The sequence below is a fragment of the Thalassophryne amazonica genome, chromosome 19 (assembly GCF_902500255.1).
Source record: "Thalassophryne amazonica chromosome 19, fThaAma1.1, whole genome shotgun sequence".
In the NCBI taxonomy this organism is placed as follows: Eukaryota; Metazoa; Chordata; class Actinopteri; order Batrachoidiformes; family Batrachoididae; genus Thalassophryne; species Thalassophryne amazonica.
Window position 1 is genome coordinate 44,610,736 of NC_047121.1, and position 144,179 is coordinate 44,754,914.

Here is a 144,179-nt window from a genome sequence, read left to right on the forward strand (position 1 = left end):
ACCACTAACTCACCGACCTGCCCAGATTAAAACCAGATTATATAAACTCAATTTGCTCACAATATATTTGTGAATATTTTATGTTTAGCAGCTTCTCATTCTTTGTATAAAAATAGGCACCTTTTAACATCTGTAACCTTTGCTAAAATGTAATGTAATGTACTTGTCATTCAGCCCTACGTTTTGATTGGATGTCTAGTGAGCACATTTAACCCTTTTTAATGTTCGGATCAACCATTTGGTAGAGCATATTGGTATCTACAATGTTCTATTGAATAATATGAGGACATTAAAGGGTTAACTTTATAGGGTCCCGTGATTTATGACCAGTGATGCCGGTAACGCTTTACTCTAATCTAACCACTTTTTTTGTAACGAGTAATCTAACGTGTTAATCTTTCCAAATGAGTAATCAGATTAAAGTTACTTCTCCAAGTCACTGTGCGTTACTATTATTTTTGCATTGTGGGTCGACAGCAGCATTAAACTTGGTCCGTGGGCAGGCGGTCGGGGTTTGACTGAACTACACACTTTAAGCGAGCTGTGAGCTTTCATCAGCTACGACTCGTCCTCACCTCTTAAAGCGCGGTGAAAACAGCACACCTGCACTGAGCTTTACAAAGTTATTTTTATGCTTTATTTTTCTCCTTTATTTAGAATTCTGAGCTGAGCCGCTCCGTATCATCTCGTTAAAAACAGCTGATCCTCCGCGACGTGTCAACAACTAACACTATTTTCTACTCAAATGCACCTAAACTCTCTTTCTGAGGACCACATGATGTGAAAACACAATAAAACTTTCTTACCTGTAAATCTGGTCATATTTTCTGCATAAATAAATGTTATCCATTCTTTGTGCTCAAACGCCAAAGCAGGGGCGAATCCAGATGAATGGGGGCGTGGGGCAGGGATGTGCCCCCCTCCCCCACAACACCCCTAGATTAAAGGTCCAGTTTTAAAGCCGTTTTTTTACTACAACTACTAATACTACTTAAAATAATAATTTTGACAAGTAAAATGTTTATAGAGAATTTAATGTTAGAAAAATGTTAGAATTTAATAGTTACATTTATAAACAATGTAGGTTAGAAATTGCAAGTTTTACTGTTACAGTGCTGTCAACAGTTAAATATGAGGTCAAGAAAGATTATTTTACTTTTTATAAAACAAGTATTTATTTTCATTGAAGTCAAGAAAGGGTGACTATAAAGTGAGTTTTGGCAAAACAGGTATCATTGTCATGTTGAGGTGGCAGAGGGTTGTTGTCGGCAGCTGGGGAAAGTAACTAAAAAAGTAACTAGTAATCTAACTTAGTTACTTTTACAATTGAGTAATCAGTAAAGTAACTAAGTTACTTTTTCAAGGAGTAATTGGATTACTTTATCAAAGTAACTGTGGCAACACTGTTTGACACTATTTATTGAAATCATCTCCCGTATTGTATATCATGCATGTCCTCAGAGAGCTTTCTTTTTTTTAATGGATACACATCTCTTTGTATCTTAATGTTAATTTTGTCAGACGAGACGAAATATCTTCATGAATGACCTTTTTTTTCATGATTAAAAGGAGATGACAATACATCAATGTTCTAAAACACTAATACAAAATTAACATGCATTATTGACGAAAAAGACGAGACTAAATTTTTTTGCGTGACTGTAGAGCGCACCTGAATATTAGCCACACCAACCAATTTTAAAAAGAAAAAGAAATTGTACATAAATAAGGCACACTTGTCTATAAGCCGCGGGTCTCCATGTTGTAACATGAGATATTTACACAGAAAGATGTTAGAAAGATTAACTTTTAATTAAATACGTACCGTAAATTCTTTTTCCCCTGAAGTGTTACGCGTAAATATTGACACGCACGCCGTCCAGCGTGCATGCACAGTGTCTCTGCTCCACACGGAGAACTGAGTAATTTTAACTTTTGCTTTTTCTAACTTTCATCGCGTTCAGCCCGGATCGGATGGAGTTTGTGGTAAATGAGACGTTAAAGAGGCGCCGTGACTTTTTCGACTTGTTGCGCCAAGACAGAGAACCGGCTTGGAAGGGTTGGGGGGCGAGGCTCTGTTAACTGATCTGACGATGCAACTCTGTCGCAAAGTGCTGGAGATGGACTTTCCTTCACTAAAATGAACAGTAAGACCCTATATTTACACTGTGTGTGAATTTACACCACATGAGGAGTGCAGGTTCAGGAAATCGGTTAACAGCATCAATTGATGTATTTCAACTTATGAAAAAAGCCTGTAAAAATCCATAAATTAGCCACATCATTGTAAAAGCAGCAGTGTTCAAAGTGTGTGAAAAAAGTAGCAGCTTATAGTCCAGAAATTACGGAAGTTTATATTTATACTCTCTCACAGTGTTAAAGTGTCGGATGAGCTCTCTGAGGTTCAGATTAAAGATAATGTGTAGATTTTGAACACAGCAGCCAACACTACATCTGTTCAATAGCCATTTGTTTTTAACATTATTTATGACTAATATGCAGTACGTCCAGAAAGTATTCACAGCACTTCACTTTTCCCACATTTTATGTTAGTCTGTTCTACAAACAATAGTACAGCAGATAACTGTAAGAATTGTTCAGATCTGGTTACAAGCATCAAAATTTGACTGTGTATACCTTTTGGTACATATTGTAGAACAATAACGTTAGCCATTTGTATTTTCAATAGGGAACCAAGGAGGGGTTAATTAAAGAATTGCACAGGGTCAAAATTAAAAAATGTTCCAATCATATTGAAAGTGATACCACATTATGTATCTGATGACAATGATTCCAAAAGGGTATAGTTTGGACTATCTATAACTGAATGTTCTGGAGTTATGGGGTAAAAACAGCAAGAATGGTGACAAAGGTCAGTTTCAGATTATACAGGGGTCAAAAGTTAAAGTTGCTCCAGTTTTGGTAAAACATGGTGCAAATTATTGGTTGAACTAATAGGATTAACATATGGAATACTTTTGACTGTGTTGAATGTTTGGTCTCCAAAGTAAAGGTCAAACAATGTCGACATCCATTGGATTCTATGACATGTGACATATGTTACCCTGTAACATGATAACTAAGCATGACACATGGTGCAAACGATTCCTTTTTAAAATCCTACTAACTCAACCAATAATTTGCATCATGTTGGAGTAACTTTAACTTTTGACCCCTGTACAAACTGAAAATGACCATTGTTGCCTTGCTTGCTGTTTTTACCCCATAACTGCAGAACATTCAGTCACAGATAGTCCACACTATACCTTTTTGGAATCTTTGTGATCAGACACATAATGTGGTGTAGCTTTCAATATGATTGGACCATTTTTGACCCCTATGCAGTTCTTCAATTGACCCGTACTTGGCCCCCTATTGAAAATTCAAATGGCTAACATTATTTTTCTAAAATATGTACCAAAAGGTATATACAGTCAAAGTTTGGTGCTGTAACCGGATTTGAAGGATTCCTCTGCAATATGCAAATATTCTGTTATCTGCTACACTGCAATGCCCATGACAATGTGAAACAAGTTTTTTATTTTTTTATTTTTGCAAATTCATAAAAAAAAGAACTCACATGTACATAAGTATTCACATCCCTTGTTCAGTATTTTGTTAATGTTAACCTTTTACCAGCAATTACAGCCTCAAGTCGTCTTGAGTATGATGGTACAAGGTTGGCGCACCTATCTTTGGGCAGTTTTGCCCATTCCCACATGTACATAAGTATTCACAGCCTTTGCCATGAATCTCAAAATTGAATTCAGGTGCATCCTGTTTCCACTGATCATCCATGAGATGTTTCTACAGCTAAAGCCTTGTGGATTTCGGGGAAATATCGTGGAAAACACCACAAACCTTCAATCGTTGAACAAGTGTATTTTGTCAGGTAATGATAACATTTGTTATGTGAGATATGTGAAACACTGAATTGATTGAAATGGTAATCAGCGATAATCTTTTATATCAAAAAGGTTGACTAAAACTAAAACCTTTGACAAAAGACTAAGACCGAATTACAAAACATCAGATGAAAGGAATATTACTGTTAGAGTCACATTCAACAACAGGAACAGATATCGTTGCATTTTTTACAGCCAGCTCGAGTAGAACGTCTGTAGTTCCCACACCAGTATATGTGATGCCCTCCCTATTCATCATCTGCAGCCTTTCGGTTATTGATTGGTTTCAGAGATGGATGGGCAAGCGTCTTGTGTACCTCAGTGGTATATTACTTTGCTTATGCCCGTCAGAAAATATGACCTTGGTTCCTCCCTCCAAAAATGCATTAGCTGGCCTTTTTGTATTCATGTACATGCATTTAAGGTTAGGCCAGCCTTATGGGCCAGGATGGAAACTTGAACAGGAATCTTTTCATACATATTTATAAGGATCCACAAAGTGTTAGAGAGTGTGTGTGTGTGTGTGTGTGTGTGTGTGTGTGTGTGTGTGTGTGTGTGTGTGTGTGTGTGTGTTGTGGTGGTGGTGGTGGTGGTGGTGGAGGTGTAGTACTGAATCTTTAGATTACAAAAACTTTTTCTGTTAAAAGTTCCATCCAACTAAATGATAGCATCATTGTACCAATGGTCCAATGTACTGCTATTGTTATATATCTAAAGATAAATCTGCCAAGAACACTTGACCTTGTGAGGACAATTAAGTACAAAACTGGCCAGCCATACATTCTGTGAATAATACATTGAAATTTCCAATACTATGGAGTTCTCCTGCACTGCATGTTTCCAACTCTCCCTGCTCCACCATCTGCTAATTAACTAATTCAGGTGTGCTCAAGAAATCTGATCAGCTGTGTTTGCAGTAGGTAAGTTTGGCAGCAAGCTGTTGCTAAAGATTGAGGACCATGAGGTTTCTCATTGGTGCAGCTAAGTAATGTGGGTGGGTGCTGCCAGCTTGGGACCCTCCCCAAGTTGGCAGCCGTGCAACCACATGTTGCTGCCGCTCCCCCACATTCACATCGCCTCAATTCGGAAAATGGACTGTTTCAAGTTTAGTGCACATAAACAATGTCAAATGTATATGTGCTGCCTGAATTGTGATGTGTGCCATTATTACGGTAAGCAAGTAATAATTGTGGATTAATTGTTGTCTGTGGTAATTTGAGTATGGACGTAATCTTGTTGTTGTTGCACTCATGTAATGACAATGACAATAAATTTCATCCATCCATCCATCCATGATACTGTGGGGGTTAGCATGGTGCCGTTCTGCCAATATAAATTATCATAAATGAGATTGGTGTCAGAAAGACCCTTTGCTAATCCTCAAACTCGGAATAAATGAGACAGAACAACAGTCTCATAAAGTAACATGACTTAGGTGTGGGTAATACACCAATGTCATAGTTATCACCGTGTCATGGTGTGTCACAATACCATCAACACAGTGAGACATCGGGCCAGCGACAACTCCTGACAGTCCAGAAAAAAATGCTTTCAATGGTGCCAACGAAAAATAAGGCTGACAAAATGACAAAAATAGTAATGCCAAATATCCATTAATTTGGAAATCATAATAATTTTGGTGTATTGGCAGCTCATACTAGCTCTGCAGCTGAGACTATGACCAAAGTCTATGCCCCCCCATTCTGTTGAATCCCACAAGATAGTCAAAACACATTAAGCCCTGGTCACACCGAATAATGTAGGATGAATAATGAGCCACTTTTTTTTTTTTTTTTTTTTGTACAGGTCCAGTTATTCAGCAAACGTGAGAGAATAGTGGCTCTTTAGAGGCAGAATGTTCAGCTAACGAAGTGGTGCTAATTTCAAGTTCAAAATTTAGCAACAACAGTGTGGGGTAGTTTGTGTACGAGGTTCTACGAGGACAAACAAGGATTTTAGAGGCATGTGTGGTGAGGGCGAGGACGTTAGAAGCCCATTTTCCGAGCACCTGGCGGCTACAAGGGCAGGACAGGCTATTTTGGCTTACCCCCCTTGCGCACTACAATTCCACCTGCTTTGTGCGCTGGACGCTATATATATATATATATATATATATAATAAAATTATTTTGTAGTGGATTAATCATTTGGATGTTGTATGGATGTTTGGATGTTAAAAACACCTCTAATCTTTTCTGGAATCACAAAGGACAGTTTCATTTGGAGCTTTTTCTTCTCTCTGTCTCTTGAGCTGAGGTGGAGAACATATTTGGAACAGCCTAAAGGGGTAAGTATGTGTAATGTTTATATTGTAATAGCTTGGTCAACCAGTTGCATATTCATTCCTCCTTATACACAGCTATAAAAGTATGTTTATGATAGATTTAACACGTTATAATGGATCAGATGAGCTCCGCTCTGTGTGCGCACCGAACAATGGCTCGCTCTCAAGAGGAGCATTTATGTAAAAACGCCAGCTTGCAAAAGAGCGATTTTGCAGACAATAACAGATGAACACAAAGTTAAAGGTTGGATCACGGTGTCAAAATGACTGTAAGCCGCAAAAGAAATAAAGCCAGCGAGAAGAAGCATAGAGGCGACTGTCCAGGAATGCAGAACACAAGCGCCCAAAAGAGCGATTTTTGCAGACAATAACGGATGAACACAAAGTTAAAAGTTGGGTCACTGGTGTCAATGACTGTAAAGCCACGGAAGAAATAAAGTCAGCGAGAAGCAGCTCAGAGGCTGTCCAGGAGCCCGTGGTTCAATTCCAGCTGGTCTGGTTATGGGTGTGTGTGTGTGTGTTTTTCTTTTTTTGGGGAGAAGTGATCCACACAGTTGCGGGTGTATATAATTAAAGCGACCACATCATTATGCTGTCTTTTTTTTTTGTTTTTGGTCACAGAGAGCTTTAAGGACTACCCACGGAGCCCGAACCACTGTCGTCAGCTTGTTTCGAGCTGAAAACTTCCAAATTTAAGCCTCTGTTGACCCAGGACGTTGTGAGAGAACAGAGAAGTTTCAGAAGAGCAGTTTATCCGGACATTCCACTGTTAAAGGAGATTTTGTAATGAAAGACGTGCGGACAGATTCGCGCGTCGGCACCCAGCCGCTCATGGCGCGGCGCCACAGCAAAACACCTCCGTGTTGCTAACCATTCGTAATATTTAGGCTCTTTCGATGGCTTTCAGTCGAGTGAGTATCTGAGAAATTGTTTAACAGCTGGGCATGTTAAACTGCTGATAAACTGCTGATCCCGACCTTTTCTGAAACTTCTCTGCTCTCTCACGACGTCCTGGGTCAACAGAGGCTTAAATTTGGAAGTTTTCTGCTCGAAACAGGCTGACGACAGCGGCTCGGGGCGCGGGCGCGCCGTCCGGCTCCATTGGCAGTCCTTAAAGCGACAGTAACACTCCATAATCTCTCATCAACCCTTAAAATTTTCACCGAAAACTGTCTGAATTTCTCGAATGGTGTCCACTTGGATCTGCCTCACAGTTTCTGAAAAAATTTTGATAAAGCAAAGCGCCAGTCTCTCAGCAAGTTGTCAGACAAAGGAATTCCGGCGGGAGGGTGGACTAGTGCTCACTCAAAGCTGCCCACAGGCGAATGACGCAACCGACAGGCGTGAAAAAACTCACGCATGCGCACGAGGGTTCAAGCTTGTCTGATGTGATCGCACGTGATTCAATCCATATAATTTTTGAAAAAAATAAAAAGGTCCGTTTCTTTTCTCACAGACCTCGTATGTGGCTTAACGTGGATCAGATGTGGTAACGTGAGCCATTCTAGGTTGGACGGGGCTCAAATGGCATTAGAGACTGATACCTGACACATGCGAGGTACAGAGAGGCACATCGAGGCTTCTTCATAGCGGATACGTGATAGATTTATATATATCATTATTTCAATAATCACTGACAAATCCATACTTGGCTTATTATTCATGGCTTTATTATTTGGTGGGACCAAGGCTTTACATGCTTTTCTTATTGATGCAACTGGCTGTAAAGTCTTTTTTTTTTTTTTTTTTTTTTTTTTTACATGAAGACATAATACTCACTGAAATTTAATTAAACTGTGATTCTGTTGTGTGAACCAGCAGTGTTGCAGGCAGGCTTGTTTTATCCATAAATTGGGTGTGTTTAATGTAAAACTGTAAAAACTTTTGATCCTGAAGTTTTAATCTGGATTTTAACTTGGAAGGAGCACCTTTAAAAATGAAAATAGCTCATATTAAACTTGTGCTCATATGAGTATCGAAGTGGTGAGATAGTGCTAAACTAGTTTTTGCTTACCTTTTGCAGTTTTATGTGCTTGAGGTTTTAATTTTAAACATCTCACAAATCTCACAGTTCTGAGTGTTTTTACAAACTGCCTCCTGTTATAAACTATAAACATCATTTTAGACTGATCCGACTTGTTTCAGACTTCTGTGACATTAAATACACCCCAGATCCATTAATTTTACTTTAGCTTACTTTAGACTTCTCTCAGTTGGCAGTGATACATTCCATCTATCTATCTGTTTCTTTACCTGCTTACTCCAGTTAAGGGGTCACAGGGGCTGGAGCCTAGCCCAGCAGTCATAAGGCATGAAAGCAGGGCAACACTCTGGACAGGATGCCAATCTATCACAGGGCCATATTTGGACAGACAAACACATTCACACCCACACGCAGACCTACGGACAATTTAAAGTTTTCACTTTACCAAACCCATGAACCCACGCACACCGGTAGAACATGCAAACTCCACACAGAAGGGCCCCTGTCATGGTAATCAAACCCATGACCTTCTTGCTGTGAGGCAACAGTGCTAACCACTAGTCCACCGTACTGCCATATACATTTCATGCACTATAAATATTATCAAAACATTCTTTGTCCCTCAGGCCATCAGACTGTACAACTCCTCACTTGGGGGGGGGTTAACATTAAGACAGAGGAAGGGAAGGAGAGGAACAATAGTAGCCAGTAAACCAGAATTGATCAGTATGTCTGGTATTTCTATTTGCATATTTCTATTTGCAAACTGTTATTTTTTTATCTTTCACATTTGATACGCTGTGTGCTTCTTACCCTGTGTGCTGCTATACAATGCTGCTGGAACCTCAATTTCCCTGAGGGAGTCTTCTCAAGGATCAATAAATTTCAATCTAATCTATAATCAGGGTATTATTATCAGTGGTATGTGTGTGGCTGTAGACAAGATCATTCGAAACTGCTGGACAGGTTTTCTTGAAACTTGGTGGACTATTAATTGAATAGATACATACCTAGAGTTAAGATTTTGGAGTAGTTTGGTCAAAGGTCAAGGAAACATGGTCCAAAAAACACCTTTTGTATATCTCAGCAACCATAATGCCCAAGTGAATTCTCTAAAGCATTTTCTGATCAGCAAAATATTTATGATTGAGTGATATGAATGAAATCACAGAGAAGTCATATGATGAAGTCATGCTTAGTCAAAAACACCACTACAAATACGAGGTCTGTGAGAAAAGTATCCAACCTTTTTTTAATGCAAAAAATATGGATTTGATTCATATGTTTTTACGTCAGCCAAGCTTGAACCTTCGTGCGCATGCATGAGTTTTTCCCACGCCTGTCGGTTGCGTCATTCGCCTGTGGGCAGGCTTTAAGTGAGCACTGGTCCACCCCTCTCGTCGTTGTTTCATTGCGAGGAAATGGCGGAGTGATTTGGGCTTTTTTTCCATCAGAATTTTTCAGAAACTGTTAAGAGACAGGCAGCTGGAAACCATTCGAAAATTTATCTGGCTTTCGATAAAAATTTTACGGGCTTCACAGAGAATAAGGAGTGTTATTACAGCTTTAAGGACGGCCCACAATGGCGCATGGCGCGCTGCGCTCCGAGCCGCCATCGAGAGGCAGAAACCACCACATCATTTCTAAACGGATGGCTGTGTGGAGCCGGGACCGTCGTGTGCAATTTCTCTGGTTATCACAAGAGCTGGACATTAGCCATTTTCTGGCAGATTTCACTTTTAACAAGAGATTTTGTCATGGAAAGCCGCGCGGAGGCTTCGCGTGTCATGACCGATTCGCTGATGAAGCGAGACAAAGGAACACCTCCGTTTCGGAGTGTTAGAGGACAAGTTGGGACATGCCTATCTCGGCTTTCAGTGCTTACCAGCCGAGTGAGTATAAGAGAAATTGTGGAGAGCTGGGCTTGTCCCAACTTGTCCTCTAACACTCCGAAACGGAGGTGTTCCTTTGTCTCGCTTCATCAGCGAATCGGTCGTGACACGCGAAGCCTCCGCGCGGCTTTCCATGACAAAATCTCTGGTTAAAAGTGAAATCTGCCAGAAAATGGCTGATGTCCAGCTCTTGTGATAACCAGAGAAATTGCACACGACGGTCCCGGCTCCACACAGCGATCCGTTTAGAAATGATGTGGTGGTTTCTGCCTATCGATGGTGGCTCGGAGCGAGGCGCGCCATTGTGGGCCATCCTTAAAGCTGTAGTAACACTCCTTATTCTCTGTGAAGCCTGTAAAACTTTCACCGAAAGCCAGATAAATTTTTCAAATGGTTTCCAGCTGCCTGTCTCTTAACAGTTTCTAAAAAAAATTCTGATGGGGGAAAAAAAGCCCAAATCATTCCGCCATTTCCTCACAATGAAACGACGACGGAGGGGTGGACCAGTGCTCACTCAAAGCCTGCCCACAGGCGAATGACGCAACCGACAGTCGTGGAAAAACTCACGCATGCGCACGAAGGTTCAAGCTTGGCTGACGTAAAAACATATGAATCAAATCCATATATTTTTGCATAAAATAAAAAGGTCAGATACTTTTCACAGACCTCGTATATGTATATTTACTTGTAAATTATATTATGCTATATGTAGAGTGTGCAAGGTATGCATCCGCCCTCTGATGCCTTTCATTTACATGAAATAACTAAACATGTCATTCTCCTAAAAACCTGGCAATAAAAAAGTAATACTGTGATATAACGGTCAATGTGTAAAAAGTGAAAATATCTTATCTTATTGTAGGTCATTATCACTGACCCCTAACAGGATTACTGTGGGTTACCATCTACATTTCAGCATTTTCCAGTTTCATTTTAAACTTTAGCTGCTATAGGACTTTTTTTTTCCAGCATGAGTCGAAACAAATGCTCACTAATGAGATTTGACCAGTCTTGGGTGTGTGGGCGGCTCGTTGTGAGAAACAGTGGCTTCTGTGGGTTTCTTAGAGGCCAAAGAAGCAGCAGTGACTGATGCTGGCCTCTCAGTACAGGGAAGAGAGACATACAGCCCACTCGCACAGGCTTAGATATATCAGTATGACACTAATAGCCACATTTTTCTGTAAAGGCATATGCATGTGTGTGTACGCCAGCCATCTGTCCCTGTACCTCTTTGTATCTGCGTACTATGGGACTTTATATCTACACTAATTAGCTTCCTGCAGGAGCAGCTCTTGTCATTTTTTTCCTTTTCTGCTCTGTGAAGCATGAACTGTCTTGGAAATGTTTTATGAAGCATGGTGGAGAGGTGGGATGTGGGCCAAGAAAGAACCAGTAAAATCCTGTTGCAGATCCAGGAAATATTTGCCACTTTTTTCAGCAATGTAAGATAGGTAGGACTTTTTGTTTGTTTGTTTTTTTTTTTTTCATAATGCATACACCACAACACAAACAAATCAAACACATGGTCAAAAGTGTTTTGTGAGGTGTGTTTAATATGTTGTGCATGTTGTGTCTTGGCCTTACCTTCTGTTGTACAGTCAGTTTTAACTTGTATGTGAAATTTTTAAAAATAGTTTCTCATATTTCTTTTTCATACTTTGTGTCAATTTCTTAGCAATGAAATGATCAAATAGATTACATTTTAAAGGTGTAGTATAACACAGCTAGAGTACATTTATAAAAGGATTTTACTTGTAACATTTCTGTTAATAAGCCACACACATGCACTAAACCAGTGTTTCTCAACCTTTTTTGAGTCGCGGCACCCTTTTGTATTTACAAAATCTTGCGGCACACCACCAAAAAAGACCATAGGAAAAAAATGCAGACTGATTGCCAGAAATATCCAGTAAAAAGTCTGGACATCATGGACGTTCGTTCATGCGCGCACATGTGAACAATTAAAAGGAAAAAAAAAAAGTCTGGCTGCAGGCCAGACTTTCCTTGTTCTCTGCTCAAACTCTCACATCACAGTTAAAAAAAAAAAAAAGGACAAAAAAGGACATAAGTCCTGAGACAGGACATGTCAACATCAAGTAGAACTCCAGACATCTCCACATTTGCTTGACGGTTCGTTCGCGCGTGCGCATGCATCTCGCGGTCAAAGGAGGAAAGAAAAGAAAAAAAAATTGTCTGCAGGCAGTTAGTTCCTTTCTCTCCTCAGACTCTCTCATCACAGTTAAAAAAGGACATAAGTCCAGGACATGTCAACATCAAGTAGAACTTCAGACATCTCCACATTTGTTCAAGGACAGTTCATGCGCATGCGCGCGCATCTCGCGGTCAAGGGAGGAAAAATAAGGGAGATAAGACAAGGGAGGAAAGATATATATATATATATACACACTAGCTGGGGTACCCGGCGTTGCTCAGGTTAACCTGTTTAAGATATAATCTACAAATATTCCAAAGTTTATATTTTGTCATAATTGTAGATATCTTATAAGTATATATGTAGTCCGAATAGGCAAAGGTTTGAACTAAAAACCCAAAATAGGTGGAATCCTCAAACCAAGAGAGAAAACTGAATTTTGCTGCATGCAAGAAACAACAATGAAGTTCTTCAGACTTTATTGCAGACTTATATTGCAGATCAAGTATGCTCATAATCATTAATCAGAATTGATGTTATGACCTTTAAATGTTGATACATTGGAAATCTAGTTTATAAGAATGCTACAAAAATAAAATAGCTTTTAAGCAAATGTTAATTTTGGATTTGAGATGTTGAATATATATTTAAATGTAGCTTTTACTGACCAATAGTTGTGAAGAGTCTCTTGGTAGACAGTGTTCCTTGTCCTTCTGTCAGGAAAGTGGATATACAGCTGATTTGGGTTACCAACTCTGGAGCATCTGACTAACTGTGGAAGATCGCAGGTTCTGCCATATTCAGGCCAGCCACATTATCAGCAAAAGTAGTGGTTTCTTTTTGCACACTTTGAGGCATTCCATCTTTAAATGGTGTAAATGTTGCCTTGCATATTTCTTAAAGCATTCATTGGTATATTTAGAGAACAACAATCTTTTCAATTGAAAAAAAGAGTTTGACCACTAAAAACAGTTTGAGCCATGAAACATCAACATACCAAAACTATTAGATCAACCCAACCAAAGCTAGTGCACTATTATAATAGGACAGCAGGTTGTGAAGAGTTGATAATAACAAAATTTAATTTATGATATTTACATCATAATGAGCAGCCTATATATACAACGCGCCATTGGAGAACACAGGCTCTATGCCCGCTTACTGGCTGATTGAAAGGGTGCTGCCCCATCAGCAGTTAGAACTACATCATTTTTCAAATGATCTGCAGAGTGCCATTGTGATACAGAAAACATGCGTTTGCCTGATACATTATGACCAACGCTAGGCAAGTGATACACATCATGTACACTCACACCTTTATTTTTAGAAAATGTGCAAATGTTTAGAAATACATGTACAAATTGCAAGAAAAGACAAAGCTTGATATTTTATCCAGTAAACTTTTAAAGTTTAATTTACAGCCTTCCAGTAAACTTTTAAAGTTTAATTACTGTGGTTGAAAGCTCTCTGCTAAGAGTGAAAACCTTCATTCCAAGAAGGAATAGGCTGTATTCTGATAAGTATTATATCATAGTGATTGTGTATAAGTTTTATCAAAATTCATGTGGACTGACCACCCCACCCCTCTCAGCCACCAATGCCTGGCATGGGGAGAACCCATCTACATCTCTGAGCTGGCACCTTATCTGCAGGTCTAAATCCTGTTCCTGGGGACAGCATTATGAAGAGTTTACCCTGTATTTATTTTGAAGTTGATAAACATAACGCAGTATTGGCCATTAGGTACAGAAAAATCTCAATTTGAGGGCATATTGCCATAATGATTAAACCAGATTTAAGGACATTTTTAAGTAGGATGGCATATCTACTCATTCACACATGGTGTCAAATATCATGGGTGTAATATTGGTAGAGGGGAGTATGGGGATAACAAATCACATGGAAGAAAGTTACTTTGTATTGAATTGTGTATTTTATTCTTACAATCAAAATGTTCAGTATATGAGTAGTCAGTAAATGACAGAATACTCACATTTGTTTTTGCTATAAACAGGTCTGAAAACACTAAAGTTTGTAGAGTTGTTCAAATCTTTTCAAGGAGAGTCAAACAGGTTTGTAGCACCCACGTGCAGCATGTGCAGAGAAAGGATGCATTCATATCAAGGGGGATATTTGAATCTGCTTGGTTATACAACCAAGCTGGCATGCACACCCACACTATGTGTGCTAGCCAGCAGCCAGCAGCAGATAGCCCAGGAGTCTGGGCTCTGTTTATAGCAGTAGGCAGGCTACTGAGCTCCTGCATTATGCATAGGGCCAGCGGCCAGTTAAAGCTGAGAGATTTGTGCTGGAGTACAACTCCCACTGAGGTACATATGATTCAACTGTATGTATCAGATTATTGTTAATGTTGTCTTAATATTAATTTTTTTGTTTGAAAATAGTACCAGGTTGTAGCCCATGTCATGGTGGTTCAGAATATGTAACTTTGGGGTTCAACTGTGTGTATCAGATTATTGTTAATATTGTTGTCTTAATATTAATTTTTTTGTTTGAAAATAGTACCAGGTTGTAGCCCATGTCATGGTGGTTCAGAATATGTAACTTTGGGGAGTTCACCTTTTGTAGTTTTAGAGCCTATTCCGGACAGACAGAAAGACAAAAGTAGCCATTTGTGTGTGTGTGTGTGTGTGTGTGTGTGGGTGTGTGTGTGGTGTGTGTGTGTGTGTGTATATATATATATATATATATATATTTTTTTTTTTTTTTTTTAAAAAGGCATTTCTGCTAAAGAAGGCATTTCTCAAAGATGTGTAGAGGATTCACAAGATTCATAGCGATGTTTTATTATAAGGAGAGTTAGCCAAAAAGTAAGCTTTTACTTTGATGTTGATACCTGTGGAGACATTTCTTAAAAGAGAGGCACAACAAGACTTTACAATTAAACTTGATAGGGTTGTCTATATTTTACACGACATGTTTAAAAGATGTCAGCATGCCCCAAAATAGGAGGTTCACTGCTCCTCATCTGTACCTACCACAACCCAAAATTTAGAGCTGAACACAGTAATTTTTATCAAATTATTTACTGAAACTTTGCAAACCCACTCACTCACTCAGTGGTTCCATTAATTCTGTGCGTGAAGCTTTATTTTGGCTGGATCACTATGATAGTTGAGTTTGTGTGATTTGTGGTATTGGAATGGGTTGGTCATCAAATGTAGTTTTAGTCACTCCAATACATTGGATGGGATTTATATGAAAGTGTTTTCCAAAGGTATGAGAAGACCCTGCTGAACTTGCAAGTACCTCTGGAAAGCAATTACAACACGTCTCCTCCACTGTCATTGAGCGGTTGGGACCCGGCAGGCTGTTTGGTTCAGAGGAACTGTGAGCCTCCTGATTTAGCCTTTGAATCTCTCTTTTGTGTTAACAAACCTGCTCGCATTTAAAGGTTTTGCTTCTTTCCATGCAGGAGCTCGGAGCTTAATATGCCCTGCAGACTCCTCATAAAAGATAAGGCAGTACCTTTCCCTGTACTTCAGTGTCCAATTACAGTCAGCATAATACAAACTGTTGAGCTGGCTGCCTGTCTGCACGTTCACCGCCTCAGCTTGTTTTGTTGCCAGAGAGGATATGCGCCGTAGAGGCACATAAAGCTACAGAGGGCATTTTATTAAGTGGTCATAAAATGGGAACAAAGACTTGTCTGTCAGCGTTCATCAGGAGACTAAACAAAAGTACAGACAGCATAATATCGTAGTAGACACATGGCTGGTTAGGGTGTTTTTGTCTGCTCATTATTTGCTGATTGTAGATGACCTTTGCTCTTATAACGTCTTTAAAGTAATTGTAGTTTCACTTTTGAATTGCTGAAGCCTTTGGGCAGTGATAAATGAGTTGCTGTGTGAGTTGCTCGCAGTGTGTTTTATGTTTGAGGCATATTGATACTGTAAAGTGTTTTACGTTTGCCTTTCCACTGTTTACCCTGCTGAAGGCTTTATTGCCATAACGTGCTGCGCTATAAAGAATGAGTTTGTTTTGTTTTACAGCATTGCCATTTATTGATTCATGGGGTAGCTTGTGAGTCACTCAGGAAATGCACAGATTCTTGACTAAGGCCCTGCTCATCCACGACTGAGAACCGCTGTTTTTATGATCAAGATCCAGTTTCATCGACACATCGACAGCTAAACTTGTAGATTAGCTGTCTAACATTAGTTGATGATTTACATGGGCATAGCGGCCTCGCAAGTGCCATTGCCAAGGAACATTTCCAATGCGAGAGAGTTTTGTTTACTTTCGGTGTCGCCGACCAAACGGACCCTTCTAAAAATGGATCCGCCCTGCCTTCACTGCGCATGCATCATTTTTGACCACAGCAGCACGTCTGAGTCTGAACCTCTACACCCAAAGGGAATAATGTGATTAACCATTAGATGACAAAGGAAAGCCTCTTAAAGCCTCTTAAGTCAGTTTTAAGCAGAAGTGAGGCGATAATCGGTGAATTGCTACTGACGCTCCGAAATGATGTAGGTGCAGCAGCACGTCAAACTCAGCCGTGCTGCTGTAGCACTCTCATCTTTTATTATGAGATAATGCTGAATTCATGTGGAAATGATTGTTGTGCGAAAGCTTCAGATATCTGTTGCTGAGATAGATGATGACTGGAGTGCAATTTGAAGCAGAAATGAGGTGATAATTGGTGAATTGCTGCTGACGCTCTGCAATGACGCATGCGCAGTGAAGGCAGGGCGGACTGGTTTTTAGGGGGACTGTTTGGTCAGCGACACCAGGCCCTCAGGAGAAGCGCTTCCGTCCGCGCCATTCGGAAATATCTCCAATGGGTTTGGAACACCTGCTCCTGCCGCAAGGCTTGCCTTCCTTCCTACTCCATCAGGTTGTGGTACATGAATTTCTGAGGCAAGACACTGAAGTTTTGTCATCTAAAATAAGACTAGTCTCCTCTGTAGCAGGCTAAAAAACTTAGTCTAACATGAACTTAGCCAGGTAAGCGGTTTTGGCAACGACTAACGACAAAGAGAGGTCCGACTAAGTGAGTTTAGTTGACTAAACAAGATTAGGCCGTTCTGTGAACCCGTCCCAGCGTATATATAATATTCTAAATAATAAAACAGACATTCATGGCACACTTTATGGATTCTGATTAGGTTGCATCTCACACTATAGGCTGGACCACACCTGGGCATTCTACGGTCCGCGGGCCATATTCGGCCTTTGGCTGACTCGGAATGGCCTGCAAATACCTGGAAATTAAAGAATAAAATCAGGGTTCTCCCCAGACAATGAAACAACGGGTGCCACACAGTTATACTGCCATCTAGCACCGCTATACTGTATGCCATCTTATGATGTTTTAGCAGGAGACTTGGTGGGAATCTAATGGCACACAAACCCGCTTTTGCAGGAAATTTCACAAACAAACTTCAGCTCTTTATTTTATCCTTTGTCATCCAGATAACACAAGTCATGACAAAATGCAAGCGTTACACAAAGCAGATGATGAGAGGATGATCTCTGCATTTTTTTGTTTCGTCTTGGTGCGACCACAGCCGTCCGGGAAGGAGACACACCAGCGCCGAGCGTCACGGAGGCAGGTGCACAGTGGACTCGGTCAACGCTGTCTGCTGTGGGATGATCCGCTCAGAGGCAGAGAATGATGCTGCAGGAGCCTCTATGACGGTGAACAGGGAGGCTTTTATGAAGAAACAAACCGAAGTTGAAATTATTCAGCTACTAAGATGGTACTAAGAGCAAGCCTAGATTTGATGTTTTGGTGAAAGAATTAAGTACTGTTATTTTTATAGACTTAGAGAAAAGACAAGTGCTGTCTCTGTCTGTCGGTCTCTCCTTCTCAATTTCATTGGCGCTTTATTGACATGGGAACGTATGTTACATTGTCAAAGCAAGTGTTACAAAAAAAATTAAAAAGTACTGTCTCTCTCAATTCAATTTCAATTGAAACATATGTTACATTGCTAAAGCAAGTGTTGTAGCAAAAAAAAAACGTCCTCTCCCTCTCCCTTCCTCCCTCCCTCACTCTTTGTTTTCCTGAACACAAAGCCTTTCAATTGTAAAATACGCCATAAATTTCTAATGTATCATTAGTGAGGCTCACATGAGGAACTCTGGATTAATACCGAAGGATTCTGATAGTTTTTTTTCCCATTCAGCATACAGAAACTAACTCTGCCCAGCTCCGCTCTTCTGCTTTGCTCTGAGCTCTTGTTTATAGCGTTTCACGGCCTTGGGATGCCAAAGTGGCTGTCTCCCCCCCGGCGCACACAGTTATTTTTTCAGAAAATCCATCCTTGGTGGCACAGACAATTTGAACCCGAGAGCCGAAATTTGCCGCTACCCGTGCCTTAAAACCCTCGGCTGTGGTGCGTGGAAGAAATGGCTCAGCTTCATCTCAGAAACCTCCCCTCTCCCCTAGCCACCTCACGCTGAGCAGTAAACAGCAGAGAGCAAGCAGCAGCAGAGGTTTCACAGACGTGGCTTCTCTCCAGTTGTATCAGTATTTTCTGATACTGAATTACCTTGGTATTGGAACCCGATACCGATATTGGATCGGATCTGCCACACCCCCAATCATTATGCTATATTATATCACTTGCATGAAATGGTCTTAAAATAACATCACAATAATATTGCAATATTGTCAACTATTGATATTTTCTTAGACAATATATCTTCTTGCAAAAAATTATTGTGACAGGCCTAATCATGTGGTGTCTAACATTTGATCAAGCATTTGGATTTCAGTTGTTTTGGATAGTGTTATACCTGTTCCTACTGTGATGCCTTTCTTGATAATAATGCTTATTGAAAGCAGGTACTCTGCCCATTTGTGGCCATAAAATTTATGGAATTTCATATTGTAAATCTTGATGTGGACATTTACTGCCCTCTCCTGTTTTTTTTTTTTTTTTTTTTAAGACTGTGATATTTAGCAACCCTTACAGGATGTCTCATACAGTCTGTGGGGGAGATGAATTTGTTTTGTATGACAAAGGTCCTAAAAGTGGTGTTGAAGTTCTATCCCAGGTGTATTCTTTCCTGTGAGCAAGTTAGACACACATTACTGCCATGCTCATACAATAATAAAATGGCCTACAAATTACAGCAGCAGCTCATCTTAGTTACAGATTCTGACATGCTTCCTTAGACGTGACCTAAAATTTTGTTTGACCCTCATACATAGTACACGCTCTATGAAAATTAGGTAATGTGTGATGTTTTTTTTTAATCTCACCAGCATCATTGAACATCATTTATAGGCTGATTTAAGACATTTATTGTGCAGTTAAACAGGTGTACCTAATAAAATGGCTCATTAGTTTGAGGTTTGGTTTTATTTGTACACTCACCAAACATGATGTGTCCTAATGACTTGTGGCTGAGTTGAGTATCTGTCTGTTACTACTTGTTGTTTGGTGTGGCCCTCTGTGAGGTTCAGATAATAATAATCAGATAATAATCAGTGGCTGGCAGTGCCACTAGTAAGACAGCAGGGTAGACAATATAATCTCTCCATTATTTTATGAGACATTTTATGTACATGTGGAGATGTTGGATATTCCACACTCAGTGCATTGTGGTATGACATCATTCTCTAAAGATATAATCTGCGAAGCTGCGGGAGGCTTGCTTTAAAATCAAGACTTTGTACATCAGTATGAAAGATGTGCATCAGAAGCTCTAGATGAAGCAGAGTGTTTTATTTCTTTGATGCACTGAGTAAGGTTTCTTAAAGTCAGTCAAACGTGAGTGGGAGGGAGATGATGCAGCATATGAATTATTATTCACGTGCTCGTAGCAGCTCAGTTGTCTTTGTTTACAGTCTGCCTTGAGGATGGATGTTTTGTGAAAAATGTCAAACCCTCGCACTACTTTTTTCTTTTCTCTGTTGTTGGTAGTCAGACTTTCATTGTGTTGTTGCTTTGTTTTTGCAAGCAAAATGTTGACTGCAGTGCACGTGTACATATATGGACTGAAAGTGCCCATTTGTTTAAACCTGTCTTTTTAAATAAGAATGGGGTTTCAGAGGTGATGTATGATTTCAAATATAGATAATTATTGTTTCTATTTTCATGCACTGCCACGATGTGCATCATGTGCGAGACAGCATTCATCCTTCACGTACGTGTGTGTGTGTGTGTGTGTGTGTGTGTGAGTGTGAGTGAGGCATCACTGTAATTCACATTGTAAAAAAAAGCGCAATATAAATGCAGTCCATTTACCCATTTATGTCCAATTTACTATTTAATGTCCCAGTTCCTTCACTCAGTGCCAGATTGTCTCATTTGAATGAATTGGACTGCATTTATATAGCGCTTTTCCATTTGTATCAGACACTCAAAGCGCTTTACACATCAATGCCTCATATTCACCCCGATTTGAGGCTGCTGCCATGCAAGGTGCCCACTACACACCAGGAGCAACTAGGGCAGTGGTCTCCAAACTATTCCAGAAAGGGCCGAGAGGGTGCAAGTTTTCTTTGCAGCCATTGACTCCAGCAGGTGATTTCACTGATGAACTCATCCCACCTGCTCCAAGTGATGTTAATCAGTGAAATCACCTGCTGAAGTCAGTGGCTGCAAAGAAAACCTGCACCCTCTCTGCCCTTTCTGGAATAGTTTGGAGACCGCTGAACTAGGGGATTAAGGACCTTGCCCAAGGGCCCTTAGAGATTTTCAATGATTCTCAATGATTTGAATCATTGAAACTGTGGTGTTTTCTGCTTGGGGGTCTCCAGTTGTGCAGTAGCCATTAAAAACACATTCTTGTGAAAACCATACAATTGTGGTTAGAATTACTGGCCCCTCTATGTTTTAAAGGTATAGTGCCACTGGGTTTTCTAAGCTTTAAGTCATAAAAATAATTTTATTTTGCATTACTATAATTTTATTCCTTATCATTTAGATAAGGGATTCATAATATGATATTGTCAAAATGGTCAGAATTCATGCTGTCTGGAAATAATTTAGAATTTCAACCCCTGAGGGAGAGAAATTCAAAAGATCAGATGCCATGACCATCATATAGTAGATTTGGAAGTGATTTTACAAGGAATCGTATGGATATTAATGTAAGATTTGTCACAGATAATCTCCACACATCGCACATGCGCTACCTCCTGTAGTTAGTCTGTATGATGGTAATGAAGGAAAAGACAATGTGCACTATGGAATTTCCCTCCAGATAAATATTTCCTCTACATTAAAATGAGGTGTCATTTTGCAACATGTTACAAAAATAGTAAAGTAAGTCCCTTCAGCTGCTCCCTTGTTTTTTCTCACTTGAGGTCAACACAGCTGATCCAAGGTGGATATGCATGTTGAATTTGCAGAAGTTTTACATCAGATGATGCAACTCCACATTACATGGAGAAATGTGGCAGGGGTGGGGTTTGAACCGGGATATATATGTATATGTATGACGAACATTGTGTGGACCTTTGGGACCTGTATTTTTAATTTTAATTTTTTTTAAGAGATGTTTTTGGATAATGATAATAATATTAAAGCAAACGGATCTCTAGTATCGGAAAAGTATTGTATCGGCAGATATCCAAATTCAGGTATCTGGATCGGAAGTGTAAAAATGTGGATTGGTGCATCCCTATAAAATATTGCATGATGTTTTCACTGTAAACAATGATCCTTCACATAAAGCAGCACAGCCCTGCATGGAAGCATTGCACAAGGCCACTCAAAGGCAAACCATATGCTACAGTGTCTTTAGCTATATTTCTTTGACTTGAGGCTCCTTTCTGACTCCTCCTACTTGTATTCACATCCCCCATCTCCTCAGACTTCTTTCCTGTCATGCTTCATTGGGCCACCTGAGGGAGAATATGTGCTGGCTTCTGCCTGGTGACAGCTTGCACGGAGATGTGTGCAGCCTTCCTTCTCAGCTGGAGGATGGTGGAGAAGAGAGAGATGCTGTGGACTTTGGCTTTTCAGCAGGAGACTCCGCTGGGTTGATTTGCTCTCACAGATTGAGACCAGTAACTTTTCATCACATAAAACCTCTTAAGTTTTGGAAGGCCATGAATACGCTTTGAGCCTTTAATTACAATATGTAGGAATATTTTTGGTCTATAAAGAGTGATGTAGCTGTATTACCAGAGTGAAATCACCGTCCGTGTCAAGTCAGTTTAATTCAGTCCAATTTATTTTATTTGTATAGCGGCAAATCACAACAGTGCTGCCTCAAGATGCTTCACATGAGTAAGATCTAACCTTACTAACCCCCCTGAGCAAGCACACAGATGACACTGGTAAGGAAAAACCCCCTCTGATGATAATGAGGAAGAAACCTCAAGTAGACCAGACTCAGAGGGGTGACCCACTGCTTAGGTTATTCTAACAGTTATGAGGTTTTTACACATTTTACAAGACTTTCTTAAACAGAAGAAATAGAAAACAGGAAAAAACAAGAAGAGCAACAAAAACAGAGTGCTTAATTGAAATTCAAAAAGCAGTCAATCTTGGATCTTTAATCTTTGTGTCCAATTCCACAACAGGTTGATTGTGAACAGGAAGAGCATCCAGTCATTGGTGCAACAGGCAGGGTATCCTGAGGTCAGTCTGGCACCCTGGCGTGCAACCATCATGTCCACCACCATGTCAATCATCATGCTGTGAAATTGGAGCACCAAGTGATTCTCTTCTGTGCTGTGCAGTTTTTGTCTTCCTGGCATTGATTTATTTATATTTTTAAAAGGTGACTGGGATTTTCAACCTGAGCCCTATTTTTAGATGGTTTTGGATTCAAATTTTCACTTGGGATAAAAAAAGATAATTGTTCAAGTACTGATTTACAATGCCACCACTTAACTGCTATACTATGCTATAAGCTAAAATCCTATTAGTAAAATGCTTCTTGATGCCAATGACTATATGTAGTTATTATTAAAAGTGTCTGGTAGCGTTTGGAGGATCCCTGTGGAGTTAAATGTGTGCATATTTACCTCAGTAAATGTAAAGGCACTTTTATAAACAACACGTTGTACACACATCAACTTACCTTCTTCGTTTGTGGTGCTGCTGTTCTCTACTAAATCTGTACAAGTCGATTGTGGATGAGAGGTGGTTGTTCTGCTTGGAAACAGAAACTGGTCCTTCATCCACAATTGACTTTTAATAACTCAGTGGAAACCGGCACAGTGGGGTGTACAGGAGACTGAGGTAAGAAGCTAATTTTATAATGAATGAATGAATTTATTCGGCACACACAGACCCAAAATAACAAATTAATCTCACAACGAAAACAAAGAAAACAATCTGACAATGCGCCCATGTGTCCGAAAGGGTGTGGGCAGAAGCAAAAGCTTATGAACACCCACCCCTTCAAACCAAAAGAATAAAAAATGCATACATTTGTATATAAAAATATGCATACACCCATGATAATTAATACAAAATTTAAATGTCATTTAAAGTAGACCTGCATTGAAGTAAATGCAGTCAGATCTTTGGACCAAAAAATGACTTAAATTTACACATAAGATCCTTCTGAATGTAGTAAAGTAAATCTGCAAGCCCTGATCTGTCATTCAACTGAGAAATCTTCATTTAAAAATGACAAATTTACAGCTAAAATTTAGTCCTCCGCAAAACTGTCATCACATCCGGGATGCTGCCGAGACGTCAGGGAGAAGACCCTCTCCCAGCATGCATTGCGTGCACCAACTGTAATTTGTGGATTTCCGTCAGTTTGCATCTGCACCTTTTTCTTGTCTTATACGGAAGGATCTACTTTTTCTTAAAACTTCATATTGTCTTGCGGCACGTTTGGTGAGTACACATTTCTTTTATTTGTGCTTGAAAATTATTTTGGGGGACTTTTTCATATGCCCGTTTGAGTGGTGTCGCATTGAAAATCTACTGTCTTTCCGGTGTTACCGTCGCGGGATACGGAGGCGGGACCCGCAAAGAATTCAAGTCCTTAAAAAGATATAAACCTCTCTCAGCGGCCACGGAGCTCTGCGGCTCCGATTACCGAGACGTGTCATTTGTTGTTTTTAACGTCTGTACAGTGACCATTCCAAACAAAGGTATATTTATTAGCATTTCTGTTGACTCAGCACAAATCTTGGTCAGCTTTGTTTTCTGTCAAGTGAACAGATAGCAGAGCCATATCATAGGCAAAAACAAAGGGCCGTGAGAACGATGTTGTTTTACCACCACTCTGAGCGGTTTACTATAGGTGTGCCTCTCTGCCTTTATAAAGCAGTACAATTCACATCTCGATACATAGTGTATGATATGATTCAGTTTATTATGGAACAGTTAAAATCAATTCAGTGTGATATATAATCCTAGGCATTCATTTTACCTGATAAATTTGAATTAAAAAAAAATGGCATTGCTTACCTTTTTAAAGTACATATTTCATGAAAAACCAAGAGTCTTCAAGTTTTTACTACTGAGCTGCAGCACATTTGCGCTGCTCATCTTTTGTTCACCAGCGGGGGCAGCAGTAGATACAGTAGTAGAACCAGGCCCGGCGCCAGAAAAAACATATTAAGGGGGCGATGTGTTTATCATCGGGGGGGCGGGGGGTGACCCCGGCCCCCCAAAAAAGTGCGCACCGGAGGGTACGTGCCTCTGTGCATGCGTAATGAATTGGGTGCGCTCCTAGAAAGCTCGTGTATTTAGGCTACACCGTTGTAAGAGACTAAGAGTAAAGAATGTTGACAGTATTTTTTTTTTTTTAATTATTAATTGAACGTATAGACCCTCGGTCAAGTGATCTCCTGCATACCACAAAACCAAACCTACAACTGATCTGAGAAATGACATGAGACAGTAGATTAACCTCACATACAGCCCTCCATCACAAGCGCAAACACAGTGCAATTGGGCATGACAGTCACACAACGGGTCAAAGATAAACCTTTCATTTAGATGTACAGTGGTCCCTCGTTTATCACGGGAGTTACGTTCTAAAAATAGCCCGCAATACGTGAAATCCGCGAAGTAGTCAGCGTTATTTTTTACAATTAATGTAGACGTTTTAAGGCTGTAAAACCCCTCATGACGCACTTTATACACTTTTTACAAACAGGCATTAACATTTTTCTCACTTTTTTCTCGTGTGTAAACACTCAAAGTTCAAACCTTTGTAGAAAAATAAGACCAACCTGTTTTCAGGCCCAAACATTTGTTTGAGAGATAAAAATAGAACGTTTTCCTATAAATAATTCTGATGGCTTTTAGAACTAACAAATTTAATTTTAACGATCAACCTACGAGGTTGGACACATAAGAAATTATTAATAGTGACTGACCAGTATTTCACTGTTCCTCTGATCGCGCCTCTTCATCGTGGTGCCGCTCCGCTGAAGGCCTCGCTGCAGGTGTCTTTTTCCGAGTGAAGAACACAATTATGGGTAGTTGTTGGCGCTCTTTTTTTCTTCTGGGCGAGAAGATTCTTATAAACAGACACGCAGAACACAATGCACGTACTCTCCCTTCGCGGTGCCGCAACAGGTGTCCCGTCATCTCGACAGAACACCGGTCTGCTTGATGAGGACGCAGAGCACAGTGCGCTGTTTAAAAAAAAAAAAGCATGCAAAATTGGACAAAAAAATCTGCGAAACTGCGGTGCGCTGTATTTTCCAATATTTCTTTTTCTTTATTTTTTACTTTTACTGCAGTTTTCCTTTTTGATCGGATTGCATTATACTGTGCAGGTGGTACTGTGTACAAAGCTTATATTCTCTATTCCTTTTTCAGCTGTACTTTTGACCTGATATAATTTTGAATTAGTAGCCAGAGATTTTACAATAGCTACTTTTATTTGTGTGTGTGTGTGTGTGTAAAAGGCTGTGGATGAGTAATCCACTCATTCATGAGCATCAGTGATTGAAAGAATGGCAACAGTATTAAATTGATTTATAAGTTCCACTCAACTCTGTTATTATAGAGAAAGAATAAATGATCACACACACACAGATATTAGTTTATCCAAGGACCTGTGACATTAACAGCACACTGTATTTCAATCTGTTCCTTCCTTTCTCCACTCTGCACACAAAAACATTCACACAGCCAGTGGAGTCCTGCACTTACCCAAGCTGTAAAACTGGGAACTATGCCTCCTTTCCAGTTATCTAAATTAACTAACTGTGGTGCGTTTTGTTTTGAGGGTTTAAATTTATACTATGTCCATGAGTGACATTTGACCTTGACCCAAACATGGCTTCAAATTTAAGGGCAAATCCATGAATGTCATATTACTTATCTGGCGGAACTGTGGTACGGCCTAGCGTGTAATGGTCTGACAACAGGGCATAGCCTACCCTTGTTGTTGCCCTCCCTTTTTGTTTTTGCTTTTGTGCGTGTGTCTCCATGCCAGTTGGTGCAGATGTATACAGCACTGGAAATCAAAATTGTGTCCTTTTGAGTTAGAAGGTGTGAAACAGGAGAATATTGAAGAATGGGATTAGTGATTTACTAGTCTTCTGGCCATCGGTGACATCAGGGGCTCAGGGTCTACACGGTATAAAATGATCATGGTATTTGCGGTCTGTTTACTAGTAATGCAGTAATGCCTCAGACTGATAGCAAGATTGGCTGATTAGCAGCTTTGTGCAGTGTACAGTTAAGAATGTTTGCGTGTCTTTCAAAATGATTAAGCTCCCATCGTCCTCTTGAGGATGTTTGGATCTAATTGGCTGTCTCCTTTACAACTTTCACCTCCATTTAAAACACAGTTGGTGCAGCTGAGAACAGTTTTTTCAGACATCATCAAACGTAGTGCTGTTACTCTCGTGGTATTCCCTTATCACTGTGAAATAAATTGACTAGTAGATCTTGGCCATAATCATAGAGGCAAGATTATTATTCTGTATCATTGAGACTTGGTACTTTCACTGGCTTCAGATGAAGTCATTTGATCGAGTAGTGCTTCCAGGGATAACATTGGCAGAGCACTTACTGATGGAGCGTGGATACGGGCTGCAACACATCTTGTATTTTGGATCACGATACCGTCTGTCGTCACTTTAATGTGATGCATACTGTGAGCAACTGGAAGTCTGTGAATTCAATTTTGTGTCCATATACGGATGACTGCACTTTTGGTAACAAAGGAAAAACCCCAAAAGCTTTATTATTTTGTATGCGCCATACTGTTCCATGTCACTCATCTTCACTTTAATGGCTAATAAAATGTGAGTACTTTTTTTTTTTAACTAAATCTTTTTTTTCCCCTGCTTCAGTGGAGTGCCTGTCGTGCTCTCCGCCACACCCGTTCACCAGCTGTTCACTCCTCCCTGCTTGAGAGATGAGTGCCAAGTCGGCTATCAACAAGGAAGTCTTCATACCCCATGATGAGAAGATGCTTGGAGCTGTGCAAGTGAAGCGGAGGACCAAGAAGAAAATCCCCTTCCTGGCCACTGGTGGTCAGGGAGACTACATGACCTTCATCTGCATTTCAGGTCAGCTAACATGAATATATATAAAAAAAATTATTCTAACTTGTGTTTCCATTTTGCCACAGACATTATATAAGGGTTTATAAGATGATTTACCCGTCATGCCGCCGACTATCAGGCATGTTGATGTTTTTTTTTGTTGCAGTTAAAGTTGACCTTATTGTGACCAGTTTCGCAAGAGATTGGCACTGACATTTGAACTTTTATAACTGTTTGAGGATGCTGAAGTAATAGCATAAGAGCTAGCAAAACTCAACCAATTTATAACGTTAGAATTGTGCTATTGACTGGTTCGTAGTACATTTATATCAATTCAAGTGTCTTGATGTATCTTTGTACTTTTACTTCAAGATCAATTTCCATTTTGTATTGGTGTATTGTGAAGCACATAATTTTTGAGCGTTTGGGCAGTTCTCTGCATAAATGTGCATATTAATGAGGGGAATGCAGTGTGTCCCCTGGGATTGCCTCGTTAGCTAATTAATCAGATCCACTGCTCCTCCTGTTCTTTTGGGCTGAGAGCCCGCCTTGCCAATAAACTTATATTGCTTGGATTTTAGTAGAAACGTAATTTTATCAGTTTTATGAAATTTCAAAGGCCATACAACTTAAAATAATAGTGGAATATAAATAACAAAATAATAAAATAATTAAGGCAGATGGAAGATTCAAGTGCATGAACTCCTGTCATTAAGAGGGATCATAAACAAACTTCTTCATTGATTAGGGAAATGTTTATTTCAGGACCTGTTATTTCTCTTATTAATTTTGATTATGACTACAGCCTCGTGTGTGTGTGTGTGCATACATATGAAGAGTTCAGATGCAAAACCCAGTATCTCCAGAACCATAAATTTTTAGTTGAGGCCATGTACTTGGCTGTCAAGGGTCCATCAATGTGCAAAATATGAGAATTTGAACAAGTCTGTGCATTTCCGAATATGGTTTCCTTTAAATCTGCATTTTTCTCCATTTAAAGAGGAGTAATACTGGGTTTTGCATCTGAACACTTCATATATACTCACACTCACTCTCATGGTAGTGTGCTGCCCTAGAAGATGCTCAACTGCACACCAGGTGTAGCTTGGTACTTTAATTACATGGTGGTGCAGTGATGAAGGAAAGCACTGGTCTGTGGTTCAGTTTGCTACATGCCATACCAGACATGGAACTGAGTTGACTGTTTGTTTACTGTATATATCCAAACAAGTGTCAACAAGCTTGTGCTCTACAGTCCATTTCTGATAGGAGTTGCTGTGTGAAAGCATGCAGTCCGTGTGAGAGTGTGTCTATAAGGGCAGGGGGATGGAACTCGGTGGCTACAGTAGCAGATATTGGACACCTGAGGCCTGTACAGTGGTGGAGTTATGCAGTCTGTGGTATTGCAAGCTTTAGGAAGCTGTGGCATGAGGTGCTGTAACTAAAGTGTGTATTACCAGTAAATAAACTGTCAAATGAGCTGGCTATTCTAAATAAATAAGGAATTATGAAAATATTGATGTAGTGCATTTTATTTTTGGTTCCATGACAAACAAAGTCATAAACATTGGGAATTTAACCTAATTTCACCTGCTGCTGATAAATGCTTAGAAACATGAAGCTGTGAGGAATGTGGAGTTTGACGATATCATGAAGGGTAAATGCCCCTCAAGGCCCTCAGTCTATATTATAATAGCCAAGTGGCCTGTGTGTGTATATATGTGTGCGTGTGTATGGCGTCGATCACAGAGAAACTGGGGAGAGATGACATTTGTTGTTTGGTATGCTTATGTGTTATGGGTCAAGGGTGAACGCTGCAAAAACAAAAAGTTGATAGGATTAATATTTTTGGAGAAAGTAGCAATATTAGCTAACACCAGTGAACAATGGATGTTGTGCTGTAATGCACCATGGGAATTCAGGGTTTTGGGGTTTTAAATGTTGTTGTTGTGGTTCATGTTAATTTAACAGTGTTTTTAGTGTTATTGATTTATTGTGCGTTTTGTAGTTCAATTGTTGTAGCCACTTTAGTGAAGTGTTATGTTACCGTTACCATGAATAAAAACTGCTGCGTTTGTCAGGAAGAGTTACAGGACTTGGCCAAGGATAGGGATGTGTGGGGTGAGCTGCTTGCTTTGCTGCCAGCGTGACCTAGGCCCAGTGTCACAGACCAAATGGTCCCTCTTAAAAATTGGTCTGCGCTGGCTTCACTGCGCATGCGTCATTTGGGACCACAGCAGCATGTTAAAATGGTAAATGGACTGCATTTATATAGCGCTTTTCCATCTGCATCTGACGCTCAAAGCGCTTTACAAATAATGCCTCACATTCACCCTGATGTGAGGCTGCTGCCATGCAAGGCGTCCACTACACACCAGGAGCAAATAGGGTATTAAAGACCTTGCCCAAGGTACCTTAGTGATTTTCCAGTCAGACTGGGATTTGAACACATTTGAGTCTGACTCTCTACATCCAAAGAGATCAAAGGGAATAATGTGATTATTAGCCATCAGATGACAAATTAAAACCTCTTAAATCAGAAACAAGGCCGTTTCAAGAAGAAATGAGGCACCGAAATGACGTAGAGCACAGCAGCTGCACGTCAGACATCTGCTGTGCTGCTGCAGTGCTCAGATCGTTCCGCTGTCGTTTATTACAAAATAATGCTGAATTTATGTAGAAATGATTGTTGTAGAAAAGCTTCAGATATCTGTCGCTGAGATCGATGATGACTAACGTGCAGTTTTAAGCAGAAACGAGATGAAAATTGCTGGATATAAATGGACTGCATTTATATAGCGCTTTTCCAGCTGCATCTGACGCTCAAAGCGCTTTACACATCAATGCCTCACATTCACCCCGATGTGAGGCTACTGCCATGCAAGGCGTCCAATACACACTGGGAGCAACTAGGGGATTAAGGATCTTGCCCAAGGGCCCTTAGTGATGTTCCAGTCAATCTTGGATTTGAACCGAGGATCCTGTGGTCTCAAGCCCAACACTTTAACCACTAGACCATCAACTCCCCACCTCCCCTAGGTGGATCACAGCTGACTCTTAGAACTGATGATGCTGATGCTCTGAGATGGCGCATGCGCAGTGAAGGCAGGGTGCCCATTTTTTGGGGGGGGGGGGGGGGGTCAGTTGGCGACACCGAATAAGTGGTTGAAAATGACTGATTGAATGAACGAATCAATATTATTATATGGCTGCGACGCTATACGCGCTCTGATTAGCTGATTGCCAGTCGGGTATTTTCAAAATATCGGACCGTTTCCATGGCAGTCACCCCGAAATGCATATTATCTTTACAAACCAGAAGCTAAAAATGCGATTAGAAAAAGCAAGTCAGACATGAACGTACGCTATAAATATCTAAACAGTATCTGATAAAACACACAGATTGAAAACTTACCAGCCAACGACCGGACCATCTGTTCGCAAGTTGTTCGTGGAGGCGAAGCGAACAAGTCGGACTACGAGTCGTCAACACCTTTCATATTCAGGCGACTTGCTCGGTCTCTACAGGGATATCAGATATACCCCGTACAGACCGAGCAAGTCGGTTAATAAACCTTTAATATTTTGAGGAGGAAAGTCGGAGTTTTTAAATTGTATTAATTTTTTTTTTTTTTTGAGTGCCTCTGGGACAGACTGCAGAAGTGAAGCTCAGCACAGGTATTCAAAACATGGATTTCACCCACGGATTCTGTTCTTTCCATTCGTAGACACAGGTGGAGTGACTTTCAGACAGGTAATAGTCAGTGTCTGATGTTGCGTCAGGTTTATGGATTAAAATGACTGTCAATCATTTTGCTTTTATCAGGACTCGCACAAGTTAAAGAGTTGGAATTAATGACTTATAATCTGGTATATAATTTTTTTTCAATGATAATGTTGACTGGAGAGAGATATGGGATTTAAGAGATGGGCATGTTCAAACTGTGCCACAGCATTGCTACTACTTTAATTCCAGCAGGACTACACCATGGTTTTGATTCTAAAATTAAATAGATTTTTTTTGGGGGGGGGGGGTACCACGGATTGCCTGATCAACAGTAAGGCACCAGTTTGTTTGCAGTTGTTCATACAAGCATTTAACATGAGTGTTATGAATTTGACTTTGTAACCACAGTCGTTCATTTGATTTGTATTTTCAGTACGAGTGGGTTTATGAATTGGCTGTGTCTTGAACACATGACTGCTTATCCAAGCAATAAAGCTTTCTGTCTATGATTACTTGAAGAAAAAGACCTGGACATCTGTGACTTGGAGAGCAGAGCTTGTTGTTTTGTAATTACACATGGTTGTAGGAACACTGCTTCTGCTCACTCATTCAACTGCTTTTGGACCTCAGCTGTAATACTGTGGAAGTAAGATAAACTCCAGTGAAGCATAATAATAATAACTACTACTCTGAAGCAACAAATTGTTTTCCATTAGGGAGGATATTTGTACACAAGTGCTAAATCAATACAAGGATTTAACTACAATAAAAGCAATTTGTTGTTTTGGAAATACATTTAAGCTAATTTCCACACTGAATGGATATTTACTTCAGTTCGATTTGGAGGTACACAAATTAGTAGGCCAGCCAAGTTTAAAAAAAAATAACCAAGAGGCATCTTCTTGTTAAAAGCCGGCACCCATGTGATTTAGGTCATTTCATGTATGCTGAATATAAATATGCCGGATGCCGAGCTGATTTTTGACTTTTAAGGGCATTTTCAAGGTCACAAAAACATCGTCAAAGAATTTTTTTTGTAATTGACATTAAAAAAATATACTTAAAATGTGACTTTAGGGTATCCTTGAGGTCATAAATCATAAAAAAGATTACCCTTTTGAATTAAAAATTCAAAATTGAAAAATCATAAAATGGCTGCCATTTTTAGCAAATTTCAGCTTGAGTCATATTTTTTTTGCCTGATTTTAATAATCTTGGTGTCAATTCCTATATTTTTGGCCATGGCAAACCTCTCTATAGCAATTAAATTGGTGTACATACATTGGATAACCTTACTTTATATGCAGTTTACAAGACAAGTGAAAAAATATGAAAACTTATTTGTCAGAAACCGTCTCAGGGAAGCTCATCTGCATGCTCGTCATCCTCATCGGGGTCTCGACCTGACTCCAGTTCGTGGGCAAATGCTCACATTCGCTGGCATTTGGCACGTTGGAGAGGTGTTCTCTTCATGGATGAATCCCGGTTCACACTGTTCAGGGCAGATGGCAGACAGCGTGTGTGGCGTCGTGTGGGTGAGCGGTTTTCTGATGTCAGTGTTGTGGATCGAGTGGCCCATGGTGGCGGTGGGGTTATGGTATGGGCAGGCGTCTGTTATGGATGAAGAACACAGGTGCATTTTATTGATGGCATTTTGAATGCACAGAGATACCGTGACGAGATCCTGAGGCCCATTGTTGTGCCATACATCCAAGAACATCACCTCATGTTGCAGCAGTATAATGCACGGCCCCATGTTGCAAGGATCTGTACACAATTCTTGGAAGCTGAAAATGTCCCAGTTCTTGCATGGCTGGCATACTCACCGGACATGTCACCCATTGAGCATGTTTGGGATGCTCTGGACCGGCGTATATGACAGTGTGTACCAGTTCCTGCCAATATCCAGCAACTTCGCACAGCCATTGAAGAGTGGACCAACATTCCACAGGCCACAATTGACAACCTGATCAACTCTATGCGAAGGAGATGTGTTGCACTGCATGAGGCAAATGGTGGTCACACCAGATACTGACTGCACCTTTCAGAGTGGCCTTTTATTGTGGACAGTCTAAGGCACACCTGTGCACTAATCATGGTGTCTAATCAGCATCTTGATATGGCACACCTGTGAGGCGGGATGGATTATCTCAGCAAAGGAGAAGTGCTCACTATCACAGATTTAGACTGGTTTGTGAGTTTTAGATCTTTGAGTTCATCTCATACAAAATGGGAGCAAAACCAAAAGTGTTGCGTTTATATTTTTGTTGAGTGTAGATAGATAGAGATAGACAGAGATAATATGATTTAATAAACACCCGAGCCAAGGTTAGCTGTTAAGTCTGATGCTTTGGATTCGGGAGTGGGCATGTTCAGGTGTATTCTGGCACCTATGCTCCATCCCTTTATGCATTAATGAATTCATCCTGAACCAGTGCGCGTGGGGCTCTTAACATGGCGATGGCTAGAAAATGGGGTTATTTCGGCTTTTCCGGGTCTCTGTAGAAAGCAGATGGATGATGTCGCGCAGGCTCTGCCCAGTATATATACAGTCTGTTGTGTTGCATATAACCCACAAGCATGTGATTTTTCTGCTTCATTACAGAGTGTAGCACCTAAATCTGCTCTGTGCTGTCTGTCTGTAATGACAGAGCAGCCATATGGTAAATGCACTGTAATTAAAAGGACTCCTACACACTGCTAATGAAGACAAAACCTGAGGCAGAAAGACACAAGTAGCAACTGAAGGAGGCTGTAGTAAAGGCCTGGCAAAGCATCTTAAGGGAGGAAACAAAGGATTTGGTGATGTTCATTGGTTCGAGACATCAGGCAGTTATTAACAGTAATCATTCTATTCATAATTTGTCGAATTACGTTTGGCCTTTTGAAAATAAATGGAACTGAAGTGCAGAGATTTATTGTTGCTTCTGTGTGACTTTTTTCAAATCTAACAGTCACATACTGCAGCCCCTCTCGGGCACTGGTTCACCTCTCTATGCTGAAATTTAAACTTTTAGCCAGTGGATGCAGCTCACATGTGTGACATGATAAGAATTTTGTATTTGATCTCATGCATACAGACAGAATTGCACAAGTGCAGACGCGTATGTTAACACTTTCACGGCAGCGTTGGGGTCGTGGTTGATATTGAAGCATGGTGGACTGTAGCCAGGAACTGGACATAGATGAAACCGGTTTGTGTGTTTCCTCTTTGATCACTGTGTGTCATGCAGCTCCTTTATTGCTGCACTTCAAACATGGGACCGTCCACAGAATGTTTGGCAGGGGAGACATGAGGTCACTTCAACAACATAAGTACTCTGAAGCTTCACAGAGTACTGTTAGTCTACATGGTTTTGATTTCATTTTTTTCTGATCTAAAAGGAAAACATATTTTTGCTCCACTCCTAGTTTTTATTTGCGCAATCTCTGTTTTCATCATTTTCAAGATTCCTTTTGTCCTTGCTCACGTGCGTGTTCTGTCCATCATGTTGAGAGATTTTAGTGAAGGAGGAAAAAAAAGCAAACATCTGTCAGTTTCCTAATCATGCGAGGGAACACCCGCTTTTTGAATTCCTCAACTTCTTGATTGAAGTGGTGAATGTGTTAATCCCAGTTATTGTTTATCTCCAGCTAGTAGCTACGTGGTGTGTTTGGATAGCATTATATTGACATTAGCTCTGTGTATTGGCAAGGACCTTACGAAACTGTACGCATCGTCATCATCAAGCACAGCATGGTTGTATTGTGATATGATGCATGTGATAACACTATGTTGTGAATACAACTTCCAGTGTTCACTTGTGTCGTCATATATTTACATCACCTTATACAGATACCTCAGTGGACAAACTCCAGCGTTTTAGAGCGCTGTTTGCATTGCACAGTGTCACTGAACACTCTGAAGTGGAAGATGGCGTAACATCATGTAGAGATAAAGTGCAAATAATGTTATTGTATGACTGAACTAGCATATTTCTCGGGAAAGAAGGTAATGAAATCTAAGTTGCACTAGTATTTGGAGGCATTTTCTTAGAAATGTCAACACAAAAATTCAAGAAAAAAATTATTTATACAGTACCAACATAAATTGCCCCAAAGCGCTACACGAGTATAATTTAAACCATACCTAACCCCTGAATAAATACGTTGCTAAAAGTCGTAAGGAAGAGCTTGCTCAGAATTGTTGTTATTATTGGGGAAAACCTTGAGCAGATCACATTTTCTGGTGGACCATCTGCTTTGGCCATATGGAGGAAAAAATAAAACGGACATAATGCACAAGCACAACTAATACAAAAATATTATTTGAAATATCGCAACACTTCTGTTCCAGCAAAATCCAACTTTTTTTTTCTATGTTATTAAAGAAACTAATCTATGATAATGTTACAAACTGGTTCCTGATGACACAAAGGTGTTTTTTAATTTAACCTTCATTTAACCAGGTTAGTTCCATTGAGATTGAGATCTCTTACAGGGGAGACCTGTTCTCTCAGGCACCCGGAGAGAACATACAAATTCCATACAGAAGGCCACAGGTGGGAATCAATCCCATGGCCTTCTTGCTGTGAGGCAACAGTGCTAACCACTAACTCACCGACCTGCCCAGATTAAAACCAGATTATATAAACTCAATTTGCTCACAATATATTTGTGAATATTTTATGTTTAGCAGCTTCTCATTCTTTGTATAAAAATAGGCACCTTTTAACATCTGTAACCTTTGCTAAAATGTAATGTAATGTACTTGTCATTCAGCCCTACGTTTTGATTGGATGTCTAGTGAGCACATTTAACCCTTTTTAATGTTCGGATCAACCATTTGGTAGAGCATATTGGTATCTACAATGTTCTATTGAATAATATGAGGACATTAAAGGGTTAACTTTATAGGGTCCCGTGATTTATGACCAGTGATGCCGGTAACGCTTTACTCTAATCTAACCACTTTTTTTGTAACGAGTAATCTAACGTGTTAATCTTTCCAAATGAGTAATCAGATTAAAGTTACTTCTCCAAGTCACTGTGCGTTACTATTATTTTTGCATTGTGGGTCGACAGCAGCATTAAACTTGGTCCGTGGGCAGGCGGTCGGGGTTTGACTGAACTACACACTTTAAGCGAGCTGTGAGCTTTTCATCAGCTACGACTCGTCCTCACCTCTTAAAGCGCGGTGAAAACAGCACACCTGCACTGAGCTTTACAAAGTTATTTTTATGCTTTATTTTTCTCCTTTATTTAGAATTCTGAGCTGAGCCGCTCCGTATCATCTCGTTAAAAACAGCTGATCCTCCGCGACGTGTCAACAACTAACACTATTTTCTACTCAAATGCACCTAAACTCTCTTTCTGAGGACCACATGATGTGAAAACACAATAAAACTTTCTTACCTGTAAATCTGGTCATATTTTCTGCATAAATAAATGTTATCCATTCTTTGTGCTCAAACGCCAAAGCAGGGGCGAATCCAGATGAATGGGGGCGTGGGGCAGGGATGTGCCCCCCTCCCCCACAACACCCCTAGATTAAAGGTCCAGTTTTAAAGCCGTTTTTTTACTACAACTACTAATACTACTTAAAATAATAATTTTGACAAGTAAAATGTTTATAGAGAATTTAAATGTTAGAAAAATGTTAGAATTTAATAGTTACATTTATAAACAATGTAGGTTAGAAATTGCAAGTTTTACTGTTACAGTGCTGTCAACAGTTAAATATGAGGTCAAGAAAGATTATTTTACTTTTTATAAAACAAGTATTTATTTTCATTGAAGTCAAGAAAGGGTGACTATAAAGTGAGTTTTGGCAAAACAGGTATCATTGTCATGTTGAGGTGGCAGAGGGTTGTTGTCGGCAGCTGGGGAAAGTAACTAAAAAAGTAACTAGTAATCTAACTTAGTTACTTTTACAATTGAGTAATCAGTAAAGTAACTAAGTTACTTTTTCAAGGAGTAATTGGATTACTTTATCAAAGTAACTGTGGCAACACTGTTTGACACTATTTATTGAAATCATCTCCCGTATTGTATATCATGCATGTCCTCAGAGAGCTTTCTTTTTTTTTAATGGATACACATCTCTTTGTATCTTAATGTTAATTTTGTCAGACGAGACGAAATATCTTCATGAATGACCTTTTTTTTCATGATTAAAAGGAGATGACAATACATCAATGTTCTAAAACACTAATACAAAATTAACATGCATTATTGACGAAAAAGACGAGACTAAATTTTTTTGCGTGACTGTAGAGCGCACCTGAATATTAGCCACACCAACCAATTTTAAAAAGAAAAAAGAAATTGTACATAAATAAGGCACACTTGTCTATAAGCCGCGGGTCTCCATGTTGTAACATGAGATATTTACACAGAAAGATGTTAGAAAGATTTAACTTTTAATTAAATACGTACCGTAAATTCTTTTTTCCCCTGAAGTGTTACGCGTAAATATTGACACGCACGCCGTCCAGCGTGCATGCACAGTGTCTCTGCTCCACACGGAGAACTGAGTAATTTTAACTTTTGCTTTTTCTAACTTTCATCGCGTTCAGCCCGGATCGGATGGAGTTTGTGGTAAATGAGACGTTAAAGAGGCGCCGTGACTTTTTCGACTTGTTGCGCCAAGACAGAGAACCGGCTTGGAAGGGTTGGGGGGCGAGGCTCTGTTAACTGATCTGACGATGCAACTCTGTCGCAAAGTGCTGGAGATGGACTTTCCTTCACTAAAATGAACAGTAAGACCCTATATTTACACTGTGTGTGAATTTACACCACATGAGGAGTGCAGGTTTCAGGAAATCGGTTAACAGCATCAATTGATGTATTTCAACTTATGAAAAAGCCTGTAAAAATCCATAAATTAGCCACATCATTGTAAAAGCAGCAGTGTTCAAAGTGTGTGAAAAAAGTAGCAGCTTATAGTCCAGAAATTACGGAAGTTTATATTTATACTCTCTCACAGTGTTAAAGTGTCGGATGAGCTCTCTGAGGTTCAGATTAAAGATAATGTGTAGATTTTGAACACAGCAGCCAACACTACATCTGTTCAATAGCCATTTGTTTTTAACATTATTTATGACTAATATGCAGTACGTCCAGAAAGTATTCACAGCACTTCACTTTTCCCACATTTTATGTTAGTCTGTTCTACAAACAATAGTACAGCAGATAACTGTAAGAATTGTTCAGATCTGGTTACAAGCATCAAAATTTGACTGTGTATACCTTTTGGTACATATTGTAGAACAATAACGTTAGCCATTTGTATTTTCAATAGGGAACCAAGGAGGGGTTAATTAAAGAATTGCACAGGGTCAAAATTAAAAAATGTTCCAATCATATTGAAAGTGATACCACATTATGTATCTGATGACAATGATTCCAAAAGGGTATAGTTTGGACTATCTATAACTGAATGTTCTGGAGTTATGGGGTAAAAACAGCAAGAATGGTGACAAAGGTCAGTTTCAGATTATACAGGGGTCAAAAGTTAAAGTTGCTCCAGTTTTGGTAAAACATGGTGCAAATTATTGGTTGAACTAATAGGATTAACATATGGAATACTTTTGACTGTGTTGAATGTTTGGTCTCCAAAGTAAAGGTCAAACAATGTCGACATCCATTGGATTCTATGACATGTGACATATGTTACCCTGTAACATGATAACTAAGCATGACACATGGTGCAAACGATTCCTTTTTAAAATCCTACTAACTCAACCAATAATTTGCATCATGTTTTACCATAATTGGAGTAACTTTAACTTTTGACCCCTGTACAAACTGAAAATGACCATTGTTGCCTTGCTTGCTGTTTTTACCCCATAACTGCAGAACATTCAGTCACAGATAGTCCACACTATACCTTTTTGGAATCTTTGTGATCAGACACATAATGTGGTGTAGCTTTCAATATGATTGGACCATTTTTGACCCCTATGCAGTTCTTCAATTGACCCGTACTTGGCCCCCTATTGAAAATTCAAATGGCTAACATTATTTTTCTAAAATATGTACCAAAAGGTATATACAGTCAAAGTTTGGTGCTTGTAACCGGATTTGAAGGATTCCTCTGCAAATATGCAAATATTCTGTTATCTGCTACACTGCAATGCCCATGACAATGTGAAACAAGTTTTTTATTTTTTTATTTTTGCAAATTCATAAAAAAAAAGAACTCACATGTACATAAGTATTCACATCCCTTGTTCAGTATTTTGTTAATGTTAACCTTTTACCAGCAATTACAGCCTCAAGTCGTCTTGAGTATGATGGTACAAGGTTGGCGCACCTATCTTTGGGCAGTTTTGCCCATTCCCACATGTACATAAGTATTCACAGCCTTTGCCATGAATCTCAAAATTGAATTCAGGTGCATCCTGTTTCCACTGATCATCCATGAGATGTTTCTACAGCTAAAGCCTTGTGGATTTCGGGGAAATATCGGGGAAAACACCACAAACCTTCAATCGTTGAACAAGTGTATTTTGTCAGGTAATGATAACATTTGTTATGTGAGATATGTGAAACACTGAATTGATTGAAATGGTAATCAGCGATAATCTTTTATATCAAAAAGGTTGACTAAAACTAAAACCTTTGACAAAAGACTAAGACCGAATTACAAAACATCAGATGAAAGGAATATTACTGTTAGAGTCACATTCAACAACAGGAACAGATATCGTTGCATTTTTTACAGCCAGCTCGAGTAGAACGTCTGTAGTTCCCACACCAGTATATGTGATGCCCTCCCTATTCATCATCTGCAGCCTTTCGGTTATTGATTGGTTTCAGAGATGGATGGGCAAGCGTCTTGTGTACCTCAGTGGTATATTACTTTGCTTATGCCCGTCAGAAAATATGACCTTGGTTCCTCCCTCCAAAAATGCATTAGCTGGCCTTTTTGTATTCATGTACATGCATTTAAGGTTAGGCCAGCCTTATGGGCCAGGATGGAAACTTGAACAGGAATCTTTTCATACATATTTATAAGGATCCACAAAGTGTTAGAGAGTGTGTGTGTGTGTGTGTGTGTGTGTGTGTGTGTGTGTGTGTGTGTGTTGTGGTGGTGGTGGTGGTGGTGGTGGTGGAGGTGTAGTACTGAATCTTTAGATTACAAAAACTTTTTCTGTTAAAAGTTCCATCCAACTAAATGATAGCATCATTGTACCAATGGTCCAATGTACTGCTATTGTTATATATCTAAAGATAAATCTGCCAAGAACACTTGACCTTGTGAGGACAATTAAGTACAAAACTGGCCAGCCATACATTCTGTGAATAATACATTGAAAATTTCCAATACTATGGAGTTCTCCTGCACTGCATGTTTCCAACTCTCCCTGCTCCACCATCTGCTAATTAACTAATTCAGGTGTGCTCAAGAAATCTGATCAGCTGTGTTTGCAGTAGGTAAGTTTGGCAGCAAGCTGTTGCTAAAGATTGAGGACCATGAGGTTTCTCATTGGTGCAGCTAAGTAATGTGGGTGGGTGCTGCCAGCTTGGGACCCTCCCCAAGTTGGCAGCCGTGCAACCACATGTTGCTGCCGCTCCCCCACATTCACATCGCCTCAATTCGGAAAATGGACTGTTTCAAGTTTAGTGCACATAAACAATGTCAAATGTATATGTGCTGCCTGAATTGTGATGTGTGCCATTATTACGGTAAGCAAGTAATAATTGTGGATTAATTGTTGTCTGTGGTAATTTGAGTATGGACGTAATCTTGTTGTTGTTGCACTCATGTAATGACAATGACAATAAATTTCATCCATCCATCCATCCATGATACTGTGGGGGTTAGCATGGTGCCGTTCTGCCAATATAAATTATCATAAATGAGATTGGTGTCAGAAAGACCCTTTGCTAATCCTCAAACTCGGAATAAATGAGACAGAACAACAGTCTCATAAAGTAACATGACTTAGGTGTGGGTAATACACCAATGTCATAGTTATCACCGTGTCATGGTGTGTCACAATACCATCAACACAGTGAGACATCGGGCCAGCGACAACTCCTGACAGTCCAGAAAAAAATGCTTTCAATGGTGCCAACGAAAAATAAGGCTGACAAAATGACAAAAATAGTAATGCCAAATATCCATTAATTTGGAAATCAATAATAATTTTGGTGTATTGGCAGCTCATACTAGCTCTGCAGCTGAGACTATGACCAAAGTCTATGCCCCCCCATTCTGTTGAATCCCACAAGATAGTCAAAACACATTAAGCCCTGGTCACACCGAATAATGTAGGATGAATAATGAGCCACTTTTTTTTTTTTTTTTTTTTGTACAGGTCCAGTTATTCAGCAAACGTGAGAGAATAGTGGCTCTTTAGAGGCAGAATGTTCAGCTAACGAAGTGGTGCTAATTTCAAGTTCAAAATTTAGCAACAACAGTGTGGGGTAGTTTGTGTACGAGGTTCTACGAGGACAAACAAGGATTTTAGAGGCATGTGTGGTGAGGGCGAGGACGTTAGAAGCCCATTTTCCGAGCACCTGGCGGCTACAAGGGCAGGACAGGCTATTTTGGCTTACCCCCCTTGCGCACTACAATTCCACCTGCTTTGTGCGCTGGACGCTATATATATATATATATATATATATATAATAAAATTATTTTGTAGTGGATTAATCATTTGGATGTTGTATGGATGTTTGGATGTTAAAAACACCTCTAATCTTTTCTGGAATCACAAAGGACAGTTTCATTTGGAGCTTTTTCTTCTCTCTGTCTCTTGAGCTGAGGTGGAGAACATATTTGGAACAGCCTAAAGGGGTAAGTATGTGTAATGTTTATATTGTAATAGCTTGGTCAACCAGTTGCATATTCATTCCTCCTTATACACAGCTATAAAGTATGTTTATGATAGATTTAACACGTTATAATGGATCAGATGAGCTCCGCTCTGTGTGCGCACCGAACAATGGCTCGCTCTCAAGAGGAGCATTTATGTAAAAACGCCAGCTTGCAAAAGAGCGATTTTGCAGACAATAACAGATGAACACAAAGTTAAAGGTTGGATCACGGTGTCAAAATGACTGTAAGCCGCAAAAGAAATAAAGCCAGCGAGAAGAAGCATAGAGGCGACTGTCCAGGAATGCAGAACACAAGCGCCCAAAAGAGCGATTTTTGCAGACAATAACGGATGAACACAAAGTTAAAAGTTGGGTCACTGGTGTCAATGACTGTAAAGCCACGGAAGAAATAAAGTCAGCGAGAAGCAGCTCAGAGGCTGTCCAGGAGCCCGTGGTTCAATTCCAGCTGGTCTGGTTATGGGTGTGTGTGTGTGTGTTTTTCTTTTTTTGGGGAGAAGTGATCCACACAGTTGCGGGTGTATATAATTAAAGCGGCCACATCATTATGCTGTCTTTTTTTTTTTGTTTTTGGTCACAGAGAGCTTTAAGGACTACCCACGGAGCCCGAACCACTGTCGTCAGCTTGTTTCGAGCTGAAAACTTCCAAATTTAAGCCTCTGTTGACCCAGGACGTTGTGAGAGAACAGAGAAGTTTCAGAAGAGCAGTTTATCCGGACATTCCACTGTTAAAGGAGATTTTGTAATGAAAGACGTGCGGACAGATTCGCGCGTCGGCACCCAGCCGCTCATGGCGCGGCGCCACAGCAAAACACCTCCGTGTTGCTAACCATTCGTAATATTTAGGCTCTTTCGATGGCTTTCAGTCGAGTGAGTATCTGAGAAATTGTTTAACAGCTGGGCATGTTAAACTGCTGATAAACTGCTGATCCCGACCTTTTCTGAAACTTCTCTGCTCTCTCACGACGTCCTGGGTCAACAGAGGCTTAAATTTGGAAGTTTTCTGCTCGAAACAGGCTGACGACAGCGGCTCGGGGCGCGGCGCGCCGTCCGGCTCCATTGGCAGTCCTTAAAGCGACAGTAACACTCCATAATCTCTCATCAACCCTTAAAATTTTCACCGAAAACTGTCTGAATTTCTCGAATGGTGTCCACTTGGATCTGCCTCACAGTTTCTGAAAAAATTTTGATAAAGCAAAGCGCCAGTCTCTCAGCAAGTTGTCAGACAAAGGAATTCCGGCGGGAGGGGTGGACCAGTGCTCACTCAAAGCCTGCCCACAGGCGAATGACGCAACCGACAGGCGTGAAAAAACTCACGCATGCGCACGAGGGTTCAAGCTTGTCTGATGTGATCGCACGTGATTCAAATCCATATAATTTTTGAAAAAAATAAAAAGGTCCGTTTCTTTTCTCACAGACCTCGTATGTGGCTTAACGTGGATCAGATGTGGTAACGTGAGCCATTCTAGGTTGGACGGGGCTCAAATGGCATTAGAGACTGATACCTGACACATGCGAGGTACAGAGAGGCACATCGAGGCTTCTTCATAGCGGATACGTGATAGATTTATATATATCATTATTTCAATAATCACTGACAAATCCATACTTGGCTTATTATTCATGGCTTTATTATTTGGTGGGACCAAGGCTTTACATGCTTTTCTTATTGATGCAACTGGCTGTAAAGTCTTTTTTTTTTTTTTTTTTTTTTTTTTTTACATGAAGACATAATACTCACTGAAATTTAATTAAACTGTGATTCTGTTGTGTGAACCAGCAGTGTTGCAGGCAGGCTTGTTTTATCCATAAATTGGGTGTGTTTAATGTAAAACTGTAAAAACTTTTGATCCTGAAGTTTTAATCTGGATTTTAACTTGGAAGGAGCACCTTTAAAAATGAAAATAGCTCATATTAAACTTGTGCTCATATGAGTATCGAAGTGGTGAGATAGTGCTAAACTAGTTTTTGCTTACCTTTTGCAGTTTTATGTGCTTGAGGTTTTAATTTTAAACATCTCACAAATCTCACAGTTCTGAGTGTTTTTACAAACTGCCTCCTGTTATAAACTATAAACATCATTTTAGACTGATCCGACTTGTTTCAGACTTCTGTGACATTAAATACACCCCAGATCCATTAATTTTACTTTAGCTTACTTTAGACTTCTCTCAGTTGGCAGTGATACATTCCATCTATCTATCTGTTTTCTTTACCTGCTTACTCCAGTTAAGGGGTCACAGGGGGCTGGAGCCTATCCCAGCAGTCATAAGGCATGAAGCAGGGCACACTCTGGACAGGATGCCAATCTATCACAGGGCCATATTTGGACAGACAAACACATTCACACCCACACGCAGACCTACGGACAATTTAAAGTTTTCACTTTACCAAACCAGCATGAACCCACGCACACCGGTAGAACATGCAAACTCCACACAGAAGGGCCCCTGTCATGGTAATCAAACCCATGACCTTCTTGCTGTGAGGCAACAGTGCTAACCACTAGTCCACCGTACTGCCATAATACATTTCATGCACTATAAATATTATCAAAACATTCTTTGTCCCTCAGGCCATCAGACTGTACAACTCCTCACTTGGGGGGGTTAACATTAAGACAGAGGAAGGGAAGGAGAGGAACAATAGTAGCCAGTAAACCAGAATTGATCAGTATGTCTGGTATTTCTATTTGCATATTTCTATTTGCAAACTGTTATTTTTTTATCTTTCACATTTGATACGCTGTGTGCTTCTTACCCTGTGTGCTGCTATACAATGCTGCTGGAACCTCAATTTCCCTGAGGGAGTCTTCTCAAGGATCAATAAATTTCAATCTAATCTATAATCAGGGTATTATTATCAGTGGTATGTGTGTGGCTGTAGACAAGATCATTCGAAACTGCTGGACAGGTTTTCTTGAAACTTGGTGGACTATTAATTGAATAGATACATACCTAGAGTTAAGATTTTGGAGTAGTTTGGTCAAAGGTCAAGGAAAACATGGTCCAAAAAACACCTTTTGTATATCTCAGCAACCATAATGCCCAAGTGAATTCTCTAAAGCATTTTCTGATCAGCAAAATATTTATGATTGAGTGATATGAATGAAATCACAGAGAAGTCATATGATGAAGTCATGCTTAGTCAAAAACACCACTACAAATACGAGGTCTGTGAGAAAAGTATCCAACCTTTTTTTTAATGCAAAAAATATGGATTTGATTCATATGTTTTTACGTCAGCCAAGCTTGAACCTTCGTGCGCATGCATGAGTTTTTCCCACGCCTGTCGGTTGCGTCATTCGCCTGTGGGCAGGCTTTAAGTGAGCACTGGTCCACCCCTCTCGTCGTTGTTTCATTGCGAGGAAATGGCGGAGTGATTTGGGCTTTTTTTCCATCAGAATTTTTTCAGAAACTGTTAAGAGACAGGCAGCTGGAAACCATTCGAAAAATTTATCTGGCTTTCGATAAAAATTTTACGGGCTTCACAGAGAATAAGGAGTGTTATTACAGCTTTAAGGACGGCCCACAATGGCGCATGGCGCGCTGCGCTCCGAGCCGCCATCGAGAGGCAGAAACCACCACATCATTTCTAAACGGATGGCTGTGTGGAGCCGGGACCGTCGTGTGCAATTTCTCTGGTTATCACAAGAGCTGGACATTAGCCATTTTCTGGCAGATTTCACTTTTAACAAGAGATTTTGTCATGGAAAGCCGCGCGGAGGCTTCGCGTGTCATGACCGATTCGCTGATGAAGCGAGACAAAGGAACACCTCCGTTTCGGAGTGTTAGAGGACAAGTTGGGACATGCCTATCTCGGCTTTCAGTGCTTACCAGCCGAGTGAGTATAAGAGAAATTGTGGAGAGCTGGGCTTGTCCCAACTTGTCCTCTAACACTCCGAAACGGAGGTGTTCCTTTGTCTCGCTTCATCAGCGAATCGGTCGTGACACGCGAAGCCTCCGCGCGGCTTTCCATGACAAAATCTCTGGTTAAAAGTGAAATCTGCCAGAAAATGGCTGATGTCCAGCTCTTGTGATAACCAGAGAAATTGCACACGACGGTCCCGGCTCCACACAGCGATCCGTTTAGAAATGATGTGGTGGTTTCTGCCTATCGATGGTGGCTCGGAGCGAGGCGCGCCATTGTGGGCCATCCTTAAAGCTGTAGTAACACTCCTTATTCTCTGTGAAGCCTGTAAAACTTTCACCGAAAGCCAGATAAATTTTTCAAATGGTTTCCAGCTGCCTGTCTCTTAACAGTTTCTAAAAAAAATTCTGATGGGGGAAAAAAAGCCCAAATCATTCCGCCATTTCCTCACAATGAAACGACGACGAGAGGGGTGGACCAGTGCTCACTCAAAGCCTGCCCACAGGCGAATGACGCAACCGACAGTCGTGGAAAAACTCACGCATGCGCACGAAGGTTCAAGCTTGGCTGACGTAAAAACATATGAATCAAATCCATATATTTTTTGCATAAAATAAAAAGGTCAGATACTTTTCTCACAGACCTCGTATATGTATATTTACTTGTAAATTTATATTATGCTATATGTAGAGTGTGCAAGGTATGCATCCGCCCTCTGATGCCTTTCATTTACATGAAATAACTAAACATGTCATTCTCCTAAAAACCTGGCAATAAAAAAGTAATACTGTGATATAATACGGTCAATGTGTAAAAAGTGAAAAATATCTTATCTTATTGTAGGTCATATATCACTGACCCCTAACAGGATTACTGTGTGGTTACCATCTACATTTCAGCATTTTCCAGTTTCATTTTAAACTTTAGCTGCTATAGGACTTTTTTTTTTCCAGCATGAGTCGAAACAAATGCTCACTAATGAGATTTGACCAGTCTTGGGTGTGTGGGCGGCTCGTTGTGAGAAACAGTGGCTTCTGTGGGTTTCTTAGAGGCCAAAGAAGCAGCAGTGACTGATGCTGGCCTCTCAGTACAGGGAAGAGAGACATACAGCCCACTCGCACAGGCTTAGATATATCAGTATGACACTAATAGCCACATTTTTCTGTAAAGGCATATGCATGTGTGTGTACGCCAGCCATCTGTCCCTGTACCTCTTTGTATCTGCGTACTATGGGACTTTATATCTACACTAATTAGCTTCCTGCAGGAGCAGCTCTTGTCATTTTTTTCCTTTTCTGCTCTGTGAAGCATGAACTGTCTTGGAAAATGTTTTTATGAAGCATGGTGGAGAGGTGGGATGTGGGCCAAGAAAGAACCAGTAAAATCCTGTTGCAGATCCAGGAAATATTTGCCACTTTTTTCAGCAATGTAAGATAGGTAGGACTTTTTGTTTGTTTGTTTTTTTTTTTTTTCATAATGCATACACCACAACACAAACAAATCAAACACATGGTCAAAAGTGTTTTGTGAGGTGTGTTTAATATGTTGTGCATGTTGTGTCTTGGCCTTACCTTCTGTTGTACAGTCAGTTTTAACTTGTATGTGAAATTTTTAAAAATAGTTTCTCATATTTCTTTTTCATACTTTGTGTCAATTTCTTAGCAATGAAATGATCAAATAGATTACATTTTAAAGGTGTAGTATAACACAGCTAGAGTACATTTATAAAAGGATAATTTACTTGTAACATTTCTGTTAATAAGCCACACACATGCACTAAACCAGTGTTTCTCAACCTTTTTTGAGTCGCGGCACCCTTTTTGTATTTACAAAATCTTGCGGCACACCACCAACTAAAATAATATTATAATGCTATTACCTCTGGTTTTGCGCGAAACCCAATTATCGCAATAGAAAATCGATACAGAAAACACCGCATTTCGAAAATCCTCAAGCATTTTGCCCTCTGATCTCAAGTAGGGCTGTCACGATTAGAAATTTCTGGAGACGATTAATTGTCAGACAAATAATTGCGATTGACGAATATATTGTCTATTTTTTTTTTTTTTCCCCTTCTTTATATTCTACCATTGTAGTATAATTACACAACTCTGGAAGAACGTTTGGCTTCTGTGAGTGGAGAAACTGGGAATGGTGCAACATTTTTATTTTTATCTTCATTTTACATACAGTCCCAACTTTTTCTGATTTGTGGTTGTTTCTGTTGCATTTCTGAAATTGTTTCTCCTCATCAGTCACGTTTTTTGCTTAAACACTACATTAAGCTCAAGACTGAACAAATAAATACCTTTGGAAAATAACAGCTGTTAAAGTTCAGAGTTCTCACCTGCTTTTTGTGATTTGTGCGTCTGAACATTTTTTTTTTTGTGTGTATCTCTGTTCATTCATATATTCTCATTTTTTAAATATGTTTTTAAAGATATTTGACCGTTTATTTCATCTCATGATCTCATAAATTCAGCATACGACGCGCACATGGTGTGAACAGGACGGTAACGGCAGAATCACACCTTTAGAGAAAGTTCAGAGAGAAGTAAAAGCTTCACGTTTTCGTTTTGTTAACATGTTCACTCCATTTAAAATCCTCTCTCCGCTCCGCGCTCGCTGCGCACTGAACGTGTCGTGCCTGCATTCAGGAATCTCCCTCACCCACCCCCTCCCCTCCCTGACCCACCCCCTCCCTCGCAGTCTGCAGCCTGTTAACTCCGCGCGCGTGCACACACAGGCACAGACACACACACCGACAGCTCCGCATTTTAGACGGCTTTTGAAGGAGACGGCACTGTTTTAATCGGCCGTCAGCCTCCTTGTTATTGTCCCGCCTTAAGACGAGAGCGAGGCTGCAGCACAATGACGTCAGATTCTGAGTCGTTTTATGCTTTGTGGATAAAATAAATAATTCACGGTAATCGCGAATATGAAAAATAATCGCGAATATGAAAAATACCCACGGCACCCCTGACGATCGATCACGGCACTCTAGGGTGCCGCGGCACCCCGGTTGAGAATCACTGCACTAAACATGTACTTGAAAGCATAAGATCAGTGGTGGTATTATTATTAATAATAATAATAATAATAATAATAATAATTAGTATGCTTCGAATGTTGGGTTTTCTGAGGCTTTTTCAATTCAAATGATCAAAATGTATCTGACAAAGAGCCACAATGACTTTAAAAAGAATCTGCAGACAGGCAGGTGCATATTTGATTATGTGCGATCTCTAGTTTGGCTGTCATACAAAATATGCACATGCACACAGCAGGTGAAGCAGGAGAGATGAACAGCTCAGGTGCTGTGCAGGTGGACGGAGACGTGTGTGGTGTTGCGCATACAAAAGCCTGTCTGTGCAGAAACGGTGTACAGCCACAATACTTCTGACAGATCCTTTCACACGTTCCCTCACCAAAGTCATGCTGTCGACCATCCTCATGCGCCAGCCCCTCCTCCATCCTTTACTGACCAGCTCGGTGCGTTCGCTGTCTATCAAAAGAACACTTTCTGTCACACAACAGCCTACAGTCTGTCTTCACAGGATCCTCACATATTAGACACTCTGCCTCATGCATTTGTCAGATTCCCATTGATTTAGTTTTGCATGTGTGCATTCCGAGTTTTCAAGCAGAAAAGAAAGAACGCTGCTGTATTTCCTGTATGACTGAAATCTTATGGTGCATGGAATTGCTGGTAAAAGAGTCGTTCTAACATTGGCTCCTTAACACTCAGTGTGTAAGTGTTGATGGGAGATGGATGTCTCGGGGGTAGATGAGGCGATGCAACCACTTGAGGATCAATGAGGAGGTCATTTTCTGAGAAGAGAACCACACCACACGTTTTTGATACTTTGCACACTGATCATATGTATTGGCTCACTAATGTAGTAAAAACCATGACAGTAGAATTCCCAGAGTACGTGAAAAATGTTGTCATAAATAGGCTTTCGGCTTTTGTTTTGTGATAACAAATCTTGCACCCCTCCTTTCTCTCATCTGTGCGGTGCTGAATGAAGAAAAATAAGGGGGCAGAGAGTCATGCGAAAAGAACAGAGTTCTGGACTTACAGAAAGCAGCCATCCATGTAATTGGCTCATACTCTGTTCTTGTCAAATTGAAAATCTTTACAACTTTATGTAATGCATTTAACAGTAATAACTGAATTTTAGTTACTCGGTCCACTTGACTTTGCACCATAACTTATTTGATTGTAATTAAACTGTCTGTGAAGATACTTGAAAGTACAAATGGGTCATAAAACAGCATATAGCTCTACATAAATTGATTTGGGACAAATTATTAATAGAATTTTATTGAACCAGATAAAAATTTTGTTGAGATTCCACATGTCAAAGCAGACCCGAATAAGACAAGATGGCAGTATAAAGCTATCATCAGAAAGACATCAACACTGCAACATTAGAAAAGTGAAATGGCAAATGGTTAAATCTTGAACTTTTTGATAGGTATGTGAGTATTTATGCAGTTTTCGTACTGTGTTTTACTTTGTAGTTTTCCTTTTCCCTGTTGTCTTCTGTTTTGTTTTGACCTGCCAAGGGACTGCAGATGAGAATTAACTTGTTACTATTATCTGGTACAGTGCATCAAATGGTGACATTTATGTTCTGAACTGTACTTTGTCCCTTTTAAAGTAATAGTGTTAAAAAAAAAACTGGTTAAGGCCTGTTTCGCGCTCACAGGATCAGTATTTTAAAGATAATCTAAAAAAGGAAAAGCTGTTAGTTCAGATGGTATGTCTATATTTATCGATATATTTATATTTTTAAGTTTGTACATTATATTAAGCACGATGTGTACTTTCAGGGAGATGCTGTCGTTTGACTGATGGTAAGATCAACTGCAGGCACTAGTTTTGGGGGTGGGGGGATGGGTGAGAAAAGCTAAGTAACGCCTGATAAAATGACGCCTCAAAATATGGTGTAAGGGCAAGCCATTATCAAAGATAAATGATATAGGAGGAATATGCTGGCTGTAATTAAAATCCTGCCTGTGAAAATGTGCGTGAGCCATACACAGGAGTTTAGCATCTCAGCTGCCATAAAACAGGTGTTGACATATATTCTATGGATAAAATTAATAAAAGTTTCCATTACAATGAACTTCTCTGAAGCTTTTATATAAGGTCAAGATTGATATTTTGTAATTCATCTAAGCAAGAGGGCTGAGAGAGAATGCTAATTTTGTCATCCTTATGACTATATATGTATATAATGATTTTTGGCAGTAGTTTCCACAAAATGATTGATGCTGTATAATACAGTATACCAAATGAAATGTGAAATTTGTGAGCTGCTGTGTGCATGACTGCACACTTTTTTTGTGTGTGTGTGTGTACGTACTTCACAATGAATCCTATTGAAACACCCTGAAACCATTGTTCAATGAAAAGAAAATGGCATTCAGATCTTCCGTTGCTACTCTCCATGTGTGAAAAATTAAATGCAGACTATCTATTTTCACTCTGTATGCACTCTAATGCATCTTTCTTTTTCAATGTCTTAATCCTCTTTAATAAATTCTATTGCACCTTATTACTCATCGTTGTTTTCAGGCTGAGTTGCTGTAGTAACACACTTTTTAAAGGTTTTGGCCCCAGGTGGTTTGTTTACATCCTTAGTCATGTCTTGATGATTTATGTTAAACTTGGCTCTTTTTCAGCAACTGCATTTGGCATGAAGTTGGAGACAAACTGTTACTGTTGCAATACTGAAGTTAAAATCTGTCTTCAGGATTATTTTTTATTTATAAAGGTTATATGACAAATCTTTCCATACAGCTTTCCTGACATTCTGTTGTTTAATTGTTTTGACCTTGAAGTTGTCTTAGTGAAATGTTCTTTCCAACATTTCAAAGATGCAACGCTTCATTCACTGGCACAAGTCCACCCACACACGTAGTTGTTTATGCTGAGATGTTTGCCAGCTGCAGTCACAACACTTTGCATGAATCTGCTGCGGAAGGATGATATTTTGCCTCACACACCAATGAGCTCCCTGATGAAAATGACTTTAAAGAGAGAGGTTGCTAATGGTCTTTCCAGTGGCCATTCACATCTTTTTTTAATTTTTATTTTTGCAGAGGCAGAGACTGAGTACAAAGGCAGAGATAGTGTATACATTTTTTTAATTTGTACATATGTGTTTTAGTGGATAACAGTGAATTTAGTGTGTGTGGCAAGATGAAGTTCAGATTGAAATTATGTTCCTGCCGACATGACTAGGCTGTCTTGGTAGAGTCTTGGTCTCAACTACGAGTGATCTGGTGTTCGAATCCCACCACTGCCACAAAGATAGGTCATCTGGTGACAAACACGTTGTTGGCAGGATGTGACAGTTGACTGGGTAGACACAGAACATGCATAAATGCACGTGACCTCAGGACGAGGTAAAAAATGGTGAGGAAATATGTAGCAAGGTGGAATCTAGATTGAAAACATGGTCCTGCTTGTGCTAGCAGGAAATTCCCCTTTGGCTGACCTGGTAGAGTCTTGTTTTTGAGTGTGAACAATCTAGTGTTTGAATCCCACCGCCACCGCTGCTATAAAGATAGATCATCTGGTCACATGTGCTTGAATAATTAGATTGTTTGGAATCAGTTGAAAGTTGAGACATAAATGACCTCACTTATTCAAGCATTTCTGGGCTATTTCACAATTAAAAAAGGAAAATGTCTGGAAGAGGACGAGAGGAAAGGAAGAACTTCATGTCATCAAGTGGCGTCTAAATATCGCACGACAATTTGGGAAATGTTTGTTTGTTCTCCTACTCCTCACAGGGTTGATGGATTTCCACCAAATTTGATTTTGCATCACGGTCAACCCCAGAATTGCCCCTAAAGGATTTGTTTTAGTAAAGGTAGAACAAGGTCAAGGTAGTGTTTTTTTTGTTTGTTTTTTTTTTTCCCGTTTCACTTTGATTTGCACTGAGCTTGGCACACATGAAGGTGTGTTCCAGAATTGGATGATGTCCAACTTGCTAAAGGTCGGTCAGTGGGGCCAAGATCATGCCTGCCCATCTGTTTTTTGACCTATTTCTTGCTATGTCAATTAAGGTTGACTTTGAAAATGCCTTTTAAAGAATTCATTAGGCATTTGATTGCTTTAGCCCTTACTATCTTTATGCAGATGGGTACTATGAGCTAGTATCTATGAATTTAAACTTTTTTTGCAGTTGAAATTTACAAGTGAATTTGTACAGAATTGTAGCGTCACAACTTGATCTGCTTTTCACTGCAAAACATTTAGAATGCCGAGAGTCCCGTGTTCATTGTCCAGCCCAGAAAAACTTGTGATGTATGATGATGGATATCTGAAATTCTGCCAGATATACTTTACAACTGTAGAAAAAGTAGTTGTTGTTAAATGACTGTATGAGGTTTAAACAAACATATCAAGTTGCGCTTAAACAATTGTGGGGTATATATAGCCATAAAAATATATCCTCAAAATTATATTTATCCAACTTCATTTTGAGCTGTACTGAAATGTCCACATTTAAATAAAACTGGATTTAAATGAATAGTGATTTTTTTTTCGGGCATTTCTTTACTTCTGTATCATGATGAAGCAACAATCACATCAACATGGAATTCAAAACCTATTGAGCAGCAGATAGAGATTGAAATCTACCACATTTTTATGGAATAGGGACTTTTACTTGGGGTGGGGTCTGTATTTTCCTTCTGTGTTTATCTACAGGTGCATCTTGTAAATCTGGTCAGGCAGTCCCCCTAATATCACACATTGAGTCACAGAATGGTCAACTGAAAGGAAAAACTGATATATGCTGGAGCCACAGGGACTGGGAGAGGTGGAGAAGACTGGGAGGAAAAGGTCCCAAGGGCTCTAACCTCTGGTAGTACTTACTGGAAAGTAGGAGGGCTGGAGATTGAAAGTATAATTTGGAAATCCATTACTGTTATTGCTCTACTTAGGTTTTACAAATGTTACAAGAGACACGTGATTTTATTTTATTTTTGCTTGTCATGTGAAATGGAAAAATAAATGAATGGATTTATTTATCTTGTGTACTTACAGGCTTTCTGTGGAATTATGGTGCAGCATGCTTAGATTTACTTGCTGACATGTTTATATGATTGCTTGCTTTTAAAGTGTTTGTTTTAGATGAAGTGATGTCAAAATTTTTAAGTTAAAAGCATAGTTTATATGCACTCAGAAATCCATATAGCAAAGTTGCATATTAACAAGTCTGGGGAATGTGCTCTGGTGCAGCCCATCGCTGCTTCCACCACACCATGGAAACTCCTTAGTCCTGGACGGCAACCACTCGGACAAACACCCGAACTGAAAACATCCATCTATCTGCTACAGGCAGGTGAAATGTGGACACACCTTTGGCTTTCTGCAGCCATTCAGTGGTACCCAAGAATCCTCTGAAGAGACCTAAAAGCAAACGCATCTCTAGTCATCACCTTAGGTCACCTAGACTTGTTTTCCAAATCTGACTCATCATATGCATGCATCCAAACACAATCCGGCTCAGGCTAAAAGAGATCAGAATCAGAATCGCCTTTATTGTCATTGTAATTTCCATTTCAACAAGATTTGAGTGCAACTCCAAAAAGGAGCTTTCCGTGGTGCGAGTAATTTTTAGCCAAATAAAAGATAATAAATTTTAACAATAAATTATTAAGAGTATATGTACAACTAGATCAACTAGAGATGTCTAGATGTGAGAGTGGGGGAGTGTGTCCGTGTGGATCTGGGCATGGTATGCGACCATGGGTGTGTGATCTGGGCATGTGTGACACATGGAAGGGAGTGCACCCGCGAATTTCTTTGGTGAGATGCAGCTGCAGAGAAATTAGGTTATTTGCTCTCCTCACTGTTGCAGCCGCAGTGGATAGGACGCTGGGGGCATATGGACATAGTGAGGAAGTTTGATGCCATGATCAGAGTTAACCGGATTCTAACCACATATGCATTTAGACCTCAGCAAATCCCGCTCAGATTCAGAAAAAATCTGTCTGGTTTACGTGTGATTCAGCTTAAATCCCACTCGATTCAGATTGCCAACCCCAGTTTGAACAAGGTCTGTCAGGAAGCACCAGGGCACTGAAGAATTGGACCTTTGTTGTCCTGCAGATATGTCAGCATCACCAAAATCGTACTAAGACACTTAGCTGGGTTTTTCCTTTATCACCCATCTGTATATCTTATATTGACAGATTATTTTACTTTGCACCTATATTCAGAGTGGTGGTGTCTGTGAGATATTAGACACACATCACAACACTTGACTAGAATTTTTTTTTTTTTGACGTAAAAAGTGTCTTAATACCTCAAGTACTGTATAACTAATGTCTTATTTAGTGAAGAGAATTGATTACCTTCTGTTGTCCTTTGTATAAACTCATTGCCTCTCCTTTTTGCAATCTGTCTGCTTCATGTTCACATTTTCCATCAATTTTGAAAATATTCTCCAGAGAAAGATTGAAGCATAAAACGTGATCCTGGCAGTGGTTTAACAAATTACTCATTGTTACCTTTATCTTTTCTTACATCCTCTAATTTAAAAAAAGATTTCTTTATATTAGGGTAGTAGTAACCTGAAGGTTCTTAAAGTATATTAATTTAGTTATTATATGATTATTCATGTGGATGCTCCTGCCACCAAGAGTCAAAGTTTATATTTGGCTCATAATTTAATAAAATAAAGTTACCACCTTTTTAAACTTCAACTTTTATGCTAGTTTTCTTGTGGTTTAACTGCCTGCGAGGTGCTGACATAATGATGGAGTTATTGATTAGCTCCTTTGGAGAAAAGTTGTTGCAGTTCTTGAGGTACCATATTTTCCGGATGATAAGTTGCACCAGAGTATAGTCGCATCTGTCCAAAAATGTTTCCTGAAGACAAAAAGCATATACAAGTCGCATTGGTCTATAAGCCGCATTTAATTTTTGAAATGTGGTGTTACAGCTTCATGTAACAGGAAGCAAAATAAATGTAATTATTGATTTTAGAATGGAAACCCTTCATTAGTGAAAAGATGCCAATAGGCTGATTAATGTTATTGTGCAAGATGGAAAGAACTCAAGAGCAAACAAACTGCTTCTTGTTGCCACTGAACACAAGGAAACCTCAAGGAGCTACCTCACTAAATTAAAATAAACATTTTAATTGATTACACTTTTTAACATTTAGTAGTTGCCTTACATTAGCATAGTTGTCCTCTTCATTGTCCCCTAGGTGCCCCACAAACTGCAAACAAGTGGAGTGCCCAGTAGTTTGAAGGTTATTACTTCTTCTCTTTATTGAAGAGGGTGATTTATTATTGTTGCTTGTTTTGTAAGACCCAGCACATCCTGCTCGTTCAAGTGTTCTTGTTGTTCTTTTTCTTGTTTTTATGGCAGTTGTCTTCTAGATTAATGGGTACATTACCACCACTTTCTGTTCGAGTGTGGATCACACAGAATCTCATTCAGATCCTTGCACGGTAGCAGCTTGTCATATGTGTAGATTGTTAAAGTCGCATGACCAGCCTACAAGTGAGGAAAAATAAGGGACTTTTCGTCCAGAAAAGACTATTTTTTTTTTTATGTCTCGTTCTCTCTAGCCTCTGAATCAGTCTGCATGGAGAGTTAACACTCGATCTCAGTTTACCTAAAGTTCATTTTGTATTTAAAAACGTTGCTATATTCTGTGTTTTTGTCATCACAATCTGTATCTATTAAATATATCTGGGCTGTACAGTTAAGAATGGAAAAACCAGATGCACAACAACTCGGGTTCTTTATTTTTGCACCTGCTTCAGTGGGGAGGTCGGCACAGTGAAAGATTTGTATTCCCTGAGCAGCCCGCAGTGGAGGCTAAATCCATATGAGCCAACTTACTGCTTATCTAAGATGTTGGCACAGGTTCCAAAGCATTGTCCCAGATTCCTGACGGAGACAAACTCCTTCTAGTTATTTGCCCCTCACTGAGGACAAGCAAGCAAAAACAGTCAAACGGAGTGGGTGACGACTTAATAAAAGAGTGACAGATTGCGTGGAGCTTCTGGAGAAATCAACCATTGCACCATTCAGTTCCTGCCAGGAGACGTGCACAGATGTTGAGGACAGTACTAATGAAGTGAACTGCTAGTTTGTGTTATCCATCCATCCATCCATCACCACTTATCTCATTGGGAGCTGCAAGGTGTGCTGGAGTTTATCCCAGCATGCACTGGGTGAGAGGCTGTCTACACATCCTAGACAGATTGCGAGTCCATCACAGGGCTAACATACAGACGTGCTCTTTCACTCTCACATGCAATGTGCATTAGTATGTTTGATCTCTGCAAGAAACTGGAGTCCTTGGGTAGTGGTAAGTTGCAATGCAAATGTTATTCCCGGATGTGGCGCCCACCTCTATGTATACTAGGCACTGTTACGTTAACACACCATGTTTCACTCAAAAAGGGTCCCATTAAAGACAGGCTAACCACATATGATGATGTAGAATACCCTAAATGTGTCAGGTGCTAAAAGAATTCACAGTGGTCTTATTGACCGGAAGCCAAAACTCAAATGGACAAAAAAGCCACTGCAGCAGTTTCCCTTTGGCTCTGTCAGTCGCATGCCAATAGCTGTAAGCTTCAGGCACTGACCAGTACAAAAATGAACTGGCGTAATGATTAGAGTGGGCAATTGATCTCGCGCCAGTATTCATCTGAAATCCTTTGGATTTGCATAATTACAGACAGACTGTCAGCATTGCAAATGTCACACGTTTATATCGAGTGACCATGTTTCGCACATGGACTTTCCTTCATTAGCTTCCTCTGCAGTCTGGAGCCTTCAGAGTAGCAGATCAGTAAGAAATGTCCACGTTGTTCTGCCTAAAAGACACAGCAGTGTGGCGCTGTGCTGTTGTCATTACAAATCCGAACCTCTGGCTGATCAGTTAACCATTGTTTTTGTTCACACCGCTTTTCATATGCCAAGGGAACTGGTCAGGAATGTACATGAATCTGATCTGTGTTGTGAAATGGTGAAAGTGCTGCCTGCTACATTAAGCTCTATTGTCTTCTCTGTTTTTTGTGGAAGCGTTAAAGCGCCATATACAGTGTTTTCAGTGCCCCAGAGTGGACATAGAATGTTGTCGGGAATGATATTTTTGTTCTAACAGATTTGAGAATGTCAATTTTGGGGTCTCTATTTGGAACAAACCAGTTGGGGGAAAAGTTGTGGTTTAAAGTCTTGCACAGAGCAAGTTAAAATGGCCAAATTTAATTAATATCTTGTATGTCATTGGCCTTTGCACTGCTTTTGTTATAAAATTTATGTTGCAGCAATGTTAAACAGACAATGCAGTTGTGTTATTAAGCGTTCTTGGAGTGCTGTGGGCGTAATTCAGTAAAAAGGATATGAGGGACGTGGCCACTTGATAACCTCAATGACTCAATGATAAGCAGTGAATGTAGCTGCTTGTCTTGTATCTGTTGGATTTATCACAGCAGGACCTCATTGATTCGGCAGGACTTGTGACAGCGTATCTGTGAAAAATACTGGACACTCAAACAGTATTAGAATATAAAGTGTTGATTCTTTTGCAGCAACTGTGTTCATGAATAATATCAGACATTTATGTAGTAACGTCATTTTTGCAAATTTATACGGTATACCAGTGTTTACGCCATTTTAATTTTTTTAAATTATTATTTTACTCTATAACAGTACCTGTGGTCCTGAAGATAGTGCCTGTCTTTACCCTGTGAATATTTTCTAAATTTTACCATGCTTTCAGTAATTCTCATTTTAAGGTACTTTTTGTTGTGGGTTTTTTTAATGTACATGCCGCATATCAAAATGTTCACAACAACCTCAGTTTTCAGAATATATAGCACATATCTGTGTAGAAGCTGTATGTATAAATATTTTGTTTCTAAATCTGAAAAAATTAAATGCATTTTTAGAAAATTCTTCAAACCTTTTATTGAAAATACACCTTTGTTCATATGGATGATCTGTTTTGGTGCGAGAAGTGGCTCACAAAAGTAGCAAAATATATGAAGAAAATTGTATATCAATAGAAAAGTAATGTACAATAAAAATAACTCACCTTTTCCATTTAGATGTTTCCTGACTTAACTCTAAGCAGAAATGCCCATAAATATGTTGTTTATGAAACGTCCTGATGAAAACAATCTCCATTTGCTCTGTTTGTGGGGGAGGTGGCAAGAGACAAGACTTTGTAGATCCTGTAAGAAGAGAATATCCCCTTGATGTTTTTTTTTTCCTCCCCTATTCTTTTCATGACAGTATGCTTTTGTCTGTAGGACTAAATACAAAGTAAAATTTTCAGGCTGACAGGACAGGTTTATTTTTAACCGCTGGACCAATGAAGTTGAAACTTTGTGTGCATGGTCCTACTCATGAGGACATCAAAGTTTGTTCAAGGTGCTCCCATCCAATTAAAAATATGGCTGCCATGGCGGCCATATTGAAAAGGCTACCTAGAGCCATTGTTCAGTAGTTTTTAAAGATATTGAGCTGAAATTTGGAACAGGGGTAGCTGGTTTTTAGCTCCAAAACATATCTGATGAGTTTTTAAGATTTGTTTTAATTTATTTCGACCTTGATATGACCTTTGGAGTTTGACAATGCCCACCTTTTTAGCTGAAACTGTCTTGTATCATTCAGGTGAGCTACAGTGCCCATGGCACTATTATTTAGTGTTTGTAAGGGTTTAGTTGCAGCATAACTCAGTCTGGCTCTTGAACAGAAGGATGGTGCACTTTGATGGTGCACTGTTGAAGCAGTAGGCAGAGAATGCGAGAGAAAGACAGACGCATATAACATTGTCCGGGCTCTAGGATGGGCTGTCGAGCAAAGTTCATCTACAACAGGGTTAGAAATGAGGTGACACTCGATTCAGGAAGTGGTTGAATGAAGTCTGTGTGAAATTCAATTGCTGATATAGTCATAGAAACATGACTGAAAACAGAGTTGGATGTATGTGTTCATGTATCAACCTCAGAAGGAATAGTAATCTAATATTTGAGCGCAGTATGTTGACCTTCCACCACATGTCTGACCTCTGACTGATCTTACCAATGCAGTTCTGGAATGCACCTCGTATAGCACATTTTGCCAAAATCATGTGGAAAACCGTTGCCAGAATGTTTTTTTAAACAGTAACAACAACCTTCATTGACACACACCAAATTTGGTCTAAATCCCCAAAAAGGACCTGGGAAGAGTAGGCCAACAAACAGACAAATCTGACCTTAACCCCAAAGATTGACCTTTTTCTAAGTTTGATGTGTGCCAATTTTAATGCAAATTGGAGTGGAAAAATTTTATTTTGATCATTAACCCCAATGATCTTTACCTTTACCAAAGCAAGTATTGAAGGCCAATTCTGGGATTGAGTGTAATCCACATATCAAGTTTGGTAAAAATCAGATGAAGGACCCGGGAGCAGTAGAGCAACAAACACATTTGAACCTTGACTTTGACCTTTGCCCAAACCATATCTCTTAAGACTAATTGTTGAGTCACCCTACATGTACACTACAAGTTTGGAGGAAATTCTCCTGAGCACCTTGGAGAAGTAATGAAGCAAACAAGCACACAGATGTTTCTGAAAGGATAGTGTGATTATTTGTGTTATTTCATTGCTACTTGGTGGTGCCATCTATCCTTTGCCCCATGGTTACAGTGCAGCACCCGGCCAGCCTCGTGTGACTGTGATTGGCATGCATGCTAATTGTGGTAATGAAGGTCACCCAGGGGAGCAGCTGGAGTCCATTCTCTGTGTGTAAAACACTCCTTGTAGTGAAGTGCCTGGTGTGAACCTTGCCAGGACACATGCATGCGTGCACACACAAAATAATGACAAAAAAAACAAAAAACAAAACCCTGTATATGCTGCCCACGCACTACCTCACACACTGCTGCTGAGAAAATCAATCACAGAGCCTGGAAGCTCTCACATTATGCGACATTTGCGCAGTGGTGGGCACAGCTAACCAAAAAGTTATCTTTGATAACTGTTAATCTGCTAACTGAAAAGTTAACTTTTATAAAGCTAAACCAGTAAAGGACGTAATCAAATCATCAGAATTTATTTGTCTGTCTGACTTTTAGCAGCATTACATCAAAACTACTGCATGGATTTTGACGAACATTTCACCACAGATCCATGCTAGGCCATGGAAGAACGCATTAAATTTTGGAGGTGATCCAGATTCTGCATCAAGTTTCACTTTATATAGGCGTTGAAGGATCATGTCAAAACTACTTCAGAGATTCTCACCAAATTTTCACCAGTGATACATATTAGGCCATGGAAGATTCCATTCAGTTTTGGAGGTGATCTGGATCCGGTTTCTGGATCAAGATTGCTCTTTATATACGCTTTGAAGTATCACGTCAAAACTACCTCACGGATTCTCACCAAATTTGCACCACAGATAGATATTAGGGTGTGGAAGTCTTCACTGTATTTTGGAGGGGATCCAGATTTGCGGATGTCAGAAATCTCTCATTGCTCTTGCTGAAATTGTATCGCTCTTTGTCAGAAAAAAGTCACAAAGCCACAAATCCTTAAGAAAAAGTGGACGAATGAGCCCCATCACTGAAAAGCCTGTGAGTGCAGAGTGCATAAAAGGTTGAAACAAAATCGAAACTAACAAAAGAAAAACGAAGCAAACGGCGACCTTGACGCTGTGATAATTTCTGCAGCGAGTCTGTGGTCTCCACAGCCACCTGCAGCTGCGTTGTCTTGACAACAGGTTTGTCTTCACTACAACAACGTGTGCACGCACATGCACGTTGGAGCCAGAGATGGCTCCAACGTGCGTAAATAGTTAAAGTAGTTGATCAGACGTTCTTGCCGCTATTGTTTCTGTATGAACATGTTGCTTTTCGTCCCACACATGGACGAGTCACGTTCAGCCTGTTGGATCTCTAGTTATTGAACCGTTCAGATATTGTCAGTGTTCATGCAAGATGTCGGATGTGGGAGGTTGGTCGAAGTTGGATGACAATCAATCAGTAAGTGCAAGTGCAGGAGGTTAGAGAATTTTTAATGTTTCTGTAGCTGGCTCCTGAGCCTCTTTCAGAACATATAAGCATATTATATTATATTATTGCATAAGCATATTATACTTCAATTATGAATTACAGTGAATTACCATGATATTGTACTGTTATTGTTACAAAGAGTATGGAGCTGAAACTTTTGCTGTTTTACCCCCCCCCCCCCCCCCAAATCACATTTTTATTGTGCCGCCCCTGGAAACCTGCTTCCACACTTAATTATGGAGGTGCAGGAGTGAAATATTTTTATATATATTGATGGACAGTTTGAATGTTAAACATTTAAATGTGACCTAAACTAAAACATTAGATTAAGTGTTCTAATCCAATCAGAAAAGGACAGAAATAAATCAGGTATTGTTGCACTTTATTTCATCAATATTGACTGAATGAAATCTGAAAACCATTCAGTCTAATGAGTCTGAGCATTCATAAACTGTAGGTTTTGGATAAAACATACAATTAAATTTAATCATTTTAAAGCTAGTCTTTGCTTTGTTTGGAACACAGGCAGTGCAGGAAACGGCACAAACTCTGCTCCATTCCTTCAAAGTGCATCTCCTCATCCCTTTTCTCCACATATGAATATTTAATGTCGTCATGCAAAACTAAAAGTTGCCATCACATTTTTTAAATTAGCCTGACAAATGTGACAGCCGGCAGCAGCTTCCAGCAAGCCAAATGGCAATTTTGAGGTGTGTTTTCAAGCAGATTATCTGATTTTAAAGCAGAATTTGACAAACATAGCTCTATGTTGAAAGGAACTCAAAGATTCCATGTAGACACTGTTCACTCCTCGTATGAAGTGTTTTCATGTCTTTAATCCTTCCTGCATTCATGTTGATCATTGTGATTATAACCATCAGCCCACCTCTGACATATTTTAAGACATATGAAGGCATTTATGTGTGAAATGTGGATATGATTTTCAATTCCAAGGATACGTTTTCCTTTTCTACAAAAAGTGCAACATGTCCTTTAAATATAGCTACAACAAATGTGGCAGTTTTTTCTTTATGCCCACCCTTAATCTTATGAATAGCAGACTGTCAGAGCTGAAAAGCAAAGTGCTCTACAGCATATTGCACTGTGCACTCATTGTCTTTGTTGTTCAAAATGTCTTCTGCTGATCTACTCCAAAAAATAATCTTTTTGGAAAATAATCTGGTTTGTTTGTTTTTTAAGACCTTCTTCAGAAGTATAGGTTCTTAAATAGTTGAAGGTAGTTGTTGAGTAATGACCTTTGTCAACATTGGATACAGATGGTGCGTCATGAAATTTGATTTAATTTTTCAGGACTGAAGTAAATTCAATTCATGGCCTCCAGAGTTGTGTAATAGCTGTAAAAACTTCAAACTTTGGCAGAAATCAGTAATAATATATAACCAAAACCAGGCCACCCTGCAAAAACCATCTAGTGCTGCAGCTGTGAATGGGTTGTGTATGCTTTTATGACTTATCTAATATTTGGTATTAACAGAGTTACTTTCCTAATTGCATTACTGAAGTATTTACCCAGTGTTGACACATAATTTGTTAATCGGTTCAGTGTTTTCTGTTCTTTTTGTATCAGTTTAGGCCATTGTGAAGAACTAAGTGTTGAGGAATGTGCCTTGTTTTGACTGAAAGAGCTTAACTTTATAATATCCAGATTAGTGTGAGATGTGTTTGTGTTAATGTTCACCAGAGTTTTGGAACGCACAGCAGGTTTCACATTTTATCTTTTCCTCACAGGTGTAAGATTGTATGGTTAGATTTTACTTAAATGTCTCACGCTGATCCGCGGTGTTGGTACTTACATTGATGTGAGCATTCCATGATGGGTTGATGTCAGGTTTATAAAGTCTGATTCATTTCCACTCTTGAGTTTGTTTACTTGTGGTATCCCAGGTGTCTTGAACAGTCTGTGTTCTGTTCAAACACCATTCTTCCATATGTTGTCGCAAGCAACACTTCTAATTGTCAAAACAAATTTATTCTGCAAATGCAGTTCCGGTCAAAAATATTAGCACAGCTGATTTTTCAATGACATGAGTCAGAATGTCTAAGTAAATAAATGTAAAATACAAGGGAAGCATCATCACAGCATTTAATAAAATGTTCCACGTTACTGAAGAAAAAGAAGTGTTTATAGCAGGTACCTCAAGAAAGATGGAGTGTTTGCCCCAGCCTATATATTTGTGGAGATTCTCAGTCACCCAGATTATGGTATCGAAGTTGGTTGAGCCAGGTTAACTGGATTTGTTTCGTTCCTTGAAGACCTTTCACTCTTCATCCAGAAAGCCTTCATCAGTTCGATGACTGACTCTTAACCTCTCACTACTCCAACTACAACTGATGGAGCTTTTCTGGATAAAAAGCAAAATGCCTTCAAGGAACTAAACATGTCCACCTGACCTGACTCAGCTTCAGCCCATACAATGCGCTGCAAATAAAACCATTGGCAAAGAATACGGATGACTGCATGACTGAAAGAGAGGGAGAAAAAAGCAAAAATAATGTTTGAAAACACATTTTTACATAAGCCACAGTCTTTCTGGGATAAAATTCTATGAACAGTTAAAAGAAGAATTCCTTTGGAATGTAATGATGCATCAGTTTTTATAGGCACCCAAATGAAGGCCATAAGGCAAAGAACGTCCTTCCTACATTAAATCATGCTGTGAGGCTGCTTGGCTGCCTCTGGTACTGGAGACATTGAATGTATTAACGAAGTGATGACAACCGAATATTACACTATGTAACACAATTTTTGTTCCTGGCTTGTAAGTGTTATATTTCAATTGCTTATGTCTAAAGTCTATGGAAAAATGACTACATTCAGCATAAACTTTGATTTTATTTTTTTAACATTCTAGAAAGTTCTAAAAGTTTCTTGAAATTTCTAGATAATTCTGGAAACTTCTAGAAAATTCTGGACAGTTCTAGCAGTTAAAGAATATTCTAGAAGACTACTCAGTAGTAGTGAAGGCGAATCGAGAATATTCTTGAAAACAGACAAATTTCAAAATATCATTGTCCTGATCACAGAAGCAACATTTCTGTGGAATAACAGCTATTTTCTATTTATTTAAGGCATAACAGGTTAGGAAAACACACTGTGTACCCAGGAACAACAAAAAAAAATTAAAAATTTGTTACATAGTGTTATCAAAGCAATTTCAGCATTTCTTACAACAAGGAAAAAAGGTTGAAAAGCATAGAAAAGACCTTATTAACCTGACCACCGATGGTTCCTGAGCTAATTCCCATCTAAGGCCTTTGAAGAACCAAAATCTGCTTGTGTAAATGTAAGTCCTTGAATGCCTAGCAATTTAAGAGTGGCAGAACTACCAAAGGACCGGTGCATGAAACTTCTACATTGCAGTCATCGTTGTTGCCACAGGTTCTTCAGCCATACATTAGTGAAGAGTTGACATTGTGAGCATTGTGTCAGGGATGCATTTTGTGGTTTGTATTTATTAATTTAGAAACAAATACATGAAGACCCTAAACACCCACAATTAAAATGAGGAAATATTCTTTGTACAAATCAGCACAGAGGTTGTAGGAGTTTGTATGTGTACTACTAAACCAACAGGTTGGCCATCGTGTCCTAAATGACTTGAAATGGAGCAACATCTCCACCTGGTGGACTTTTACCATTAATGCAGGTATGATAGAATTTCGCCAACTGCTTGTATGTGTGTATTCACAGTGCTAACACACTTAAGATCCCAGTTGTTGCAGTTGTTCATATACAACAGCTTCATCAGTACTTATACTGTCCTGCTTTATCAGTCACAGTGATGTGGTGCTTGATTGTTCCAATTATACACGTCCTCAAGTAAATTTCACCCTCCAAATTTACAGCTAAGCTGCCTATTGTATAGTTAAAAATAGTGACTTTTAAAATACTGCAGGTGTCTGTTTTGTAGAGGACTGTTTTTGAGTTACAACAGTTTCAAATATTTGATTTACCAAGGGGGGAAAATTGGACATAAAAATGAAAATGCTGTTTTTTTTATTTTTTTGTATGTTTGTTTTTTTAAGATTGGCTCTTAAATTTAAAAATCAGATATGTGCAGCAAAAATAATTTAGATTCACAGTACTGATACATGGAAATACATTTGGAAATGCTGTAGACTTACATAATACTTTAGAGTTCATTTGGATTAAAGTCACTAAAGTCGTGTAGGAACGGAATCCAATCAATATTTGCATGCTGAAGATTGGTGAGCCAAGATGGTCTGATTAGTCTGTGCCATAGCATCACAGTAGGAGAGGAGCTACTGTCAGTTTGTGCACCAGTGTAATTAAATATTTCCTTGTATCCAAGGGCTCTGGCTCTGGAGGAATGTCAAGAATGTGGGCTGGGGCTTAGACTGAATAGCTGACTTATGAAGTGGGCCGTGGAGCCCCGAGTGATAGATGAGCAAAGGTGTTCTTATTACTGACCTTGTAAGAGACCTTGTGATCATCAGTACACATGGGGGGAGCAGGTGATAAGATGAGAACCAAACACAATGACCCGTCTATCTGGAAAAGTCAAATGGTTTCTGTTCCACACCATTTTTTTATTCCTATTGAAAAGGGAACAAAATGGAACTAGTTAAGTAAGGTTTGAACATTGAGCTGTTTCATGTCATTTGGGTCATTGTAAATTTAACATACCTACATATACATTTGGTATATTAAAATGTAAAATTGTCACAACAAAGCCCTGTTTCAAAAGTAAATCTGCCTGCTGGTGATATAACCATTAATTAATGTCTTTATTCAAACATGCTAAGCAAAAATGATAGCTGTGGTTGGGAGGAAAGCTGAAAAAACAGCAGAGATTTCCATCAGGAAGCGTCATCAGGGAAACTGCATAACACTATAAAATCACAATGTTCCATTTGTTTATCAAAAACATTAACGTGTACGGCTCCAGTCATCAACACCAACTCAGTATTTTTCATGCGTTTAGAAACCATAAAACGTGCACTGAAAGTAGCTGAACATCTGGCTGAGGGTGCATTTTACTTTCATTTTGAGGCGAGTCGCCAGTCTGACCTGGTTAAACCAGCCTGTTAGGAGGCAAATTGGATTAAGCAGTTTCATCCTGTTTCAGTGCTTTTTTTTTTTTTTTTGATCGATGCCGACAGCAGAGGTGCAAGTTCATGCGAGATTTACACACGACTGAGCATGTGCATTGAGAATGTAACAACGGTCTATTGGATGATCAGTAAGTCTTACCCCTCACAGTTGTTGGCTGCCTCGGTCTGGTACAGACCGATTATTCTGTCTTTTTTTTAGCCCTGCCCATTTATTGATGACAAACAACTGTGTTTTTATGTGCCGAAGAGTCTCTGCAATGGGGTTCCTGTTTGTGCTCACAGCTTTACATTTTGGCCTATGTTGACATGTTTTAACTTGCAAAATATCAACATTTATAATTCATCAAGAAAGTATTCACAGCGCTTCACTTTTTCCACATTTTATGTTACAGCCTTATTCCAAAATGGATGGAATTATTTTTTTCTCTGAAAATTCTTCACACAATACCCCATACTGACAATGTGGAAAAAGGTTTTTCAAATTTATTAAAAAATAATAATAATTTTAAAAAACCTACAAAATTGCATGTACATAAGTATTCACATCCTTTGCCACGAAGCTCAAAATTATGCTCAGGTGTGTCCTTTTTCCATGGATCATCCTTGAGATGTTTCTGCAGCTTAATTGGAGTCCACTTGGGGTAAATTCAGTTGATTTCACATGATTTCTAAAGACACAACTGTGTACATACAGGTCCCACAGTTGACAGTGTATGTTAGAGCACAAACCAAGCATGAAGTCAAAGGAAATGTCTGTAGATCTCTGAGACAGGATTGTCTCCATGCACAAATCTGGGGAAGGGTACAGAAACATTTCTGCTGCTTTGAAGGTCCTAATTTGCACAATGGCCTCCATCATCCGTAAATGGAAGGAGTTCCGATCCACCCGGACTCTTCCTAGAGCTGGCCGCCTGTCAAAACTGAGCTATCGAGAGAGAGGGGCCTTAGTCAAGGGGGTGACTAAGAACCCGATGGTCACTCTGTCAGAGCTCAGCATTCTTCTGTGGAGAGAGGAGAGTCTTCTAGACGGACAACCATCTCTGCAGGAATCCTCCAATCAGGCCTGTATGGTAGAGTGGCCGGATGGAAGCCACTCCTTAGTAAAATCCACACGGTAGCCCGCCTGGAGTCTAGCAAAAGACACCTGAAGAACTCTCAAACCACACAGCCAAGATATCAAAGGAGGAATGGGCAAAACTACCAAAAGGTAGGTGTCCCAAGCTTGTGGCATCATATTCAAGAAGACTTGAGTGTTATGGTCGAAACCCAAATTGACAGAAGGACCCCAAATGCGAAAGGCTGAATGGACAATAAATCAGGATTTATTAAACAGGAAGAAAATGTGCAACAGAATTTAGAAAATGTGCAGGAGATCTGGATCTTGGAGACCCAGATTGGGCAGCTGTAGGAACAGGGAGCTGCAGGCCGCTGGAACCAGGAATGGAAGGAGTGGTGATGCAGCCAGAACCAGTAAGCAACGGAGTGGTGGTGTGCATGGAGTGGTTCCAGGTGGCGGTCTGTGGAGCTGTCGAGGTTTTGTTTCACTGCGGAGTAGGAAAAGACACGTGAGTTGGCGTGCAGGTGCACGTGAGCATTAACTGAGGGCTGAACACTCACAATCAAATCCAGAGATGCAAAAAGGCTTAAGCACAAAAAATGCTAGAATGTATCGAAACTCAAAAACTGCGTAAGAACGAAAAATGAGACACTGCTCTGGGAAATAATGAGGCCACGTTACCAGGTAGTGAAAACTGAGTTTCTGGCATTGATGGAGTGTTGAACCAGGGTTTAAATACTGCAGATGTGATGGAAGGCAGGTGCGATGATCAGCCCCGCTGATGGCCACCTGGAACAAAGAGGAGAGAGTGGTGGGACCAAGGCAGCACACATCAAGGCTGTTATTGCTGCCAAAGGTCAACAAAGTATTGAGCAAACGTTGTGAATACTTATGTACAATAAATTTTCATGTTGTCATTATGGGGTGTTGTGAGTAGAATTTTGAGGGGAAAAACAAATTTATGCCATTTTGAAATAAGGCTGTAACACAACAAAATATGGAAAAAGTGAAGAACTGTGAATACTTGTGCATACTCCGGATGCACTGTAATACAGGGAAAACTGACCTTTAATGTTGCTTGTAATGCCTTTCTGCTAATTACAGGGTCTCTGTGACCACTTAGGCCACTGTTGCTTCTATAGTAATGCATTTTAAAGGCTATAACAAGAACAAGGGCATTTATTGTCATTGTACATACAATGAAAATTGTCCTTTGCATTTAACCCATTCTAATTACAATTAGACACAATCCAACCACTTGAAGGAGTGTGCAGCCACAGTCCAGCACCCGGGGACCACCTGCAGATGTAGAGGCACTGCACTGGTCAGGGGCAGAGAAAGGAGCAGACCCTAAATAAGCATGTTTTTGGCTGTGGGAGGAAACCAGAGTGCCCAGAGGAATCCCACGCAGACATGTTGAGAACAGACAAACTCCACACAGAAAGGGCGGGAAGTGATCCCAGAACCTTCTTGCTGTGAGCCATCATTGCTAACCACTGAGAAATTCATAAATCATGCCCTGAAACTGAAAGACCACGCTCTTGAATAAAGAGAGGGGAAATATCCTTCATAGTGCTTGGACATCTACTTGTTTGGACTGTGTGGGACAACCAGAAAAGCAATGAGCAGGACAACTAGGCTAAGGTAAAGCTAACTGTTACAGTATGTTTTACAAATGTATAAATGTTGCATTTTGACCTTTATCTGCGGTGAGTGCACGTGTTGTATTAAACGGTATGCATAAATGTAAAACTGTGTTCTGTTTGTGTAGCGTGATAAGCAGAAGGACAGTATACATCATGGCATACAACATAGTTATCATTACTATCATTATCTGTATAAGGAAATATGAAAATTAGTGGTATTACTATATATTATTATTAGTATTATATGAAGTTGGCACAGTAGCAAATTAGCCATGAGACATACTGCTCCAACAAGCTCATGTGACATGTTTTATTTATATTTGCCCCTTCTTCAGTCACAAATTTGGACAGGTGCGACTAATAAGATGCTGCTACTTAGTCTGTAAAATGAAGTAATTAGGATGTTTTATTTAACTTTTTTTAGGATTGTTTTCTTGAATTGAAACTCTGTTGTGTTGGAAGAACTGACATTATGCAGTTCTCCATTGTCATTGTGTTGCTGTGCCAACTGAACGGTGTCTCTGAGTAACTTGCCTCCTCAGTGGTTGAATGAATAGAATCATTGTTTTATACTTGTTATTCACTATGGCATGTGCATTGCCTTTACTACTGCTGCCTTGCCAGTGCATTGGTACCATCTCGCCTGATGAGGTTTGGTGCACAACAGGCTGTGTTTTCCAAGTAGACTATGCAGCGCTTTGTTCTGGGGTGTTTTATGTGTCAGTGTTCTGGTTCATTCTGGGGCACATCCTCTGTCTGAAAATAACAATGTGTTCAGCTCAAGCAGAGTGAAGACATCTTTAAAATAGATCTGTTGTTACAGATAATTTAATGTTACCACTGTTGTGTTTAACTTCAACCAACAATTCCAACAACAAACTACAAAAATCAACCTGTCTGGATGTTTGTCTTACTGTGAACTATTCTTTGATCTCTGAGTGCAGCAGGTTATTACCATGGAGTGTTTTTGTGAAAGTTGGACTTATGTAGGGCTGCAACAAACAATTATTTGGATCATCGATGAATCTGATGGGGTATTGACATGATTAATCGGATTAGTGGGGAATTTTTTAAAAAAATGCCAGGGAAACAGTTATTCTCTCCTTCCATCACTTTATTTAACAACAGAACATTATTTGAAAACTTAAAATACTTGAAAATCAACAAATCGTCAAATGTCCCTTGGCTGTTGAAATATAAAATAATAAAGAATAAAACAGTTTATAATAAAGAACAAAAATAATTATTTAAAATGGCATTGCTTTATCAAAGTGCTGAGTTGCCATAAAACATTGAAACATATAAATGTTATATATGGTGAAAAAAGAGGTATTTTTGTTGCTGCAATTAGCATAACCAGTTAACCATAAAACCTAAATCAAAAACTGTAGCCTGACTCATTATATGTGCAACATTCTCTGTATAACTTGTAAACTATGTGGTCATTTCACAATGACACGTGACTCATCTCTCTTTCTCTAAAATTGTATTGTAGCATTATTAGTTATTATTACCATTATTGTTACTATTATTGTTAATATATAAATAAAAATAAATTTAAAAATATTATAATTTGTAATACATTTGACTCTTATACGACAACAAATGCTGAGTCATTAATTATTATACAGAAAACAAATGCACAAACATGCTGAAATGCCAGCAGCTTAATGCTAACTTTAACATTGAAAACGGCATAGACATGCTAACGTGTTAGCATCAGAGTTAGTATAAAATACATCTATCAACTGTTTCAGAAGACCATAACAGGTTAGTTTAACATAAAAAGGTAAATATTCCTCACAGACATATGCTCTTTAGGGCTTTAGTGGGGAACTATTAAGATAAAGCGAAATAAAACAAATGAAACCAACGAAGCAGCAGCTCGAAGCACTCCTTCATTGGTTCAAGATTCAAAGCAAAGCTCAGGTGATTATGTGGAAGAAACGAAACATTAGCGGTAAAACAAAGTTATTTAGCAACTAATCGATGACTAAATTAGTTGACAACTGTTTTAATAATCAATTTTAATCGATTTGTTGTTTCAGCTCTAGACTTATGTTTGATTCATTTAATGGCCATAAACACAACTAGCTGAGTTACCCATTCTACGCATGGGTAATAGAGAAGAATTTTAAGAAAAATGTTATTGTATATTTCATGTCACTTTAGTTAATTAGGGAATAACCCTGTTGTGTCTGATGATTTGCGGACATTCATGCTGGTTATACGGTCACAAATTAGAAGTTTTACGCATGTTTGCGATCGTAGTCCAGCGTGAACGTCCGCAAATCATCAGACACAATCCAATTCCATCGTTTGCACGGTTTATTTTTCTGTGGGTAATTCGGTCAGCAATGCGTACGTCGGCCTGTTCGGATTGTAATTAAAGTGCGCCCTAGCCAGCCGCTACTACGTAGTAAGTAAAGTTGATTCTTGCTATCTGACCTGATTACCACGTGAACTGTGAAAATAAGGGCTCCAGTGAGCAGGTCATGATCTAATGTATAAAACTGACCGTGTGTGAGTTCGTACACATCATTTGACTTTTAAATGCTCTGTAGGTCTGCAATGTTTTTATTTATTTATTTATTCTTGCTATTCATTTTAACTCCTTAAGTCTGTTTTTATTTGTTTTTATTAGTTTTATTGTTATTATATGTTCCGTTATTGTTTTTTGTTTTTTTACTGACTTCTCAAATGAAATTGTCCCTTGTGGGATTAATAAAGTTGTTGATTGATTGATTGAATGATACACGTACACTTGTAACGTAAGTGCCCCAGTGAACTCCGGCTTGGTGCCCCCAGTCACCATAGCAAATTTGGTCTCTTTCTTAATTACTGTGGCTGTGTATATAGCGAGTACACACACACACACGGTCAGCTTTATATATTAGATTAGATCAGAGGTCTCAAACTTGTTCCAGAAAGGACTGAGAGGGTGCAGGTTTTCTTTGCAACCACCCACTCCACCAGGTGATTTCACTGATAAACATCACTTTGAGCAGATGGAATCAGTTAATCAGTGAAATCACCTGGTGGAGTGGGTGGTTGCAAAGAAAACCTGCACCCTCTTTCTTTTCTGGAACAAGTTTGAGACCTCTGGATTAGATTATGCGATGCGATGGTGCCATAGCAGCATAACATTGTTCTTCTCAGGCTTTTGAATTTACTTGTTGTGGACTTTGTTGACTTTACTTCCTGTTCCAAGGGCACTCAGGCTTCTAATTTCTCACGCACACTCACTTCCTCATTAAGTGATTCATGCAGTGTATAAAGCTGTCCACAGCCTTCACACCATTGCCAGATTGTCTTGCTTTCATACCTGCTTTCCTGCATTATTCTTCAGTGTTTGATCTTTAGTTGGTGATGTTGCCTCTTCATGTTTCCTGAGTTCTGCCTACCAGTTCCTGATCGTTCCATCTGGTATGTTCAATAACTGTTCTGACACTCTGCTTGTTTATCTAGATTAATTCACTTTCAATTTATTACATTTTGTATAGTGCCAACTCACAACAAAGCTGCCTTAAGGCACGTCACATGAGTAAGGTCTAACCTTACCAACCCCTAGAGCAAGCACACAGGCAACAGTGGTAAGGAAAAACTCCATCTGATGACACTGAGGAAGAAACCTCAAGCAGACCAGACTCAGAGAGGTGACCCAGTGCTTAGGCCTTTCTAACAGTTACATGATTTTTCCTAGGTTTTATACAGCTGAAGAAGCAGAAAGCCAGAAATCAAAGTAGCATCAAAAACAAAAGTCCAGAATTAAAGAATGGATAGAATGTGTGGCTGGGAATGACACCAAAACTTTTTTTGTCAGTACTGCAGATTATTGATGCTAAGTTAGAAACACTGTTCTAGAGGTTTCCAAACCTTGGCAACTCCTGCGTTTAGTGTTTCAGAACAATGTTTCAGAATCCACATCAGAAAGAAGATGGCACATGTTGTGTTGATTGGTGCCTCATTATATCTCCAGCTGTGTTCAAATATTTGTTTCCAAATGTTCCACTCCTCGGATTCAGGAGGAGCAGTGTGGTTTTCGTCCTGGTCGCGGCACATTGGACCAGCTCTGCACACTCTATCGGGTGCTCGAGGGTTCATGGGAGTTTGCCCAACCAGTCCACATGTGTTTTGTGGATCTGGAGAAGGCGTTCGAGTGTGTCCCTCAGGGCACCCTGTGGGGAGTGCTCCGGGAGTATGGGGTCCGGGGTCCTTTGCTAAGGGCTATCCGGTCCCTGTACGACCGCAGCAGGAGCTTGGTTCGCATTGCCGGTAGTAAGTCAAACCTGTTTCCAGTGCACGTTGGCCTCCGCCAGGGCTGCCCTTTGTCACCGGTTCTGTTCATTATTTTTATGGACAGAATTTCTAGGCGCAGCCAGGGTGTAGAGGGGGTCTGGTTTGGGAACCACAGAATCTCATCTCTGCTGTTTGCAGATGATGTGGTTCTGTTGGCTTCATCAAATCAGGACCTTCAGCATGCACTGGGGCGGTTTGCAGCCGAGTGTGAAGCGTCCGGGATGAAAATCAGCACCTCCAAATCTGAGGCCATGGTTCTCGACCGGAAAAAGGTGCTTTGCGCTCTTCAGGTCGGTGGAGTGTCCTTGCCTCAAGTGGAGGAGTTTAAGTATCTCGGGGTCTTGTTCACAAGTGAGGGACGGATGGAGCGTGAGATCGATAGACGATCGGTGCAGCATCTGCAGTGATGCGGTTGCTGTATCAGACCGTCGTGGTGAAGAGAGAGCTGAGTAGGGGGGCAAAGCTCTCGATTTACCGATCGATCTACGTTCCAATCCTCACCTGTGGTCATGAGATTTGGCTCATGACCGAAAGAATGAGATCACGAGTACAAGCGGCCGAGATGAGTTTTCTCCGCAGGGTGGCTGGGCGCTCCCTTAGAAATAGGGTGAGGAGCTTGGTCACTCGGGAGGAGCACGGAGTCGAGCCGCTGCTCCTCCACGTCGAAAGGGGTCAGTCCAAGAAAATGGATGGATGGATGTTCCACTTGATTTACACCCTCATGTTGAAACACAATAAAATGCAAAGTCTGTCCGTGTACTAGTATGTACGTTGTTTGGAATTAAAATGTTTATAACTGACAAAAGGTTCACTGACACTGATTCACGCGCTTGTACGACCTGTGTCATGCAGGAGAGTAAACTCATCTTTTACAGTTTCAGACTGTACGTGTGCAGTTGCGCAATGAAAATTTTGAAATGTAAAAAAAAAAATCCTTTACGCATAAATGTCGTGCTATGTGGCGCAATCTGCTCGCCAACATGCAGCTTGTCAAGTGGAGTAAAGAAGTGAACAGAGCGAGTGCTTGCGTTAGCGGATCGCATCAGAGCGCAGCTCGTCTGAATGATTATAAGGAGATGTTAAATCTGTCATAAACATACTGTAACAGCTGCAGATAAGAAGGAAAGAACATGCAACTGTTTTACCAAGCCATGACAGTGCAAACATATTCTTAATTCATATTTGGGATTTGGTTGTTCAAGTGGAACTGTAAAAAGTGTTTTTCACTGCTCAAACTACAACACGGTGGGCTTATCAAGCCTGAAGGACAAATTGCCCAACTGTTTTCCTCCAGAGGAATGTCTTCTGGCCTTGGTGATCATTTGGCTCTTTCTTATCTCAACTCACAAAGACAATAAACTGTTTTCATAGGACTGAAGCATGCTCCACTCCCTCCTCCCATCACCCATCAAACACCCCCACTCTGGCTTCTGCTCACGTCACTCCTTCCCCCTTCTGCGGGGGCAGTGCAGTTTTAGCTGCTGCTGGTCCCCGTTCCTCCCCCAAGCTGACGGTGGCGCATCTCAGGGTTGCTGTGTGACCTTCACCCACTTGCCTCAATTCGGATAACGGACTTCTTCAAATTTAGTGCACATAAACAATGTCAAATGTGTATGTGCTGTCTTTAATTCTGATATGTGCCATTATTACGGTAAACAAGTAATAATTGTGGACTAATTGCTGTCTGAGGTAACTGGAGTGTAAACATAATTTCTCCACTGTGAGATCAATAAAGTATATCTCATCTCATTAACAGAGGCTAACGGCTGCATTCCAACCCCCTCAATTAATGTTTATAAAATAAATTAGTGACATTTGTGCGCCTTGGGGCGACTGTTTGTTGTGATTTGGCGCTATATAAATAAAATTAATTTTATTTGTGAATAAATTCAGAATTGTTTATATGGATGGAAGAAAATGGATGGATGGATTGTTTACATCTGCATTGCAATGCTTCTAAGAATCTATTTCATATCCTGCTCCCCCCTCCCACCCCCACCCCTGATTAATAGTGTCTGTTGACAAACTGTCATTACTTAAATCAGTCTTGGCTTCACGACAATGCAAAGGTCAGTGCAGCTGGGCACCAAACACACTGTCTGTCCGATCGTGGTGGGATCCGTATGCTTTTTCAGCTGTGATCTGATCACTTTGGCATTTTGTCTTCTTGATTGCTTAAAAATGATATTTTCATTTTTCTGGTTTGTGGAAAGATAAGTATCAGTTTTAGTCCTAGGATTAAGTTGTAATATACAATTGAAGGAAAGTTAGTAGTGATCTGCCTGGGTGGTCCAGGTCTATATTGTTTGAGCTTTGACTGTTGTTGGCCAGCCCAAATATTTATATACGCGTTCTGTATTCAGCTGACTTCTTAAGTCATATCTGCTGCTTGGCTGTGTTTTCAGAACTTTGTTTTTAAAGTCTAAACAAATCTGTGCGTAATTGACAGCTTGCACAGTTCTTCCATGTGTGCAGACTGAGTAGTGCTGCTGCGGGAACTCTTGTTGCTCACATTTCCCTGACAGTGACTGTGATATTTCCACAAGGGAAAGCTGGTCCTGGTAAAGTTTCCTCTGTGATGTCGACAGTCTGTGAATGGTACAGTGCAAGTTTCCCTTCAGCCGGCAGCACTAGGCACATTAGCCAAGCACAACAAGGTTCTGATCTGTTGAAGGAAGTGAGCGCATGTCATCATCAGAGCAAGAAAGGACAGGAACTCCTGCTTGACCCTCCTCTGACACCCGGCCTTCATGGAAACAATAGATCTGGCTGCTCCTTTGTGGTTTTGGTCTTTCATAGTGGATATAGTTAAAATATAACATTTTCACTTGGTGTTCAGGTTTTGATTATTATAATTGCTTTGTACAATTGAAAGAACTGAGGAAAGTTTGCAGTTACATGAGTTTAGTATCATTTCACTTCAAGGACAAGAGTCGAAAATGTACCAGCTTGTACCAGTTTTGTTCTGTTTATTCATCTCTACACACAACTCCCTCATACCTCTGCACAGATGAGTCTGCTGTTATGAAAGACTAGATAGTGCTGTCTGTGGTAATTGGAGTTGGCAAAGCAATTTAACCATAAAGCAGGAAACTGACTGGCATACTGTATCTACCAAAAGAGAGTGATGGAGAAGCGTCAATCCTTCTTTTCATATTCATAAGCATCATGACTGTTTGATAGCAGTGTATTTCTAGACCAGGGGTGCTCAAATTTGGTCCTTGAGAGCTACCTTCCTGATACTCTTAGTTGTCTCCCTGCTCCAACACACCTGAATCCAATGAAAGGCTCATTAAAAGCCTGCTAACGAGTCTTTCATTGGATTCAGGTGTGTTGGAGCAGGGAGACAACTAAGAGTATCAGGAAGGTAGCTCTCAAGCCTTTCATTGGATTCAGGTGTGTTGGAGCAGGGAGACAACTAAGAGTATCAGGAAGGTAGCTCTCAAGGACCGAACTTGAGCACCCCTGTTCTAGATGATTTATTAGGAATGTGTAGGATTGATGGGTAAATGTTTGTTTTTCTGGATTCAGTGTTTTGATCAAGTGTACTTTAACACAGTTGCAGTTGAGCATTGAACCCAAGGCCATTTGGCTGGTGGACAACTTTCACTCCAGGCTGAGCTATGGTTGCCCTAACATTATTAAATGATTTAGGCAGGAATCAACATCAGGCTCACATAAAAGCAAGCTGTGTTCACCACTAGACCACTAACAAACTGTCAAAATTCTACACCAGGGGTCTTCAACTTCAGTCCTCGAGGGCCGGTGTCCTGCAACTTTTAGATGTGTCCCTGGTCCAACAAACGAGAATCAAATGGCTGAATTACCTCCTCAGTATGCAGTCAAAATCTTCAGAGTGCTGCTAATGACCTCATTAATTGACTCAGGTGTGTTGAAGCAGAGACACATCTAAAAGTTGCAGGACATCGGCCCAGACCCCTATCCTACACTATATGCTATCTTGAACAAATAAGTAAAGTCTCAAGGCATGTCTCTCTGTGTGTCGAGGGCTTAGGGCTTTCCTGGTGTCAACCACCAGCTGTTCAAGTTTTGCTGATGATGAACTTCAGTCGATGGTGTAATAATCAACATCTTTTCACCTGTATTCATTCTTGTTGTCCTGACAGATGCATCTGGCAACGGAGTCAGAGGGCATTGATTGGTGGGGGGCATTCTTGAGAAATTCCAATCAACAAATACAACTGGAAAGCAATATAATGTTATCACATACATGATAGCAGCAGGTGTGGCTGACGTTACATACTTGAAATGATGTGCTTGTTCGTGTTTGTTTCATTTTCAAAGCTGATGTTTGGTGGCCATCAAGGTGACCACTACTTTTCTTACAGTTTTCTGTATTTTTTTTAAACTCCTACTTGCTGTGCAATAATTTTGAGTGAATATTTGTCCATTATTTTTCCATTATTGAAGCTCCATTTTAGTAGAATGGGTTGAGTATGTATTTTCTGCTAAGCTTTCTGTGTGATTGTGATTTCAATAATAGCAGCTTCTCTGACTTCTAATGAGCAGAATTTGAAATTGATTTGAGATGCTTAGAAGTGTCTTGCTGTTTACGACTTCATTGTTGAGTGTGTGAGGCATTCAGTCTTCTTCACACCCTTGCTGATGTGTTTCATCGGTTTGATCTCCGTTTAATGGCATAGCGTCATGTCATCATTTCAAAGTAAATATCAGCAGTGTACTGCCAGTGCTTTCAGCTTTCCATTAGTTCAAGGGATCAGTCAGTACATTTGTTTTTTCTTTTTCTGTTTATTTTTGAAATTGTTTTGAAAGCAGACTCTCATAAAGAAGTGTGATATGACTGTGAATATGCTGTTGTAGGCACCTTAGGCAAAGCTGTTCAGTTCCCATGGCTTACATAATTGTTTAGTACATTCCATTCCCGAACTGTTAAGGATTAGTCCAGTGTGTGTCTTAATAGCGCTTGCTGTAAGTGCAATAAAGATATATGGTTCTTGTGCATGCTTTGACATAGTCCATATGACTTCATGGTGGATTTCAGGTGGAATAACACGGACTGGAGGATGGTGCTACCACCTCTGACTTCAGTTATGCCCAGCTGTAGACTGTACATGTACTGTACATAACTCTGTGACATCATCCAAAGGTTTTCTGAAGAGCAGGTTTGAAGCTCAAATGGGATGGGTCCAAGTGTCACCATCTTGGCAGTGCCTGATTCTCCCAAACTCTTGGGAGCGTAGGTCAGATAATGATGTGGGTTTCGACAAAGGAAGCCGAACCCCCCACAAGGCTTATAGTCGCCAAACAAACTAAAGTGTGTTCTAGCTTCGACAAATGAAGCTAGAACACACCCCAGGCTTGTAGTTGCCAAACATAACACCCATATTTGGGTGGCACGGATGTGTGATTGAAGAACTATGACCAGCATATTTCCCCACTAACTTTAGCGCTATCAATTTATCAAACATCACCAAGGTATAGATATGTACTAATTAGTGCTAACAGAGCTAACATATCAATTAAATACTAAAATTTCACTCAGTGGAAATCCTGTGCAGTAATTTATTACATTGCTAGTACAATTAAACCACACAGCAAGCCGCGTTACCTCAAATATTTTTAATAAAATGCTCACAAAAGACATAGTCCATGTCCAGCAGCTAGCACCCTCTGCTAGCAGCACCCAGTATCTCCCGGCACACAAGCTAACACTCAGTGACCACAACCCTAACCATTTATAACTGTAATGCTTAGTTTAAACTGACTATATATATATATATATATATATATATATATATATATATATATATATAAATATATATATATATATATATAAATAAATAATCTCCTGTACAACTGTTATGAAGCTTGAAACTAACTATGGCGATCAAAACTTTATATTTTGCCATATAAGGACCTGCAAGATTTGGCATTTCTGTGTCAACCTCATGTTTCGCCAGCTTTGGTTGACACTTGGGCAGGCCATGTCTTTATGCTCTCTTTCTTCACTTCATCTGTTTGTCATAACTGGATTTCTCTCTGAGTAACTCAGTTCAACAGATCCTACTCTCAGGGGAGTTTACTTAGTGCACTTGGTGCAACATTCAGACCGACGTAAAGTTTCAAGATGACATCCAGAGGAGGATGCTACAGTTGATGTTGTGCATCTGGAGAAAGTGAATTAGGCAACCCGTTTCCTTGAGGTGACACAATGGCAAATGTTGGCAGGTTCAGCACTGTATTTGTGTTGATGAGGAATATGATTGGAAAAATAATTATTTGGCTAGTCCCGTATGAGTATCATAATTTGATATTCACATGTGATCAAAGAATTAAACACAACAGAGTATGTATGTGCATATAAATTCTGCTGCAGTGTATAGTATTTTCAGTGTTTTTGGGGTGCTATCTCGAGGTTTTCGGTCACCCCAGCTGGAAAGACCTTATGGAGTCAAGAAGCCGCTGTACAGAGATGTCTGATGATGCTGATATCTGAGCAGGAGAATGAAAGTCCAAGTCTTTAGAGTCCTGGTACTTCCCGTCTTTCTGTATGGTTGTGAGACTTGGTCACAAACCAGTGACCTAAGCCAGTGACTGGATGTCTTTGGTACTAGGTCTCTTAGAAGGACCTTTGGTTCCCACTGAAATAACTTTGTGTCAAATGAACAATTACTTTTGTAGAAGCAGATGAGGAGAGTCACTTGCATGTGGAGAGAATATTTGCATTTTGTCCAGGTGACATGTTTCTCTCTCACCCATGTCTCACCTCGCCCCCTTTCGATGCCACCTCTGCCTTGGACTTAGGAACAGGATCAGGCAGAATGCGGCACATCACTGCAGTTACTACTGGAAGCTGCTGTGAGAGGGCAGGCAAGGACATTTGCAAATGCTGCATAGATGGAGCTGGCCATTGCTGCAAGGAGACTGAAGAAACTGGCTGTGGTGCACAGACACATGTGGAGACTGGCAGCTGCTGAGTCGAGGCAGATGTGGAGATCAGCAAGGATTCTGACAGCCAGTGCATGAAGGAATCTGAGGAAGCTGAGGAATCTGGCTGAGGCATGGAAGCTGATGGCTGCTAGGTGGAGTCACATGAGGACATCTGCAGCTGCCATGTGTAGACTGGTGAGATCTAAGAAGGTGTGCAGGAAGGATTAAACATGTAGTTCTCTCACTCCAGTATGTATGGAGAAGGTTTTTCCAGGGGAAAAATACTTCCATGTGAAGCAGGCTCAGAAAAAGCCCACTACCCCAGGCTTATTTGTCAGATATTTCTGGTATCTGCTGAGTTTTACTGTGGTGCTCTTTCTGTCAGGTGGAGGGAAACGGATCATGATCCAAATGCAGAATGAACATCATGATTCATGATTGATATTGAAGGTTTGTTTGAAAAGGCACTATTGCCAACAAAATCTGCAGGACAGCTATCAAAGTTGGGGAAAAACAAGAAGTAAGTCAAAGTGACAAACCAGGACCAAGCAAGCTGACCGGGACCTGCATGTGAATAAAGTCCAGAGTCCAACAAAAGATCATGACAGTGTTCCAGGATTTCACAGCAGGTTACTGCGTTTGAGCTAATGTGCCTGGAGGGAATACAGGGAAAAGGGAGTGTGTTTGTACTGTCCACGGTCTTCAGTGCATAGCAGGTGAGAACGGGTTGCATAATGCCAGATGATGGGACGCGTTCAGAGCAGGCTGGGAGACATGGGAGTTGACCAGAGAGAGGATACTTTGCACAATTTTTAAGTTGTCGTCCTGGTTCAAACCTTGTCCATCATGTAATGTGGAGTTGCATCAGGAAGGGCATTCGGCATAAAGCTTGTGCCAAATCAACATAGACATCTTCTGTGGCGACCCTGAGTGGGAAATCAATGAAGCAGCCTAAAGGATTTAATTTTTTACAACTGTACAGTACCGCTGTTGGAGCATGTCACTGTTGTAACCATTTTCTGGCCTTTGTTGTTTCAAGGGGGTGATTTCATGCTTGAATGTACCATCATTTGTTTTCTGGTTTGATGTAGACAGAAGTGGAGTTGAAGAATTGCGCAATTCTGTTGGAGGAAGAGCTGAATTGTGTGTGCAGCAGTGTGTGAAAATGCTCAACAATTTCACTTTAATGGGAGCAATAAAGCCCCGTTTTTATGTTGTTCTTAAAGCTAACGGTATGGAAAGATTGTTTTTTGGAGGTGAATTATAGCACAGAGTTGTACAAATTTTCAAAATGGATGGGACCCTTGGATATCTGTAATAAATCTGTGTTCTTACAGGTTTGGTTTATGTTTTGTTTGAGCAGCACATGATACTGTTTACTGTTGTTATTGGCACCAAAATTGAAATGTGCATAGTTCATGGAATCTTCTTTTTGCTGCGTACAAAAGGAAACCTGTGACATTCTGCTTGTCTCTAATATTCCACATGCTGTGTCCCAAACCGTCCTTATCAGAAACACATGGGCTACAAATTCACCAGAGGCTTTTTGACATTTAACATCAATGATAATCTGTAACATTCATGTCTGGATATTTTTGTGTTTTTTCTTCTTTGCTTCCACAGTAACGAATAAAAAACCATCCCATGTATCCATTACGAAAGTGAAGCAGTTCCAGGGATCTTCTGCCTTTGTTAAAAGGTCACAATGGACGATCGACCAGCTACGGCAGGTCAATGGCATTGACCCCAACAAGGTAAGTCATTGTTGGCGCTCACAGCCATGGTTGATGGGAAATATAGCAAATTCTGTGACTGTAATATAATTTTCTAGTAGCAGTGGTTTTTAAGACCCAGTGGTACTCACTGGGGGCACTACACTGCATAGTATAACATGACATACAAACATTTATTAGCTCCTCAATGCAGGTAGTATTAATGTGTGATTTAATAATACACACTCTGCATATCAGGGTATGTTTTTTCATAATGGAGTAACCCCTGGGGTATTGAGTGTTGTTGTGGTGTGGGAGTGTCTGTTGCTAATCTGAGATCAAATTAAAGCATTTGAAGGATATGTCTGTTAGATAGGTCACAGAGGTCTCAAACAAGCACTGTCAGGCCTAATTGATTACAGCAGGAGAAAGTCTGTGAAAACATTGCAGATTTTTATTATTGAACCTCAAACAACTAAAAATGTAAACTGTGGGTATAAACTGTTTTGCACTCTGACCCCCTTTAATTATCTTATATGAACAAGTCCATTTACATTTTCCACTCTGTTACCTGTGTGTAAAATTTGGAAGAAAAGCTCTTTACACAGTTTTATGTGTTTAACAAATCCGTGGCTGCAGAATCACGTTTTAGACCATATTTCCATAGCTGTTATGTTGTCGTCATATGAAAAGGACTTTTTTTTAACAGGTTAAATCTGACTGAAATATGAGTGAAACACCTATCGTGGAGCCCAGCAGAGCAGAAGAAAAACCTGAGGTCTGATCATTCATCTGTAACCTTTTTGAACAGCCTCAGTGCTGCACGTTCTGCTGATCAGAGTGACAAATGCACTGAAATGATTGATCTCCAAATTACAAGATGTTTGGTTTTATTTTTTCAGTGTGATTTTTTTTTTTTTTTTTTTTTTTTTTTTTGCAATTTACACACACACACACACACACACACACACACACATATATATATATATATATATATATATATATATATATATATATACACACACACACACACACACACACACACACACACACACACACACACACACACACACCCCCCGTCAAGCGTTTGGGCAGACTCTTCTCATTCAGTTCAGTGGGACAGTATGTCCAAATGTTTAACTGGTAGTGTGTATATTTCTGATATCCTCTTTGGCCTGGTGGACCACCAGGCCTGTACTTTTCCAGGCTCTGCACTTTCTTTCTTCTGACCTCTCATATGTGTCTCCATCTCCCCCTCGGTCTCCTCAAGGACTGTCCAGAGTTTGACCTGATGTTCGATAATGCTTTTGACCAGTGGGTTGCTGGGTCTGCGGGAGAGAAGTGCACCTTTATCCAGATTCTACATCACACCTGCCAACGCTACATCTCTACACACAAACCAGAGTTTGTCAACTGTCAGTCCAAACTGCTGGGGGGTAAGACGCTAACAATAATACAACCCCACAACGCTAACCTCCGTTTAACATGTCTATCCAAAGTCAGTGCGGTCATACTGTGCTGTAAAAACCAGTCTGAATCTGATTATTTCTGATCATAAGAAACACCTGGTGTGCATGAAAATGCATGTTTGTTCCTCGTACACAGCATCTGTTGAGCTCTCTGTTAAAGGGAGATCAGTGAGGATGACAAACAAAATTTCTAACATGATTGAAAGCATTTAACTCATATCAGCTGGTTTCACAGCACATTGAACTAATCAGCACCACACGACTGAATCATTTTACCTCATTTATGACAGTGACATGTCATAACTGTGCATAACTGACTGTTGCAGCTCATATTGTGAAGTTTAATGATATTAAATCCTCATTGACCTTAATATGAATACTCTGATTAAACAGGCCATTAAATCTCAGCGAATAAAAGGCAAAAAGTAAACAGACTGGGATTCGAAGCACCATCAGTTCTCAAGTGGTTCATGCTGGATTTTATAATTGGCTCTTTTCTTCTTGGAAAGGATGCATGTTAGTCATAAGATGAAGGGTTGTGCTGAGGTTTGATGGTTTTGACTTTAGTCCTGCAGCATCTTGAGTGCCCTAATTGGGTATTGATCTGTTTACCCGAACTTCATCTTTATAAACATTCAGCCTTGTGTATTTTTCATGTAATTCTATGCGGGATCACATCTCAACTAGACTCCTGCAGGGTGTCAGCATCTGCCCCATTTCAAAAGATTAAATCCTTTTTTTTTCCAGACACTTGGAAAGAAAATGTTTACTTTTGTTTTAGTTGAAACTTTGATCCCTCTCACTGCACATAAAAATCTTACATGTGTCGCCCCCAGGCCATGTTCTGGCTCCATCATGTATCTACTGCTGATACAGTGTTCACACAAAAAAAAAATTCAGAGGTGCAGCTCCGGCAGGTTTTGATTTACTTTCTTCTAACTACTCCCACTGGCGCTGTCTTCAATGAAGACTTTCTGTGCCTGCAGCCTTTCTCCTCCTCAGTTTTGTCTCTAATCTTTCAGTTTTCTGTATTTTAAATTACGACACATGCTTTAAATCTATGCAAATCATTAATTAAAGGTGCTTTCACTTCGACCTTGCGTAGTCTGGACCTTCAGACTTTTCATTGTGGGCCGAACCAAAATAGTAGGTGTGACAGCTGCCTCAGACCACAGTCCAGACCATAGGACCAAAATTCCATCCAACCCATAGAGGCGGTCTTGGGCCGGTTTACTCACGGTGCTTATATACTTATACTAAAAACATTAATTAGCTCTTAGGTACTGATGGCTAAAGTGTCATTTATGTTAACAATAAATAAACGATACACCGGGTTTTCAAACGTTTCATTGTGTGGCACGTTTACCTCACACATGTTCGTCTGTTCAATGGCTGAACGAAGCTTTAACTTTTGTTTTGTGCCCTTATGACATTAATTAGATCGTTAGCTCCACTCCTTAAAGTGTCGAGATCAACGTAAGCTTCGGTTTCATTTTGTACCTCTTTCGTTCCTTTTGTGCTCTTGAGTCGCAGGCTATTTGGTGATAAAGCTCATTCATCCACCTTTCCTCAATGATTTGAGACTTTTTTTTTTTCCCCCTTCATTCAGGAATTGTTGTATGCTGTGTGACCGGGCCATTAACACTATACTTGCCTTATAAATAAATAATGCGGTGATTTAATCCATTTTGCTTCTTCTTGCATGATGTGGTAAATGCGACTTATACTCCGGTGTGACTTGTATATGGTTTTTTCTTAGTCATTTTTGGACCAGTGCAGCTTGTACTCTGGAAAATACAGTAATGAGGTGAGTCTGTGCTGCTGTCTCATTTCTCCTCATTAAAGATGAAACATCTGTTTTGTCCTTGTCGATGTGGCAGTTTAATTCAATTTATTTAGCTAATATAGCACCAAATCACAACAAAGCTGCCTCAAGGCACTTCACATAAGTAAGGTCTAACTTTACCAACCCCTAGAGCAAGCACACAGATGACAGTGGTAAGGAAAAACTCCCTCTGATGACAGTGAGGAAGAAATCTCAAACAGACCAGACTGAGAGGGTGACCCACTGCTTAGGCCATTCTAACAGTTACAAGGTTTTTGCAAAGTTTCACAAAACTGAAGAAACAGAAAACAGGAAATCAAACCAACATCAAAAACAAGGTGCAGTTGTTGAAATGACCACACAAGCAATTACGCCGCAGGCAGGGGGTCATCCAGCGCCCTGGGGTGCAGGGCCAGCATTTATCCATCATGCCATCAGTGGGTCTGTCACCGTGGCAAACTGTATTCCAAACGCAGACTACAGTGTGCTGCATCAGCTTCGGGCATGGTATCTCATGGTCAGTCCAGTGCCCTGTGGTAACAGCTGTCAGTCTTGTGCAACGTTGTTGGTACCTCAGACAGAGAGGAAAAAAAAAATCAGTCTACCAGAAAAACTACACTTAGGTATAGTTCACCAGCAGTAAATCGACAGGAAAGCAGGGAGAAGGTGATCGCCGGCTATTAGCGCTAAGCTTCACTAACCGACCCAAAATTTAGATGAAGTGAGGCCAAGACCTGTTCTGTTGCTCATAAAATGAATTAAAAGGGATAAGAAGAATAGTACTATACTATGCCAGTATGCTAGCCATACGAGAGGGAGAATAAATGTCTTATGTCTGGACTTGAATGAATCTGTAGAATGGGACTGTTTTGTCTCCGTAGGGAGATCATTCCACAAAATAGGGGCACGATAAGTGAAGGCTCTGTGGCCCACAGACTTTGTATTGACTCTAAGGGCACAAAGTAGTCCTGTGCCTTGAGAACGCAGAGCCCGGGCCGGTACATAGGGTTTAATTAGGTCAGCTAAGTATGGAGGTGCTAGTTTATGAACATATTTTTAGGTTATAGCAAAACCTTAAAATCTAATCTTACAGAGACGGGAAGCCAGGGAAGAGATGGCAAAATGGGTATAATGTGGTCAAACGTTTTTGTTCCTGTCAAGAGTCTGGCAGCAGCATTTTGAGCCAGTTGGAGACCCCTAATGCTGGATTGCGGTAAACCAGAAAATAGAAACAGTAATCTAGTCTTCAAGAGACAAATGCATGGATTAGAGCCATAGATGGGATGGGACGAATTTTCACTATGTTTTGCAGGTGGAAGAAAGCAGTTCTCAGCATATCTCTAATGTGTAGGTCAAAGGACAGTGTGGGATCAAAAATTACCCCAAGGTTCTTCACTTTGTCAATGTGATGTATGATACATGAGCCTTGGTTACGCATTAACTGGTGCAGATGTCTTGCTAGACCAAGAACCATCATTTCGGTCAGCAGTTATCAGCATGTACAACTGAGTGTCATCAGCATAACAATGAAAACTAATCCTAAAACACCACAGTATATGCCCAAGTGAGAGTGACTGATCAGGTACAATGTCAACCATGCAAGGACATTCCCAGTAATCCCAAAATGATTCTCCAGTCTATCAAACATAATACGATGATCCACTGTATCAAATGCAGTGCTAAGATCTAGCAGCAGCAGAACCGGCAAGTGGTAAAAGTTTACTTTTTTTTTTTTTTACTTTTAATGGAAAGTGCTCATGTCTTCTGTTAGGTCAAAATACCTTAACGATAATAATGCAGTTGGAAAGAATCTGTTCTCATTTTTCTGTGTTCAAACTGACATTTTTTTTGTGTGTATTCAAATGGAACTATACACCAAATTGACAGCAAGTAGACATCAGATACACATGTCTACAAGCCAATCAGTGTTAAGTATGGGGTCACACAGCCTACATAGACGATCATGTCGGGACACGCATACGTCATGAAAAGTTCATTAGTCAACAATGTCAATTCAAGCTAACCAAACGTATACAGTCACGAACCTTGTTCTGGACTTTTATTTGTGAAAATGCCCCAATTTAATTTAGATATATTTATAAAGGTCTGCATATGAACCAGTTGTTTAAAAATAGTGGACTAGAGAAAAGTGATGTGTGAGAGACTGATGGTCCATGAAGCCAGTGCTGTACTGAGCAAAACCTCAAGGTTGGGTTTTAACAAACAGTTTCACAATTCTTGAAATTTGTAAAATCTCTTAGCAAATATTCTGTAAAACTAATATGTGGGTACCCTTTACCTTAAAAAACGATTTTTTTTTTCTCCCTGAATAGGTGTGTTGATGTGTTGTTTGTTTTGTTAAAAGTAGACATTATTTGTAACAATTTATTTTGTGATATATATATATATATATATATATATATATATATATATATATATATATATATATATATATATATATATACACAACCCCTGGCAAAAATTATGGAATCACCAGCCTCGGAGGATGTTCATTCAGTTGTTTAATTTTGTAGGAAAAAAGCAGATCACAGACATGACACAAAACTAAAGTCATTTCAAATGACAACTTTCTGGCTTTAAGAAACACTATAAGAAATCACTCAGTTCTGAGGAATAAATTATGAAATCACCCTGTAAATTTTCATCCCCAAAACTAACACCTGCATCAAATCAGATCTGCTCGTTAGTCTGCATCTAAAAAGGAGTGATCACACCTTGGAGAGCAGTTGCACCAAGTGGACTGACATGAATCATGGTTCCAACACGAGAGATGTCAATTGAAACAAAGGAGAGGATTATCAAACTCTTAAAAGAGGATAAATCATCACACAATGTTGCAAAAGATGTTGGTTGTTCACAGTCAGATGTGTCTAAACTCTGGACCAAATACAAACAACATGGGAAGGTTGTTAAAGGCAAACATACTGGTAGACCAAGGAAGACATCAAAGCGTCAAGACAGAAAACTTAAAGCAATATGTCTCAAAAATCGAAAATGCACAACAAAACAAATGAGGAACGAATGGGAGGAAACTGGAGTCAACGTCTGTGACCGAACTGTAAGAAACCGCCTAAAGGAAATGGGATTTACATACAGAAAAGCTAAACGAAAGCCATCATTGACACCTAAACAGAAAAAAACAAGGTTACAATGGGCTAAGGAAAAGCAATCATGGACTGTGGATGACTGGATGAAAGTCATATTCAGTGATGAATCTCGTATCTGCTTTGGGCAAGGTGATGATGCTGGAACTTTTGTTTGGTGCCGTTCCAATGAGATTTAAGAAGATGACTGCCTGAAGAGAACATGTAAATTTCCACAGTCATTGATGATATGGGGCTGCATGTCAGGTAAAGGCACTGGGGAGATGGCTGTCATTACATCATCAATAAATGCACAAGTTTACGTTGATATTTTGGACACTTTTCTTATCCCATCAATTGAAAGGATGTATGGGGATGATGAAATCATTTTTCAAGATGATAATGCATCTTGCCATAGAGCAAAAACTGTGAAACCATTCCTTGCAAAAAGACACATAGGGTCAATGTCATGGCCTGCAAATAGTCCGGATCTTAATCCAATTGAAAATCTTTGGTGGAAGTTAAAGAAAATGGTCCATGACAAGGCTCCAACCTGCAAAGCTGATCTGGCAACAGCAATCAGAGAAAGTTGGAGCCAGATTGATGAAGAGTACTGTTTGTCACTCATTAAGTCCATGTCTCAGAGACTGCAAGCTGTTATAAAAGCCAGAGGTGGTGCAACAAAATACTAGTGATGTGTTGGAGCGTTCTTTTGTTTTTCATGATTCCATAGTTTTTTCCTCAGAATTGAGTGAGTCCATATTTTTTTCCCTCTGCTTGGTCTAAAAAAGTAACCGTTACTGACTGCCACAATTTTTTTTTTCCTGATTTCTTATAGTGTTTCTTAAAGCCAGAAAGTTGCCATTTGAAATGACTTTAGTTTTGTGTGATGTCTGTGATCTGCTTTTTTTTCTACAAAATGAAACAACTGAATGAACATCCTCCGAGGCCGGTGATTCCATAATTTTTGCCAGGGGTTGTGTGTATATATATATATATGTATATATATATATATATATATATATATATATATTTTTTTTTTTTTTTTTTTTTTTTTTTTTTCCCCAAGCATTAACATTCATAAAAGTTAAATTTCCTTTTTGGTTTACTTGCATGAACACCAGTTACATAATCCTTTATGCATTGTGCTGTTAAAATATTTTACTGTATGCGTCTGGGAAGCATCAGCGACGTTGCTGCTGTGAGGCATCCAAATTGCAGAACTAACCCCCCTCCTCACAGAAATTAAGCCAGCACAGTGTGGGAAATGGGCTTCAAAAAAAAAAGATCTAAGCAAAAAATCTATCTTTCCCATTCATGTGGCCAGCAGGACTCTAACAAAGCATGGAACTAGGGTTGCCAACTCTCTGAAAAATAAATAAGGGACACCTCACTGGCAGGGCCGACCGACCGATCCGACCATTGCCTTCACCCTTCCCAGCGTGTGTGTGAAATGATTTTTAACCATTTGACTATTGACTTGACCCTGAATTTAAGTAGATGCACACATGCATTTGTTCTGATATGAACGCGTTGAAAACAAATTATTATTTACCAATTTATTTTTAGTGCAAAATAAATTTTCACTCACAAATACAATATGAGCATTCTTTCCTGCTTCAAAGCATAAAAAATTATTTAAAAATAAATCTCTGTAGTGTTATTGCTTAACTTAAAATTGTATAAATTAACAAAAAACAATAGAAAAATTGCATCATCCAAACAATGTAACAGTGCAAAACAGTGTAACAGTGCACATTTACACATTTAGTGTAATAAAAAGTGCAAAAAATAAAAAAAAATCTGAAAAAGTAAACAATACTCGTGCCATGACTGTAGGTTACAGTTATAGTAGGCTACAAAAGAATAAACTTAGACACCAAAAGCCTGATGTCACTTCATGTGGAGAGTGGAGACAGCCTATTTTTTCCATTTGTATTTCTTTTGAGCCCTTGCTGCAGTCAGGAGTTGTTTGTCTTTCAGTGCTACAGAGTAAAACTCTGAACAAGTCATTTCATAATTTAGACCGACAATAAGCTCGCTTCTAATTAATTCAGTAGAACATTTGTTACGCACATCAGTCCACTTATTCTTCATGAAAGAGAAAATCCTCTCCACAAATCCAGTGGACGACGGAATGCTGAGGACAAAGGATACAACTGCCTGGATGTTGGGGATGTCAGCTGCCTGAAGTACTTGCATCCATCGCTCTGCTGTTCCCTTGGACTGCCACTTCTCCTTCTCCTGGGGTGCTGTAGTGAGGTGTTCCAGAAGGCTGTTTGCAGTCACACACTCATCATAAACCTGATCCATAGAGATGTTCAGTCTGCCAATAGAGATAAGAAGGTGACCTGAGTCATAAGTGGTACATAATACATTTGTATTATTAATAATGTATATTTTATACAGTATTAACTATGTAGTTTTTTTACCCATTCATATGAACTGTTTGAATTTGTAAGTTGTGCAAAACATAATATGTCTATATAGTGTACAGTAAGTTTATGATTGTGTCCAATTGTATAAATTATAATTGTATTTATTTCTAATAATCAACAATAATAAAATATGGTTTATCACTAAATTGGCAATTGCTTCATTCTTACCTGCCAACCAGATGAAGCCGCTCGCTGATGTTCTCAATGTCATCAAAGGAGATCTTCCCAGATGCCAGCGAGAGGGGCTGCAGGTGGAAGAGCCAGTTTTCCTCAGAGAAGTCAAACCACTTCTCCACATAACTGATGGCAGTGTTTAAGAAGGCTGTAAACTCCTGCCTGGCAACTTCAGCAGCAGATGGCGGAAGGCGCTGGAGCTTCTGTCTTGTTAGGTACCCGTAAAAGGCATCATTTCTTCTCTGAACTAGTTTTTTCAAGAAACAGTCCATGATGGAATAGAGATCAACAGATGTAGTCGCATTCTTCTCCAGGTTTTTTACCACTTCTTCAAACAGACAGCACGTTGTTGCAGAAGAGAAGGTACACTTCCACAGTGTCAGCCTCTTCCTCATCTACAGCATCTTCTGTCAACTTCAGCAGTTCTTTCAGGTGCTTTGGACACTCCTCACCAATGCTGATGAGATAGGACTTCAGCGGGACCCAGTTCTGCAGGAGGCGGGTGATTGCAGGGTTGAGTGACAGCCATCTTGTCACAACATGGTGCAGGATTTCATGGAACTCAACATCACAGAATTCACAAAACTCCTTCAGGGACTCTCTCCTTTTGGCAGAGGTGGAAAAGAAGCTATATATCTTTAGGACAATATTTTCCACATCAATTGAGAGCTTGTCCAGGGCTTTTTTCACCGTGTTATGGACGATATGTGCATGGCAGTTGCCACGAAGGATCTCACTGTTGACCTCTCTCAATTTTGTGAACACAGAGTTGTGGATGCCATAATTGACATTTGCATTGTCAGCACTGAATGCAGAAACATCATCTAGGGATAGACCCATGTTTTGAAGAGAACTTCGTATTGTTTTTACTATTCCCTCTGCAGACTCATCTGGATTTTCAAAAAAATCTAACACCTTGTTGACAACCCCATTCTTTGGCGTAAAAAACTGCACGGCCAAGGGAAACATCTTCCGATTTCCCTTATTGGAAGCATCGGTGTGGAGAGAGAATGGGAGCGAATTTCCACCACTTTTCAGTGTTTTGATCACCTCTTCTGTTGCCTTGGGAGAGAGGACATCGGTGACAACTGCCTCGGCTTTTGTCCTCCCACAGGACATCTTCTTTGCGATGCTGGAGTCATTCAGCGTTCGCAGAGTCAGCTTTAGTGCACAGTCAGCTGAGTTATAGCTTAAAGCATGCATTACAGTGTGGTAGACATGGGCTACCTCTGCAGCAGTAACCTGTAAATGAGAAAAAAGACGACATTATCATAGGTAGGCTATAGTTTATGTGTAGTATATCAACTACCTGTAAAGCACTGATGCATGCTATTTATCTGTTTGAAACCCAAGAAATGTGTATGGTTGGTTGTTGGCCGCGTGTATGTGATGTGTACAGTTTGTGTTTTCTTTATTATTCATCTATATTACTTGTAACATTATGTATTATTTATTCAATGTAATATTACAAAATACAGACCATAAAAATATTCATAGCATTTCCCATATTGAATACACTGATTTCATTATTGATCAGCTGCGGTTTGATCATCAGACTGACTGTTCCCATATAGCTAGCCTTAAAATGAATGCAGTTAATGTAAAAGCCTTTGAGTTGCGTTGTTATAAACAACGCAGCTCGAAAGGGCAGGTTTGGAACCCCATGTAAAAACGGAGCTATGATTTAACCAGAGGGTTTAAAACATCATTCTTTACATACCATATCTGCCTCTGGCGTGGCTTGGTGGACAACAAACTTGTCGAGGGTTCTCCTGGTTCTCTTGTCCCTCATATTTTTCATGTGTCCTGCACTAGAAGCATGCTGCTTCAAGTCGGCCAGTCCACCATGGGCTACAGAAAACGCACGGCCGCATACAGTACAGGTTAAATATTTATTTGGAGAGTTTCTATGACCAATACAATGACTTGTCTTTGTGCGATCTTGCAGGCTACGTTGAGAAAGTGAGTGGGCAAAGTTAAAAGTTCATGCTGCATTTGATAGAAACTTGTAACTGGGACTTCATAACTTACATTTATGAAAAATACTTTTAATAAATATATGATAGAACACTAATCTACACATAGAATGATGTGTATGTACCAAACTTTATTATTGACATCTGCGAGTGTAGTCTTCCTTGTCCGGCAGATATTCATCCAAATATTGGTGTGAAATACGCGTATGTCGATATTTTATGCAGAGTGCCATTTGACCATTGAATATCATAGTGTCTTGTTGCCATGACATACCAGGTAGTTCAAAATCCTAAATTGTTTCCAGAAAATGCAGATCATAGTGGTGTCTTTTAATTGAACACTAAAAAAATTATAGAGGTCCCAAAGAAAACCTTTAACTTGATTTAAAACAAACAAAATAAATCAAAGGTCATTGCACCTTTGAAGTTCTGCTGCATTGTTCCATATATAAGTACAGCAAAACAAAGAAATCCTTTGATCATTCTAAGTGATATAGATAAGTAGTTTATATTTACCAACTTGCATGGAAAAAGTATATGGAGTTTATATAAGTTACTCACATTTAAGTGCAAAACGGGCATTTGTAGAAGCAGGTATTGATCCAGCTCTCCATATATCCATCTGATATTGTAGCCTTAAGCCCCTCATACATAGAAGGCGCGTGCACCACCAATACCAGCAACCCTGTGTGCGCTGCATTCAGTGGTGTTTAATGTAACACTTTGCTTGTTGCTTCCTGTTAAGTGGTTCATAAACTTCAGGTCTGTTTCCTTCCATTTTTATCATGGATTTGGATTTTCTGAATAATGTGGTACTTTCCAACCTGTCACACAGACGGCACGTGCATCTAGCCTGTAAGGGAAGCCCACGCCATGAATGGAGTTGAGTGTAGTGTTTTGGAGTTGTTGAAAACACTCACCATAGTCTGATGAGTTTCATCAACAGTGTGGCGTTCTGTGACATGTTTGTTGCGAGTTGGGTGGCGAGTACGCATCTCGAAATGCCGTGCAGACGCCTTCTGTGTGAGGGGCTTCAGTTCTCCGTGTCTAGACGTGATGCTGCGTTCAACAGACTGACAAATTGTCCACTCCAGTTTAAGTCTCACACCAGTGCAAAACAAAAATTATGACGCTGCTCAGGTGTGGGACCACAACTGTGGGAGACTCTACCTCCACAATATTCCATGATGACAGCCCACTGAATGCACTAAAGGTTGCCATGAGCACATTCTGTTTGCATTAATGCAAATGTAAAGCAGTAGAGGATGCACAGTATGGTGCATCCTCTAGTGGTTCTAGTGTGGAAACATTGGAAATGTTTATTGTTATAAGAAAAAAAATCTGGTTTGTTTATATATATATATATGAAAAGCTTGTCATTGTTGGTGCTTTGTGGATACAACCAGATTTTACTGTAAATGTTTTAGTTACACAGTGATCTGTGAAAGTGAGCAGAGGGAGCAGACGGAGAGCCTCTGATGACAATATCACAAGCTCAAACACATAGTGTGTGAGTTCCAGAGATGCTCCACTCCTCATTACCTGTGAATGTTATTGAATAAGCCTGTGGCAAGCTCTCTTGCTCCGGCGTAAAGCACTGTTTACCATATCAATGGAGCGAGGGGGGAGGGGCCGTTCCTCAGAGTGTAAATGGGCCAAAGTGTCAAAGCTGCTTTCAGAGCAGGATAGAACACTCCAAAACACAGTAGAAGTTTGTGATGTGACCTTTGTGTAATAGCACACAGAAATTGCTTTGAGATGAAGACAAACAAATCGCAGACCATTTTATATATATTGTTCAAAATGTGCATTTGTCTTTATTGTTTGAACCTTTTTGTTGTACAGTCTTTCACACGAGCCCAAATTACCTTTATAAAGTGTAAAAACAGTTCTTTATTATAGTTTACTGTGTGTTTTGAATAAATGTGTGTGGAAAATTAACTTCTGCTTTACTTTTTCCTTTATTTCTTATTGTAAACCTTTATTACACTTGTAAAACACAACTATAGCATATATATTCTGAAAGTACAGGTTGTCCTGAAAAAAAGAAACATAAAACTTGATTGTGGGATGCAGGGAGAGCTGTTAACAGCAATAATAAAACATTTATGCCAGGCGAGTGAACTGTCCAAAAAATGTCCTTGGACCCCAGAGGGTTAAACACTGATTTTCACCTGTTTGACAGTTGATGTGTTAAAGCAGAGCAGTGGACTCCTTTCAGAGCCATACGTGTGTGTTTTTGATTCACAGTGGGGCATGTAATTGGTCTAGAAATCAAAGCAGGATTACTGAGCTAATCTGCTAATTGCCTTGTTATCAGTGCTGAATTGTAAGGCTTCCCACACTGTTGTGCCCTCTTATATCCAAAATCCCAGCTGAGCTGTTGTTCTTATTGGCGTACTGTATGTCTATGAGTTAAATCCTCTGTGATTTCTGCTTTTTTGAGCCACGTGGTTGGTTTCTGCATTGGGCCATCTTACTGTACCTACTCTAGGCTCATGCAATAAAGTAACAATCTGTTCCATTGTAGATTCGGTGTGAAATTTAACTGTGGGGAGGATAACTGATTTAGACTCTTATAGACACATGCAGATCAACCGTGTGCATGAAGGGTGTCCGAGTTTCCAAATTTATACAATAACTTGTTAAACAACTTGTGGTTTCTTAAGATGAAGTGCCAGTTATCATCTTACCCATTTTTCTGTCTGCTAAATCCTAACCTTTCAGTACTTAATTTAATATTTTGTAACCTGCCTTTACTGATTTTTAAATTGTCAATATGAAAATCAAAATCTTACGGCTTCTAATATTTTCTCATCACAGAAGAAGCTGTAGGTTCAGTCATTTTCCGTTGCATGGTCTTTATGAGCAGAATGAGGAAGCGTTTGTTTGCACAGCGCAGTCATCTGCTCAGGCGAGGTAAGCCAGTGGTGTGGAAAACTAACGTACCCTCTGCAAAGTCATGTTTGAAGTACTGTTGTCATGTACAACCCCTGGCAAAAATTATGGAATCACTGGCATCGGAGGATGTTCATTCAGTTGTTTAATTTTGTAGAAAAAAAGCAGATCACAGACATGACACAAAACTAAAGTCATTTCAAATGGCAACTTTCTGGCTTTAAGAAACACTATAAGAAATCAGGAAAAAATTGTGGCAGTCAGTAAGGGTTACTTTTTTTAGACCAAGCAGAGGGAAAAAAAAAATATGGACTCATTCAATTCTGAGGAATAAATCATGGAATCACCCTGTAAATTTTCATCCCCAAAACTAACACCTGCATCATATCAGATCTGCTCGTTAGTCTGCATCTAAAAAGGAGTGATCACACCTTGGAGAACTGTTGCACCAAGTGGACTGACATGAATCATGGCTCCAACACGAGAGATGTCAATTGAAACAAAGGAGAGGATTATCAAACTCTTAAAAGAGCATAAATCATCACGCAATGTTGCAAAAGATGTTGATTGTTCACAGTCAGCTGTGTCTAAACCAAATACAAACAAATACTGGAAGGTTGTTAAAGGCAAACATACTGGTAGACCAAGGAAGACATCACAGCGTCAAGACAGAAAACTTAAATATGTCTCAAAAATCGAAAATACACAACAAAACAAATGAACGAATGGGAGGAAACTGGAGTCAACGTCTGTGACCGAACTGCAAGAAACCGCCTAAAGGAAGTGGGATTTATATACAGAAAAGCTAAACGAAAGCCATCATTAACACCTAAACAGAAAAAAACAAGGTTACAATGGGCTAAGGAAAAGCAATCGTGGACTGTGGATGACTGGATGAAAGTCATATTCAGTGATGAATCTCGAATCTGCATTGGGCAAGGTGATGATGCTGGAACTTTTGTTTGTGCCGTTCCAATTATAAAGATGACTGCCTGAAGAGAACATGTAAATTTCCACAGTCATTGATATGGGGCTGCATGTCAGGTAAAGGCACTGGGGAGATGGCTGTCATTACATCATCAATAAATGCACAAGTTTACGTTGATATTTTGGCCACTTTTCTTATCCCATCAATTGAAAGGATGTTTGGGGATGATAAAATCATTTTTCAAGATGATAATGCATCTTGCCATAGAGCAAAAACTGTGAAAACATTCCTTGCAAAAAGACACATAGGGTCAATGTCATGGCCTGCAAATAGTCCGGATCTTAATCCAATTGAAAATCTTTGGTGGAAGTTGAAGAAAATGGTGCATGACAAGGCTCCAACCTGCAAAGCTGATCTGGCAACAGCAATCAGAGAAAGTTGGAGCCAGATTGATGAAGAGTACTGTTTGTCACTCATTAAGTCCATGCCTCAGAGACTGCAAACTGTTATAAAAGCCAGAGGTGGTGCAACAGAATACTAGTTATGTGTTGGAGCGTTCTTTTGTTTTTCATGATTCCATAATTTTTTCCTCAGAATTGAGTGATTCCATATTTTTTTCCCTCTGCTTGGTCTAAAAAGGTAACCCTTACTGACTGCCACAATTTTTTTTCCTGATTTCTTATAGTGTTTCTTAAAGCCAGAAAGTTGCTATTTGAAATGACTTTAGTTTTGTGTCATGTCTGTGATCTGCTTTTTTTCTACAAAATTAAACAACTGAATGAACATCCTCCAAGGCCGGTGATTCCATAATTTTTGCCAGGGGTTGTATTATTTGCTCCAACAGGCCTCAGTGTGTCTACCTTTAGCTCTCAGGGACAAATGGTTAAAAGCCGCTGTTGTGTAACGCGTAGCATGGATCCACACAATCCTGACCATTGAAAGAACAATGTGGTCTTTATTCCTTTCCCCCAGCCAGAACACAACTGTGAAGAATGCCTGTGAATTGGGCCAGCGGGAAGAAACACACTGAACTTTAACGAACACTCCTTCATAATCACTCAAGCACAAAACACGACCCCCCCCCCCAAAACCAAAACCTCACCCGGAGATTTTACATTGCACCAGTAATAGTGCAACAAACTCAACAAACGTTTGTGAAATCTGACTAGTCACACATCTCCATTATGCAAAATACTTGTAATACCAAAGACTAAGTTCCAACATCTCAAGTTATCAAATTCATTCACAATGTCGAATCATGTCAAATAATGCAAAGACTTAAAATGAGTCAAGTTGCCATTAAATTAAAATGCTGCAGAATGATGTCTTTTATTCATTTGCACATCTGTGTTGGCATCTTTTCATGAGCGTGAGAGTTTTTCCAGATATATTTTCCATTATAGTATGCTTCTGTGGTGGAAATACACTATAAAGGTGATAACAGCCACGCCTTTGAGGCTCCGAGTGATTTCGAGAGTTGTTAACGTTGCCCCTACCTTTGTTTGCTGGTGATGATTCTAGTTGTGCTTCTGTGTCGACAGTCATGGAGTCCACCTGGTGTCTTTGTTAGCTTGATTAGCCACTGCTACTTACATCTGACTACTTCTTCAGAGATACAGCTGGCCATATACATTTTAGTTTCTAATAATAAAATTACCACCCCATCACGTCAGCCTTGATGATTATCATTGTTGCTGACCATCAGTTGACATTGGAGGTAGTGCCACATTTATATATATTAAAAAAAGGGAATTGGATGATTTGAAAAAAGAAAAAAAAAATGGTTGAATCGTGTGTGGGTGAGAGGCCTCACCCTAAAGCAGATGTTAAAGAATTCAGGTGAGGGAGCACAGTGACCTTTTTTGGACAGTCATGGACTCCCACCCCCATATGCAGCATTATCTCAAAACATTCTGACTTGTCCTCATGGGGATTTTGGAGATTTGTGACGAGTACCTGATGCAAAATATCTTTTCATTTAGTTGGTTATCCACTAATATTATCAGAAAAGAGAGACTTTTCATGTTTAGAACTATTGTAAATATTCAAAAAGTGTAATTAAAACAAGCCAAGCCCTTTTATTTCTCCCCCTGTCTAACTTCCTTTGTGAAGTGTGATTGTAACCCCTGGTTCTGGTAAACGTGTGAATTGTGTTGCTGCCTTTAGGGCTACATTGTAATTAAGATTTATACAGAGAAACACTGTCTTGTACTACAGCACAAGGTCAGAATTCTTCTTCACAGCAGGTTATGTAGGTACAGGCTGCAGGGAATATTACATTTATTTTCGAAGGCTGCCTGAAAGCGGGCCACTCTGCACACTACGCTGATGATATTGCATGTTTCACAGACAGAGCACTGAGTATGTGTGATGGCGCGTTTGGCTGAACACAATACAGTTGCAGAATTTTGAACATGCTTGAAATTGAACAGAAGCAGTGTGCTTGTGTATTCCTTGTTTTGCACCACTGTTCAACTCAGAGTGAAGTTTTATCACACCTGTGGTGAGAACCTCAGGGTTGATAAGATCCTAACTGCAAGTGGAACTCTCCTGCAGAAAATCAAAATTAAAATAACCTGATACATCTTCTTCCAGTAATATCTGAACGGGCACCATACAGCAGAAAACTTTGAAGCTCAAGTTCAGATCCACCTGCAACTTTTTTCTCCTCTGATCTCCAGGTCCCTGACATACAACAAATGTGCCCCGCACAATACAGAGCGCCATCTTCATATGTATTCAAATTGGTGGAGTCAAACTTGATCCACTTTTCATCACGCTTGCTGAGTACATGTTGGCTGACCTGAGAATTTCTGTTTAGTAATTTGTTTTGGCAAAGATCAAGGTCATTTGGGTCAAACATCAAAATTTAGGTTTATCTGTCTGTTGGCCTACTCCTCCAAGGTCATTTGGCCGATTTCCACCAATCTTGATATGTGGATCGTCAACCCCAGAATTGCCCTGAAAGACTTCGTTCTGGGAAAGGTTGAGGTCTTTGGGTCAAAGGTAAAAATAATCTTTTGCACCCCAGTGTCCACCAAACTTTGTACATACGTGTCATTACGTTATGCTCAAGCAACATCCACTTTGCCAAGGGTCAATCAAATTAAAGTTTTCAGCCTAATTTGCATCAAACGTGGCACACCGTGAGTGGATTGCCCAATAAGGTCAACTTTGCTAAAGGTCAGTCATGGTGGTCAAGCTCATGTGTGCTTGTATGTTTGTTGGCCTACTCCTCCCAGGTCCTGTTGATGATTTCTACCGAACCTGATACACTAGTGACAGATGGCCCTAATATTACCATTTAAAAAATAAATAAACAAACAAAACTATTTATTTTGGAAATGGTCAAGGCCAAGGAATTTGATTTTCAGCATGAATTGCCCTGGCAAGGCCAGTTATGAAGGAGAAGGTCATGGTTACTGGGGTCAAATGTCAGATTGCCATAGCTGTTTCTGACTTTATGCCCACAGTTACTATTACCTTTTACAAAAATGACAATGAGCTGGCACGAATTCACTGAATTGTAGAAAAAACACCAAACACTGACACATGAACAGTAAACTGTTTAAAGGGATCTGTACCTGTGTTGCACCTGCTTAACTTATAGTAGCGTAAACTCAAAGCAGTCAACCCATAAGGTACAGGCAGATTTATTCTTTACTAAGAGTGTAATCTCTAATAATGTGTAGCTGTCACTTACATTCTGGATAAAAAGGTGCAGCCAATAAAATGGTGCATGTTCTTTACTATTTATATTTTGATGGATGTTTAAGAAATTAATTTTCATACCGCATTTGTATAATCAATAATACAAGAATGGAATTATGGTTGTTTAAGGCATTGTGTGATTCTGACATTTATCTGCTGACTAAGGCCCCTATGAGTGAACTGTTCATGAATACCTAGGAGCTATTTTTCTGTCAGTGGATTCATATCTCTGTAGTATAATTGGGGCAGAATGTACTATATTTGTGCCCATTAGTGTCCATACTGCCTTACTGAAGCTTTTTAACTGCATGACAGGACCTAAACGAAAGGCCAACTGAGCAAGCAAGATTGTGAACAAAATGTCTTGAGTATTCTTCTTGGTTTCATGGATATGGTTAAATAAATCCATGAAGAACTCATTAAGGCTGAATGTCTACACTACTCCCAACATAAGTGTATGGCGTTTAAGGACAATCTGTGTAATAAAAGGACTTTATTTATTGGATAAAAGCCTGTGGAAAAGTAATTATGGGTAATATTAGCACTTTTCAGAAAACAGTTTTTTAACTTCACATGCTAAACGTTAGCTGTAGTTAACATATAAGCTAATATGCAACCCTGTCATTCCTGTTTTATATTATCCATCAATCCATTTTCTATACCCGCTTACTCCAGTTAAGAGTCACGGGCGGGTGGAGCCTAACCCATCATAGGGCATGAGATGGGGTATGCCCCGGATGGGACACCATTCTGTCGCAGGACCACATATAGACAAACACATTCACCCACACCTATGGACAATTTAATGTGTCCAATTCACCTAACCTGCATGTCTTTGGATGTGGGAGGAATTACCCTGTTTTGTCAAACTAATAGTCCTTTTCACATTTGCTGTGTTTGAATACCAATTTCTACGTTTTTGTTTGTTTCAGGGAAGCAACTTTTTGTGAAATGTTGACGTTGCAGTGTTAGCTTCCCTAGTTTCAGATTCACAGTTTGATGGTAAATTCTTGTTCCTGCCTTCAGCTAAAAATGCTTTTCAGAAGTTTGACATCAGCAGCAGGTTTCTAAAGCTTTTGTTCACTGCAGCTAATTGAAGTTGCTAGCTGATCGACAGGCTTCTGTCTGAAATTAAATTTGACATTCTGTCGCTGTGCCTGCATGTGTTGTCTGACTGAATGCCAATCCACAAAATAACATCGCGATCAGCAGTGATGCAGAAGTAAGCGAGTGCAGAGCGAGGTTGCCGAGTTGTATTATGCTGCCGCAGACTGTTTAAGAATTTGCATTGAATAATCAACTGTGATATAACATGGTACTCCATTATATAATATATTTGCTGTGTATCTTTGTTTATGTATGTACATACATATCACAATATGTTTATGTTCTGTGCCTCAACTGTGCTGCCTGCATACTTGCCCCTTCAGGAAGAATTAGATTTACTTTTCCCACCAACCCCCACCCCCGATTTAAATTTTGGTCAGAGATCTTGTAAAAACAACAACAACAAAAAACAAACAAACAAAAAGGCTTCTTATTTTTGAATGACAATAATGATTTTTTCTCTCTCTCTCTGCCCTACAGTATGTATACTTCAGTGTTGTTTCAGGTTGTCTGTATTTAAACCTGTGTATAGTATATTGTTCATTTGCAGAAATATGTTATCAAAAGCACTGCATGTTTGTGGCGATGGCATGAAAAGTCTCTGGCAGTAGCAGATACTTTTGATCCCGATATCGATCCTGGTAAAAATGCAGATGCGAATTTCTTCAATATTGAAAACAAGTCCTTTTAAAAAATAAGTTCTCATGAAATACCACACATTATTTTCTAATATTGGCTGATTTATCCTGTTGATATGGTCCAGTACACTGTCTGGATGTCATTGTTTCAGAGTACGGCACTATGTAGATTTTTCTTTGGGTGTTCTTTATGTATGTGCTTGTCTGTTCTTAAAGTTACAGTGTGTAGGATTGAGGGCTCTCAAACTTGTATTGGTGTTACAGCAGAAGATGGCAGCCTGCCTGAGGGGGTGCACTCCAATGTAGATTTGAAATGCGCACTCCACGAATCACAGTGATTCATTGTTGCAGATAATTCTAAATTAATGAACAGATGGTTATGAATGTTCCATTTTTGCTAATAAACACACCTAAAACCTGCACACTGTAGCTTTAAAGATTGATTATGGTTTAAGAATGATTTTGAATTGATTTCACTATCTTGTGAAATGTGACAAAGATTCCTCTTTATAGCAGTCATCCTTCTTTGGTAGCCCAGAGTGCAGCCTGCAAAATGTTGATTACATCAGAATTGAGAAAGGAGGCGTTGACTTGTATAACGTTTTCAGGGTTTTATTTTGTAACTTTGCGTTTGCTCCGAGTTGCCGTTTTGTGCAAGTTTTTATCCACAAAGCAACGTGACATTTTGTTGCATCTACTCTGTTGATTTGATAGGTAACAAAATTCACCCAGCATTGTAGATGCTTGCAGGTGCAAGTTCAGGTTGGTAGGTCATTCTCCATCAGCAGTGTAAGCGGACATAACCGTCCCAGCAAGAAGCTGCATGCAGATATACGAGACAAAGTACACCAGAACCTCCCGAGTAACATGGAAATAATTGTCAATTGTCTGTTGATAACAGCGATGGCAGGCATTGGGGGGGTCACCTCCCACTCAGTGTCAAGAAACGCCAAGATGCAGAGTTTGAATCACAGTGATGGAACCACAACACAATCTACTCCTACGCAGGGTTTGATTCAGCTCCTGATGCTGCAGCCCTGTCACACGCTCCACCCTGCCTTTTCTGTAATTACATTCTCTTATCAGGGAGCCCACACTGATATTGGAGAGGAAAGTTGTCAAGAGAAAAGGAACAGTGTCCCGGGCGATGTCCTGTGAGTGCACGTGCTCGGGTTAAGAGGGCGCCTTTCTCCAAATAAAAGGAGTGTTATTCATTGTTTTCCTGCAGAGGAGGATGGGAAGATGAAGAGGAATCTGTCTGAAGGTGAAAAGGCCTTATCCTAATATGTGCCTCAAGCCTCAGAGTGTTTTTGTTACAACTTTACAGCATAAGTAGGAATTTGTTTAAACCATGTAAATCAAAATCCTCATTTGTAACTATTCAAGTTACAGTGAGCACTTTGTTGCTTTGAGGTCTAATGAGATTTGTGACTGGCCGTGGTGTTCTTGCATGTTGTCGACAAAGTCTGATAAAGTTATTCTGTCTGGAATGTGATGCATTATTCGTTATTATTCGTTATTATTCGTATGCGTTATTCAGATTTAACAGTTCAGGAGGGAAAACGTCATTCAGTGATTTGTAATCCAAACAACTTTAATAACATGAGCTAGTCTTTTTTTTTTTTTTTTTTTTTGTATTCAAAAATACTATGGTGCAACTTTTCAAGTTCAACTTCTCTCTTATAGTGCAGTTACTCTGAAGGGTCTCATGGGCCTCTCACACAGAAGGCATGTGGTATTATGTGAAGTGTTTGTAGTGTACATTGGCCTGTTGGGTGGGGAGTGCTACAAACGTATCCAAATGCTGCACACACACATCCCATGTGAGAGGGGCTTAAAGGGGAGAACCCACCTACCATGATCGGCAATATGACAGTAATTAGGATATACTTCACCACATACAGTAGTGTTCAGAATAATAGTAGTGCTATGTAACTAAAAAGATGAATCCAGGTTTTGAGTATATTTCTTATTGTTACATGGGAAACAAGGTACCAGTAGATTCAGTAGATTCTCACAAATCCAACACGACCAAGTATTCATGATATGCACACTCTTAAGGCTATAAAATTGGGCTATTAGTAAAAAAAAAAAAAAAGTAGAAAAGGGGGTGTTCACAATAATAGTGTGGCATTCAGTCAGTGAGTTTATCAGTTTTGTGGAACAAACAGGTGTGAATCAGGTGTCCCCTATTTAAGGATGAAGCCAGCACCTGTTGAACATGCTTTTCTCTTTGAAAGCCTGAGGAAAATGGGACGTTCAAGACATTGTTCAGAAGAACAGCGTAGTTTGATTAAAAAGTTGATTGGAGAGGGGAAAACTTATATGCAGGTGCAAAAAATTATAGGCTGTTCATCTACAATGATCTCCAGTGCTTTAAAATGGACAAAAAAAAAAAAAAAGACGCGTGGAAGAAAATGGCAAACAACCATCAAAATGGATAGAAAAATAACCAGAATGGAAAAGGCTCACCCATTGATCAGCTCCAGGATGATCAAAGACAGTCTGGAGTTACCTGTAAGTGCTGTGACAGTTAGAAGACGCCTGTGTGAAGCTAATTTATTTGCAAGAATCCCCCACAAAGTCCCTCTGTTAAATAAAAGACATGCAGAAGAGGTTACAATTTGCCAAAGAACACATCAACTGGCCTAAAGAGAAATGGAGGAATATTCTGTGGACTGATGAGAGTAAAATTGTTTTTGTTTTTTTTTTGGGTCCAAGGGACAGACAGTTTGGGGCAGACAGTTTGTGAGACGACCCCCAAACTCTGAATTCAAGCCACAGTTCACAGTGAAGACAGTGAAGCATGGCGGTGCAAGCATCATGATATGGGCATGTTTCTCCTACTATGGTGTTGGGCCTATATATCGCATACCAGGTATCATGGATCAGTTTGGATATGTCAAAATACTTGAAGAGGTCATGTTGCCTTATGCTGAAGAGGACATGCCCTTGAAATGGGTGTTTCAACAAGACAGTGACCCCAAGCACACTAGTAAATGAGCAAAATCTTGGTTCCAAATCAATAAAATGAATGCCTCGCAGATGTGAAGAAATCATGAAAAACTGTGGTTATACAACTATACAATTAGTGATTCACAGGATTGCTAAAAAAGCAGTTTGAACATAATAGTTTTGAGTTTGTAGCATCAACAGCAGATGCTACTATTATTGTGAACACCCCCCTTTCTACTTTTTTTTTACTAGTAGCCCAATTTCATAGCCTTAAGAGTGTGCATATCATGAATGCTTGGTCTTGTTGGATTTATGAAAATCTACTGAATCTACGGGTACCTTGTTTCTCATGTAACAATAAGAAATATACTCAAAACCTGGATTAATCTTTTTAGTCACATAGAATAGAATAGAAAGCCTTTATTGTCATTATACACAGCAAACACAGTCTGCATAGTACAATGAGATTAGGGGGGCTGCTCCTCAAAAAGTGCACGCAGTGCAATACCAGACAATATAACATGAATAAACAACAATATCACATAAGGAAACACGTGAAGTCCTTTGCTGAAATGTAAAATTGTGTAACATGTGGACAGTGTAAACAGTGTAGCAATTGAGAGAGTGCGAAAGGAAATGTAAAACTGTAGACAGCTATAGGCGATGTAAACAATGGAACAACTGAAAAATGTGCAAAAGTCCTGTGCTACAAATGAGATAGATATGGTGCGACTCAGTACCTAATATAGTCCGTTTTTAGTGCAGATTATTGTTCAACATGGTGATGGTTTTGGGGAAGAAATTGTCTCTGAGTCTATTTGTCCTGGCTTGTATGGACCTGTAGCGCCTGCCAGAGGGCAACAGGTTGAAGAGGTGAAAGCTGGGGTGTGTATTGTCCTTGAGAATGTTCTTGGCCCTACCAAGACAACGGGAGGTGTAGATGGTGGAAATGGGGGGCAGAGGACAGCCAATGATTTTTTGGGCAGTGTTTGCTACCCTCTGCAGTCTCTTCCTGTCAGCCTCAGTGCAGCTGGAGAGCCACACTGACACTGCGTAGGTCAGCAGGCTCTCTATAGTGGAGCGATAGAAGGTCACCAGCAGGGGTGTGCTTAATTGCTCTTTCCTAAGCACCCTCAAGAAGTGTAGTCGCTGCTGGGCCTTCTTGACCAGTGCTGCGGTGTTGACTAACCAGGAGAGGTCAGCAGAGATGTGAACCCCTAGGAACTTGAAGGACTCCACTCGCTCCACGCATTCGCCATTGATGTAGCACTACTATTATTCTGAACACTACTGTAAAACAACACACTGGGTGTTGAGAACCCTGCAGGTGCCAGGCATTTAGTTTGTTTTCCAGACACAGACGACATACCCCCTGCTTCGTGTTCCACCGTGGCTATGTACGGACTTTTCCAACACATTTTTGCTACTTAAAAAAAAAAAAAACCCAAAACAATAATTATAATAATCGGAGGACAGATGGACGAGTCTTGGTGTGTCAGTTGGTTTTGGACAGCGATCCTGTGGTGGTCACATCATTTCAGCGTGGTCATAAACCTATTTCAGCATGAAGTTCATGGTGGAACAGTGTATTTTCATTATCATGGAGATGTGGAGATCTTGCTCACGCTTATTCAATCACTTCTGCCTCCTCTTAATGTAAAAAAGAGTTATTTCATTGATGGTATGAAGCAGACTTCATTTGTGGCTTACAATGTTGTACTTGATACCATCTTGATCAAAATATGATGCCACCAATAAACTAAAATGAATGTATAACAGCATAAGGCAAAGTCCTAAATAAAGACATAAATTTGCTGGAAAAACATAAACAACATAACTCGCCGACTGTACAGGGTGACAGACAGCCTGGTGCTGTTTTAAGATTTTATATTTGTTTTATATGTTTCATTTTTAGTGTACAGCATTTTGTTGTGAATAAAGAATTACAAACAAACTGACCCAATCCCTGAGGCAGAAACAAGGTCTTACTGATAATTATGCACTTTCCATGTTTATTTGAACTTAAATTGGCCTTTCTTGCCGTGACTTGCCATACTTACTTTTCACCATGGGCGTGCATCTCAATTAGGTGCACCAATGGAATTTTTAGTTTTCAAAAGTCCTAATGCCATGTAAAATTATGCATAATTCAAAATAAAATACATAAACCAAAATTATGGCAGTAAAAGATTGTGAGGAGGAAGGATAAAATGGACAGGCGACTCCGGTGCTGAAGTTTGGAAAACGCTTCTAGAGCTGTGATGCGAGCGTCATAACAAACATATATTTTACAATGAACTAATTAATTTTTAGTCTGCATTCAGACCCATACTCTTTTGTACACAAACTTTGGCTCCCCTCTGCATTTCAAAAATAGGCATTTCAAAAACACTGTGGGCAGTGTTCTTGAAATGCATAATTTTCCAGCTTCGGTACCAGACGTAAACAGTGAAAAGCTCCTTTTACACAGAAACGTATATTCACACTATGAATGTAGACTGAGCTGTGGATGCACGCTGCCCGTATGGTGCAAAATATTTCACTGCACCTCCCCATATAAAGCCAGTCTTGCATGAATAAATTATGCAGGGATTTGTCAATCAATCATACTGCATGTTTGACAAGCCCACCCATTATATATACAAAATGGGTATGTTCAGAAGTTCCTGGAAACAGAGTCTTCAACAGTTTTGCATGCACATATGTGTTTCAATGTGTTGTGTGCCTCTGTTCTTTATAAATGGTGAAAATCCCCTTTTACATAAACACTTGTTTTCACACAAGACTAATATAACCTGAGGAAATTTCTTTGGATAGTTTTACACAAGGTGACTGTCACAGACCACATTTATGTGCTGATTCAGAAAAATATTAAGGATTTGTGGACATGATTACTTCTCCTCCATCCCCACATAAAGCCTGTTTCACCTGAATAACAGACTCCAGACCTGTGACACTTAGTTGGAATAAGTAGGTATAGAAAATGAATGAATGAATAAAAAATAAAACATTATAAAATATTATACAAATTTTCCACTCTAATGGGCCACACACTGGTGACAAAAGGCATTAAATTCAGTCATCACATGGATAAAAAGCTCATATTCTATCTGGAAAGATGGCACCATGTGAATGTTACCTAACTATGCTCACTGGCAATAAAACGTTTAAAACAGTTTCTTGACTTCACTAAAACATGGCGAGAATACTGTCAGGTAAATAATATCCAACTAACGGATATTCACAGAAACATTACTTCCACAGTAGATCCTTTCAGTCCGTTGGTCCTGCACTTGGGAAGGAGCAGTCTGTGGCTGAATATTATTAATATTATGAAAAGATTGATTCAGTGCTACATGATACAATCCAGTACAATTCTTTTAGTGCAGAGATTCATTTTCTGTGATGAATTACAATAAGCCAAAAGGTTGGCATTGCTTATCTTCAAATACACATTTCATGAAAAAACCAGGGACTCTCTTCATTTTAGTACTTACTGTACTTCAGCACATTGGCACTGCCTCTGCCTTTTCTTCACCACTGGGGGCGTCATCATATCCATTAGCAGGAAGTGCAGCATAGAAGAAGCCCAAAAGAACAAGCCAGCTGTTGTTGGCATAACAAAAATAGCACAGAATAACTTTCCCTTTCTGAACTAGGAAGACGGGATTAACAAATGTTGAGTGAAGTGACGTTTAAATGGATACATTGTACCTGTTATGCCACCGACCACTATGGACGTGTGATTTCATTTTTAACTCGTACTCTTGTGGTGACCAGTCTTGTTAAAGCCACATGCTGGCCTTGGCACTTAACATCTGAACTCAGTGATTTAATGCTAAAATCAAGTCAGAGACTGGCTCGCAGTACATTTAGATTCATTCAGGGGTCTGTGTATCAATTTTGTCATCTTTTACTTTAATTCATACATCCTTAATATTTACAAATAACTTGTCCATGTGCTTTTTACCACCACAAACCAAAAATCACTGGGTAACAAAAAGTGCCAGTACACAATGACAGACAATTTTAAAAACAGTGCCCATATTTCGTCTAAGTGGTATATTATCATTTAGGGTGCATGAATAAGATGAGACATTATACCACTGGAACAGTCCCACTGTGGCAGAAAAAGAGAAACCTGATAAAAGCTTGCTGTTCCTCATCTTATTGTCGGCAGAGTGCATAACTCCACAGATTAATGTCTCCTCAGAGGTAACATCTGCGGGCCTGTCACAGCTACTCAGAGAAGTGTTTTCCATCTTATAAAAACTATTGGCTCCCCAGGGCAGCCAAACTCATAGCTTCCTTTTTTTCCCTTCCCACACAAAAGTTTAGAAATGAGAGAAGTGATGGAGGTGCCACCATACGTTCAAGGTTGAGCAAAAGAACATCACCAGGAGCAAGAGACCTGCTCAGAAACATGCATTAATGTCAGTATTTCAGGTGTTGACACACGAGGTTACATTTACTTGATCTTTTCTTGAAGATTATCCAGTGGTGGCTCCAAACTTTTTTTTTTGCATCAACATTACTGCTGAAGGTCATGATTGAATTGTATCATTATAATTTTACCGTTCAGTTATGGACATGGCTCATTTGTTAAATCTGATGCTCATCAAAGGATGACTGTTTGTTTGTTTTCCTGACATCTTGTTCTTCTTTTTTCTTTTCCACTTTCCTACTGTACCTCTCTTTGCACCGTATCTCCCATCATTCCTCGCTAACCTGCAGGTAACAGTATACTACACTCTGCTGCAGACAGTGTGACAAATGCAGTACAGAAAGCCAGCCAGGCTCTTAATGAGCGCGGTGAGCGATTAGGGCGGGCTGAGGACCGGACTGCAGAAATGATGAACAGTGCTGAGCAGTTTGCTGTCACAGCACACAAGGTGAGGCATTATGTTAGCAGGCTACATTACGATGCATTAAGTCATAATAATAAAAAAAGCATTGTATTATAGTGTTGACCTGTGAGTGAATACTCATTAGTTGCAGGGGGGGGTATTTTCACACCATGCAGACATATCACAGGAGTCATGCACAGCAAGACAGTTTTGACTTATGGTTAAAATTTTAAACAAACTAATTCCGGACAAGTTACTGAAATTAATGTCACCTCTGTCGTTTTACAAAGTGAAAATATCAGCGATATGTTTTAGTTTTAAAGTAATGCACTAATTTTGAAGGTTTTAGCATTATACAGGCACACATGACGAAAGGTATTATGGGAAAATTAGTTTCCTGTCATCAGTGGTTGGTCACTATGTTAAATAAATAAAAACACCACACTGTAACATGTGTTGCTTTTTACAAATAAATCTGTATTTGTGTCTCTTTTTTCATTTATATATAAAAAAAGGCAATTTGAAAACTGGAAAATTCTGTTTGTGATTCAGCATTTTTACCGAATGTGTGGCAGTGAACACTGCCATCCAGTAGATGGCAGTGCTCATGGCAGTGTGAATACCAGTGGCAGTGTGAAGTTTCCCATGATGCTCTTCAGCATGTGTGTCGGTAAAACGCTCAAACCTTCAAAATTAGTGCATTACTTTAAAACTAAAACATGTAGCTGATATTTTCACTTTATAAAATGACGGGTGACGTTAATTTCAATAACTTGTGCAGAATTAGTTTGTTTTAAAAATTAACCATAAGTCAAAACTGTCCTGCTGTGCGTGACTCCTGTGATATGTCTGCAAATCTGTATGGCTGCGAAAATAAATGTTTTGTTGCTGCCCTTCCTTTCTCTCTGGTCACAGGTCTCTTTTGCTGAGAGAAGGCTGAGCTGAGACAGAAGCATGGGCTTGTTGTTGTGTCAGTAGCTGCCAGTGTACTAGAGTCAACACTAAGTCATCGGTTTAGCTTTTAGCTGTAGCTCCCACAAATTTTTTTTAGGGGTTTATCGGATTCGCTTTTTAAAAGTTACTTTTCAGTTAGCGGATTAACGGTTATCAAAGCTAACTTTTGGTTAGCTGTGCCCACCACTGTATGTATGTATATAACAAAAAAAATCAGTTTAAACATGCTTCACCCAGTATAATCTACCTTGTATCACATCACATAATTATCTTATCTTTGCTTTATTGGTTGTTTTTGCCGTTTTCATTTGAATTGATATAAGGACCATACTAGTTGTCAAAACCTACAAAATTCACACAGAAATTTGAACTTACATTTTATTTCTCCTTGGAATGATTCTGGTCAAGGACTTCACCTTCCATTTGCAGGTGCCTGAATGTGTATAAGTGTACATTTGATCACAGTGTCCTAAATTATGTCCAGGTGTGGTAACACGAAGGCAGTGCAGGCTGTTGCTTGGAGTCACCTTGACTTTTTCTCTTTTTTTTTTATACTTCTGCAACACACTTTCTGTGCCTCATATGGTGATCCCAGCTGATTTAACTTGCTGCTGGGTTTTAAACAACCCACTTTTTTTCTGAGTGCTGTGCTACTGCCCCCATCTGGCTGACCTCTAGATTTTAGTGTGTGTGTGTGTGTGTTTTTCCCATCATCATACACTCAACAAAAATATAAACGCAACACTTTTGGTTTTGCTCCCATTTTGTATGAGATGTACTCAAAGATCTAAATCTTTTTCCACATACACAATATCACCATTTCTCTCAAATATTGTTCACAAACCAGTCTAAATCTGTGATAGTGAGCACTTCTCCTTTGCTGAGATAATCCATCCCACCTCACAGGTGTGCCATACCAAGATGCTGATTAGACACCATGATTAGTGCACAGGTGTGCCTTAGACTGCCCACAATAAAAGGCCACTCTGAAAGGTGCAGTTTTATCACACAGCACAATGCCACAGATGTCGCACGATTTGAGGGAGTGTGCAGTTGGCATGCTGACAGCAGGAATGTCACCAGAGCTGTTGCTCGTGTATTGAATGTTCATGTCTCTACCATAAGCCGTCTCCAAAGTCGTTTCAGAGAATTGGCAGTACATCAACCAGCCTCACAACCGCAGACCACGTGTAACCACACCAGCCCAGGACCTCCACATCCAGCATGTTCACCTCCAAGATCGTCTGAGACCAGCCACTCGGACAGCTGCTGAAACAATCGGTTTGCATAACCAAAGAATTTCTGCACAAACTGTCAGAAACTGTCTCAAGGGAAGCTCATCTGCATGCTCGTCGTCCTCATCGGGTCTCGACCTGACTCCAGTTCGTCGTCGTAAACCGACTTGAGTGGGCAAATGCTCACATTCGCTGGCGTTTGGCACGTTGGAGAGGTGTTCTCTTCACGGATGATGCGAAGAGAGATGTGTTGCACTGCATGAGGCAAATGGTGGTCACACCTGATACTGACTGGTATCCCCCCAATAAACAAAACTGCACCTTTCAGAGTGGCCTTTTATTGTGGCAGTCTAAGGCACACCTGTGCACTAATCATGGTTGTCTAATCAGCATCTGATATGGCACACCTGTGAGGTGGGATGGATATCTCAGCAAAGGAGAAGTGCTCACTATCACAGATTTAGACTGGTTTGTGAACAATATTTGAGGGAAATGGTGATATTGTGTATGTGGAAAAAGTTTTAGATCTTTGAGTTCAATCTCATACAAAATGGGAGCAAAACCAAAAGTGTTGCGTTTATATTTTGTTGAGTATATGTCCCACACCCTGTGGCGTTGAATTAGATTAGTGGCCCTGGTCATTTCTCTGATCAGCCTCCAGGCCAACCCATTAAACCCTTGTTAATGAGATAAATTAATTTGCAGAGTGCCTCGTTGCTGCCTGAATAAAAATACCAGGACCTCTGGCTGCCTTCCATCTCTGGTGTAATAAATTCTCCCTAACAGCTAGTTCTCCTGTGTGGCACAGAACTGATGTTGTCGAACCTCTACTGTAATTGTTAATGCACATGCTACTGTTTTTGTGTCTTGTATGTTCCAGCTAATAAGTTAAAGTTGCATTGACATGTCTGACTTGATGTTTCTCACTGTATTATTATTGTTACCTGTAACCCCCAAACCCCAATTTTTCTACAGCTGGCCATGAAGCACAAGTGTTAGACCACTGCCAAACCAACTGGACTGGGGGGAGCACCAATCACCAGTCATACAGGAGAGGGTGTCCAGATTTTATTAGTTTTAAGTAATATGATTAATTTTTTTCCACAAATATACATTTTAACATTTGAAGGTTTTGGATTATTCTGTTGCGCTGCATCTGTTTCCTACTGCTGGGGACAACAAGAAAATGCAAAGAAAAGACATAAACACTGCTTCAGACTGTCAGCTGTTCATCCTTGTATCACAACGCGAAAGAGTGTTAAATTTTCTGCGGCACTAATGTGAGTGTACTCATATCGATGCATCATCATCAGGATCCACTTCAAGACGAGTAACAGATCTTCTGAGAGTTATTGTTTTGGAGTAATAATTAAAAGGCTAAGGTTAACTGTGGTCAGTAATATGAATTTCAACACCTAAATTAATTTTATACATATGGGTGTGTAAATATTTTGACAGTGGTCCAATTTTTTTCAAGTTTGCATCTATACAAATAAGAAGGGTTCTGAAATGTCACAATCAAGATGTGCTTGTACAGAATATCATCTTTAATTCAAGGGATTTAAGAAAAAAATTGCATGATCTATTAAGGATTTGCAACCATTTATGCAGGGTCTCCATTTTTAGAGGTCAAAAGTAACAAAAACATAAGTCTTATAAACGCATATAAACATTATTAACACTTGAATGAAAATCTTCTGCAGCCAATAACTGCCTGATGTGTGGAACTCATGAACATCACCAAATCCTGAGTTTGCTCCTTTGACAAGCTTTGCTGGGCCCTTTACTGCAGCCTCCGTCAGTTGCTTGTTTCTTCCTGTGTTCAGTTCTGTCTTCAGAAAGTAAAAATTGACTATTTGGTTGAGGTCAAGTGACTGGCTTCGTCAATGTGGAATTTTGTTTCTTTACCCTGAGAAGCTCTTGGGTTGCTTTGGCTATGTGTTTGGCGTCATTGTCCTTCTCCATTGTGAAGTGTCATATGGTCAGTTTGGCTTACACTTAAGAATACATCATGTTACTTCCATCAGCAGCAGTGAATATCACCAGTGACCCAATTCTACTGGAAGACATACGTATAAGCCCATGATTCAAAACTACCTACACCATACTTGATAGGTAATGTCTTCTCTATGCTCTTCTTTCCCAGTCATTCCTGTTCAAGCTTATCTTGGTTTCATCTCTACAGAGAATCTGGTTTACAAACTGGAACTCTGAGTACTAATCTGACCCGTTCCGTCCTTTCAGCCAGATTCATCATCACAGCCTGCTGAAAACTGTTATCCACATAAGACGCCCTTGTTTTGGAAGACGATGTGTGGAAATACTTGAATTACTTATTGTAGAATTGCTTGTGAATGAACGCAGGGTGGAGGTCTTTTTGCAGAAGTTCCTCTGTGTTTATTTTTCCTCTTTGGTTTTGTGGTTTTGTTGTCGATGCTCACAGACTGGAGCCCAACAGGATGAGTAGGCTGCTCCAGGTGCATTTCTAAGCCTGAGCTGGAAGATGCTGCCGCTTGTCCAACCATCCAACAAGAAAAAATAACTTACTTTAAAAAGCTGAAAGGCTTTTCTGCCATTATTGTATCAGTGTCACAATACATACCCCTTTATTTACGCCAGCGTTTGCCACAGTCATTCTTCGTCTCTTCAGCTTTCTGCTAGCAATGAAAATAAATTGCATTAAGGACCCACCAAGACCAAAAAAATAAGAGTGTTAAATGAACCTGCTGTTAATAACAACAACATATTGTCTATTATGAGTGGGAGATAATGGTACGCTCAGTACGAAAATTTGGGGCTATGACATCATTTCAGTAAACTTCCCTATTGTTTGTCCACATGAAAACACAAAAGCTGTTTTGTTTTTTGTTGTTTTGTTTTTTGTTTTTTTTCAGAAATATCTACTCTGGGACCCAAAAAGCAGCATTTTGGCCTCTGAAACCATTGGGTCCTTGTGGACGAAATGCTGATACGATACAAACCTCTGCAGATACACTTAAACCCATCTCCATGTGAATGGGCCCTGTGAGTTCCCATGAACATCTCCTCGTTGTCAGTTCAGTTCTTGAAAGTAACTCCAGACTTTTTGTCTATGTAATTTGCTCTTGCATGAAAAGTAAACGGCCACACCTGGTCATAAAACTGCTTGTTTGTCAACTGTCTAATCACTTATGGCTTAAAATGGCTGTAATTCCTAAGTGGTTAATGCAAGAAAAGTTAGCTAAACCCCTTAAATTAAAGCTGAAAGTCTATACTACAAGCACATCTTAATTGTAGTAGTGCACAGAGGCAAAATTACAAAAATGGTCATTGTCCAAATACACATGGACCTACTTTAACACTGGGAACAGCAAAACGAGTCCAATCTTATGCTGCAAGATCATAAGATTCAGGAGGACTGCATGTGACTGAAATGGAAAAACAAAACAAAACCAAAAAAAACAACACAAAGATACAGATCTTTGCCGGGAAATAGTTCTAGCTGCATGTCTGTGTTCTCAGTCCCATCTAGTGTTGAGGTTTCAAATTGCAACCAAAACAATAACTTCTCCCTTCCCATACCAAGTGTGTGTTCACGTTCCTGCTTGTGGTCTTACAACCATGATGAAACACACACTACAGTTCTGACTGAGACTAGGAAATATTGAGGTTAGCAAGCCAGCCAGTTGTCAGTGAGTAGTTTACATAGAGATTTAGCGATGTGTGCAAAGCTAAAGTTATTGAATGATAATGCTCACAGATTGTGAACCATATGCCACTAATCAGAATCCAGTATCTGTTAGAAACCACACAATAAAATGGGATGGAGATGTTGTTAGTGACACAAACCTAATTGGCCCCACTGTACAGGGAAAGGCACATGTACGTGTATCTTACGTAAAAATGAATGTTCCCATGTGAGCCAACCTGCTTCCTTCTTGAGAACACAGTGGAGCTTACCACAGTATTAGAGTTGTAGCACGTTGTGCTCATGCATCAATGCTGAGCTCCTGGATGTACGACATACTGCTTGGGCAGTTTTGGCACTAGATAAACAGCAGACCCCCACCAAACAGTAATATCATTAACATTCCTTACACTGACAGCCTGCAGGATGCACGTTAGCATCTTAAGACATGATAATCCACAGCTCGTAGGCTCGTTCACTGACATGCTGCCTTGACAGTAGTGTTTGACAGTCCTCATGTCCACATGACAGTCCACATGACAGTTTCTCATGGTGGCAGTCGGCAAAAGGTCTGTAGTGATCACATCTGTAATATATTTCAGGGAGTTTTTAAAACGGAAAACCCACTGTAACAAAATAGTTTCCCATTACATCAAACTGATCGTTGTTTGGATTTAACCTCCTCGTTGTCGCCTTCCTCTAGCAGAATGCTAAACCTTAACAAAATTCACTAGTTCTGCCTTTTTTGTAGTTGTTTGTGATATTTCTTTCCTTCATATATATGGAAATGTCTTTGTCTGTTTCTGTGCCATAAATGTTTGTATATATATATCATGACAAATTATATTACAAGCCTGACTTTTGTGCAGGTGGCTAATGTTGAAACCGCCTCACATCATTGTTGTGCATCTGGGTATCTCTGGGTTAGTGCATACACACAACGTGCTATAACCTGTGATCAGGTTTAATAACAGGTTATTGGATGGGACGCAATCTGAAACCTAACCATTAGATGGCGTCAAACTCTATTATGCTGCTTTAAAGCAGAAACAATAGAACAAAGCTTATCTTGCACTTGGTTTCTGTGTGAGAGGTGCAAGAAGCTTTTTCCTTTTTTAACATGCAATTTTTGTGTTACACAGCTCATTATGCAAAAATAAAGTAGGATGTGTTTGATAAGGTTACATCAGTAAAATATCTACTGGCTGATTGAACAGGAATGAATGGTTAAAACAAAGTTGCGCTGCTTAATTGAAGGGATACTGCATGCAGGACCTGACATTGATTTTGTGTGTGTGTGTGTGTGTGTGTATATGTGTGTATATATATGTATATGTGTGTGTGTATATATATATATATATATATATATATATATATATATATATATATATATATATATATACACAGTATATCTGGAAAGTACTCACAGCACTTCACTTTCTCCATATTTTGTGTTACAACCTTATTCCAAAATGGAGTAAAAAAAAAAAAAAAATCCCTCAAAATTTTACTTACAACACCCCCACAATTATTTTTTTCTATTTCAATTCATTTTCATTTATGTAGAACCAAATCACAACAAAGTTGCCTCAAGGCGCTTCACACAAGTAAGGTCTAACCTTACCCACCCCCAGAGCAAGTACACAGTTGACAGTGGTAAGGAAAAACTCCCTCTGAGGAAGAAACCTCAAGCAGACCAGACTCAAAGGGGTGACCCTCTGCTTGGGACATGCTACTGACAGAAATTACAAAACAATTCACAAAATGAATGTACAGAAAATGTTGCTGTTGCACAGGACAGGAGGGGGTCAGGAACAGATGCCACACTGTTTCTGGATGGAGCCGCACCTCAACCAGAGAAAAAAGGGGAAAAAAACAGAATCAGGCATCAGAAAGACAACAAATACAGTGTAATTTGTCAGCATTAAGCAACAATAAAAACAAAAGCAATACTAAAGTGATTGCCGGCCACTAGTCCCTATGATGACCTATAGCCCTATAATGATGACAGCATGACAGCATTTTTTTTTTTTTTAACAAATTTATAAAAAAAAAAAAAAAAAACCTAATTCAAACAAAACCTCTCAATCAGATCCAGGTCTGGGCTCTGGCTGGGCCACTCAAGGACATTCACAAAGTTGTCCTGAAGCCACTCCTTTGATATCTTGGCTGTGTGCTTAGGGTCATTGTCCTTCTGCAAGATGAACCATCGCCCCAGTCTCAGGTCAAGAGCACTCTGGAGCAGGTTTTCATCCAGGATGTCTCTGTACATTGCTGCATTCATCTTTCCCTCAATCCTGACTAGGCTCCCAGTTCCTGCTGCTGAAAAACATCTCCACAGCGTGATGCTGTCACCACCATTCTTCACTGTAGGGATGGTGCCCAAACTTGATGCTTGGCATTCACACCAAAGAGTTCAATCTTTGTCTCATCATACCAGAGAATTTTTGTTTTTCATGGTCTGAGAGTCCTTCAGCTGCTTTTTGGCAAACTAAGGAGTAGCTTCCCTCTGGCCACTCTACCATACAGGCCTGATTGGTGGATTGCTGCAGAGATGGTTGTCCTTCTGGAAGGTTCTCCTCTCTCCACAGAGGAATGCTGGAGCTCTCACTTTGTCACCTCTCTGAATAAGGCCCTTCTCATCTGATCATTAAGTTTAGACAGGCGGCCAGCTGTAGGAAGAGTCCTGGTGAATCCGAACGTCTTCCATTTACAGATGATGGAGGCCACTGTGCACATTGGGGCCTTCAAAGCTGCCTAAATGTTTCTGTACCCTTCTCCAGATTTGTGCCTCAAGACAATCCTGTCTCAGATGGCTACAGACAATTCCTTTGACTTCATGTTTGGTTTGTGCTCTGACATGCACGGTCAACTGTGGGACCTTATATGTAAACAGGTGTGTGTCTTTCTAAATCATGCCCAATCAACTGAATTTACCTCAGGTGGGCTCCGGTTAAGCTGTAGAAACATCTCAAGGATGATCAGTGGAAACAGGATGTGCCTGAGCTCAAAAGTGAGCTCAGGAGCTCAGAATTGTAAAGGGAAAAAATGAATTTCATCCATTTTTGAATAAAACTAACATAAAGTGCTGTATACTTTCAAATGCACTGTGTGTATGTGTGTGTGTGTGTGTGTATATATATATATATATATATATATATACACAGACAAACCGAGACAGAAACATGTAACAGATAACAGAATTGCATTGGAAGAATGAGATGAACATCTGTCTTAGTAGTTTTTTTTTTTGTTGTTTTTTTTTTTTTTTTTTTTTGATCCATTGCTAGAATTACATGTATCAGATACCATGACAACATGTCTGTTGTTGCTGTTGTTGATGCAGTGCTCCATGTCCTCAACTTTATGGTCTGTAGTGCAGGGGAGGATCATATAACACTGAATCCAGCTGTTTTCTGTTGTGGCTCGGAGATTTTTATATGTTTAGGTCATTTAGGTTCTGTTGAGATGCTACTTTGTTCTTGCACAAGTCTTTCAATTTTAGCATCTGTTGGAAGTCCAGTTTGTTTGGATTCATTTCAGTTTTCTTCAAGTCAGTAAAGTCTGAAGGCTTCAGGTTTAATACTGTGATCGTCCTGGACAATGAAACACACACACCTTTACTCACTTATCCAAGATCGGGTCGGGGGGGCTGGAGCCTATCCCAGCAGTCTTAGGGCATAACAGGGTACAGGATGCCAGTCTGTTGTAGGGCCACTAACAGACAAACACACATTCACACCTGCACACACACCTACAGACAATTTAAAGTTTCCAGTCCACCTAACCTGCATGTTTTTGGTTGTGGGAGGAAGCCGGAGCACCCAGAAGGAACACACGCAAACACGGGGAGAACATGTAAACTCCACACAGAAAGGTCACAGATGGGAATCGATCCCATGACCTTCTTGCTGTGAGGGCAACAATGCTAACTACTAAGCCACCGTGCTGCCCGAAAATGAACCATGCCACAAAATGCCGTTACACACTTACTTTCTTGTCTAGACCGACACTTGTACGCACCTGCGTGATGATGTTTTGCTAGAGCCAAATGAAGTGTCGTGTGTGTGTGCGATCAACTTACATAGAACAGTGCACTAGAGGTCCAACTCCACTTGAATAAATCAAAGTATTGATTTCTCCTTTGACTGTTTTGACATTGTGCTCTCTGATCGACCATTTCAAGTAGTCTTATTTGTTTTTTTTTTTGTTTTTTTTTTGTTTTTTGGTTAGAAATTTTTCCAGCATGGTTTTTTTTTTACAACCAACTCCATTGTCGCAGTAATCACGTCATGTAACACTGTATAATGGTACAATATATCGAACTTGTTTACCATTCAGAATTAATCACACCTCTATAAAATATGGTCAACATTTTCATGTGTACTTGAAGTTTGTTTTGAGCATTTTTTTTTTGTGCATAATTTTGTGTTTAGAGGTGGTGAGGCCAATCTGTTAAACCAACTTCTGCATTGTAAAAAGCAAAACGTAACTGTTCTAGCACTATTATCAATGTCCATAGAGGTAGTTGTTTACATAACATGGTAATTTTTCAAATAAATCCTGACTTTCAAATTTAATCACACGGTCATCTCATTCTTTTATGTAAATTAATATGCTTCTGTTTGAAGGCTGACGTGTGTAGCAAAGGATCAGAAACAAAAACTGTTTAATACAACAGCCGTAGGTCAGTTAATTCATGATTTTCCAGTGCACTGATAACTGTACAATAAGCTTTCACAACAATCTGTTCATTAGTGTATAATTATGTGCAACTATGATTTGACGTGTTTTCATGAGCTTACAATGAGCATGTATGTGGGTGATTCTTAGACTACGGGCACTTATGTCCTTTGATCATATTGTATGAAAAACAGAAAAAGGGAAATTTCACACTTTTGTACTTATCTTTACAATGAAAGTGTGTTAAGAAATTTGTTCTAGTAGTCTATGATGACTTTTTCACCTTTTTTCAGCATCATTATATCCAAATATTGCCGTTTTGATCTTCAATGATAAAAATGAATGGTAAAGAAACATTTTTTCTAATGTTTTAAAATATCTCTGAATAAAATATCAGTAAAATAATCAAACATAATTGGGGTATTCAATGTCATACAACTGTTGTGATTTTTTTTAAACAAAATGTAGTTGTCCCACACTATTGCCGTAATTTCCACCACAACACTGTAATGTCCCTTTAAACAGTTTGTATGAAAGATTGTTTGGGTAGTTTCTATGGAGATAAACAGTGACATCAGAGCACATGTATATAGCGCCAAATCACAACAAACAGTTGCCCCAAGGCGCTTTATATTGTAAGGCAATGGTGTGGTGGAAATTACATTTACAAGGCCAATAGTGCCCGTAGTTAAAGAATCACCCATGTGTCTGTCTACATGTGAACATCTTGGAGGCTGCCTTGTAGCACCATCTTTATGCAGTAGCCCGTAAAGGACATATTTCCGCAGTCTTTTGCATTTTAGCAAAAGACCAAAAGACGCTGCCTACTGGTTGCTAGTGCAGGCTAAGTTTGACAAACCTTGTTTTTGTGAAATATTGGAACATAGGCATTGCTTATCACAATAGAAGGCAAGGGAACATAAATCCCCATCACCAAAGAAGAAAAACATGAAGGAAAACGATATAATCACCAGTGATGCTATTCATGCTGTCTGCAGCCTCACCACTAGATGATGCTACATCCTGCACACTGCAGTTTTAATAATAAAAAAATAAATGAATCATTAAAAAAAAGTGTTTAACAATTCTACCAAACAACACAAATAGTTGTAAAATTAGAATCCCATAACAGATCTCAAAGGTCTTTGTGTGTCTCTGGCTGATGTGTGAACTTTCACTTGATGCTTCAACAATGCTGAAATATCCCACTAATATCAACTCTGTAATACTGTTAAAATGTAAAACCCACTTCCACAGTCAAAACAAAACTTTTTTTTTAAGTGCCTTTTGCAATTCGTCTTAATCTGCAAATCACACTATCTCTCACGTTATGTAGCAACACAGGCTTAGATGGCCTCAGAGGATCATTGATCATTTCAAATAGCTCAATATTGTTTGCATGCTCATATTTCCAGTCTTACTTTAACAGGTTTGCTCATTCCACTGTGTATGTTTACGTTATGTATTTATTCTTACATGAAGCAAAATTGACAAGCAGGGAAAGCAGGACTTTTATATTTGTGTTTTTTTTTTTTGTTTTTTTTTGTCAGCCTATAAATACTGTGTATCATAAAAAATCTAATAAATACTACCCTACATTTACTCGTTGTTTTGCGTTTTCTTACATTAATACCGATGACTTTTTTAAACGTGATTATTATTATTATTATTATATAAGGGATGAGCTGATATAATTAGTGTGCCTTTAACTGACAGAATGTAACAACTGCTGACAAGGTGGTTCCAAGTTCTTGTACATGTGATTCTCTGGTCCCACCTGCAGAGGGCAGTGTCAGCACAATATAAAGCAGCAACTGAAACGCGCACCCGAGCTTTTGGAGATGTACAGGTTCGAGGAGTGGATATCCTGGATGCAGCGTGATGATATTATGGTTGCCATTTCCTTTCCTCGTCACTCAGGTGCTCCCTTTACCAGTTTAAGTATATACTTTTACATCTGTGACTCATTCCAGTGTGCAGTAAAGTCTCTTGTGAGGTGCCACAAAAATACAAACCAAAGCCAACCGGGAAAAAAAGCAAAACTGACAGGCCAGATATTTTGAAGATTGTATTTGCATTTTGCCACGCAAACATGGGGGGCTGAGATGTTCCAATGAGTCTCCAGCGTTGTGGTTTTGTATTAAGTGACTTTTTTTTTTTTTTTTTTTTACAGAGTTTCCGACCCCATGGAGAGATTTGTCCAGGCTGGGGGCTGCTTGCAGAACCAGGTGTAGGTTTTAAGGTGGTACCCAAGAAGGAAGAAATTTGAGGTTTGTTTCTTGCTCAAAAACATTTTCATACACACACACAGGAGACCAGGTTGGTCACTCCACCTGCAGAGTTATGGTTTGTTGAGTGTGTCAGCATTTTATGAATGATTTATTTTTTGCATTTGGAAACTGCATAAGATCTTTGCAGAGGTGTTCAGATGAATAATTATAGACACTATGCTCATTCTCCACACCAAGTGTATTTGCATCTGCAGAACCAAATTTCTGACCAATCTGAGCTGGCACTGTAACTTGGAGTAGATTTAGTTGTCATTTAAGCCACATCAAATAACTGTAAAGCCAGACAGCCTTTGCTGTAAACAGGAAAAACAATTAAATGGTGTTTTCACATGATGATATATAAAGAACATGACTGTACAGTGAAATGCTGGCTTTTTATTTTTAAGACAAGTTCAAAGTTGTCAAACTTGGTTGTGATGTGTGTGTCAACGCCATAACCTGCAACCACATGCAGATTGAGCTGCAGGTTTGGTGGGTGCATGTAGGCTTTGTCTTTGTTTGTGGCAGGAAAACAGTCATGCACAGTTTTTCAATGCTAATTAAGTGGAAAATAATTTAAGCCATTGAAAGCCACAACACAGTTTTAGTATTTTCCCCAGTGTTGTACTAAAACTGTAAGCCCTGGCTCTGAGGCAGCTTTTAATGAGGCTATAGATTATAGGTTGTTGATAATTCCTCTGTAATATCAAATTAGTCATGTTTAACTTATTAAAACAGGGTAACTCTGCACTTTAATAATCTGTCTCACTGTCCATCTTCCTCCTCATTAAAGATAAATGCTGGTTTACTGTCTGCTGCTTAAAGCTGACATGTGAACATGGCATCACAGCAAACCAAAGCCTTATGATTTAGGCCTTGGAGATGTGTGGACAGCCCTGACATTTTCCATTATTCAGAGTAACTTCTGCAAATGCATAATACTGAAATTTCCACAGCAAGAATGACTAAAATGGTGTGAGACAAACCCGCGGGTAGTGCTAACGTAACCGGCAGCACTGCCAAGCGGTACCAAAACAACCACCCAGTGGAATGAGTCTGAACAGTCCGATAACTGGAGGAGCCCAAAAAAAAAAAAAAAATAGCCAATACCTGGAAATCTACTATAGGAGGAAGTTGGGAGATAATTTCTTGAAGAATATATGTTATCAGTGTATAAGGCTCAACTTGGATGGAAGTGGCAAGTCAGTAGAAGTGGTTCTTATGAAAATATCTGTATTTTCTTGGCCTTGTCGGCATGTAATGGTATTTTAATCTTCTTATGATTCATGTGGACCCATGTGACAAGCAAGAAGGGAGTCTGCTTAGTAGCACAAGAGCTGTAGTTTTTACTGCAGGAGAGAGCTATAGTGTAAGTACCTCATAAAAGGTCCTGTGCAGGATTCTGCTGCCATCCATTACTCACTGCCAACTCCCGTTAATCATTGGTCGCTCCGTCTTAAATCCCGCCGGCCCACCTCTGAGCTTTTTGCTTCTGCACACCTCCACTCCCCCAAATCACTGTCGTGTCAGGCGCTTCAAAGACGTCATCTGTCCTAATTCAGCATGCTTTTTTTTTCCTCTCTCGCTCTCTCTGATTCAGCATGCTTGACCAAACGGCAACCTCTAGTGCTGCAAAATGAAGCCAGTGTGGCAGTGCCAAAACCTGCCATTCTTTGAAAGGCCATTTGAAGCTGGCTCCAAAAAATAGTTAATTCCCATGGAAGCCCATGTTAGAATGTCAATATAACAGCAGAAATATACATTTGCAACATGGTACAAAAAATGCTTTGCCTATATAGCTAGAGTTTCCCTGTTAATGGCATCTGTACAGGACGGGGATGGATTTTTATATAACTTATCAGTTAAAGTATTATCAAGCCAGAAGGTTGTGCATAATTAAAGGTGGACTGATGGACCATCTAAGAAATCTGCATTCCAGTATTTTTGGTAAGGGTGTAACTCTTCAGTATGAAATCACTGTTTAAAGGTTATGGTTCAAATGACAGTACATTCATGTCAGGTTTCCTCATAGAGGTACAGAACAAATACTTGGACAAAATTCAAATTCTATCATATTATGATACGGCTGCGATGGTACGTGCAGTTTGGTTGGCTGATTTCCAGTCTGATGTTTTCCCATGACAATCACATTTGTGACTTTGTTTAAGATGATCCGGACGGAGTGGAGATGGTGAGGATCAAGTCCAAAGCCAGGCGGCAGCCCAGGAAGATGATGAGGTGTGTGATCTCTGGAGGTGTGGACTGAGTTTGTCGCGAAGTCGGAAGTGTATATAATAAACAAATTATTTACCTGGCTTGCTCGTTTAATAATCCTTTAATATCACTTGAAATGTTCAACAACTGGTTTGAGGATTTACAGTTTCCACATTTTGAACATTCTGCCTGAAGTTTGTACATTGCACTGCATTACATTAAAAATGAACATCTAAACACAACCATAATTCATAGTTAATATTGGAGACCTGCAGGGGTGGTGGCCAAGTGGTTACTCCGCTTGGTTTCAGTGTGGAAGTTTCCCAGATCAAATCCCACCCCTGCTACATTTCTCCATGTAATGTGGAGTTAGGTCAGGAAGGTCATCCGGCGTAAATCTTGTCACTTGAACATGCAGATCCAACTCGGATTTTCTGTAGCGACCCCGAGTGCAAACAAGGGAGCAGCTGAAGGGACTTATTATTGTAGACCTCAAGGTTTTTTCTTTTTTAACAGGAAATGGACTGCTTTTATATAGCGCTTTTCCATCAGCATCAGAAGCTCAAAGCACTTTGCAATGATGCCTTGCATTCACACAGACACACCCACACCGATGTCAGGTTGCTGCCATGCAAGGCACTCAAGACACACTGGGACAACTAGGGATTAAGGACCTTGCCCAGTGGCCCTTAGTGATTTTCCAGTCTGGCTTGGTTTTGAACCGAGGATCCTCTGGTCTGAAGCCCAATGCTTAACCACAAGACCATCACCTCCCCAGTATACAGTAGTTCAGGGGTGGCCAAGTTCGGTCCTGGAGAGCCACATTCCTGACACTTAGTTGTCTCCCTGCTCCAATACACCTGAATCCAATGAAAGACTTGTTCGCAGACTTTTAATGAGCCTTTCATTGGATTCAGGTGTGTTGGAGCAGGGAGACAAGAGTGTCAGGAATGTGGCTCTCAAGGACCGAACTTGGCCACCCATGCAATAGTTCCTTGCATGCAAAATAGTGTGGCTTTTCTGTTACACTTTTTGTTACTCCAGAGATGTTCAGTCGGATTTAGGTCTGGGCTCTGGCTGGGTCACTCAAGGACATTCACAGAGTTGTCCTGAAGCCTTTGATATCTTATATTTGTGCTGCAGAGATGGTTGTCCTTCTGGAAGGTTCTGCTCTCCAGAAAGGAATGCTGGAGCTCTGACAAAGTGACCACCGGGTTGTGGGTCACCTCCCTGGCTCAGGTTAGACAGACAGCGAACTCTAGGAAGAGTTCTGGTGGATCTGAACTTCTTCCATTTATGGATGATGGCGGCTGCTGTGCTCATTGGGACTTTCAAAGCAGTAGAAATGTTTCTGTACCCTTCCCTTTGACTTAATGCTTGGTTTGCGCTGACATGCACTGTCAATTGTGGGATCTTATATGTTGGCAGATGTGTCTTTCCAAATCATGTCTAATCAGCTAAATTTACGCCAGGTGGACTCCAATTAAGCTGTAGAGACATCTCAAGGATGATCAGTGGAAACAGGATGCACCTGAGCTCAATTTTTAGCTTTGTGGCAAAGGCTGTGAATACTTACGTACATGCAATTTATTTATTTATTTTTTAAATCAAGTTTTAAAAAATGTATTTAAAAACAAACTTTTTTCAATTTGTCATTATGGGGTGTTGTGTGTAGAATTTTGAGGAAAAAAATTTTTATTTCAACCATTTTGGAATAAGGCTGTAACATAACAAAATGTGGAAAAAGTGAAGCGCTGTGAATACTTTCTGGATGCACTGTAATTAGCATTACATTAAATACACTGATGCCAGTCATAATTTTTAATACCTGTACTCGTACACAGTCTTACTATATGTTTCAATCACTCGAACCTAGGTTACCTAATTCTTATCCTTAGCTAGCTTGGTAGTGTTGTGACTGTAGAGTGTGTTCAGGCTTCATTTGTCTTGCCCAGGTCACGATGGTCTTGTCAAGATGGATGACGTTCTGAACCACCCAACTGGGTGACATCACAGAGGGTGTGTGTGTGTGTGTGTGTGTGTATATATATATATATATATATATATATATATATATATATACACAAATTAAATTTTAACGATTAACCTACGAGGTTGGACACATAAGAAATTAATAATAGTGACTGACCAGTATTGTACAGTTCCTCTGATCGCTCCTCTTCGTCCTGGCACCGCTCCGCTGTCGCGTTTTTTTCCACTGAGTGACACCTCGGTGCAGGTGTCTTTTTCCAAGTGAAGAGTTATGGATACAGTTATGGATAGTTGTTGGTGCTCTTTTTTCTTCTGGGCGAGAAGATTCTTATAAACAGACACGCAGAACACAATGCACGTGCTCTCCCTTCACGGTGCTGTGACTGGCCTGCTTGATGAGGACACAGAACACAATGCGCTGTATAAAAAAACAAAAGCATGCAAAATTGGACTAAAAAAATCCGCGAAACTGCAAGGCCACGAAAGGTGAACTGCGTTATAGCGAGGGACCACTGTAATCATAACGGTTGTTGTCTTCTACCAAGGTGCTTGCTTGTTGTCCTGTAGTCCATCCCTGCCTTGTGCAGGTCTACAGCTTTGTCCCTGGTGTCTTTAGACAGCTCTTTGGTCTTGGCTATGGTGGACAGGTTGGAGTGTGATTGATTGAGTGTGTGAACAGCTGTCTTTTACAGGTAACAAGTTCAAACAGGTGCAATTAATGCGTACAGGTAAAGAGTACAGAATAAGAGGGCTTCTTAAAGAAAAATTAACGAGTCTGTGTGAGCCAGGATTCTTGCTGGTTGGTAGGGGATCAAATACTTATTTGCAGCAGTAACATACAAATAAATTATTAAAAAAAAATCATACATTGTGATTTATGGATGTTTCTCACAGTGGACATACAGTAGTCTTCAAAATAATAGTAGTGCTATGTGACTAAAAAGATTAATCCAGGTTTTGAGTATATTTCTTATTGTTACATGGGAAACAAGGTACCAGTAGATTCAGTAGATTATCACAAATCCAACAAGACCAAGTATTCATGATATGCACACTCTTAAGCCTATGAAATCGGACTATTAGTAAAAAAAAAAAATAGTAGAGAAGGGGTGTTCACAATAATAGTAGTGTGGCATTCAAGTCAGTGAGTTCATCAATTTTGTGGAACAAACAGGTGTGAATCAAGTGTCCCCCCATGTAAGGATGAAGCCAGCACCTGTTGAACATGCTTTTCTCTTTGAAAGCCTGAGGAAAATGGGACATTCAAGACATTGTTCAGAAGAACAGCGTAGTTTGATTAAAAAGTTGATTGGAGAGGGGAAAACTTATACGCAGGTGCAAAAAATTATAGGCTGTTCATCTACAATGATCTCCAATGCTTTAAAATGGACAAAAAAAAAAAAAAGATGCGTGGAAGAAACGGAAAACAACCATCAAAATGGATAGAAAAATAACCAGAATGGCAAAGGCTCACCCATTGATCAGCTCCAGGATGATCAAAGACAGTCTGGAGTTACCTGTAAGTGCTGTGACAGAAGACGCCTGTGTGAAGCTAATTTATTTGCAAGAATCCCCCGCAAAGTCCCTCTTTTATATATATATATATATATATATATACCATTTTCATGTACTTTTATCACATACTGCACCACCTGGGATTTTTCTGCTTTCACCTTGAGCGGTTGGTCCATTGGCATTCCTGTCATCTAGATATTGTGTTTCACTTTAACAGTGGCTCAGTGGCCGGCTGGCAAGCTAACTGGATGGCCAGCCAGCCTCAGGGTAACTCCTTTATAATCTGCCAACCTCTCCAAAGCTCTACAGGAGTAATTACACAAGTTAGACCCTGAGGCAAGGAAACCAAATGAATTGGAGCTGTGCCTCTATTTTTCATTATGCCGTACAAACCTCTGCAATGTGTTCTGAGCAGTCCTATTAGTCAGGGATAGCTTTTACCCCAAAGCCAGTTTAAAAACTGCAGCATTTTTTAGGGTACTAAAGAAGTTTGTTACAGTGGAATATGAGTAAACAATAAGTGGAAGCGGAACTTCTGTCAGATTAACACAGCAGTACCATGCAGGTTTAAGGATGTTTGATAAACTCTATCGTCATCCGTCTTGAGATGATCTACAACCACATGGTACAAAATACCAGACTTACTCAATGATACAGACGTAAAATATATCATCTATAACTAAGAGTTAACTCGCTGGCGATATGAGAGGACACACCTTGAATGGGAGATGCAAGGGTGATTCTGAGACCTTTGATAGAGATGCTGAGGGAGGTTATGCATTACTACTTTAGTGCAGATTTTCTTTTTATTTTCACCAACCAGTGTTATGTGTCGGACGCAGCCCGGAGAACCGACCAGCGTTTGAAGGACCCAGTATAAAATAAGCAGAGCACGGTACAAAGGATAACAGAGTTTAATGAACATAACAGTGCTGTGAAAAAATATAAAAGTGCGCGGTCTGGCGTGATGGTTTTTGCGGTGCGCTCCCAGCAGCGCCAACGGTCCGGAGCCAGAACCAATTCGGACCCAAGGACCCCGCCGACACCCCCCAGGTGGCCGCGACAAACCGAGTCTGTGAAAGAAGGAATCATTATGTGAGTCCACACTCAACACACAGAGAGAACGCTCAAAGGTGTACAAACAGCAAACACTTCCTGGCTTAATTGCAAATCAGCTTCCCACCCTGCAGGCATAGAACACCCTGTTCACAAAACTCCACTGCAGTGGAAGGTGATTTAAATGACCAACATACAGCTCAATATAATAAGGTGTGAGGGACACCACATTTACTGACTGTATAAATGTTAGTCACAAAATCTAACGTACCTCAGGAAGTGTGCTGATGAGCTTGAGACCTCACCCCCTCCTCTTTCACAGACCATGCATCAAACCTGGACGTTCTCTGCATCCACTGATGATGAGATGGCTCTCAAGACGACGATCTCACCCGTCTGGTCACAAGGTCGAGTCTCTGGCAAATACACACTGTGTACTCCAGTCTTAAATGCCACCATGTTCCAATCCATGTAGATGCACCACAGCTGTAAGTCCTGATGAGCCGCAGGTGATCAGCCTCAGGTGATCAGGGTGAGGTCCTGATAAACTCAGCTACACAGCCACTCAGTCCCAAATGCAAGCCACCTGGAAGGAAAAACAAAAGACAGGACAAAAGACAAACAAAAAGGCAGCCAGGCCCCCCCAGCCATACAACAAACCAGCTGAGGTCTATGTCTACAAATACTATATTTCTGAAATGGGTGAATGGATTTTGACAAAACATTTTACAGACAATTGGTTTCTTTGAACATTCTAACATTATGACTTCACAAACAGTGGATGGCGAGGAACTCTGAATTCTGACTGCTCTCTCACTCAATGTAGACAATTACTAGATGGGAGCAATGATGATGAAGCCACCAGGAAAGCCACAGTCAACTACCTCCAAAGAGTTAGGCAAGTACTAAAATCCAACGCGATGGCAGCAATGAAATCCAAGTCAACACTATATACACACAACCAGTCATCAGATACCCTGCTGGAATAATCAGATGACTAAAGGAAGATTTGAACGTCATGGAAAGACACATATTCTACTCACAATGCATGGAGGGTTCGACCCAAAATCCAGACTGTACTATCAGCAAAAAGAGGGGATCTGGGAGCTAATAAGTGTCAAAGCCACTATGCAGGATGACACAAGAAACATCAAAGAGTACTCCAAGAAGATGGCCATCAGAGCCAAATCACATCTGACAGCAGAAGACCGAGAATGGTGAGGAAGACGACTTTAGGGTCTTTGTGTTACCTGTGTTACTTTATGGTTGTGAGACTTGGATGGGAACCATTGACCTAAGGCTGGATGTCTTTGGTACCAGTCTCTTTCGAGGATCCCTGGGTACTGCTCGCAAGACTCAGATGAGAAGTATCACTTGTATTGTGAGGGAGCTTCTGCTTTGACATTTTGGTCAAGAAATGTGTATCTCTGCATTATCCAGCATGCAGGTGCCTCAGTGTTGAGGACCCCGGTGGTTTTAGAAGGCCAAGAGGACACCCATGCATCACCCTGGATGCAGTAGATGGATGGTTATCTTAAACTACTCTGGTTCTTATGAATGTTGGAGCAGTTATTATCTGAGGCGAGGTTGTAATAGCAAAACTGTTTGCATATGACAACTCACACGCAGCATCAGAAAGCACAAGCTGCATCTCAGAGAAACACACAGCACACCTGCTGGCACTTTTCTAAACTGACTGAGCTGGGAAGAGCCCATAGGTGTCAGTACTGCAGTCCAGGCCCAGTAATTGGTGGTCTTACCTATTACGGACAGTGTGTAGTTACAGACATAACAGGAATAGCTGGAGACAGGAGAGCCATCACTGTGTGTCTTCAAGTGAAGTGCACACAAGCTGCTCTAAATTGGGATGCCCATCCTCTCACTTCTTCCTGGAGTTCCCATGGAGCACAATGTTGGTCATGGTGCCATCATCATTCATTAATCTGTAACACAATTCACCTCATGGTTTGCTGCACTACTGTTGTGTTTTTGAGCCATTTGCAATTCTGCATGGGAGTGAGAACAGGAACTTGAAATGGTATAATAAACATCTCACCACTATGAGCAGATATTTGGGCAGGTAGCTCAGTGAGATAAGGGGTTGGCCTACCAATATACTGTAGACCTGCGTTCCATTTCTTGTCAAACCACCTGTTCCCTTGGACAAACAGATAACCTACCCAGTTGTAATTGGGTACCAGCCTTGGTTGGGAAAATAACCTGAATTAGACCGGTGTCCCATCCAGACTGTCATAAGTTCTCATGTGCTTCATGTTAGGAAATTTGGGGATATGCACTGACATCAATGGGCCTCAAAGCCAATGTATATATGACTTCCTACTTTTTTTTTTCTTTTCCCATAAACATCGAAGAAATGGATGAGAGTCTACGATTATTCCTGGATGGGACATCAGTCCGATGCAGATTAGTTTCCCAGCCATAACTGGTACCAGTTTACAGCTAAGTGGACTGGGACAATACCAATAATGTCCCAGGATATCCAAGGATACAAGTAGGTAACATGAATGGACCCCATGTCTACAAATCCCAGCTTTACAACTCCTTATTGACTGATCTGTATCTGCTGTATATAGTACACGAGTATTTATGTTGTCATATTTGCATCTGTGTGTCTGTTTGTTGGTGCACTCTTGTGAACTCTTAACCCATGATCAATACTTGTTGGACACGTATTAGTAGGTAGGAAGTAGGTGACCTGATTAAATTTGAGGGGGAATTATGTTCCCAAATTTGAATAGTAATGAGGGGAATGGGATCATTCGTGAACCATTAAATCTCAGTCATTCTGAATAGAGACAATCACTACATGAATCTCATTCCATACTGACCTTAATTTGGTCTTTGGCAATATTTCACCATTGCTTATTTGTGTAAAGCTCATATTTCCACCATGGTGACCTCATGTGGAGTAAATGTTGCAAAATGACTGTTGAAGCTATTCAGATTCCACCATGGTGACCTCATGTGGAGTAAATGTTGCAAAATGACTGTTGAAGCTATTCAGATAAATTTGCTTAGTCAGGTGGTCAGTGTAATTTTTGAGTTGTTGCCGTATCGTATCAGTGCGTGGCAGTGGAAAGTTTCTATTTGTATTATGGGTACTTCATCTGGACAGTTGCTATGATATTTGCATATAAATGAGGGAATTCTTAGCTCGACATTATGCACCTGAAGTGCCACTTGTATTAATGAGCCCACAAGAATATCAAGACAACACCTTGAGATTTGTTTCTGGGGCCAAAAATAAAGCAAAAATCCGCAGTGATCCATGTCTGTTCCACCTTTGATAACATTTATGTAGCCATTGGAACTGGAAAACATTGTGACTGCTCACTCCTTTTATGTAAATGAGTGAGAGGAAAATGCAGAAGCATGTAGAGACTTTCAGTTTGTAGCTTCACCGTGGAAACTAGAGACTTGATCTATGATGCGGCATCATTATTGACCCAGCATCTCGCTCCTTTTGTGTTCCTAGCTCTTACAATATTGATCCAACTGAAAACAGATTGGCTCCAAACAAGCAGTGACATGCAATTTTTCCCGCTGCTCAGCTTCTTCATGCGATTCCATCCACTATGTTTGAATTCCTCTATGAAATGGGATGATTCTCTGTTTCATTGGAAGTACAACCCCAAAGTGGGATAGTATGCAATATTGGGGCGTGCAGCATTTCTTGGATTTACTTCAAATTATAGGGGGTACTAGGGGGTCTAATCCATCCAGTTAAGACTTGGACCTTCCCAAAAGACATTAAAACAACAACTTTTGAAAGCACTGATTTACCTTTCCTACATGTAGTTGTAAATAATACAATGCAAATAAATCCCTTCAGCTGCTCTCTTGTTTGCAAATCCAAGGTGGATCTGCATGTTGAATTGGCATAATGCCCTTCCTGATGCAAAACTGCATTACATGCAGAAATGTGACAGGGGTGGGGTTTGAACCGGGAACCTTCCGCACTGATACCACGCTCACTAACCTCTTGGCCATCACCACTGCAATTATAAATTTTATAATGTAGTTTCGATATTAATGCCTTAAAGATTCAGTTTCATTGTATTTAGACAGCAACAAATCATAAAATGTGACCATCTGCTTTCATCATACTAACAAATGAAACAACATAGAATTGCCAGAACATGTGGTGATAGAAATGTTGCAGCTAAGCAGCCACATACAATCCAGTGTTCACAATAACAGACGGCTGGAGTCTATCCAAGATGTGATGACCAGAGTCCTGGCCAAACAGACCAATCCCAGATCGCTCATTGAATTTAGGAGGTTCCCTCAACCTCACCCTAACTAACAAATCCAACCCCCAGATCAATCATTGAATTAAGACGGTGTCTATAGGACTGTAAAAAAAAGAAGCTTCTAATAAGATTTCAGACACAAAAAGCATTGATTGGCCTTTATTGAATGTTTGTCTGCCTGACTCAAATCATTGTATTGGCACATTTAAGTCTATGGTCCAGTAGATGGCTCAAACCAAAGGATACTGTAGTAAGTTTGGGGAAGTGGCTATTTAGAGCTTGTGGAGTACACTTTAGTTTCTTGCCTTTAGAGGTTATGAATTAGTGTGTTGTCTACGGATGAATGTATATATATCACCTAGTTTCTACCTTTTGCCTTAAGATACGGTTTTATTCAAGTAGCTAGCTAAGACTAACATTTGTCTTGCCTAACATTAAGATAAATATCATCATTGTATATGGTAACTTTATCACTAGTGTACTGCAGCATATACTAACATGAGCCACAGTTAGCGGTTTTATTAATGGTTAAACATGCCATGATAACACAATCTGGTATAAACACCTGGTCAGTTATGATGACGAGTGCAGTTCGTCGTCGTAACCGACTTGAGTGGGCAAATGCTCACATTCGATGGCGTCTTGCTGCTGATAAACTGTGAAGGAGATATGCTGCAAGATGTGAGGCTAATGGGGATCACACCAGATAATGAGTGGCCTTTTACTGTGGCCAGCCTAAGGCACACCTTTGCAATAATCATGCTGTCTAATCAGCATCTTCATATGCCACACCTGTGAGGTGAGACAGATTATCTCGGCAAAGGAGAGACAGATTTGTGAACAGTATTTGAGAGAAATAGGTCTATAGTGTATATAGAAACTGTTTTAGATCTTTGAGTTCAGTTCATGAAAAATGGGAGCAAAAACAAGTGTGTTGCATTTCTATTTTTGTTCAGTGTTCATGATCACAGTGCTTTTGTGAAATGCTTGATTTGATTAACCCAATGTTTTTAGCTGAGTTAGGAGAACCAGATTAACTAGACTGGCTCTCACATGTGCTCATATTGCATCATCAATCATAAACAGTAAGTCCTTTAAACTATGATTAAAATATGACCTGTGTGGTGTACATATTTCCCCTACTGTCAGTATTCTGCTTTTGCTCACTTTGTGAAGGGATATTTAAATGTTTTCTGAGTGCCACTAATATCACTGTTTCCCGTATCTGGAAAAAAAAATCTAATTGGTGGCCTCTGATATTTTCAAATCCCAGCTCGGAGCGAGCAGAATATCAGTATGCAGACCACGCCCTGCGGTTTTGCAGGCATGCTGCTTGAAGCATCTAAATCATGCTGGAATACACAGGAGGGGGAATTTGTAGGAAAATGTGTCAGCTCCTGTTTGTCTATGATCCATCACCCCAAACCTTCTTAATACTCTCCATATTCCACCAGAGGACGGGTGGGGAATTACTGTAAGACTGTACAAGTCCCAATTTAACCGCACTGGGCAGCAGCAGGAGTTTGTATCCGTCTCTCTATCGACCTGAGAGAATTATCTCCTGTGCAGAGAAGCGGCGCCCAAAACTGTGCATCAGCAAACTAACGGCTGTGGTGGCACTGACACCAGGGGGCACTAATTATCCAGAATTAATCACATTGATTTAGGCCTCATCTCCCCTGGTTAGAGCTCACTGTGTCTCCTGCACATTCTCACCCATTTCGACACTGACGGGCACATACATATTACTTTATTATGTAGTTCACACAGGTTAATACGCGGCTAATTGGTTTTTACTCAAAAATTGCAGTTAAAGCATCGACACACCAGGAAGCATTTCTGTTTGCTTAATCGCATTTTTTTTAAAGATGTGGCTGGGGACAGGATCCCCCACTCCACACTAATTTATTTTTGTCTTTATGCCCTTGTCTGTTGGTCATTTCATACTCCCACATACGACCACTGAGGGGTGCTGCAGCTTCAGCTGATTCCCGTGGAGCAGAATAAGCTTCTGGAGGACCAGCCGCAACATCAGCTGCTCACTTCAGTGCCAGCCCCCAAAAGTTACCCAGGGTACCTAAATCTGCTGAGCTGTCTTCTCTCTACCGCAATACAACTTTTCCATCCAACGGAAAGTTATATCTCTACCCCCGCGCTTTTCTTTTTCTTATTTCCCCATCTCTCTATTGTGACTTCAGTTCCGTGCTGCATCTCTGTCTCCTTTTTAAGAGGCACCAGGTCCAATCCAGCTGCACTCAATCTTACCCCTTTAATTGGATTAATTAAATTTTCTGGATACAGTCACACTGCTGGTCCTCCACATTCGGCATCCCTTTTTCTTTTTTTTTAACCCCTGGAGCATCCACAGTATGTAGAAAAACCAAGCGGCTCAAATGAGACATCAAGAAGTATGACAAATGTTAATGAAAAGGAAATTTAATTCAAGCATTTCAAATGGATAAGACATGCCTGCGATTCTACTCTGTTCTACTAAATAATACATAGTGCATGAAATGTTACATTAACAATGATGTACTACATTTATCTATTGCATGCTAGCCTACGACCAAAAATTGCATACCTCCAAATTGGCTGCCTATCAGCTGGTAGCATGATTTTCCACTGTGAATGCTAACCCGACGTTATCTCCTAGCTTGAAAAGATATTTGTGGTGGTGTTGTAGATACACTTGACCCTTGCTAGATTATGGTTGAGATTTACACAGCAGTTCTCTCTAGACTAGGTGAGCAAGAGTAGTATAAGAAGCATGATATGATGAAGCTGCTATTCTCGAGTTTGGTGCCCACGTCACCGGCAAAGTGGCCAATCTGAAGGCGAAAATTTGTACTTCCATGACTGGCCGCTCGGTGACAACATGCTTGGGCTTGCATCTAATGGCCAGCTGACAGCTATCATTGCCTCGAACGGTGAGATTTATACACTCAGATGACCTAAAATGAACAATGTTTGATTCATGATGTTTTTCATCCAGATTTTAATGTTAAATGGACAGATTTTAAAATTAAATGCTCTTGGATCCAATAAGATCATTATTAAAGAGGTCATACTGTGCAAAAATCATCATTTACATTTTTGCAGTTTTTCACAAGTTAAAGCAGCTTATGATTCTTTACCACCTGTGTCAAGCTGTAGTAATGCAGGTTCTAGAGGTGGGCAGATCGATCCTAATATCGATACCAATGCTGGTATTGATATTGAACGATCCTCATGTAAAAAGATCGATACTCAAGCTTTTTTTTTATCTCCCGCACACACTGACTGCTGCGCACGCAGATTCATCAAAGTCTACTCTCTGTAAGAGCAGTGCTGCGCTGTGTCATACAACACGGAGCAGCGAACCCTTGTATTTTATGGAGCAGCCATCTACCTCAGGAGATTTTGTTTTAAGTTGTGTTGTCATATTTTTTTAAACAAAAATGTTGATTGTGACGCTTAAATATGAAAAACTATCGGTATCGATATCGGCGATACTGGGCCTGTATTTACTTTTATGTGGACATCTCCAGCATTGGACAGACTGCAGAAAAAGGGTAATGTCTGGTAACGTGTACATTTGACTGCTGTGTTGCTTTATTTAAGCAAAAAGCTAACCTGCCATGAATGATAACATATGCAACCGTGCATTAGTGGTTACTGTTAACATATGCAGTCAACATGCATTGACAGTAACCGTGGTTGACATTAACCGTTAGCAGGAACCTCATTTCACATTTATGGTTTGCATTTGCAGACGTGGTTAGCAGTTAGCATCAGTCACACTTAACCATAACCACATACGCTGTGTTTGCATGTACTAAATGTCAGTGGTTACCTTGAATTGCTAATTGCTCTTCTGCATGCTTTGGGCGGTAATAAGTGGTTATTAGAATTATTAGCATTTTTGTTTCAGCTTGAACCACTTTTTTTTCTTTTTTTTTGCGGTTATCCAGGCATTTTCACCTGAAAAACCACCACTTACTGGATGTTTCTTTGATCTCTGTAATGGTTGTGTGTGAGCTGTCTGGCACCAGCAGCCATACCACGTACAAAGTCAATTAAACCGCCTTTCTTTCCTGTTGTTTTGTTTGGTTTGACTACGTCTACATGCCATGAGTGACTGACATGATGTTTGCTTAAGTTAGCAGTGGCGCTGGTGTGCCTAATAAAGTGGCAGATAAGTGCATGCTCTGAGTTCTGATTGTGACTTGTGTTTTGGAGGCTTTAGCCAGAATTTTTCGCTCAGAATTTAGTACAGCAGATAACTAAGAATTGTTCAAATCCAGTTACAAGCACCAACATTTGACTGTGTATATCTTTTGGTACATATTGTAGAAAAATAACTTTAGCCATTTAAATTTTCAATAGGGGTCAAGTAGGGGTCAAATGAAGAACTGCATGGGGTAAAAAAAAAAAGTTCCAATCATATTGAAAGCTATACCACATTATGTGTCTGATCACAAAGATTCCAAAACGGTATAGTTTGGACTATCTGTGACTGAATGTTCTGGAGTTATGGGGTAAAAACAGCAAGAATGGTGACAAAGGTCACTTTCAGTTTGTACAGGGGTCAAAAGTTAAAGTTGCGCCAGTTTTGGTAAAACATGGTGCAAATTATTGGTTGAACTAATAGGATTAACAAATGGAATAGTTCTGACTGTGTTGAATGTTTGGTCTCCAAAGTAAAGGTCAAACAATGTTGACGTCCATTGGATTCTATGACATGTGACATTTGTTACCCCGTAACATGATAACTAAGCATGACACATGGTGCAAACTATTCCTTTTTAAAATCCTACTAACTCAACCAATAATTTGCATCATGTTTTACCATAATTGGAGCAACTTTAACTTTTGACCCCTGTACAAACTGAAAGTGACCTTTGTCACCATTGTTGCTGTTTTTACCGCATAACTCCAGAACATTCAGTCACAGATAGTCCAAACTATACCTTTTTGGAATCATTGTGATCAGACACATAATGTGGTATAGCTAGAACATTTTTTTTTTTTTTTACCCCTATGCAGTTCTTCAATTGACCCCTACTTGGGCCCCTATTGAAAATTCAAATGGCTAACATTATTTTTCTAAAATATGTACCAAAAGGCGTACACTGTCAAATTTTGGTGCTTGTAACCGGATTTGAAGGATTCCTCTGCAAATATTCTAACTGCTGCACTAATTGTTTCTTATGCCCAGTTTCTGCATTACGGCACTCTATTAGCAGATAAGACAAATTTTGTGTTCCCTGCAGACATCGCTTGAGAGAGGTTAAACATTACATGCTCCAACACTTGCCTTTCAAACACATTCACAATAAGATGTTATTTGCGTCTTTTTGTACGCACAGCAGCAAAACTGTCACAGTTCATGATGTTTTTCTTTCAATGCGCCTTCTCCTCTTTCACTTGTTTTACCTCATCTGACTCTGACTCTGGCTGCTGACTGCGGCAAAAAGAATAAAACAATAATCATTATTCCTAACGCATCTTGATCGAATCTGCTGTCCAGTAATAGCAGAGCGAGAGAGGACAAATCCAGGTGGTGTGATGTTACGGGAATGGTGTAAGAGGATTAGGACCGGACCAGCCGGACATTTACAGGAGCCACTTGGGAAAAGTGGGCCGAGAAGGACACGCTGCCTGGTTGTTCCTCCTGACAGCTGCAGAGAAACATCACCTAATATTCTAATATCCGTCTGTCGCTTAATCTTTTCTGTCATTTTGTATTTTGTTTTTCATGTGTGCTGCTGCTCAACATTTCTGTGTGGAATCCACCTCCTTTATCTTTTCCACTCCTGTCACCACCTATGGTCCACTTGTGGATTTATAGGTCAATCTTCTGGTGATTTGAGGTCCGTCTCTGCTAACTCCCTCCCATCAGGCAGCAGGAAAACGAGTTACCTGCTGCAGTCCTCGGAAACTTCATTTCTGCAGTTCTGCACACCAAGTATCTTGAATACTGACAAATGTGCCTCTGAAAGCTGATTGCTGCATAGTTTTCTGTTGGCAGATGTTAACAAGTCCTATGACGGCTGATGCATGTTCAAGTTTGTTCATTAGCTCTTTTTCACGTCTATGTGTCAGGTTAACCCGTTCCCCGACCGTCTTGTCTTTCTTCTTTTGTTTCATGTCCTGCAGCACTGCTCTTATTCTATTTCTTCAGTCTACTTTCTTGTCGCCAGTGGTGGGAACATGTTCCGGATGACTGCATTGCAGCTGAAGCAGCGGCAGTGGTCCACTCCCAGATCAGACAGAGGGAGGGTAGCCTGTCCTGCAGTCCTGTGTGGAGGGTTAAAGAGCCACACGTTGTTTCAGGAGCCGGATGGGTTCAGGCTCTTAAGTCAGCAAGAAGCCGGCTGAGCCACCATATTCTCAACAAAAGTCAGTATGTGCACACTACAGAGAGAATGAGATAAATAAAAGATGAAAAGGTGAATAGAGATGGAGGCTGAGGGGGAAAAACAGGGGCGGAGCTAGCTGTGAGACCCAGGGGCAGGTGGCCCTTCTGAAAGGTCCGGTGTACCTTTTGCTTTGCACACTAGTCACAAATCCTGTCATTATTGTAGTAATAGTAATAATAATAACTCACACTCATCATCAACCGCTTAGTCCAATTAAGGTCGTGGGGGGCTGGAGTCTTTCCCAGCAGTCATAGAGCGTGAGGCGGGGTACACCCACAACAGGACGCCAGTCTGTCACAGGGCCATAACAATGCAGAACACCACAAGCAAAAATAAATGCAGAGTTCATAATTTGCATAAAGTCTAATGTTTATACAATGCACAAAAGAAAAAAAATTATGCACACCGTGGACCCTCTGCTTTCAAACTGCTCTCTTTATGAACAAATCGCTTCGTGAACATATTTTTCGAACTAAAAATGCTCCAGTTTTCGAACAAAATCTCAGTTCGCGAACAACATCCGGCTTCCTGCCAACTTCCAGTGAATTCCAAAGGAGAAAATCCACCTTTCTTCAGAGACGCATGTCGGTCACACAGCAGCCGTTGCTCTGTGAACATGCACGCGCAAATGGATTTTGGATTACGTACATTGGCTTTTCTTTATTGTATGGTTTTTATTTTTTTGTTGTTGCCCCTTAAGAAGCCACTATGGGGCCAAAGAAAGGATGCAAAGGTGAAAAACTGAAGAAAATTGTGAGAACCACAATGGAGGTGAAGAAAGAGATCGAGGCAAAATCTTCAATTTGTACCATATTGAAAAACAAAGTGGTGATAAAGGGAGCTGAGATTGGAAACTTTAAATTGTCTGTAGGTGTGTGCGTGGGTGTGAATGTGTCTGTCTATATGTGGCCCTGTGACAGACTGGCGTCCTGTCCAAGGTGTACCCCGCCTCGCGATCTATGACTGCTGGGATAGGCTTCAGCCCCACCATGTCCCTTACATAATAGTTTGTCTGCTCCGAGGAGCAACCGCAGCAACACGCTCCTTTCCCTGCGCTGCAGAACAGAACTATATGAGGTTTTTTGTCCCCTCTGCTATAACACTTTATAACAGCTTGATCTGAACATTTGCGCTTTATTTGTTAGTGATTTTTTTTTCTTTTAATTTAACTGTATGTATTTTTTTATGTGTGTTTTATGTGTCTGTGCATGGATGTATTGCTGCTGGACAGCTGAATTTCTCCTTCGGGGGATCAATAAGTATCTGTCTGTCTGTCTGTCTGTCTGTCTATCTATCTATCTATCTATCTATCTATCTGGATGGATGGAACTATTATGCACAAAGTTGGTTCATTTGCATTTGATGAGGATCCTGAATAAATATATAAATTCTACACTGGCTTCATCCGTGCTTCCTTTCTTTTGTTTCTTCCATGTATTGTCTTTTTCCCTCCTGTCTCTCTATTCAGTTGCATCTTGCCCTGCCCATTCACCATTCCTCCACCTTGCCTCTCCCTCCCCAGAGTTGAGCAGTACTGCTGATGCATCACCCACACGCAGGTAATTTGTTTAGATGACAGATCAGGAGGGTAACTTGATTTGTCTCATGCAGTATGTAGTCTTTTCCCAATCTAATAACACCATACCCCCCTTACCCCTTCTTCCCCCGGTCTTCCTTCTGTGCGCTCATCTCCATCTACAGATTCTTTGCCTGTGCTACCAGTGGCTTCCCAGTTCAATGTGTGTGAGATGGGAGAGCAGGGCAGCCTTGTCTCCAGGGTTTTAACACAATCAAGACCCACCAAAGCTTCCAGATTAATTGAATTGCGGTGCTGTCAAGCTGTAGGGTTTGCTGGGGTGCTCATCGACTCATTGATCTTTGCTTCAGAAATATGCCTCACAATCTCGGCCAATCAATCAAACAATTAAGACTGGTCTCTGTAGCTGACTGGACTCCATTTAAGACTTGCCTCCCTATTCTTAGGTGTTACACATTCCAGATTAATTGCTTTCTCACTGCAGGACAGACCCAGCATCTCCTCTCGTCGCTCCTTGCACTTGTAAAAAAGGCAGTTAATTTCAGGGGCAAAGCCAGGTAGGTATGCATATTGGTTGGAGGGGATCTTTGTGTCCACTGCAGGTTTATGCCCAGTTGGTCTTCTTTTATGTAGTCTACCTTGTCGCAGATCCTAACTAGGTCTCTGCACCATCTGCCAGGGGTATCCTTGCTTCAGTAACATACATGGCCATGTGTTGCAAGACCTCAGTGTTGGGGACTTTTCCTTTTCAGATGTAAAATCTTTCACAAACAAGTCAGATGGAAACGGCCAACATTGACAACTGACAGGACTGCTGCTCTGTAAACACAAAGCTTCATCTCTGTTGTAATGTCCCACTTTTCCCAGACCCTCTTGTGACATCTTCCAAACGTGACTTAACTTTGCTGAGTCTGAGGCACGCAGAAACAAATATGACAACGTAATGACTTGTGTACTATATCTATAGTGGAGCAGGTAGATCAGTGGGGAAGGAGTATATAGACCTGGGTTTGATTCCCAGTCATGACACCTGCCTGTGTCCTTGGAGGAGGAGCATACTAGAGAAAGGCCACACCCTTTATCTTGCCTTCATTCAATGCATCCCTCAAGCTGAGCAGGTGTACTGTGTAATGTTTCTCCTCATCAGTAATTCTCATGATACTCCATAGTCCAATTCTAACTATTGTGCTACTAAAATAAGGTGAACAGTACACGCAAAGCTGCATTCATTTTTGTTCTTTATGAAACAAAATGGCAACTGACAGGTTATGTTTCCAGTCAATGCAGATGCCCATTTACAGATGGGTGGACTTGCTTCCAGTACAATGTGTATTTGTAGACTCTCATCTGCTCCATGCTGTAGAATCCTGGGATAAGTACCTGCATCAGTTGGCTTATGGCTCACTCCAGTTCGATTAAAAAGCTGTAAAATTTGTAGAACATGTGATTTTGTGACATTATGAATACTGC

At 40.0% G+C, this 144,179-nt stretch overlaps 1 protein-coding gene across 2 annotated transcripts; it reads left to right on the forward strand.

The window, feature by feature from the left end:
- Positions 1 to 27,432: 27,432 nt before the first annotated feature.
- Positions 27,433 to 116,528, forward strand: stxbp6 (syntaxin binding protein 6 (amisyn)). 2 transcript variants are annotated; one of them, XM_034195515.1, is made up of 6 exons: positions 27,433 to 27,652; positions 82,753 to 82,883; positions 84,112 to 84,277; positions 96,651 to 96,746; positions 110,799 to 110,956; positions 114,076 to 116,528. In XM_034195515.1, the coding sequence occupies exons 1-6, from the start codon at positions 27,499 to 27,501 to the stop codon at positions 114,097 to 114,099; spliced, it is 729 nt and encodes a 242-aa protein (XP_034051406.1). In that variant the 5' UTR covers positions 27,433 to 27,498; the 3' UTR covers positions 114,100 to 116,528. The 2 variants fall into 2 exon arrangements, with proteins under 2 accessions (XP_034051406.1, XP_034051407.1); XM_034195516.1 differs by lacking the exon at positions 96,651 to 96,746 and having other exon boundaries at positions 114,076 to 114,730.
- The last annotated feature ends 27,651 nt before the right edge of the window (positions 116,529 to 144,179 follow it).

Bases quoted from the DNA above. Each gene is read 5' to 3' on its own strand.
- stxbp6 (XM_034195515.1), top strand. From the start codon at position 27,499: ATGAGTGCCAAGTCGGCTATCAACAAGGAAGTCTTCATACCCCATGAT. The intron at 84,278-96,650 runs GTAAGACGCTAA...TTCTCATCACAG, and splicing joins TCAGTCCAAACTGCTGGGGG to AAGAAGCTGTAGGTTCAGTC. The intron at 96,747-110,798 runs GTAAGCCAGTGG...GCTAACCTGCAG, and splicing joins CAGTCATCTGCTCAGGCGAG to GTAACAGTATACTACACTCT.